Source organism: Rattus norvegicus, chromosome 15 (assembly GCF_021556685.1).
Source record: "Rattus norvegicus strain SHRSP/BbbUtx chromosome 15, alternate assembly SHRSP_T2T, whole genome shotgun sequence".
Lineage (NCBI taxonomy): Eukaryota > Metazoa > Chordata > Mammalia > Rodentia > Muridae > Rattus > Rattus norvegicus.
Genome location: NC_141548.1, coordinates 52,165,983 through 52,310,161, shown reverse-complemented (window position 1 = coordinate 52,310,161; position 144,179 = coordinate 52,165,983). Strand labels below are relative to the sequence as shown.

At 41.2% G+C, this 144,179-nt stretch overlaps 1 long non-coding RNA gene across 3 annotated transcripts; it reads right to left on the bottom strand.

Moving 5' to 3' along the window:
• Window positions 1-68,468: 68,468 nt before the first annotated feature.
• On the bottom strand, window positions 68,469-121,825 carry LOC148001033 (uncharacterized). 3 transcript variants are annotated; one of them, XR_015638345.1, is made up of 5 exons: window positions 121,742-121,825; window positions 96,738-96,875; window positions 77,920-78,636; window positions 70,166-70,323; window positions 68,469-70,076 (listed from the first exon to the last, which is right to left on the bottom strand). It is a non-coding gene; the product is annotated as an uncharacterized LOC148001033 (long non-coding RNA). The 3 variants fall into 3 exon arrangements; XR_015638344.1 differs by lacking the exon at window positions 121,742-121,825 and adding an exon at window positions 104,852-105,087; XR_015638343.1 differs by lacking the exon at window positions 121,742-121,825 and adding an exon at window positions 104,631-105,075.
• Between the last annotated feature and the right edge of the window lie 22,354 nt (window positions 121,826-144,179).

The window sequence follows — 144,179 nt, the reverse complement described above, 5'->3', positions numbered from 1 at the left end:
TCCTTCACAGGCAAACCCAGAGACCCATCTCTCAGGTCCTCTAACCAATGTCAAATTATAATCAGGATTCAATGAAAGTTGTACTCCAGATTGAAACCACAACAAGAAGTGATACAAACAAGCAGCATGGAATAAAACATGGATAGTTAACTATGGCAATACTTCAAAGCATATAAGAGAAAAAAGCTAATATAGAGCTCAATACTATATGCATTTTCAGACTACCACTGGGTATATAGATAAGGGAGACGCTATATGTCTTCCGTTTTACTATAAGATTTTTATGTATGATAATTCCTGCCATTAGCAAGTGGCAGGAAGAACAATACAATGGCCACCATTCAAAACATACAAAAAAGGGGGTTCCTACATCCACACCCCATATACTTTCCTGCCCATGCATATAGTAATGGCTATGGTCCCAACCCATGAGTATTTGTCAAGGTGCTAGATTCATCTTCATATCCCTTTGGAAAGTAGATTTGTGTGAGAGCTGTAAAATAGGGATTAGTTCTCATCTTCTCAGGAAAAGGGCTTGGACTCATATAGAAATGAGGATAAGAATGAATTCCAGTTCCTCGACCCTTTCAGGGTATAGTTTCATAAGAACACAAAGCATTACTGGTCCCACTCAAAAGAGTGGAACAAAGGATTTGAGGACCTACATATACTAACTGATCCATTCTCAGCACTCTTTATGGCCTGCCCCAACTGTAGGTAAGACAGACCTTGTGCTTAAGAACCCTACGATGATCATCTGATACCACTGTTACTTTAAAACCTCTGAAGAACAGGTTATGTGGGCTAAGGTCTTAATATATAATCCAACGTAGTCTTGAAGTGGCAATTCCTTTGTCTCATCTCCCCTGAAAAAGTTTTAGGGGACTTGTAGATTAGGTACCTTACAGAGATGGAGCCAAGATTTTACAAAGAAATTATCATTTCGGGAGAATCTTACAAGATTCTCTAGATGCCAAAAGGTAGAGGTAAAGAAGTACATTCCAGAAAGAGAAAGTAGACCCAGGCAGCATTTTCCACAAAATGGAATCCACACATTGGTTTTGCTCAGTTTTTCTGACAGCATTTGTTCTAGGCATGGCCCAGCAGAAGTTGCCCTTAATTGAGACAGACTTAGGGGCCTTTGTTTTCCTTCTGCATTTATTTCCCACCCTCCTTTCTTACTTGCCCCTGTTCAATTTCTCCTCCTTCTTCTCCCTCTCCAATTCCTGACTTGCTTCCTCTCTTTCCTGATCTATCTCCCCTCTTTTTTTCCTCTCTTTGAGCCTTCTCCCTCTCTTATCTCCTACAATCTAGATGGTATTTCGTGACTGATATATTTTTTTATTAACTTGAGTATTTCTTATATACATTTTGAGTGTTATTCCCTTTCCCAGTTTCCGGGCAAACATCCCCCTAATCCCTCCCCCTCCCTTTCTTTATGGGTGTTCCCCTCCCCATCCTCCGTGACTGATATTTTTAATAAAAGAAGGAAATGAATAGGAGAGGAAAGTGGTTCTCTAAGTAGATCTATCACTATTGAAATGCACATAAACTGAAAATCTCTCTCAGCAGGAAAATTTACCCCAGCAACGAGCACCTTGCCTTGACCCCCAAAGCAATGAGGAGAAAGGCAAAGGAATATATATGTGTGTGTGTGTGTGTGTGTGTGTGTGTGTGTGTGTGTGTGTGTGTGTGTGTGTATTATTGCATCAAAACTTTATGACTATCCTTATTTGCTATAAAACAGCACTGTACATGGTGAAAGAAACATTGAAAGCCATATTAGAAAGGATAGAAATCTCACTCATAATCTCACCCGTGACCTGCGTATTCTCTTGTCAATCTAAGGAAACTGTTACTGATATTTGGATTCCCTCTCGATCTTTACTTGCATCCCGACTGTGTGGAATTATAATCACTGGTAAATTTTATGAGTAGTATCTATCCCTCCAAGCAACATAGCATTAGGTGAAATTTCCTTGGTGACACCAATACTAAGGTTGTTCTTTGAAACCATAAGGCAGAAAAAGCAGCACCTTGCACTTGGACCCATGCCACTTGCACAGAACCTTTGGTGGCTTATTATTTAGGATAGAAAAACACAGACTGGGTTTCGTGGCTGTATGTGGAATAGAACCCCAAAAGAGGCAGTCTCTGGATGGCCTGATGACTAAGGATATTGAACACTTCTTTAGGCGCTTCTCAGCCATTTGATATTCCTCAGTTCAGAATTCTTTATTTAGCTCTGTAGCCCATTTTTTTTTCTTTTTTCCGGAGCTGGGGACCGAACCCAGGGCCTTGTGCTTGCTAGGCAAGTGCTCTACCGCTGAGCTAAATCCCCAACCCCTGTAGCCCATTTTTAATAGATTTTAATTTAGATTCTCTATAATCTAACTTCTTGAGTTCTTTGTATATTTTGGATATTAGCCCTCTATCGATTGGTAAAGGTCTTTTCCCAATCTGTTGGTTGCTGTTTTGTCCTATTGACAATGTCAATAGCTTGCAGTAGCTTTGCAATTTTATGAGATCGCATTTGTCAATTCTTGACCTTAGAGCATAAGCATTCTATTCAGGAAATTCTCCTCTGTGCCCATGTATTCAAAGCTCTTCCCCACTTTCTCTTCTATTTATTTCTGTGTATCTGGAAGATCTTGATTCACTTGGACATGAGCTTTGTACAAAATGATAAGAATGGATCAATTTGGGGTTGGGGATTTAGCTCAGTGGTAGAGAGCTTGCCTAGCAAGCGTAAGGCCCTGGGTTCGGTCCCCAGCTCCGAAAAAAAAAAGGAAAAAAAAAAGAATAAAGAATGGATCAATTTGCATTCTTCTACATGCTGACTGCCAGATGAACCAGTGCCATTTGTTGAAAATGCTATCCTTTTTCCACTGGATGGTTTTAGCTCCTTTGTGACCATAGGTGTGTAGGTTCATTTCTGGGTCTTCAATTCTACTCCATTGATCTACTTGACTGTCTCTGTACCAATGCCATACAATTTTTATCATGATTGCTCTGTAATACTGCTTGAGGTCAGGGATGGTGATTTTCCAGAAGTTCTTTTATTGTTGAGAATAATTTTCACTGTCCTGGGTTTTTTGTTATTCCAAATGAATTTGCAAATTGCTCTTTCTAACTCTATGAAAAACTGAGTTTGAATTTTAATGGTGATTGCATTGAATCTGTAGATTGCTTTTGGCAAGATGGCCATTTTTACTATATTAATCCTGCCAATCCATGAGCATGGGATATCATTCCATCTTCTGAGATCTTCTTTGATTTCTTTCTTCAGATCCAGACACTGTTGCAGATGCCAAGAATTGCATGCTGACAGGAGCCTGATATAGCTGGAACTGGAGTGGCTCTGCTAGAGCCTGACAGATAGAGAGGTGGATACTCACAGCCAGCCTTTAGACTGAGAATGGGGTCCCCAATGGAGGAGTTATAAAAAGGATTGAGGGAGCCGAAGGAGTTTGCAACCCTATAGGAAGAACAACAATATCAACCAACCAGACATCCCAGAGCTCCCAGGGACTAAACCACCAACAAAAGAGTACGCATGGGCTGACCCGTGGCTCCATCTGCATACGTAGCAGAGGATGGCCTTGTCAGGCATCGATGGGAGGAGAGGCCCTTGGTCCTGTGAAGGTTCAATGCCCCAGTGTAAGGGAATGCCAGAGCAGGAAGGAGGGAGGGAGTGGGACCTTCATAGAAGCAGGGGAGAGGGGGATGGGATAGGGAGTTCCCGGAGGGGAAACCAGGAAAGGGGATAACTTTTGAAATGTAAATAAAAAATATCCAGTAAAAGAAAAAAAAGAAAAACACTGACTTTGGGAAATGTGCCTTGAATTAACTCATTTTCTGTTGCTATAAAATAAGCAAACTGAGCAGCTTTAAATAAGAGTTTTGCTTCCTGCGCTCTCCTCTAATTTTTGTACACCAAGTGACCAAGATCAGGCCCCATTGTTTCATCTCTGACTGCATGAAAGCCTGACAGTAAGCATCCCGACAGGAGCCTATGTGAGCATCATAGCAGGAGCCTGTGTGAACATCAAGGCAAGAATCTGTGGGAGCACCATAGCAGGAGCCTGTGCGAGCATCAGGGCAGGAGTCTGTGTGAGCATCAGGGCAGGAGCCTGTGTGAGCATCAGGGCAGGAGTCTGTGTGAGCATCAAGGCAGGAACCTATGTGAGCATCAGGGAAGGAGTCTGTGTGAATATTAAAGCAGGAGCCTCTGTGAGAAATCCTGGCAGGAGCCAGTTTGAGCATCATGGCAGGAGCCAGTGTGAATATTAGGTTAGGAGCCTCTGTGAGATTAGGCCAGGAACTTGTGTGAGCATCATAGCAGGAGTCTGTGTGAACAACATGGCAGGAGCCTCTGTGAGCATCATAGCAGGAGTCTGTGTGAACAACATGGCAGGAGCCTTTGTGAGCATCATGGCAGGAGCCTCTATGAGCATCAGGGCAGGAGCCAGGGTGAGCATCAGGGCAGGAGCCTGTGTAACCATAAAGAGAGCTCACGAGAGGACATAGGAACTTAAAGAGGGCTGCATTCCTTTTTTTAAAACGTAATTCATCTGTATAAGAAGTCACTTAAGGAGACAAATATTCCTTGGGGAGTTGGGAATCCCAGTGGTCTAACTACCTTCCACTAGGCCCACATCTTTAATAGTTCCACCACCCATAACATTGTCACACTGGGGAGTGTGCCTGCAGCCCAAAACTCTTCGAGTGCATATTCAAGCCCCAATCAGATCTATGGTCATGCAAGCTGAATGACTTCATGACTGACAAAATTGGAGTTCAGAGCCTGTGGGTGGAAGTGGGCCTCTCATGGAAACAGAAAAATAAAAGTCAATCCCGAGGATGGCAAGGATTAAAGAGACAGACTCTGACAGCCTTTGAGAGAAGAATTCCCTCTTCTCTGTCTGCTGCTGGTGAAACTGGGCCAGTCTCAATACTGTGACAACTTCAAAACGCTGTTCCTGGACACAGAGATGTAGAAAGTGTCCCTGGTGAGGAGCCAGCTGGAGAGGTCCCCAGATGCCTCGGATCTGATGTCCCGGACCTGTGCTACAGTCATAAATTATTCCTCTTGTTTTTCTCTCTAGCACCCCCATCCCAACTTTCAGTATGGATGCTTAAAGGTTGTAGCCTGGACTTGCTTATATGAATTAATTTCCTCTAACTTCTGGAAGAAATGACCACAAACTTGGCTTAAAACAGTATGAACACATTCTCTTTGAGTGCTGGAGGCCAAAAGTTCATACTGTGAGAGAAATATTCTTCATGCAATGCTTAAATAATAGTTCTTCTCTTCGCACATACAAGCTTCCAATTTCTGGATGGTTCCGGGCACTTCTTGAAGAACAGCTGATTTGCCTCGTTTTGCAAGCCCTTTTCCTCTGATCCTGTGATTTTTCTCTTCAGCTCTTTGTAAGAATACTTTCACTGCCATTTAGGTTGATTGCATACCCAAATCTTTAACCAAATTGTTCTGCAAAGATTTGTTCACATTAAGATCACAAGAATTTTCTGAGGGGGACCATCAGACCTGCTAACTTTTTTGATTGGCATAGTTAAAGGTAGAAACTGTCCTATCATTAAGACTAAGTAAATAAACAAAGGGTGGTGTTTCCACTCCTGCAGCCAGAGAACAGTGACCCCAGCAGGGTAAAGCTGTCTACCTTGGGGGTCTCCAAGGGCACCAGGAATAACAGAGGCGTCATAAAGCCATGTCAAAGATGGAATCAGTCTCAGGATGGTTATGACCAGAAGTGGGGCAGCCATTAAGCACACCAAAAGCTCTGTTGTTGATTCTGATCCATTTCAAGTTGCTAAACTTGTAGGATTGCTATCCCTGCCCTAAGACTAACTCTGAGGGATGTGGTGTACCTAGCCTGACTGCCCCGCCCCTTTCTCACTGGCGCTGCCCCTTTACAGATCGTGCCAGTTGGGCTCCTACACGTGGGAGGACTGAGTCTCAGCAATGAAGTGAGGGTATTGCAGAGACCTTTCTGAGACCTTGAGGAAACAGGTGGCAGTAAGAGAAATGAGGAGAGCCCTTCTCCAGGCCTGCTTCTCTGCCTACACCCTCAGTGTGCTCTAAAAACAAAGGAAAAAAAGGAGAAAACCAATCACATAAAATTACTGCAAACATCTTTAAAAGTAAGTTCACAAAACATTCTCCTATAAGATTGGTTCGTGCAAATTGGAGTGAATACATTTTATTTCAAATTTACAGTAAATCCATCAAGATAATAAAGTCAGTCCAAGTGAAACTTTGAGAGGTGTACAGCCAATAGAATAATGATATCTGGAGTATGAGGGTTAAATCAGACTCAAAACTACCTGATTTAATTGGAGCTAAAAAAATAAACTGAAGCTATTCGAGACCACTCTCCAGTAAGCAGAAATTATACTTATTGATCGTGTGGGAGTTAAGTCATAAATTACATAACGTAAACAGTATGAGCCCTAATTAAATAAAAGTAATACATTAATGTTCCTTCTCCCAAAGTGTTAAGTCATCATTGAATGGAACCTGACAGTGCCCTGTTAGGACACAGAAAGAACTTGCATTTATCCTTTCTCAGAATTCCAGACTTTGTATATATTTCCTTAAGATAAATAGGGATGGCTTTAGTAGTTATAAACAGGAATAGATCATTACAAAATAAAAATATCAATTATTTGCTATAAAATAGATCAATGCTGCTAAATAAAAAAAAAGAATCATGTAACAGAAGGAATTGAGCTAAGAAAGCAATTTATGATTTGCAAAACCAGGTTGAAGTCTCTGGAAATACAAAGTAAAAACAATTTTTGTTGTTGTTGTTTTATTGTTGTTGTTGTTGTTGTTGTTGTTGTTGTTGTTGAGTTTTATTGTGTGATGAACACCAGGACTAAGACAACTCTTATAAAGGAAATTATTTAATTGGAGGCTTGCTTACAGTTTCAGAGACTTAATTCATTATCATCACAGTGGGGAGCATGGCAGCTTATAGACAGACATGGTGGAGGTCCAAGTAAGAATGCTTGAATCACACTTAGAAGGGGACAAAAAATATTCATAGGAGGCAGAGAGAGGGAGATTGAGGAAGGGAGCTGTGCAGCAAGAATGGAGGTGAGGGGATTCAGGAGGCAGGATGTGGCGCTAGGAGAGGGAGGAGAGTGGGGACACAGAACCTGAAGGAGCCACCTCCTATAGCCCCCTTTTCCTGTCTAAAAGAAGTGCAAGGATGGAGCAGAGATTAAGGGAGTGGCCAGCCAATAACCAGCCCAATTCAAAACCTAACCCAGGGGCAAGCACCAATCCCTGACATTATTAAAGATACTCTGTCACGCTTGCAGACAGGAGCCTATCATAACTGTCCTCTGAGAGGCTTTACACAACAGTGACCTGCAACGGATGTAGATACCCACAGCCAAACATTAGATGGAGGTCAGGGACTCTTATGGAAGAGTTGCGGAAAGGACTGAAGGCCCAGAAGTAGATGGGAACTCCTCAAGAGGACCAGTCAATAAACCTGGACCCCAGGGAGCTCTCAGAATCTGAGCCACCAACCAAACAGTGTACATAGACTGGAAAGAGGCCACCAGCATATATGTAGCAGAAAGGCAATTCAGTCTTTGTGGCTGCCCTATCTTGCCTCAGTAGGAGAGGATGTGCCTAAAAATAAAATTTAATAGTACATATTTTTTATAAATTAAGAGAAATGGAGAATAGAAGTTTATGTGCTGGAAAACAGTTTAAGAGAATTCTCCTTTAGGAAGAGTAAAACACATATAGAAAGGAATATTTCACATAAAAGTTTCTATACAATCTGAGCTTTTTGAACATTCACTGGTGGTCTTAGAACAAACCCCATGGAGAAGAGGATCTACTGTAGATAGACACATAAGAAGCAGAGAGAGAAAAGGCTGTATCATTCAAACAGCAGGCACTTGAATAATACAAGGTTTATAACAAGAAAATAAAAAGCACCAAATGCAAGAGACAAGAAAGTTATTGTTTTTACATTTTTCCATCTGTATTAAATTGGGCATTTCTTATTTACATTTCAAATGTTATTCCCTTTCCCGGTCAACATCCCCCTTACCCCTCCCCTTCCCCTTCAATGTGGGTGTTCCCCTCCCCATCCTCCCCCCATTACCGCCCTCCCTCCAAGAATCCTGTTCACTGGGGGTCCAGCCTTGGCAGGACCAAGGGCTTCCCCTTCCACTGGTGCCCCAACTAGGCTATTCATTGCTACCTATGCAGTTGGAGCCCAGGGTCAGTCCATGTATAGTCTTTGGGTAGTGGCTTAGTCCCTGGAAGCTTTGGTTGTTGGTTTTGGCATTGTTGTTCATATGGGGTCTCAAACCCCTTCAGTTCTTTCAGTCCTTTCTCTGATTCCTTCAATGGGGGTCCCGTTCTCAGTTCAGTGGTTTGCTGTTGACATTTGCCTATGTATTTGCCATATTCTGGCTGTGTCTCTCAGGAGAGATCTACATCCGGCTCCTGTCGGTCTGCACTTCTTTGCTTCATCCATCTTGTCTAATTGGGTGGCTGTATATGTATGGGCCACATGTGGGGCAGGCTCTGAATGGGTGTTCCTTCTGCCTCTGTTCTAAACTTTGCCTCCCTATCCCCTCCTAAGAGTATTCTTGTTCCCCTTTTAAAGAAGGAGTGAAGCATCCGCATTTTGGTCATCCTTCTTGAGTTTCATGTGTTCTGTGCATCTAGAGTAATTCGAGCATTTGGGCTAATATCCACTTATCAATGAGTGCATATTCTGGAAAAGAAGATAAGACATTTATATGCATCCAGTATCTCCTTTTCAAGTCTGAGTAGAACAATATCAAAGATACGCAAGGTTCCACAGTTCCGTAGAAAGGTTCATATCAAGTCCATGTGGAATGAAGTACTTGAAGAAAGAAAGATAATTCCACAACAAGATACAAAAGATGTGTGGAATAAAGTGATCAAAGTTTTCATGAATGAAAAAAACTGAGCAAATTAAATGTTATAGATAGGCACAATTATAGAAATTATTAAGCTAGCTTGGTGATCATTATTATACAAACATTAATAAATTGGGTATTTGAAATTTACCAGAATTCAAAATAAAATAATAATGAAAATCAGAGGTATAAAGAAAACATACTAGGTGATGTCTAGTCAAAAAAGATTTAGGTTAGAATAGAATATATGTTTATGGATGAAGAATGCCTCTTTAGACTGATAAAAGTTTCAATTAACCAAAACTGTTTAGTAAATTCTAAAACTACCAACCTAATCAAATAGTCTCAACATATTCAAAGGAAAATTATACACTTCACAAAAATGTAGGTTACCTAATGTAATAGGAGAGCAGTTCTCAACCCCTGGGTCACAACCCTTTTGGGAGTCTGATCAGATATCCTGCATGTTAGATATTTACATTATGATTCATAAAAGTAGCACAATTACAGTTACGAAATAGCAAAAAATAACATTATGTTTGGGAACATCACATGAAGAACCGTATTAAAGGGTCACAGTGTTAGACAAGTTGAGAACCACTGCAGTAGGAGATTCCAATACACTCCCCTTGTCCAAAAATATTGACAAGTAGAGAAAACTTCTAAAGGAATAGATTATATGAACAGCACAGTCAACTTGACTCAATAGAAGTCTACAGAACACCAATGGTTTATGCTCTAAGATCAAGAATTAATAAGTGGGACCTCATAAAATTGCAAAGCTTCTGTAAAGCAAAGGACACTATCAATAGGACAAAATGGCAACCAACAGATTGGGAGGGATCTTTACCAATCCTATCTGATATATGGCTAATATCCAATGTATACAAAGAACTCAAGAAGTTAGACTCCAAAGAATTTTTTAAAAAACTGGGTTACAGAGCTACACAAAGAATTCTGAACTGAGGAACATCAAATGGCTGAGAAGCACCTATAGAAATGTTCAGCATCCTTAGTCATCAGGGAAATGCAAATCAAAATGACCCTGAGATTTCACCTCACACCAGTCAGAATGGCTAAGATCAAAAACTCAGATGATAGCAGATGCTGGTGAGAATGTGGAAAAAGAGGAACACTCCTCCATTGTTAGTGGAATTGCAAGTTGGTACAACCACTGTGGAAATCAGTCTAGTAGTTACTCATAAAATTGGACATTGCACTACCTGAGGACCCAGCTATACCACTCCTGGGCATATACTCAAGTGATACTCCTACATATAACAAGGATGCATGCTCCACTATGTTCAGAGCAGCCTTATTTATAATAGCCAGAAGCTGGATAGAACTAAGATGTCCTTCAACAGAGGAATGGATACAGAAAATGTGGTACATGTACATAATGGAATACTATTCAACTATCAAAAACAATCACTTCATGAAATTCTTAGGCAAATGGATGGAACTTGAAAATATCATCCTGAGGGAGGTAACCCAATCACAAAATGGTATGCACCCACTGATAGGCAGTCATTAGCCCCAAAACTCAAAATACCCACTATACAATTCACAAACCACATGAAACTCAAGAAGAAGGAAGGGCAAAGTGTGCATGATTCAGACGTTCTTAGAATGAGGAATAAAAATACTCACAGGAGGAAATATGGAGACAAAGTGTAGAGCAGACCCTGAAAGGCCATCCAGAGACTGCCACACATGGGAATGCATCCCTTAAACAGCCACCAAACCCAGACAATATTAATATGCCATTAAGTGCACGCTGACAGGAACCTGATATAGCTGTGTACTGAGAGGCTGTGCCAGAGCCTTACAAATTCAGAGGTAGATGCTCACAGCTAACCATTGAACTGAGAACAGGGTCCCCAATGGAGGAGTTAGAGAAAGAACTGAAGAAGCTGAACAGGTTTGCAACCCCATAAGAACAACACGATATCAACCAACCAGATCCCGCAGAGCTCCCAGGGACAAAATCACCATTTCAAGCTAACAGAGGAATGGACCTATGGCTCCATCCACATATGTAGCAGAGGGATAGCCTTGTTGGACATCCATAGGAGGAGAGGTCCTTAGTCTTGTCAAGGCTCAATGTCCCAGTGTAGGGTAATGTCAGGGCAGGGAGGTGAGAGGGAGTGGGTGGGTGAGGGAGCACCCTCATTGAAGCGGGGAGGGGAGGATAACCTGTTTCTAGAGGGGAAAACAGGAAATGGGATAACATTTAAAATGTAAATTAAAATGCAATTAATAAAATGAAAATAAGAGAAAAAAGAGAAGGCTAATCATTGTGTAGTGTTTATGTTCAATGCTGGGTGAAATTATAGGCAAAGTTCCATCTTGGCCTAGATTATAATTCTGACATCAACCCATTTAAGTTGAATACTAACAGCACAGTTCCACAATTTCAAATCTTCAAAGTATGTGCTCAGTTTCCAGAGATCACCTCACATTGGGATCCATCTCATCTGCATACATCATTATCGCTGATGCCAAGATGAACTTACAGACAGGAACCTGATATGGCTGTCCTCTGAGAGATTCTGCCAGCACCTGACTAAGACAGATGCAGGTATTCACAGCCAAGCATTGGGCTGAGCTCAGGGACCCCAATGGAAGATTTAGGGGGAAGGGTTGAAGGGGCTGAAGGAGACTACAACATCAGTATCAACTAACCTGACACCTTCTTGCTCCCAAGGACTAAACCACCAACCAAAGAGTATACATGATTGGTTTCATGGCTCCTGATACGTATGTAGCAGAGGCCTGCCTTATCTAGCATCAACGGGAGGGGAGGTGCTTGGTTCCATGGAGGCTTGTTGCCCCAGCAAGGGGTGATGCTAGAGTGGTGAGGCGGGAGTGGATAGGTGGGTGAGCCCCTTCTTAGAGGCAAAGGGGAGGGAAGAGGGGGCAGGTGGTTTGTGGAGTGGATACTGGGAAAGAGACAACATTTGAAATGTAAATAAGATAATACAAATTACTCATAGTATTCTTTTTACTTATAAGACTCAAATTTTCTATTTTGAATTATGACTTAGAAAATTGTGTACATTTATGGAGTGGAGATTGATGTTTTGACTTATGCTTACCTTATGAAATAATTAAACTAAGCTCATTAACATACCCATCACCTGATGTCTATCGTGGCAATTTTGAAATGTTCATTGCACCATTAATTATGTTTAAATAGATATCAAAGTTCCACAAAGGAGACAGCAAATCCATTTGATCATAGACCCTTATTCCCATGCAACCTCTTGGTAATCAGGATTCTCCTCAGGACTCCTAACAGTTAGGTGGATTTATATTCCACATAGAAGTAAGAATATAAAGTAACTGACATTTTGTGTGTGACGTATTTCACTTACTGTAATTTTCCCACATTCCAACTATTTACTACAAATGATAAAGTTTTACTTTTTAAGAATAAATAGAATTCCATACATACATGGAGGAATTTTCCTTTTCCATTGTTCCTCATAAACATCTTGCTGATTTCATCATCTTCATTATTGAGAATAGTGAACAGATAAATAGACAGGTGTGATTATCTCTTTGAAGTGCTGATTTCAAATTTTCTGGGCACTCAGCCTTCACGTGTATGTGAATACACACACACATACACACACACATACACACAGAGACACAAATAAATTAATGTAATATGAAATTTCTAAGAACTAGTCATAGGCAGGAGGATGAAATTAGATCTTAATTCATACCATAAACTCTCCTGGGAAAACCCAAACTAGAACTGTTAGGAAATATAATTTCATTTTTAGCTTTCTGAGGAACTGTAATGCAGTTTTCCTATGTGGCTGTAACATTAATTCATATTGCCAAGGTCATAAAAGGTCACCCATGTTGTGACTTCTTTGTCACTAGTGGGAGGTCATGTTTGTTATAGTCTTAATACTTACTTAATTATTAGTGGTGTTGAGCTTTTGGTCATGTAGTTGTTGGTTGTTTCTTTATCTTCTTTTGACACATGTTGATTCAAAGCCCTTACTTAAGCAGATTGTTTTCTTTCTATAAAGTTGAATTCCTTACATATGCTAGATTTCAAAGCCTTACCATATGTGTATGTATAAACCTGGTCTGAAAACATAGGTCACAATTCACTGTTTCTTCATTTTACTGTTTCCTTTGTTGTATAGATGTACATTATTTTGAAAGAATCCCACTTGTCTATTCTTGTCTTTGTTACTAATAGAACTCTAGAAGTTAAATAAAATATTCCTTTTCTCTGTGTTTTCTTCTAGTGTTTTGTAGAGTGTTAGCTCTCATTCATTTTTTAAGTCTTTAGCATACTCTAAGTTGAGGCTTGAGAATTTTATTTCTCTGCCTAAGGTGAGATGTTTTTAAATTTTTTCTCAGTTCATACGTGTGTGTGTGTGTGTGTGTGTGTGTGTGTGTGGTGTGCATGTACACATATGTGTGCATACACATGTGGAGGTCAGAGGAGTCACCCAGTGAGAATTGATTTTCTCTTTCCACAATGTAGATCCTGGGAATAGAACTCAAGATGTCAGACTTAGTTTAGGTCATTTTTACTCTATGAGCCATCTCACCAGCCCCGGTCATAGAGTTTTAGACAGCACTATTTTTTGTTCTTTTCTTGTGTTTTCTCCACTAGTTTCTCACAATCTAATTCACTACACATGCATGAGCTCATTTCTGAACTCTATTCCACTGACCAGCAAGCCTATTTTTTTTTTGTTTTTTTTTTTTTGTTTTTTTTTTTTTTGTTTTTTTCCGGAGCTGGGGACTGAACCCAGGGTCTTAGTGTTTGCTAGGCAAGCACTCTACCACTGAGCTAAATCCCCAACCCAAGCCTATTTTTTATAGCTGTACTGTATTGTTTTAATTTTTAGTATAGCTTGAAATCAGATAGTAGAACACCTGCATCATCACTTTTTTTTTAGCTCATAATTACCTTAGCTAAACATGGTTGTGTTGTGGTTACACACAAACTTTGGAATTGTTGAAAATTATGAGAAATTGCACTGAAATTTTAATAAGAGTTTCACTGATTTTGTCAGTTGCTTTGTGTGTTGTGAATATTCAAATAAGATTCTTCTAGATTTTGTGCATGAGTATTTCCCATTTATATACCTTCTTAGAATTCTTCATTAACATATTATAGTTTTTAGTATATGGGTGTCTAATACGTTTTGTTTCATTTATTCCTAAGCACTTTGTATGGGCTTTCATGCCTGCTATAAATACTACTTTCAATTTCATTTTAGAATATTCATTGTTAGCATAGACCAGTGCTACCAAGCTTTATGAGCTCATTTTTATTCTGTTACTTCACTATATTTGCTTATTAGTTTGAATATAATGTAAGCTATGGACATTTTCATCTAAATGGACATAGAAATAAACTAAAATTAATAAATGAAAAGAAAAAGATGACAAAAATATTAGGGGAGCTCAACAAATAGCAAACAAAGGTATCACTGCAGTAAGTGATCAAAATCAGAAGATGACTTGTTCAAAATTATTTTTCTCACATAATATATCCTTATTATGTTTTTCCTCCTTTTATTCCTCCCAGTTCTTTCCAAACCTCCTTCCCATTCAAAGCCACACCCTGTCTTACTCTCATTCTCATTAGAAAACAAGCAGGCCTTTACTGGCTAATAATATAATATGATATAATAATACAAACACTAGCACATCAGAATTGGATAAATAAAAACAACCAGAAGTAAAAAGAGCCCAAAGGAGCCCAAACAAAGACCCATTGCTCTCATACACATGAATCATAAAATAAAACTAAACTAGAAACTTATGGAAGCCATAATGCATAGGCAAAGGATCTGTGGGATTAAAGAGAGAGAAGAAAAATAAAGTAAAAATAAAAATAATATGATAAGATCAAAATTAACCAAACACAACAATCAAAAAGGGTTGGCACAACATTGTAGGACAAAAATCCTTAAAAGCTGCCATTGGGTTTGTTTTCTATTGACCATCTGCTTCTGGGCATACAGCCTACCCACTGGTGGGATTATGAGCTGGTACAACCACTCTGGAAATCAGTCTGGCAGTTCCTCAGAAAATAGTTCTACCTGAGGATCCAGTTATACCACTCCTGGGCATATACCCAAAGTATTCTCCAACATATAACAAGGACACATATGTTCATAGCAGCCTTATTTATAAAGCCAGAAGCTGAAAAGATCCCAGATGTCCCTCAACAAAGAAATGAATACAGAATATGTGGTACATTTACACAATGGAGTACTACTCAGCTATTAAAAATAATGACTTCATGAAATTCTCAGGCAAATGGATGGAACTTGAAAATATCGTGAGTGAGGTAACCCAGTCTCACACACACACACACACACACACACACACACACAAAACCATAAATGGTATGTACTCCCTGATAAGTGGATATTAACCAAAAAGACCCTCGGAATACCCACGATACAACTCACAGACCATATGAAACCCAAGAAGAAAGAAGATCACAGCACAATGTGGATGCTACAGTCCTACTCAGAAGGATGAAGAAAATAATCTTTGGGAAGGAAAGAGAGAGAAGAATCTGGGAGGAGGGAAAGGGGTCTCAGTTCAGATAAGGAAGGAGATGGAGGAGAAGTACAGAGGGTCAGGAATTTTAAAGTAGGTGTATAGCAGAGGGGAGGAGGACTAGGTGCAGCCACTAGAAAGTCACAGATGCCAGGGACCCACGAGGTTCCCAGGACCCAACAGGGAGGACATTAGCCAAAATACCCAACAAAGGGGAAATATAACCTGTAGAGACCATATCCAGGGGATAGGCCAGTTGAGAGATGGGGGCACCCACCCATCTCAAAATATTAATCCTGAATTTCTCCTGTCAAAAGGAAATGCAGGGACAAAGAGTGGAGCAGAAACTGAAAGAAAGGCCATCCAGAGACTGCCCTACCTAGGGATCTATCCTATCTGCAGACACCAAACCCAGACTATTGCTGATGCCAAGAAGTGCTTACTGACGGGAGCTTAGTATAGCTGTCCCCTGAGAGACTCTGCCAGAGCAGGACCAAAACAGATGTGGATACACACAGTCAAACACAGGCTGAGTGTGGGGTCCACAATCGAGAAGTTATGGCAAGGAATGAAAGAGCTGAAGGCGTGTGCAACCCCAGAAGAAGAACAATCAACCAACTAGACACCCCAGAGCTCCAGGGACTAAACTACCAACCAAAGAGTACATGTAGGGGATGGGAAACCCCTGGTTCCAGCTGGATATGTAGCATAGGATTGCCTTGTCTGACATCACTGAGAAGGGATCCCCTTAGTCCTATGGAGGCTTGATGACTCAGGGTAGGGGAATGCTAGGGCACTGATGTGGGAGTGGGTGGACAGGTGGGGGAGCACGCTCATAGAGTCGGGAGTGTTGAGGGGATAGGGTGCTTGTGAAGGGGAAACTGGGAAGGGAGATAACATATGAAATGTAAATAAATAAAATAACCAACACAAAATTTAAAAAAAGAATAGTTTATTTTCCCAGTGAGAACTGTCAGAGGAAACCACATTTGCATTTGCAAGGTTTATCAACTGGAGATTGCTTCTGGGTTAGGGATGGCACATGTGTCCACTTCTTTCAGTTCTAGGGAATCTGCTGCAGACCTGTGCAAGGACTGAGCCTACTGCCCCAGCTTCTGTGTGCTCATTTGTGTAATGATGATTTAAAGAGCCTTGATTTCCTGATGTCCTTCATACACTATTATGTTCTTTCTGCCTCTTCTTTTGCAGGGTTCACTGAGCCCTGAAGAAAGGGATTTGATGGAGACATCTTGCTTAGAACTGAGTGTTCCAAAATCTATCACTCTCCGCGTAATGTCTGACTGTGGGTCTCTATTGATTCCCGTCTGCTTCATGGGGAAACTTCTCGGATGATAGTTGAGCATGGCAAACCCTGTGAGTATAGCAGAATGTAATTAGGAGTCATTTTACTGCTATTTTGTTTAAAAAACAGTAATATTTGGTTTTATCCTAGGTCCAGAGGCTCTTGACTTTCAGGTTCATAGTCACCCAAGCAGTGGCAGGCATGGGTTCCAACTTGTGGAGTGGGCCTTATGTCAAATTCGATGTTGGTTGGCTATTTCCACAAGCTTTCTGCCACCATTTCCCCAGAATACAATGCAGGAAACACACCATTGTGGATCACAGGGGTTGTGACTGGTTTGATATTTATGTTTCTCTTTTGAAAGCTTGGAGAATACTGTCCTATACCAGAGATGCTAGAATGTAGTGATAAAGGTTCTATGAAGGACCCTGCTGACTTCTCCATGTTCAAGGAGTTGCAGCAGAGTTGTCTTCAGCAGTGGGTCTTTTATGTCAGTTTGTGGAGAGCAACCCCTAATCTCGGCAACAGCCTGGGCTTTTTGGGAATTTCCATGGGACCATTTTGGCCAAGAACTCAATTAGATGCAACTCAATCCTGATACTAGAAGCTTCATTGGGTATTTGAGAAAATTCTGACCACTTAAAAGGAGAGAAGAAAGATACATGAAAAGATTTTTTTGAGTAAAAAGAAGGAAATCTACAGAAAGACTTCAGATACCAAAATCAAAGGATATACTCAACTTCTTAGCTATATGACTAATAGAAGTCGCAAAGCAATATGCCTTAGAAGAAAAAAATAATTGGATAAGGAGAGTATGATAGATACATCTAATAGAATAATGTTCAATGTGAAGAAAAAGAAAAAAGTCTGACATACATTACAACATGGATTTTTATGAGGGAATTTTTTTCAAAAGATGAACTAAGCTAACCACAAAGGAAAAAATACAATTACATTTATATGTGTGTTTAGAAGAGGTGGAGCCATAGGAACAGGACAGTGGTGGATGCTGATGGCTTAGAGAGGAGAGGATAGAATGTTACCATTAAATACATAATACACTTTAGTTTTAGAGAACTATAAAGAGTGGGAGGGGTTAAGAGAAAGTAAGATGGAGATGGTATATAGTTATGAATGCAACACATTGTCCACATGCATCGCCAAATTTTCAGAAGTGTATTTAATTTCAAATCATCACCTATTTTCAAATTTTCCTAGCTTTTCAATAATAGATTTTATCATTGTTACGCAGACACTTCCCAGAAATAGGAACAAAAAAGAAAATATTTCTCTGATTTTTCTCTAAGGCCAGAAGAGTTCTAACATTCAAACCACACGAAGATGTTCTGAGAGGAGACATTCAAGCCACTGTATTTTAAATACAACTACAAATACACAAATATTCTTTTAAATATTGATGCATATAACTATAAGAAACATATTTATAACCTAGTAACAGCCGTGGGAAAATGTCTTCATCCCAAGTTTGCAAAGATAATATTTTTAAAAATCAAGGCATATAAATCTCCAAATTAAGAAATTAACAGCAGAAATAATTTTTAAAAAATATAAGGGGAAATTTGATTAAATTCAACAACCCCCTCATTAATTCTCATTACATTAATAATAAGAAATAAGTTCTTAATTTCACGAAGGTTATCTATATATTCTAAAATCTCAGAAAATACTACCCTAAATAATGTTTCAATCATGGAAACTTTGCAATGAACACATATGTTACAAATTGCACTAAAAATCCTCACTAGTGAAGTAAAAGGAGTTCAGCTCATAAGGACTTATAAATGACAAGCCTATAAATAGGCAAGCCAGAAGAGGTGAGCAATAAACTTCATACAGAAAAGAAACTTAACAACATGGTGAGCCATGAGACCAATCTGCAATGTGCCTGGAAGCAACAGGATATAGCATCCTTTCCAAGAACTATCCACAAGACCACCAGTAAATGTCGGAGACTCAATTTCGTGAAAGATAATCAGGACCACAAAGACAGATACTTGACTAGGCAATTTTTAATAATTAAATATATGGATAATGATAGAGTATAATAAAAAATAAAATATTCTGACAAAGTGTTCTCCAACACATTCTCTGAAGAAACTAAAATATCAAAAGATAGATAGTGAGAGCAGATATTTATAAGGCTCGGAGAAGAACAACCACTATGTATAGAAAGTAAGAAACATTTAAATCAATAGGAAAGGCACAAACAACCCATTAGACAAATAGAAAAATGCACATATAGCTGTTTTACTGAATAAATATACAGACAAGAAACACAAGAAGATGTGTGTAATTATAGGAATGAAAATGAAACCTGAAGCGAGAAACCATTTCTATTAACTGAGTGGAAAACGTGTAAAAAGTTGACAAAATTGAGTATTGGAAATGACATAAATCTACCAAATCATGTTGCTGCCAGGACAGATGCAATAAATTAGTACAACTGCTCTGGAAAGTGCTTTAGTGACATTTCCTAAACTTAGCTATTCGTATATCTTACAACCCAGCAATCTTAGCCCTAATGATGTGCACAAAGAAAAAATGAGCATGTGCAACATGAAATACATAGAAAGACATTTATTCTATAGTATCACTGTTTATCATGACAAAAAATCAAGATGAGCTATTGTTTGTGGGTGGGAGAACAGAGGAAGGAAGCTTAGAATAGCCACATGACAGAATATTATAAGCAGATCAAGGAAACTGTTAATTTGTAGCAATGTGGACAGATTTTAGCAGTCCAATGTTAACTAAGAAACTGGGTCAGTCTGTTTTCCATCACTATCATAAAGCACCTGAGATAAACAACTGCAGGGAGGAAGGGTTCTTTTGGAGGACCACATAGAGTTGATTGGAAATAGTTCTCAAAAGAAAGCAAAACCATAGGAATTCATGATTCAGGATGAGGTTTGTCTCAGGCAGAGGAAGCCAGAAATGCAAGGGAATGGGTAAAGAATGGGGTTATATATCAGTAGTTCAACTTTTATTTGCATTACTAGGGTTTTTGAGTGCTCTTTATATTATTTATATTTTTAAAAACAGGATGAAAATGGGTGATGTACTGTTAGCTGGATAATCAAGTTCTGTGCACCTGAGGTTTGTAGAGAATTTAAAAACAGAGTGTGGTGGTTTGAATAAATTGTCTCCTATAAGCACATAGGGAATAGTACTATTAGGGCCAAAGGGATACAAATTGGAAAGGAAGAAGTCAATGTGTCTCTATTTGAAGATAATATGAGAGTATACAAAAGCAACCCCAAAAATTCTACTAGAGAACTCCTTCACCTGATATACAACTTCAGCAAAGTGATTGGATATAAAATTAATACAAAGAAATCTATAGCTTTCCCCTACGCAAAGGATAAATGGGCTGAGAAAAAATTAGGGAAATAACACCTCTCACAATAGTCACAAATAATATGAAATATCTTGGCATAACTCTAACCAAGCAAGTGAAAGATCTGTATAGCAAGAACTTCAAGTCTCTGAAAAAAGAAATCAAAGAAGATCGCAGAAGATGGATAGAACTCCCATACTCATGGATTGGCAGGATTAATATAGTAAAAATGGCCATCTTGCCGAAAGCAATCTACAGATCCAATGCAATTCCCATGAAAATTTCAACTCAATTCTTCACAGAGTTAGAAAGAGCAATTCTCAAATTCATTGGGAATAACAAAAAACACCAGGATAGCAAAAAATATTTTCAACAATAAAAGAAATTTTAGGGGAATCATCATCCCTGACTTCAAGCTGCACTACAGAGCAATAGTGATTAAAAAAAAAAAAAACTCATGGTGTTGGTACAGAGTCAGGCAGGTAGATCAATGAAATAGAATTGAAGACCAAGAAATAAATTTACACATCTATGATCACTTGACTTTGACAAAGAATCCAAGACCATACAGTATTTTAAAAAAGCAGCATTTTAAACAAATGACACTAGTCTTACTGTCAGTGTGCATGTAGAAGAATACAAATTGATCTATTTTCATCTCCTTGTACAAAGCTCAAGTCCAAATGAATCAAGGACCTCCACACAAAACCCGATATGCTGAATCAACAGAAGAGAAAGTGAGAAAGAGCCTTGAACACATTGGCACAGGAGAAAACTTCCAGAACAGAACACCAAATAACACAGGCTCTAAGATGAACAATTGACAGATGGGACCTAAGGAAATTGAAAAACTTCTGTAAGGCAAAGGACATTGTCAATTGGACAAAACAGCAGTCTACAGATTGGGAAAAGATTTTTACCAATACTACATTTAATAGAGGGCTAATATCCAAAATATACAAAGAATATAAGAAGTTAGACTCCAGAAAACCAAATGACCCTATTAAAAAATGATGTACAGAGCTAAACAGAGATTTCTCAACTGAGGAATCTCAAATGGCTGAGAAGAACCTAAAGAAATGTTCAACATCCTTAGTCACCAGGGAAATGCAAGTCAAAATGACACTGAGATTCCACCTCACACCAATCAGAATGGCTAAGACAAAAAACTCAGGGACCACAGATGCTGGTGAGGGTTTGGAGAAAGAGGAAAACTCCTCCATTGCTGGTAGGATTACAAGCAGATACCATTTTTAAAAATGATCTTGTGATTCATCAAAAAATTGGAAATAACTCTACCTGAAGATCCAGATATACCACTACTCCACTACTGGGCATATATACAAAAGATGCTCCAAGACATTACAAGGACACATGATCCACTATGTTCATAGCAGTCTTATTAATAGTAACCAGAAGCTAGAAGTCCCTCAACAGAAGAACAGATACCGAAAGTGTGGTATATTTACAAAAGGGAATACTATTAGGTTATTTTTTATTATTATTAACTTGAGTATTGCTTATATACATTTTGAGTGTTATTCCCTTTCCCGGTTTCCGGGCAAACATCCCTCTCCCCCCTCGCCTTCCTTATGGGTGTTCCCCTCCCAACCCTCCCCCCATTGCCGCCCTCCCCCCCACAGTCTAGTTCACTGGGGGTTCAGTCTTAGCAGGACCCAGGGCTTCCCCTTCCACTGGTGCTCTTACTAGGATATTCATTGCTACCTATGGGGTCAGAGTCCAGGGTCAGTCCATGTATAGTCTTTAGGTAGTGGCTTAGTCCCTGGAAGCTCTGGTTGCTTGGCATTGTTGTACATATGGGGTCTCGAGCCCCTTCAAGTTCTTCCAGTTCTTTCTCTGATTCCTTCAACGGGGGTCCTATTCTCAGTTCAGTGGTTTGCTGCTGGCATTCGCCTCTGTATTTGCTGTATTCTGGCTGTGTCTCTCAGGAGCGATCTACATCCGGCTCCTGTCGGTCTGCACTTCTTTGCTTGATCCATCTTGTCTAATTGGGTGGCTGTATATGTATGGGCCACATGTGGGGCAGGCTCTGAATGGGTGTTCCTTCAGTCTCTGTTTTAATCTTTGCCTCTCCCTTCCCTGCCAAGGGTATTCTTTTTCCTCATTTAAAGAAGGAGTGAAGCATTCACATTTTGATCATCCGTCTTGAGTTTCGTTTGTTCTAGGGATCTAGGGTAATTCAAGCATTTGGGCTAATAGCCACTTATCAATGAGTGCATACCATGTATGTCTTTCTGTGATTGGGTTAGCTCACTCAGGATGATATTTTCCAGTTCCAACCATTTGCCTACGAATTTCATAAACTCGTTGTTTTTGATAGCTGAGTAATATTCCATTGTGAAGATGTACCACATTTTCTGTATCCATTCCTCTGTTGAAGGGCATCTGGGTTCTTTCCAGTTTCTGGCTATTATAAATAAGGCTGCGATGAACATAGTGGAGCATGTGTCTCTTTTATATGTTGAGGCATCTTTTGGGTATATGCCCAAGAGAGGTATAGCTGGATCCTCAGGCAGTTCAATGTCCAATTTTCTGAGGAACCTCCAGACTGATTTCCAGAATGGTTTTACCAGTCTGCAATCCCACCAACAATGGAGGAGTGTTCCTCTTTCTCCACATCCTCGCCAGCATCTGCTGTCACCTGAGTTTTTGATCTTAGCCATTCTCACTGGTGTGAGGTGAAATCTCAGGGTTGTTTTGATTTGAATTTCCCTTATGACTAAAGATGTTGAACATTTCTTTAGGTGTTTCTCAGCCATTCGGCATTCCTCAGCTGTGAATTCTTTGTTTCGCTCTGAACCCCATTTTTAATAGGGTTATTAGTTTCCCTGCGGTCTAACTTCTTGAGTTCTTTGTATATTTTGGATATAAGGCCTCTATCTGTTGTAGGATTAGAAAAGATCTTTCCCCAATCTGTTGGTTGCCGTTTTGTCCTAACCACAGTGTCCTATGCCTTACAGAAGCTTTGCAGTTTTATGAGATCCCATTTGTCGATTCTTGATCTTAGAGCGTAAGCCATTGGTGTTTTGTTCAGGAAATTTATTCCAGTGCCCATGTGTTCCAGATGCTTCCCTAGTTTTTCTTCTATTAGTTTGAGTGTGTCTGGTTTGACGTGGAGGTCCTTGATCCACTTGGACTTAAGCTTTGTACAGGGTGATAAGCATGGATCGATCTGCATTCTTCTACATGTTGCCCTCCAGTTAAACCAGCACCATTTGCTGAAAATGCTATCTATTTTCCATTGGATGGTTTTGGCTCCTTTGTCAAAAATCAAGTGACCATAGGTGTGTGGGTTCATTTCTGGGTCTTCAGTTCTATTCCATTGGTCTATCTGTCTGTCTCTGTACCAATACCATGCAGTTTTTATCACTATTGCTCTGTAATACTGCTTGAGTTCAGGGATAGTGATTCCCCCTGAAGTCCTTTTATTGTTGAGGATAGCTTTAGCTATCCTGGGTTTTTTGTTATTCCAATGAATTTGCAAATTGTTCTGTCTAACTCTTTGAAGAATTGGATTGGTATTTTGATGGGGATTGCATTGAATCTGTAGATTGCTTTTGGTAAAATGGCCATTTTTACTATATTAATCCTGCCAATCCATGAGCATGGGAGATCTTTCCATCTTCTGAGGTCTTCTTCAATTTCTTTCCTCAGTGTCTTGAAGTTCTTATTGTACAGATCTTTTACTTGCTTGGTTAAAGTCACACCGAGGTACTTTATATTATTTGGGTCTATTATGAAGGGTGTCGTTTCCCTAATTTCTTTCTCGGCTTGTTTCTCTTTTGTATAGAGGAAGGCAACTGATTTATTTGAGTTAATTTTATACCCAGCCACTTTGCTGAAGTTGTTTATCAGCTTTAGTAGTTCTATGGTGGAACTTTTGGGATCACTTAAATATACTATCATATCATCTGCAAATAGTGATATTTTGACCTCTTCTTTTCCGATCTGTATCCCTTTGATCTCCTTTTGTTGTCTGATTGCTCTGGCTAGAACTTCAAGAAGTATATTGAATAAGTAGGGAGAGAGTGGGCAGCCTTGTCTTGTCCCTGATTTTAGTGGGATTGCTTCAAGTTTCTCTCCATTTAGTTTAATGTTAGTAACTGGTTTGCTGTATATGGCTTTTACTATGTTTAGGTATGGGCCTTGAATTCCTATTCTTTCCAGGACTTTTATCATGAAGGGGTGTTGAATTTTGTCAAATGCTTTCTCAGCATCTAATGAAATGATCATGTGGTTTTGTTCTTTCAGTTTGTTTATATAATGGATCACGTTGATGGTTTTCCGTATATTAAACCATCCCTGCATGCCTGGGATGAAGCCTACTTGATCATGGTGGATGATTGTTTTGATGTGCTCTTGAATTCGGTTTGCCAGAATTTTATTGAGTATTTTTGTGTCGATATTCATAAGGGAAATTGGTCTGAAGTTCTCTTTCTTTGTTGGGTCTTTGTGTGGTTTAGGTATAAGAGTAATTGTGGCTTCATAGAAGGAATTTGGTAGTGATCCATCTGTTTCAATTTTGTGCAATAGTTTGGATAATATTGGTATGAGGTCTTCTATGAAGGTCTGATAGAATTCTGCACTAAACCCGTCTGGACCTGGGCTCTTTTTGGTTGGGAGACCTTTAATGACTGCTTCTATTTCCTTAGGAGTTATGGGGTTGTTTAACTGGTTTATCTGTTCCTGATTTAACTTCGATACCTGGTATCTGTCTAGGAAATTGTCCATTTCCTGAAGATTTTCAAGTTTTGTTGAATATAGGTTTTTATAGTAAGATCTGATGATTTTTTGAATTTCCTCTGAATCTGTAGTTATGTCTCCCTTTTCATTTCTGATTTTGTTAATTTGGACACACTCTCTGTGTCCTCTCGTTAGTCTGGCTAAGGGTTTATCTATCTTGTTCATTTTCTCAAAGAACCAACTTTTGGTTCTGTTGATTCTTTCTATGGTCCTTTTTGTTTCTACTTGGTTGATTTCAGCTCTGAGTTTGATTATTTCCTGCCTTCTACTCCTCCTGGGTGTATTTGCTTCTTTTTGTTCTAGAGCTTTTAGGTGTGCTGTCAAGCTGCTGACATATGCTCTTTCCTGTTTCTTTCTGCAGGCACTCAGCGCTATGAGTTTTCCTCTTAGCACAGCTTTCATTGTGTCTCATAAGTTTGGGTATGTTGTACCTTCATTTTCATTAAATTCTAAAAAGTTTTTAATTTCTTTCTTTATTTCTTCCTTGACCAGGTTATCATTGAGTAGAGCATTGTTCAATTTCCACGTATATGTGGGCATTCTTCCCTTATTGTTATTGAAGACCAGTTTTAGGCCGTGGTGGTCCGATAGCACACATGGGATTATTTCTATCTTTCTGTACCTGTTGAGGCCCATTTTTTGACCAATTATATGGTCAATTTTGGAGAAAGTACCATGAGGAGCTGAGAAGAAGGTATATCCTTTTGCTTTAGGATAGAATGTTCTATAAATATCCGTTAAGTCCATTTGGCTCATGACTTCTCTTAGTCTGTCGACATCTCTGTTTAATTTCTGTTTCCATGATCTGTCCATTGATGAGAGTGGGGTGTTGAAATCTCCCACTATTATTGTGTGAGGTGCAATGTGTGTTTTGAGCTTTAGTAAGGTTTCTTTTACGTATGTAGGTGCCCTTGTATTTGGGGCATAGATATTTAGGATTGAGAGTTCATCTTGGTGGATTTTTCCTTTGATGAATATAAAGTGTCCTTCCTTATCTTTTTTGATGACTTTTAGTTGAAACTTGATTTGATTTGATATTAGAATGGCTACTCCAGCTTGCTTCTTCTGACCATTTGCTTGGAAAGTTGTTTTCCAGCCTTTCACTCTGAGGTAGTGTCTGTCTTTGTCTCTGAGGTGTGTTTCCTGTAGGCAGCAGAATGCAGGGTCCTCGTTGCATATCCAGTTTGTTAATCTATTTCTTTTTATTGGGGAGTTGAGGCCATTGATGTTGAGAGATATTAAGGAATAGTGATTATTGCTTCCCGTTATATTCATATTTGGATGTGAGGTTATGTTTGTGTGCTTTCACTCTCTTTGTTTTGTTGCCAAGATGATTAGTTTCTTGCTTCTTCTAGGGTATAGCTTGCCTCCTTATGTTGGGCTTTACCATTTATTATCCTTTGTAGTGCTGGATTTGTAGAAAGATATTGTGTAAATTTGGTTTTGTCATGGAATATCTTGGTTTCTCCATCTATGTTAATTGAGAGTTTTGCAGGATACAGTAACCTGGGCTGGCATTTGTGTTCTCTTAGGGTCTGTATGACATCAGTCCAGGATCTTCTGGCCTTCATAGTTTCTGGCGAGAAGTCTGGTGTGATTCTGATAGGTCTGCCTTTATATGTTACTTGACCTTTTTCCCTTACTGCTTTTAATATTCTTTCTTTATTTTGTGTGTTTGGTGTTTTGACTATTATGTGACGGGAGGTCTTTCTTTTCTGGTCCAATCTATTTGGAGTTCTGTAGGCTTCTTGTATGTCTATGGGTATCTCTTTTTTTAGGTTAGGGAAGTTTTCTTCTATGATTTTGTTGAAGATATTTACTGGTCCTTTGAGCTGGGAGTCTTCACTCTCTTCTATACCTATTATCCTTAGGTTTGATCTTCTCATTGAGTCCTGGATTTCCTGTAGGTTTTGGACCAGTAGCTTTTTCTGCTTTACATTATCTTTGACAGTTGAGTCAATGATTTCTATGGAATCTTCTGCTCCTGAGATTCTCTCTTCCATCTCTTGTATTCTGTTGGTGAAGCTTGTATCTACAGCTCCTTGTCTCTTCTTTTGGTTTTCTATATCCAGGGTTGTTTCCATGTGTTCTTTCTTGATTGCTTCTATTTCCATTTTTAATTCCTTCAACTGTTTGTGTTTTCCTGGAATTCTTTCAGGGATTTTTGCGATTCCTCTCTGTAGGCTTCTACTTGTTTATTAATGTTTTCCTGTGTTTCCCTAAGGGAGTTCTTCACGTCTTTCTTGAAGTCCTCCAGCATCATGATCAAATATGATTTTGAAACTAGATCTTGCTTTTCTGGTGTGTTTGGATATTCCAAGTTTGTTTTGGTGGGAGAATTGGGCTCCAATGATGCCATGTAGTCTTGGTTTCTGTTGCTTGGGTTCCTGCGCTTGCCTCTCGCCATCAGATTATCTCTAGTGTTACTTTGTTCTGCTATTTCTGACAGTGGCTATACTGTCCTATAAGCCTGTGTGTCAGGAGTGCTGTAGACCTGTTTTCCTCTCTTTCAGTCAGTTATGGGGACAGAGTGTTCTGCTTTCGGGCGTGTAGTTTTTCCTCTCTACAGGTCTTCAGCTGTTCCTGTGGGCCTGTGTCTTGAGTTCACCAGGCAGCTTCCTTGCAGCAGAAAAGTTGGTTTTACCTGTGGTCCCGAGGCTCAAGTTTGCTCGCGGGGTGCTGCCCACGGGCTCTTTGTGGCGGCAGCAACCAGGAAGACCCATAAGTAAGGGGAGGGGGGAGGGGGGAGGGGGATGTTTGCCGGGAAACCGTGAAAGGGAATAACACTCGAAATGTATATAAGAAATACTCAAGTTAATAAAAAAAAAAGAAAAGAAAAAAAATAAAGGAAATGCAGGAACAAAAATGGAGTAGAGGCCTAAGGAAAGGCAACCAGAGACCACCCCACTGTGAGATCCATTCTATCCACAGACACCAAATCCTGACACTACTGCTGAAGCCAAGATGTGCTTGTAGGCAGGGACCTGGTATGACTGTCCTCTGTGAGGCTCTGCTAGCATTTGGCTAAGATAGATGAAGATATTCACAGCCAACCATTGGACTGAGCTTGGGGATCCCAATGGAAGAGTTAGGAGAAGGGCTGAAAAAGCTGAACAAGTTTGCAATCCCATAGGAAGAATAATAATATCAGTTAACTGGACCCCTCATAGTTCCCAAGGACTAGACTACCAATCAGAGAGTATATATGAGTCACTCCATGGCTCCTGCTACATATGTAGCAGAAGACTGCTTTATCTGGCATGAGTGGGAGGGAAGGAGCTTGGTTGTGTGGAGGCTTGATGCCCCAGACAAAGAGGATGCGAAAGTGGTGAGGTAGGAGTGGGAGCACCCTTTAAGAGGCAAAGGAGAGGGAGATAGGAAGGGGATAACATTTGAAATGTAAACAAATACAATGCTTAATAAATTAAAAAGAGTAAGAGAAAAGTAGACACGAAAGAGTAAAATGAAAACATAAATATCAAAGAAATAAATAAGAGCTAAGAAGAAACTTTACCACCACCATTTGCTCACATGTACTGGATATCTGCACACAGTGCCACAATACCACAGATCCACAAAGCCTGTGATCCAACCCCATCATTCATGGTAGAGCTAAGCAGCAGGAGCATGCTCTGCTCTATGGTGAGAAGTTATTGTTATGTTGAATTCTGGGTCTAGGCAACTTCTACAAGGAAGCAATTGTTAAATGTGTCCAGAGGGAAGCAGCTGTGGGAAAACTATTAATTAGCCACAGTCATTATATGCAGAGTAATTGGTGAACTCAATGGAGAAAAAGAGGAGTTGAAGTTATGTTCTCTTGATTTGGTAAGAAAAGCATACAAGGATTTTATTGTTCCCTCTGGACCAGAAAGAAGATTTTAGTAAGCCAATTGGAGCTCCAACCAAAGAACTAAAATGGGACATTTATTGATTTAAGAAAGACCAACAAAACTGTCTTTGAAGGATGGGGCACCATCCACATCATATACTTGTAAAGGCTTTAGGTTCTTAATCTCACTAATATGAGCCCAGAAAATAGTAAAAAACGAACGACCAAAGTGAATTTGTTCTTATTGTAGTCATTAAAATTATTTAGAATAATTACAGAAAGAGTCAGATAGAAATCACATATGAAGGTATCACATACCATATCCTACAGAGAAGTACTTAACTGTCTCAAACTTTCTCTCAAGGAAACTAGGGGAAGTGATGTCAGCCAAGCTGTCCAGGAGTATAACAATGCCCATCAGCAAGTGTTCACTTGAAGATCAATTATTAAACAGTAATAATTCTTTAATATTTTTGCATTCTACTGTGTTTACATGCAGATTCATTTGAGTTATTTGATTGAAAAGTATTTTAAAAGACTCGGTTGAACAAAAGACATAGTTCTGTTACAGCACACATAGGGTCTTATTATCCCCAGCTAATTATTCGTGTTAGATTTGTTTATTTAAAATTGCTATACTTATTATATCTTGTTTAAAATTTTGTCTGAGCTTGATTTTTTGTTAAAAGTTATATAGTTTAGCCAGGTTTATGACAAAGGCTGAAAATACCAGTATTTAGGAGGATAAGACATGAAGGTTCAAATAAACCTATACTACATGAGCTGTACCATCCTTAAAGGTAAACTCAGAGAATTCTATGCCCTACTGTAGAGAACTGCTCATCCATATTAACTGATACTCTAATCACAATAGCCAAGAGTTGGAAAGAGCCTATATGTCCATCAATAGATGAGAAGTCAACAAACATGGTAGATATGTTTACACCATTGGGACCTTACTCAGCTCCAAAAGAAAGGAAGAAAATTGAAGGTCATTTGATACAGCTGGAAACAATTACTCTGAATAAGGTAACTCAGACACAGAATGACAACCATTGCATAGTTTTCTTTCACTTGTGGATGTTAGCTTTTAATCTTCAAATATATGTGTCCAATGTTAGAATATCTACAGAGGCCATGAAATTGCTAAGTGGTCATGGGGGGTTGGGAGGTCTTCCAAGGGGAGCAAGATAGAATATACTGGTATTAAGGGTTAAATGGTTAAGAAAACTTGAAGGGGTTAAATTGGGGAAGGATGGACATAGCACAGTAGGGGAAGGAATATAGAGAAGGGTAAATATCACTAAGGACCTTTAAATTTTTTATATACTGTAGAAAAATCTACTACTGTAAAGATTTATAAAAATAGCAAATGAAGTCTACTAAACACCAGAAACTAACTTAAAAATTTCCAGTGCTAGGAATGGGTTATTTCTTTTGCAGTTGTTGGCCATGGAAGCCTCATTGATCCCCAAACAATACAGACTATTATCAGTGTGTTTGGTCACTCTCCCAAGTTGAAGCAAGACCCTATTGCTGAAATATCACATACTTCATTCATAGAAAATTGAGAAGTTTTCTGGGTAGTTGTTATGTTACTAGGTGATATGTAGGCTGCTGGAAAAAATAATCATAAATCTTACCTCTCTGTGAGCTATAATAATGACTAGCCTGTCCAGCCATGTCCAACTGACAAGCCACACCCACAGTTGCAATAGTGGCATGAACATCATGAGAGTAACTAACCGCTTTCTGATTGAACTGAAGTATAACTCCACAAGATTAAAACTATACCTGGGACTATTATTGGGCCAAGAACCTATGGTTAGACAGGCATAACCCCTTGGGAAGATTCTGCCACCATCATGCTGCTCAATGAATAAAGTATTAAACTTACTCCTAATGGCTTATCATTATACTCATGGATTAATGCACCTCTCAATCCTCATCACAGACACCTCTGTTCTCAATAGATGAAAATTAATGTTCACAGAGGCCCACAACTGGCCTAGATAATGGGAGAATGCAGAGTGTTCATCTCTAAAGGAAATACAGCTACTGCTGCCTCCTGCTTCTGGACAGCCCCTACCCAAGGCTCAAGGACTCTCTAGAAGTAGAAGGCAGAAGGAGTGAAGAGCGAGCTGGTGGATAACTACAGGAAAATTAAAAGTTTTCTAGAACAACAGGGAGACTGCACATATGCTCTCCAAGTATGTATGATAGCACATGTAAGGCCTGAGCAAACCCAAGCCACATGAAATCCATGCATAAAGATAGAAGATGGGCATGAGACCCCCCATCTCCAACAATGTTAATTACTGAGAGAGGAAGAGTCACTTTTCTCTAAGAATGATGTCACTAGTAAGTCAATCACTCTCTAGTTGAAGATCACATATCCAAGAATATTTGGACAACACAGTGTCTTTACAGGATAAGACACAAAGTTGAGGGAAAGGGTGGATTTAAGAAGACTTGTAGGATGCACATGATCAAAATATATCTCACAAAATTTTCAAAGATCTAAGTTGTTATTTTGTTATCCAGTAGCAAACCTGGACTACCCTACATTAGCTGTATGTGATGGCACATACCCACACTAGCTGTATGTGATGGCAATGTTTGTAATTTTAGTCCTGGGGATATGTAGACAGAAGAATCCATGAGATACTCTGGGTAAGTCTATTCTATGTAGCAAGCTCCAGGAACCCTGTCTCACAAATAGTGTGTATGGCTTCTGAAGAAAGACATGGAGACAGGAACTGAAGGAAAAGCCATGAAGGGACTGGTTTGCTTAGCTGACTTTATTATCCAATTAACAACTAGCAACCCAAGTGGTACTACCTCAAGTGGGTCAGGCCTTCTCACATTAAGACTCAATCCAGAAAAAAATGTCTCACAGACATGTCCAAAGGCCAATCTGATGGACGCCATTCCTCAGTTGAGATTCCCTCTTTCCAGGTGAATGATCTGTGTCAGGCGACAGAAACTACCATATGTATGTGCATATGCACCCACCCACCCCCACATACCACATTCACATACATTCCTAGTAACATACATATACACACATTAAAAAAACGGTCAGATTACATTTCTTGAGCTTCTTCTGTGTTTAGACATGGTCACTGGGTGACGTAGAGCCAGAGGACTAGAAATGTGTGAAGAAATGACACCTTATCCAATCTGACAAACACAGTTTTAAAGACTTGGAGTGGTCCTTGTTCTCTTGTATCCCATTTACTATATGCTATCCCCCATTTACTATGTGCTATCCCCATTTACTATGTGCTTTCCCCCATACCTGGGGTCATAAGCCTGTATGAAGACTAAAAGATGCCAGTGGACCCATGTCTCTAAAAACTAGCTGGAAAACAACCCCTGATCCCATTCCCCAGGGTGCACTTTGTTTTCTGTAATATAAAGATAATTGTAGCCAGCTTTGGGGCTCATCTAGTACAGACTTAGTAGGTGCTAATAATCAGGGGGCTCTAAAACCATTACAAAGCATGATAGAGTGTGAAATAATGCATGTAAATTAATAAGTAGCACCAGAAGTGTAATAATTAGTACACCTCTGTCACTTTAAGGCCACAGGCACTACTCTGCCACCTTCTATCAGTCTAAGTCTTAAATTGCAGGGGGAAGTTAATCACAAATAACAAACTCATGGAATCAAGCTGTCACAAATTGGCTGCCACATCCTAGAGGCATTTGGTATTTGGTGTGTGTGTGTGTGTGTGTGTGTGTGTGTGTGTGTGTGTGTGTGTGTCTGTGTCTGTGTCTGTGTCTGTGTCTCTGTCTGTGTCTGTCTATCTGTCTGTTTGTCTATATGTGTGTACACATGTACAGTTAAGAAAAAAGCAAGAAAGAGAAAGAGGAAAGGAGGAGGATGTAATGGGGGCTGGAAGATATTGGTCAAACAAATTTTCTAAATCTGGTTTGGTTCCAAAGGAGCCAGACAAAGCAAAGGGGCTTTGGCCAGTTGGTAGACGAAGCACTTCACACTGGTATCTCCTTCTTCCCAAACCACCCTGAAGGTAGGTATCATTTTCTCTATTTACAGTCGAGAGTCAATGTTCTGAGAAGCAAGAGATCATAGCTCATAAGCAATGAAGTTAGGATTCTCACCTGAGTTGTTCTGGTTCTATTCTTATTATTTCTGATATAAGCATTTAAGGTGGGACTCTTTAGAATCTATGCTAAAGTCAGGCCTAAACCTCTGCTTGAGGGACAGTGTGCCTGTAACTAACTGGTCATTAGTGAAAGTGTTGCATACAACCAAACACTGAGGACATTTAAAATGACTCTTTGAAATGAAAGCTGGGCTCAATCACAGCCCACTTTCAAGGGGGCCTGGTTTAAATGGCCAAATGCTGCAGGAAAAGGCATTAAGGGAAGTTACCTTTCTGCTGGGCTTGCAAAACTTAGGTTCATGAATTCAAGAGAAGATTATGGAGGAGAAAAGAGTGTTAGAGACTGCAGCCTCAGGAGCTTCATGAATCTCAGAGGCCAGGAGGTTGGCTTTTCCATTGTGCAATTAAAGCATTCTATCCAGCCCCACTCCCAGTTCCTAATTAATCTGAAGGAATGAATCCAACTGCTCAAAAGCATTTGCTAATTGAGATGCCTGCTGTCGGCGCCAGCACCGACCTGGTACCGAGAATCGGACGAAAGCCTACGGGATGAAAGAAACACACATACACACACACAGGTTATCGTGTCAAGCCAGGAGAGGAAGAGAGGGAGAGAGAGAGAGAGAGAGAGAGAGAGAGAGAGAGAGAGAGAGAGAGAGGAAGAGCGGAAGGAAGAGTGAGAGGAATAGTGAGAGTCTCCTGTAGCTTTATTCACCACTTATATACCCAAGTCTCCAGGTAGAAAATAACTGGGAAGCACAGTGGGAAACCCTGGCTCATGACTACCTGGCTCGTGACTTCGGTAACAAAAGACCAACTAGGAGACCTGAATTAATTAGGGAGAAATCCCAGAAGACCAGCCTAAATCTCAAGGATAAAGGCTGAGGAAGTAAAAGGCAGAAGTAAATTGACCACCACCCAGGTGTGGTCAAGGTGTGTCAGTTCCACATGCATCAGCCGGGCTCAGCAGAGGTCATGCAGTGGAGATATCGGGTGTTTACTACTTGGTCTTTTCTTCCTGTGCCGTAAATACATGGGAGAGGCCTCTGTCCAACAATCCCATGACTTCTTAACTGTGGCCATGCAGTTACAAAGCAGCCAGGCCCAAATCCAATATGGCACTACATCTCCCCCGTTATTCTTTTATAAAAGACCATTAGGTGGAAGTAGTGGTCTGAGAGAGATCAGACATGCCTCACAGAGTGCCCAGCTCGGCCATGGTGAGCCACTCTTGCAGTTAGGACTGCACCCCAATGGCTAGGAATGAACTTATGCTGTAACACACCGTTCTGGGCTATACGTGTGTTTATTGGGGGAGAAACTGGGCAGAGGAGCATTTGACCGGCCCGTACGTTTAAACGGGGTGTAGCCACCTCTGTCTTAGGATCGACCTCTCAAACCCCAGCCTTATCTGTCATAGGATCACCTTGTCGCCCCCAAGGTTCCTGCCTTAGATTGGTCAAGGGTCAGAGGAAGTTGCCCGTCCCTGAGGATAGCTACATTGGATCATCTTGTCATTCCTCTTACTTGAGCCCAGGGGCGAAAGAGTAGGAGCCAGATGGCATTAATTTAAGAGATTGTGGAAGTTGAGCCTCTCCCGATAAGTAGTGGGCACCTCATCTGGTTCTCCTCAGCTGCTACCACCAAGGGCCGTAGTCAAGCCGCTCCTATAATAAAAATTTAGAATTCCCAATTGTTAGCAACTACTCCAGAAAGTTCACCCACTGTGCTTGCCTAACAATAGATTGGGGGAGGGTAACTCCAGACACTGCAGACACAATGGCTGCAGCAGTAATGGCTGCCACAATAGCAGCGAAAATGCCTAGGTCTTTCCCAGGACAGTTCGGGATTGGTCATTCTTCTCTGGACCAACCAGCAGGCAATGGAACCATGTCTGAGATCTGCAGAACCAGGGCAGAGTTCCCCAGTCCACAGCAGCTTCCAGCAAGCAGCAGTGCACAGAGGGTCGGAGGGCAGGCCTCGGTGGGACAGGACGCACTGACTGCAGCAACGCCAGAATTTCTGTGATGACAAAAGATGAGGGGGAATCCTCCGTCTTCCTCTAAGGGCACAGGAATGACTCCAGGAACCAGAACCACGAGAGCTGAATTGAATCTTCATGCTCCCAGGATCAGCATGGCTCAGACTCTCAGGCAGCTGGCACACTCCTGTAGCGTTCTGTAGAAAAAACACAAACATTCCCTCTTCCCCATATAAAATACCTGGACAGGATCATGCCAATATGTGGGTCTTTCTATTTCACCTAGGCAGAAGTATGCCTAGTTGTAGGGTGCCATAAACCTTGGCATCCAAATTTTAAAATTGAAATAAAAGGAGCATTATTAGCATTCAGGGATAGTTCCCCCTTTTATTTATTTAAATTGTTAAAATATTATTTATTAAGATAAGTCCTCGAGGATTAAATTGAGGACACTGAGCACTTGTATTTATAAATTGACTTGTATACCAAATTATTGTTTCCAGCATTATTGTTTTGATGATATAAAGAATGAGACTTTTTGACTAATTGTTTCTATGTAAGGCCTATAATCTGCCTGGTATTATTGTCCTCCCTTGCTAAGGGGTCCAGGCAATACAGTTTGAGTTTTTAAATGGCCTATAAAGGAACAGTACTTAGTGCTCTTAACCACTAAGCCATCTCTCCAGCCCCTCACCAGCTTTATTTACCTAAACATAAGCATTAATTAGAAATGTCAAATCCTGTAAACAAGGTCCAGATTTAGCCTTATTTAGAAATCCCTGAGTTGGCAGGGTGAGGCTGGGCGTTGAAAGTAAGCAAATGGAGTCTTCCTCTTTTCATGAGGGTGTGTTATCAACTCCATTACCATTTTCAAAGAGCTGGGTCTATGGTGTTGTTTAGTTCTCTGAGCCAGAGCACTGAAAGGACAGTGAGTTGTCAGACATTCACACTGAAATCACTCACTGATTTCAAGTAGAAAACCTGCCTCTAATAAAGCATTAAGTAATTGTAAAATTTGAGGGCTAGTAGTATCTAAAAAAAAAGGAAAACTTTTTAATCAATTGTAAAACCACAAGCCACACATTGGCTATCAGTATATGAATTGAAAGCTTGATTTTTAACATTTAAAAACAGTGGCTACAGCACGTAATTTAATAGTCTGTGTTGAAGCAGGGGAAACTCAAGAGAATAAACAAGTGATCCAATCATACATGTAGCCTTTTCATTAGATGAACCACCTATAAATACACTAAGCGCATTTTCTATGGGTTGCATGCACAAATTTACAGGAAATACAAAAGCATGTAAAGAGTAAAATTATCAATTTTGCCTGAAATTTGTATATGTAATAGGCCAAATATCAGTATTTTGTAATAACCAATTAAATTGCTGTTTGGACTAAGGTATGTTTCACCAGGTTTCTTTTTAAAATACTTCCATGACTCTAGCCTACAATTCTGTATTAACACAGCTGAAGTTTTATCTCCAATGTGCATAACAAAGACCTAAGTCCTCTGGTAAGGTGAGGTACTTAGCCAATTAACATATCCTTAGAAGCTTAAAATTAGCTTCAAATATTCTTTTCTGGAGTAGTGTAACAGCTACTCCCCAAATATTAAAGCTCATTTTGAGAGCAAAGGTTTGTAGTAAAAATTTCCATATACATTGAAAGATTTAAGTTCTAACTTCTTACAATGAAGAAGCAACAAAATTACATAATACAAGGCTGTTAGCAATCCTCTAAATCTATCTTGAATGGCGGTTGAAGTAAGCAAACAGGCTATAATGCTCTCACAAGTTCTAAAACCTCATCAATCCTTCGTAAATCTTGTAACAATCTCTACCTGTTTGATTTTTTTTCTCAATTATAAATAAGTTTGAGTTACTCAATGTAACACTGGCAATCCTTAATCACAATCCTTACGTTCTCCTTGTAACACCAGAGCACAACCACAAGGTCACCTGAGTTCTGAGTAGTGACTAGGCAGCTGTCCTTGGGGCAGTGGAATTAGCATTAAAATACAGATAACTTCAGGGCAAACCAGAACTATGGAAAGCAAAACTTAACCTCTAACAAACTAGTCTCCAAAATCCAGTCTCCAAAACACCGGAGTCTATCCTTCATGCTACTAAGTTTGACTGCCAATTCCTACATATGAACGCACAATGGTGCGGTCTCTAATACCTCAATAAAGAGACATTGCCCTAAAATCTTTTAGAAGCCTGATTTCTAGGATAAGAATTCCATAAAAATATTATCTCAATTTAGACCTGTTTCCCTAGGTTGGCTCATGCCACATGTTGTCTAGAATGACTTCATACAAATTACAGTTTTAAGCCAACTTTCTGTTACCAATATTATACTTTTTTAACCATATCCAATAACTTGAAAGCCAATAGTCCATAACCAAGGCATGTAGAGCATATTTATACATTTAAAACCTCAGAAACAAAATTGAAGTGGCTACACCTATCTTTAGACCAAGCACCGTTTTTACTTTTCTAGCTATGATTTTAAGAGAAGCACCTTGTCACCTGTTGAGTCAAATAATAAGTCAGGGATTTTTCTAAGAGAAACAGCCATCCGCTCCCTTAACATAGAAGCTGAGGAGCTGCTGGCTCCTTTAAGATTGGCTAGTGTAAACATTTAGCCAGCCCCCTGGGGAGCTTGCCCAGCAGATTTAGGCTTCTAGCTACAGATGTAGGCTCCAAAAGCCAATTGAAACTTTTTATTTATTTGTACCTTTTTTGAAAGGAGTTAAAACTACATCAGTGGGTGAATCAACCGGCATTTAAAATTTTAACCTTTTCTTTTAAACATGAAACACAAAACATTTAAACAACGAGAAACAAAAACCACAGACATAAACTGACAGACATGGACAGCTTGGTGCACCAAGGACAAACAATAGACATAAAGGGAAAAAACTAGATGGTGTCCCACTGAAGGGACCCACATATCCTACCTATGGAACCCAGAACCAGAAATAAGCATTTCTCCAATAGGAGCCAGCAGAGAGGCAGGACGTTCCTGCTTTCCCTCTGTTCCTAGGAGAGCTCTGAAAAGGTTTTTCTTTCTCCAAAGCAACCGCGGAGAGTCCGGGAGGACTGTTTTTCCCCAACCCGTTCTCTCTCATGTCTAGGGTGTAAACTATCTCTAGCCAGGGTCCAAAGACTAAAATATAACTCTAACAGAACGCATATGCAAAAACACTTTACCGTTACCTTGTCCCTTTTTTATGACAAGTTTTACTCAGGCTAGCCCAAATCATCCAGGCCTTTCCTGACCCATCTTACGTCCAATCCGTCCCTTCTCCTCCTATGCCGGCCGGGCTCCAGGGACGTCCCGTAGGTGGTACCCCCTTTCTTCTCCGATCTCGGTGGGACCTCCATTTGTCGGCGCCAGCACCGACCTGGTACCGAGAATCGGGCGAAAGCCTACGGGATGAAAGAAACACACATACACACACACAGGTTATCGTGTCAAGCCAGGAGAGGAAGAGAGGGAGAGAGAGAGAGAGAGAGAGAGAGAGGAAGAGCGGAAGGAAGAGTGAGAGGAATAGTGAGAGTCTCCTGTAGCTTTATTCACCACTTATATACCCAAGTCTCCAGGTAGAAAATAACTGGGAAGCACAGTGGGAAACCCTGGCTCATGACTACCTGGCTCGTGACTTCGGTAACAAAAGACCAACTAGGAGACCTGAATTAATTAGGGAGAAATCCCAGAAGACCAGCCTAAATCTCAAGGATAAAGGCTGAGGAAGTAAAAGGCAGAAGTAAATTGACCACCACCCAGGTGTGGTCAAGGTGTGTCAGTTCCACATGCATCAGCCGGGCTCAGCAGAGGTCATGCAGTGGAGATATCGGGTGTTTACTACTTGGTCTTTTCTTCCTGTGCCGTAAATACATGGGAGAGGCCTCTGTCCAACAATCCCATGACTTCTTAACTGTGGCCATGCAGTTACAAAGCAGCCAGGCCCAAATCCAATATGGCACTACAGCCTGCTGGCCAGGTCATCTCCCCCACCCCTTTCTGACACCAAGCTCCCTCCACTGTGCCAAGGCAAATGTTCTAGTTTGCTCTCTATTGCTGAGATAAACACTATGATCAAAAACAACTTGGGAAGAAAAGAGTTTATTTCATCTCGTACAGTGTAGTCTATCATTAAAGGTAGTCGGGACAGGAACTCAAGGCATGAACTGAAGCAGAGGCTATAGAGAAACGTTGCTTACTGGCTTGCTTTGCAAGTTCACGTTCAGCAACCTTTCTTATATCTCCCAGGACCAGTTGCTCAGGAGTGGCACGGCTCAGAGTAGGCTGGACCTTTCCATATCAATCATTAAATAAATGAAATACTTCCACAGATTTGCACACAAGCTAATCTGAGGGCATCTACTCACTTAAGGTTGCCTTTTCCCATATGATTCCAGCCTAAGTCACGTTGACAAAATTTAACCAATACAGTAGGAGAGTAGAGGCTCCTGACTCTTGCAGCCCTGCCTCTGTACAAGGGAAAATGCCCAGTATATACCAAAGGTAACCTGCTGGGACTTAATTCACCAGCAGAAATTACTACTCAGGTTTCACAATTAATCTAACTGAAAATTCTTGACTGGTCTCGGTTTTATTATTTTCGTGGCTGTTAGCAACTGTTACACAGCAGTAAAGGTGTTAAACTTGGGATCTCTGGATACAGAGCCCAGACTTTTGTTTATAAGTAAGTTGACTTTGGGAAGTTACTAACAACCCCTTCGGTTTGTTCATCTAGAAAAATCAAAGTAGTAGAATTTTTCCTGGAGTCATAGCAAAGAGAAAATAAATACAATAGAAATGCATCATTTAAAAAAAATAAAGATGTCATGGTCAGTCTGGATATCAGAGCACATCTTCCCAAGGTAACCCACAAATTTGCCAATGCTTGATTAAAAACACAGAGTCTATGAAACAAATGGAGGCTGAATGAGTCAGGAGGAAGAAACTTATAGACCAGAAATAAGATAGAAGTGAAGGGGTCAAAGAATACCTATGACTGGGAAGTAGAGATACTCATGAACAGAAATGAACAGACAAGTTTCCAGTGGTGATTTGAATAAGAATGTCCCCATGGGCTCACATATTTCAATATTGGAGTCCTAGTGGGTGGTGCTGTTTGGGAAGATGGGTGTGGTATTAATGGATGAAGTATATCTCTGAGGGTGGAGCTCTGAGAGTGTATAGTTTGCCCTACTTGAATTTTGTTCTTTATATTCTGTCCTTGTGGTTCAAGGGGTGAGCACTCAACTTCCTGCTTCTGCTGCCATGCCTATTGCCTCTGTTCTGCCATTATGGATTCTTACCCTTTGGAAGCATAAGCCAAAATGAATTCATCTAGAGGTTGCCTTGGCCATGATGTTTTATCGCTGCAACAGAAAAATAACTGATTAGTTACAGTTGCATTGCTGTGAAGAGATACCATGACCAAGGCAACTTTTATAAAAGACAACATTTAACTGGGGCTGGCTTACAGTTTCAGAGATTCTATCCATTGTTATCAAGGCAGGAAACAGGGCAGTATCCAGGCAGACATACTTCTAGAGAAGAAGCTGAGAGGTCTACATCTTGATAATAAGGCAGGCAGAAGACTGTCTTTCTAGGCAGCTAGAAGGCTCTTTTCCACACTGAGTGGAGCTTCAGCACTAGGAGACCTCAAAGCCCACCTTTGAAGTGACATGATTCATCCAACAAGGCCACACCTATTCCAACAAGGAATAACACACCTCCTAACAGAGCCACTTCCCACAGGCCAAACAAATTCAAACTACCACAGTAATTAATATAGTTCCACAAGAAGTCATATGGGAATGGGAAATGAAAAGGAATCAGAATCAGGAGGAAGACAGAAATGCCAGGACTCATTGTTCATCTGTCTCCAGTTTCTTAGACATCCACAAGTTAGAAAACACAACAACTATAGTTACTATATATCTAGTCAACTAGAGTCTCCAAAATTCATTATAGCACTAACATTATTTCCCTTTCTTCTTTCTTGAAAAAAAAAAGGCCACCCTTCTCCACCTTGGCCAATCTTTCTTTGACCCTAAAATTTCGGGGTTATGAAAATCAATACTTGGGGAAAGAAGTTGGTAGCATTCATCAAGTAGACAACTCAGGAGGCCAGTACTTCAGGGAACCTGCCTTATCATAGTATTGTACTCAAGGAGGAAAGTTGGAAAAGGAGACATGATGCTTTTCTGGAAAAATGAAGAGGATAGAACACAAAGGAGACAAAGGAATTGAATCACCAATCCAAAACCTTAGATTTCCCCAATGGCAGAGACCTGGGTCTCCAAAGGTAAAAGTATGATCATTTATTTTGATTTGAATTCTAAGCAGAATACTCCTCCACACTGGAATCCAGTTCAGGCCCTGGAAACCCCAGTGAAGGCTGAATGCCTAAGATTGCCAGTGGCTGAAGCAAGGGAAGTACACAGGGACAATAAAGGGACATGCTTTGCTGCCATTGTGACTGGACACACTGTGCCTAATACTGGAACTAGGACTATACCTAGTGACAGCACATCCTAGGGCTCTTCTCCTTCCTTCCAGAAGAGGATATGCCACATAAGCTACCTTTCTCAAGCCCACTGCCCTCTGTAGCTATCTAATGCAAGCCATGGGCTATCTGCATCTGCATTTACAGTGCTTGAAATGAATACTGAAGTCTTTAAAATCCATCTGCCCTAAGAGAGTTCAGATACTATAAAGCACAGTGGTAAGTAAGGATGGAGGTGTGGGAGGAATTTTGGCTCTCCTGGTGGCCTCAGGTCTCAAACCAACAGACAGTTATCAAAGAATAGTGGCTGTTGGCTCATTTATTTAATAAATATGTATTGAGTGCCCCCGATGTGACAATGTTTCTGTCATATTGCTGATATGAAAAGGAGGTAAATTCCCTTCTCTCTGAGACCTGGGAAGCAAATATTAAAGCAGGAATTGTAAAAGATTGTGAGTGACATGCTCAAGAGTATCAGTGAGGAGACATGAAGGCGTGTCACGCTAGGCAAAACAACAGAGTGATCCTAAAAATGCTTAATTCAAACTCACTTCACAAGTGAGGAAAATGAGTCCTAAAAAGGGGAATTTAATGAGTTTAACTGAAGGCTGTTGATGTGAGTGCTTGAAGATGTCTCCAGGAACAGGTGAGGTCTTTTACTAAAACATCTGGAATGGGGCCAAAAGTGATTCTGATTTTGGATTCTTCGAAATTTTGGAATATTTGCATACAGATAATGAGATATCTTGGGGATGAGGCTCAAGAATAAACTGAAGATTTGTCCGTGTTTCATATATTCCTTGTACATGTGGGCAGAATACAATTTTATGCAGTGTTTTCAGTGTGCTCACATTTTTTTCTGTGACCTGTTAGTTGATGTCAGGGATGGAATTTTCTACTCATAGCATTAAGTAAGGACTGAAAAATGTTAAGTTTTGGAGAACACAGCATTTACTTTTCAGGTTCAGTGCTCAATCCATGTTATGATCTGATTGCCAATCTCGGTCTTTGAAAACGAGAGAGTTTATTCAGAGTTTATATGTGAGGCCCATCTCCTCCAGAAAACCTCCACAGATGACCTCAACCTTAAGCAGCTTTGCCCCCATCCCCACACACACACACTTTATGAAGCTCTTGGTTGACTGGAATGCTCAGATCTAGTAGTAAGAGTATAGTCAGAGGAAGCTTCCACACAGGAGCTTGAGCTCTCTACACCACGGCAAAAACAAGCTAGAGCAACTCAAGTCACAGTTTCATTCCTCTACATAATATGGAGCTATTAGTATCCTCAGAGAAGTGAACTATGAGAGCTCACAAATATCAAGGGCTCAAGGCTAACATTGGAGTTAACCTTGCTCCTATGTAAACAATCTGCTTCTGTAAGATTGGGTCTAGTTTGGGTTCTCTATAGCCATCCATATACCTTGTTCCCCATTCCTTAAGACTTAGCTTTACTCCATTCCTTTACCCATACCCTCTCCTAGAACCAAGTGGATAGATATCCTTCCATTGAATTCTCATATCTTTACATGTGGCTATGTGTTGCCTCTTGCCTACCTATCCCAGAAATGACAATTGCCAACCCAGATAGTTCCACCTGAGTCATCTCTCTGAGTCTTGTTTAACGTGCCCCAACCTCAGTTTCTTCTTTCATTCTTGAAATAGCTGACTCATTGTTCTTTTCACTCATCAATCTATTGATTTCAGGTGCAAATTTTGACTGATTTTTCCTCTTTATTCATTTCCTCCAGTTACGATCTATCACAAACTTCAGCCCTTCTTCAAAATCCCATTTGTAGGTTTGTGTTGTCAGATAGCCATGGCTACTGCAAAACACCTGAGAGGAATAAGACAAATGGTATAAATCTTTCTCATGATTTCAGATGCTTCAGATTCAAATCAATTGGACAAGTGGTGAGGAAGAACGTCATAATGGCAAAAGCATATGATACAGGTAACTTTTTACATCATTGCAGCCAGAGAGCAGGGACAAAGGAAGCAACCAGGACCATGCAGAAGTTTCCAATGACCATTTTTCTCCCCACAATCTCCACACTCTAGTTTCTACCAGCTCCCAATATTGTGATAAATTATGAAGTCTTCAATGACCTTATTCCTTGATCAAACCTGAGCGCTCTTGATCCAATCCCTTCAAAGTGGAAAGACACAGAGGAAATATCACATCAAGGACCAACCCTTGAACATGTGACATCTTTAAGGGAACATGTCATGCACAGACCACAAGTTTCATAGCCACATGAACCTCTGAGGCAAGGCTTCTTTGCATTCTACCTGAGGATTCATATGTCATTGATTACCAGCAGGTCTTTGAATGACCCATAAGCACTGATATATGGGTGTAGTGACCTTATGTCCCAGACAAGGGCATCCTGAATGGCCTGGCCAGACCCAGCAACTATACAGGTCTGATCATCCCATTTTCTCTGCCAGTCCAGCCTGCTCCTCTCTTCTAATTTTAAAACAAAGCTGGAAGTTTCGGCCCCTACCTGTTCTCATCTCTGTTGCTTGGAAGTCACAGGGATGTAGTCAACACTCCAGGAAAATAAAAAATGAATAAATATCACTGCTCAGATTTAGCATTTTCCCCCAGGTCCCCACCATGTCCTGTAACCCTCTCCTGTTTGTCTTCTCATCTCCTCCCTCTTCCACCCACCTACCTACAAAGAAAAAAATAATAACAAATAGGAAGGCTAATTCTAAGTTAGTACAGTCCCAGCATGTATCTTGGCTGCCTCTAGTCCTGTTATTTTCTCCTGTGTCTGGCTTTGACAAGACTGATGACATTTACGTTTTCCAAAAGCTTCAATAAAAGGCACTTTAGCTGCAATCACCTCCATCTAATTTCCCCAGTCAATTTTTTTTTTGCTTAAATCACACAACAGAACTGAGGCCTGAGCTGTTCTGACAACTTGTCACCGAATGGGGATCAGCCCAAATGGGATGTCTTAAAAACCAAGGACAAAGCAGAGGAGGCAAACAGACTAAGTGGCCTGAAAATGAAGTGGGATGCTAGAAAAGGGGAGATTGCCAGGAGTCGGTGTATTAGAGCTCTAGAACAGGTGTCTGAGGAAGGTATGGAGCCAAACAAACAGAAATCATGTTTTCTCTCTCTAGAGAGAAAACTAAAGGATTCTGGGTTTGGAAGGGCCAATTACTCTATTGAGTCTTCCAAGAGAGAAGGTATCTAAAGCACAAGAACCAAGCTTAGAAGATGAAGCCCAAAAAAACAGGATGGGTGTCTTCCTTTTCTGACAAGGTAGCACTGTAGGGGAACCAAAGCCCAGATTTCCTGCTCATAAGTGCACAGTGGCTCAATGTCGAAGAAACATGCTAAATAAAAATTTCACCCATTTTGAAACAGATTTATTTGTTAGTGTTATACACCAAAAAGTAAATATAATAAGAGTCTCAATCATTTTTATCAGGTAAAGTAATTAACAAAATAATCACGTGGGTCAAGTAAAAGATGATGTTATGAAATCTTACACAAATACCTCATAACCACTGTTGGGAGTTCCATAATTGAGAGTATTAGGTCTATTTTAAAAACTGTGAGTTAGTTTTGCCCATTTTTGAAATTAGTGTCAGTGTGTGTGTGTGTGTGTGTGTGTGTGTGTGTGTGTGTGCCTAAGAGACAGAGACATAAACAGAGAGAGAACAAGTCATACTAAAGACATTCATTTCATTTCACAGTTACATAGCATTCATTCATTTTTATACCATAATTATTTATTCTTTATGAAATAAATAGATATTTGGATTTTCCAGTTTGAAGATCTTTTCTCCAGATGAGTGTTTCTCAATCCACTTGCTCTGGTTTGCTTCTCTGTGCAGTGATAAAGCACTAACAAAAAGCTACTTGTGAAAAAAAAAACAGACTTTTGTTGTTCCTGTTAGTTTTCAGGTTAGTCTATCACCAACAAAGTCAAGGCAAGAATCTGATGGCAGAAACTGAAGCAGAGATCATGGTAGAACAATGCTTACCAGACCACTTTTTTAATGACTTACTCAGCTATATTTCTTATATCCCAGGACCACCTGCCCAAGTGGCCTTGCCTAATGGGCTTGACCCACCATACCAACCATTCATCATGAAAATGACCAACAGACCAATCTGATGGAGGCAATTCCTCTATTGAGGGTCCTTCTTCCCTGGTGACTCTACCTTACGTAAAGTTGACAAAACAGACAAGCACACCTTGTGATCAAAACCAGGGCCTCATGTATGCTATGCAAGCCCTTAACCTCTGAATTACAACCCAGCTTCAACTTTGGAGTACATTCAAACAATACTTCCATAAAACATTCTTCTTATATTGATGAACATAGTTACATTTCCGTCCCAGGTCACATGCAGGAGTAAAATTGCTAATCCATAGTTGTGATTGGACAGCTGCATTTGGTATGTAATAGCTAGCTATTTGCTGAAGTGGTCTTCTTCACAACAGAGCAAGGGAGGTCGAGTTGTTGGACATTCTCAACTACAAATGATGCATGACTTCAGACTTTAATGACTGTACACAGTTTGAATTCCCATTTCTCTGATTACTAAAGGTTCGCACCCATTTTCATACACTATTCACCATGTGGGTATTCTGCTTATTTAGTTTTTCTATTGACTTGTAGGAATTCCTTATTTTTTCTGGAAGCAAGACCTTTGATGTTTACATCCAGACCAAAGGTAAATGTAGTAGCAAGAGAGCACCATACCACCAACCTGGACTCCTCAGTCCTTTTCTTTCCCTTCTTTCTTGCAACTGTATTTTAGCCCTAGTGTTTCTCAGCACTCACCATGATCAGCCCCAGCTTTCTTCCCCAGCCCTACACATTGCATACTCTACTTAGCTCCAAACAGCTTAGATGGCCAGAGCCTAATATGCAGAGGGATTGCAGCATCTGTGACAAGTAACTCTTCCAGGCCTTGTGCTCTGGTCCTCACCTCACTCAAATTCTAGTTCAGGGCTGAGGCTTACTCACATCTATGAGCTCACAAAGGAGTTGAAGCTGGATACAGAGCTGAACTCTTTGAATGGTGTCAGAAGACACTGGAATCTTATGAATAAGAACATTATGAGGGAACAGATGTACCAGTGGAAAACTTTCATAGATTCCACCTAGAAGACAGACTCAGGGCTGGAGAGATGGCACAGCGGTTAAGAGCACTGACTACTCTTCCAGAGGTCCTGAGTTCAATTACCAGCAACCACATGGTGGCTCACAACCATCTGTAATGAGATCTGATCCCCTGTTCTGGTGTGTCTGAAGACAGTGCATTTATATATAATAATAAATCTTTTTAAAAAAGAAGACAGATTCAGAAGAATATTTGTTTCTAAAAGGTAAGGCTATTGGTCAGGATAGGATTTGGGCTAGGGTCTCATCTCATTGCTGTGAATAATGACTAGCCATTTGAGTTGATCAAAGATTGTCCTTCTTTAAACTTTAAAGTTCTCCCTAAGAGGAAACTCTCAATACCAAGCAAAGTGTCCACCTTCCTGTTACCTCCTTAAGAGAAAAATGATTTTCTGACTATGGACTAAAAGCATTTTCTATGTTACTTGTCCCAACCGAGTTGTAAATGGGATACCAGGTTTATACTATTGCCTTCATATCTGAGTTTTTGGTTATGTGATTATCCTAGAATATTCTAGTAACTTATAATAAAGAAAAGCTGCCATTTCTGAAAGAGGTAGGGAGATAATCATTTATGTGTCAGTATTTTCAAGAGAGTATTGCCCACCAGGTACTGAGCATCAATGTGCATCAGGCTTCCACCAGGTGTTGTATGTTAACTACTCCTGCTAATCTTTGTCATTCCTTGTATAAGTACTAATACCACCACATCACCTGGGTGCAAGGAAACAGAGGCCCAGAGAGCTTGAGCACTTCATTCAATATAATTCACTCACTCAACAAGAGTGAACCTCCCCACCTCTGCCTATTACTAAAGGCCCTGGATGTAACAAGTAATCACATCTAATTAGTCTGTGCTATCATTCTTTGACAGGTAAATGATGCTCTCTCACCCACCCCTTTTATACCTGTCCCATGATACGATGTTTTCATATGTATCAGCTCACCAGAGAACTACCTGACAGGGTTGTCATGGAATCAATCAGAGCCTTCGTTTCTTATAAATTCTTCTAAACAAAGAGATTGCTATTAATAATGCCTAGTGAAAACCAGAGTTTATCTACAAGGATTGGACAAGTAGACTTTGGCAGATCTGAGCAAATATTTTCTCTGAAATGACTCTCCTAAGCTTGATCTTCCACATGACTAAAGATATCAGAATGTCAACTTATAGAAGGAAAAAAAATATGAGAATCAAAGGGAAAGCAAGAGGCCAGGTGTCCAATAGCTAAGCTCTAGGATTCTGTTTTCATAAGCATGAGAACTTACTGAAAATATAATGATTTGTACATTTAAACTGTGTTTACCAAGCCATTCTCATGCCTTCAGTGGTATGAATATTGAAGTGAGCCCTGTTTGGGTCTAGAGATTAGACTCTTCAGTGTTCTAAAGGCTAGGCAAATACTGCTATACCCAGCAAGATAAAAGATAACTGAAGCAACATAATCATGGGACTGGACAGACCCTGTGAAAAACCTTGCAGAAGAGATGAGAGATGTTCTTGGATGGGCCATGCCTGAACTGTGGAGCCTAGAGAGATATATAGATATCAAAGGGGATAGAAGAATGGTTTCTCCTAGACTTCTTCTTGATCACTTGGTAGACACTATAGACCTTTATCTAGCAATATGTCCAAATATATAATCACACCTAGATGATGCTGCCTCCAGCTTTAGGGACTTTTCAGACACAGAGCTCATCCCAGGACCACTAGCCATCAGACCCTCATTCTTTCCCCATCTGTATTAAATTGGGCATTTCTTATTTACATTTCAAATGTTATTCCCTTTCCCGGTTTCCAGGCCATCATCCCCCTAGCCCCTCCTCCTGCCCCTCCCCTTCAATGTGGGTGTTCCCTTCCCCATCCTCCCCCCATTACCACCCTCCCCCCCCAATAATCACGTTCACTGGGGGTCCAGCCTTGGCAGGACCAAGGGCTTCCCCTTCCACTGGTGCCCCTACTAGGCTATTCACTGCTACCTATGCAGTTGGAGCTCAGAGTCAGTCCATGTATAGTCTTTGGGTAGTGGCTTAGTCCCTGGAAGCTCTGGTTGGTTGGCATTGTTGTTCATATGGGGTCTCAAGCCCCTTCAGCTCTTTCAGTCCTTTCTCTGATTCCTTCAACGGGGGTCCCATTCTCAGTTCAGTGGTTTGCTGCTGGCATTCACCTATGTATTTGCCATATTCTGGTTGTGTCTCTCAGGAGAGATATACATCTGGTTCCTGTCAGCCTGCACTTCTTTGCTTCATCCATCTTATCTAGTTTGGTGGCTGTATATTATGATCCACATGTGAAGCAGGCTCTGAATGGGCGTTCCTTCAGCCTCTGTTCTAAACTTTGCCTCCCTATCCCCTCCTAAGAGTATTCTTGTTCCCCTTTTAAAGAAGGAGTGAAGCATCTGCATTTTCCTCATCCTTCTTGAGTTTCATGTGTTCTGTGCATCTTGGGTAATTCGAGCATTTGGACTAATGTCCACTTGTCAATGAGTGCATACCATGTGTTTTTTCTGTGGTTGGGTTACCTCACTCAGGATGATATTTTCCGGTTCCACCCATTTGCCTGAGAATTTCATAGTCATTGTTTTTGATAGCTGAGTAGTATTCCATTGTGTAGAGGTACCACATTTTCTGTATCCATTCCTCTGTTGAAGGGCATCTGGGTTCTTTCCAGCTTCTGGCTATTATATATAAGGCTGCTATGAACATAGTGGAGCATGTCAGACCCTCATTTTTTAAGAGAAAGAAAACAAAATGCACAAAAGTGTAAAGACTTTCCCAAATTTTGTAAGTCAGATCTATTCCTGTAGAAGACATTACACACTTCGAGGCTTAATCTGTGTTTCCTGTTCTCCTCTGGAATACCAAATGGCTGTCCACCACTAACTGTCTATGGATTAAACTACATAGGTGTCCCTGAAGTATCCACCACAAACATGAACTGGAGGTCTCTCTCTAAAGAAAATAGAAACTATCCAAACTTCTGTATGGAGACATAAGAGGTATGAGCAAATGGTCCAAATATTTTTGAAGAATCTAAGAATGGTATGAAACTGCCTACTTCAGCGAGATAAAGTATTTCATCACTCTCAGCAATTCCAAACAAGCAGTCTGTTAGAGAGGAAGACAGCTACTTTTTCTTTACCCAGAGGATACCCAAAAGCCTTTCTCTCCAGCTTCTTGAGGTCAAGGACAGTGTTGAAAATCTCTTTTGCAACTCTCAAGGGCAGATGTTGAAGAAATTCCAGATGGTTTTATCATGAGCCAAGTTCACAGGCTTGGCAAGACCCAGTGGGGCTGAATCCTAGAGGGAATTCTTCCGTCTTCATCTCCGTTCCTGACGTGGCAGGAGCTTTTAAAAGCCCTTCAACAGCTGGCTGAAGCCCAGAAGGTAATGAGCATGGATGGAGCCGAGTCTCGAGGTAACTGTTAATTTGATTAATACCAAGTATCTTTCATAATTATTGAAACATTTTGCTCTGCTTTCACCCATCTTTACCCCAACCAACTTGACTCTCTGGCCCCCTGGTTCCATCTGGTTCAATCCCCACCGCCTCTTTCTTTCTTCACAGGGCTGTTCAATTAATTTACTCCCAGCAAACAAAATCCACTATTGGGAGCTTTTGCTTTTGAAGTCTCAAGGCTGATTCCCTGCTGTCTTACAACCACTTCAACAGCCATGAGTCAAGAGAAAATCATTAGGTATCAGAGCGGCCCACTCCACTCCACCCCCAAGCCCCAAGTGTGCTTGCATGGCCACAGAGTAATTGTAGGCAAGTTAGGGCAGAAAATTTAGAGGTGGGGTTTGGGAGAGTTCTGTCCAGAGGAATAGTGAGCTTGGAAAGCAGAAGTTTCCTAAACTGTTTCCAGTCCAAAGCAAACAGTACAACACTCGGGAGCCCTCCATGCTCAAGTGCTCCCAAGTTTACCTCTAGTTAAAATAGATATTTGGCTGGCAGTTCAGTTTCTGAGAGCCCCAAGGGTCCAGGTCAGTTGACAGTGCTGGTCTTCGTATGGAGTTGCTATCCCCTTTGGGGATCTCAATCCTTCCCCAAAATAATGTGGGAGAGAGTGGCTGGGAGGGGTACAGTGATCAGGTCATAAAATGAATAGATAAAGATAAATTAATTAATTAATTAAAAATAGATACTAGGCTGGCCAACATGTTTTATGACAAGATTTACCTGTGAGCCTAAAAGGTCATAACAATACTGTCCATCTCTTGCCTCCATAGCTTTGGTATTTTCATGTCTCCTGCACAAAATTTGCTGCCAAAGAAACAAGTTCAAAGCTTAGAGTACCCACTGAAGCAAAGACTCAGTTGTATAGTTTATGGCTTCCCAGTTGCCCTTGTGGCAGTCACTTAGGGGCATCACATTGCCTCCATTGGTTCTGAAAGGCACATATTGCCTGGATCACTCTATCTAGAGGGATATATACTCTCCTATCTCAAGATGAGAGAGTCCTTGATCCTTTCTAATTATCCAGTGATCTGGAACCTGAACCCACAACTCAAGATACTCTTCATTCTCCCTCCCAGCCCATGTTCAGTAAATTAAGAGCAACCTTTCCAAATAGTAGTATCCAGACTTCGTAGTTTCCTCTCTGTTACCCTATCATGAATGGGAAGCCTTATGTGTTCCATTAAAATTATATTGTCTTTAACTTAACAAGCTTTTATATTAAACAGCTTTACACAAGTCAGTATCATCAGTGTTTTATAAATATAGATTCACTCTCATGCCAAGTTTCCTTTTACTGTGGCAAGGAACATTTATGTGACTTGCCTGTTATAACCCAACTGGTATGGCTGAGCTAGGATATAACCACTCTGTGTTCCACACATGATGGCACACAGCTGGAGTCCTGCTTGTCTGTCCTTGTCAGAGCCTAGGATTGTGTGTTTTCTCACTGGCCTCCCAGCCAGATGCACCCCTATTCACGCCATCTTTGCTGCAGGAACGTTCCTCTTCACTTGTCTCCTGAGAGATTCACCTAGGCTTTTTGTCTCCTGAAGGATTCGCCCAGGCTTTTTGTCTCCTGAAGGATTCGCCTAGGCTTTGGCTCTGAAATAAACAATGTAAAATAAACCATCAACTGTCATACTTCCCAGATCTATCGTGTCACAAGTGATGATAGTTCTGCACGGGTGTGTACAAGGGCAGAGATTATTGTACCTGAGGCAGTAACCAATGCCTAGGGTTAGTGGGCAAAGCTTCCTGAAGATCTCTCTTTCTGACCTCTGCCAGGAGATTCCATTCCTGCAAATCTGACCAACTCAACAGACATACACTAGTCTTGGATGCTTATAAAGTCCTACTGAAGCTCTCACTCAATTCTCCCACACCATCCCCATTCTGAGTGGATGGCAATATCCGGTCAGATTGCAGATCCTCTCCATATGCATTAGCCACATCCTGATGGCATCTGACTTGAAATAGTTGCATTCAGCACCTTCCCTTTGTCATACTCATTCAAGGATCAAGATCTTGAACAGAGTTTCAGCTTCCCTGCTGGTTGGGCTTCTACAAGTTCAACCTAATTAAAAACACCCCATTCTGTACTTCTGCTAGTAAGAGCTTCTGTTTTTCTTCTAAATCTGCATCTCATTTCTTACCAGTACATTCTCCCTTTGGGCCCCTTTCGTCTTCTAGAGACTATTAAAACAGCAGTGCCTGCCTTATTTACATGAAATGAGGGTACAATACATGCAATTCCCTTCCTCTCATGTCTTGAACAATTTACTCTCCCTCTTCCACATACTGTGTGCTTCTTGTCTCTCTCTCTATTGTTCTTTTCCCTCAGCTGGGATTTGAGTTTAAAATGTATACCGTCACCAGTCATCCTCTGTTACTCAGCTCTGGTGGGATTGGAGAAAAAATGAATTTCCTGTGTTTCTCACTTGGAGATTGGTCACATGACTGAGGGTGTATAGCCTTCCCTCCACACAGGAGAGGAAATTAATTCAAGCCAACAGTACCAGATTCCTAAAATAGAGATGAAAGTGGACAGCCTAGGTATGGCTTTAGCTACAGTGCACTAGCATTTACCCACACAGTGCCTATGTTAGACACTGACACCTCTGGATTAATAAGTATTATTAAATAAATGAGGGAAGGGAATGGAAGAAAAGGGGAGAGTGAATGACAGTTACTTTTACTGGCTGGTAAGAACTGGTTTCTAATACTTGCTTACTTGCCCAAGGCATCAGTCAAGAAAACTCCAGCCTGACTTAGAAAAGGATTTTTGCCTCCAGGTTATAAATCTTAGCAACAATCTGTTCTAATCATTATCATCTGTAGACCTTTGGTCTATTAGCCCTCCTTATTAGAACTCCCTAACCTGACCCTCAGCAGAATATATGGCCACACAGAATTTTAATTTAGCATTCATTACCCCACTTATACACCCCAATATTGGGTCTTTCAACCTCAGAGAAGTCATGCTCAGAACCACAGTGCAGTACAATACTACACTTTGCCCTTACCTAAGCAGCATCATCTTGGGAGCAAGAAAGAGCACCCATGGACCTGGTTTCTCCAACTTTCTGGGCAATGCTTAAAGTGTCTTTAACACTGAAGGCCTTCTGATCCAGTTCAGACCTCAGGGCCAAAGGGCAAGCTTCCTAACATGTAAAAGATGCTACATCAGCATCATGCTATGTGACAAACTTGAGCCTATATTCTTTCTGGATCCCTGATAAGAAAACCCATGGAGAGGAACTAATACATAGTTAGTAACAGACAATGTTAGGCTCTGAGGCCAGATGTTGTGGGCGCCAATACTTAATTTTGTTATTACAGAATGGATGAACTTGTGCTCAGGACAAAAGAGAAGTTGAGGAAATCTCTTTGGACAAACAATAGCAAGGACATATCTACTCATCTCAAGGACTTAAGAAATCTTATTGGCTAATTAATTTGGAATAACACAACGCTGGAAGACTCAGGGAAACCATGTTCTTTTCCTCTAGCACCAGGAACCTGGCTGCTTTGAAAGGGCACCTCTGCTTTTATAGGTCCTACTGGGCATATTCTACCGGAGCTGACATGCTGGCTCCCTCAAAGATGCACTTTCTGGGATTTCCATGGGCATAAGATACCTTCCTGGGGATGACTACCCACACACAGGAATTTTTAGTTCTTATCAGGTGGCTTCATAACCAGCACCTTGTCATCTTTACCCATTAACTCCCAGTCAAAGTCCCATGTGGGCATATTAACATGAAGTCCTGGTGTGAGGGGGGCATTGAGTAGGAGAGGGAAGACCTCACAGTCATAAGGGGAAGGAGGCCACAGGGAATGATGAAGGATCAGGACACTGACTGGGAATACTGCTTGGAGAGCTAACTGCCTCCCACTATCCAGTATCCTCTGACTCTTTTCTCCTTCAAGCTCACATTCTCAGCCCTCCTAGGTACCCAAGCTTGTTTATAGATAACTGATTTACAAGCTCCCAGGCACACAATGAGATGCAGCCTTTGAAATTTGTATACCTCCAAGGAACAGCACTACACTGTGGCCCTCAATAAAAGTACAGTCCCTAGGATCCCTGCTTCCTGTTGGGAGAGATGTGGAACTTGCAGTCTCCAGGGAACCAGTATGGAGTGTCCACACTGGGAGGTGAGGTGTGGATAAATTTAGACAGAACATACACTGTCATGCTTCCAGCTCAAACAGAAGTGGGAAAGATCTGGCCTCTCCAGAGCTTGGTGCACCAAGCAGAAGCATTGACCCCCAAGTAAGGGCTCGGCCCCATTTTGAGGACAAAGTACACTTAATAGCTTTGGAAATGCGCAGCTGGAATAAAAATTGTTACCAAAGTGGGTTCTTCAAATTTTAGATAAAAGCAATTGCTGTGAAAGCTTCAGTCAATTGAGTCGTACCAAATGCAGCCAGATGACTTAATGCAGCTATGATAGAGTCAGGCACTGATTCTGGGAAAGGTCAAGGGGACAGTGGGTGTCTGGAAGACAACAGCACCCTCTGTGTTTGCAGTCAGAAGAGGAGGGCAGGAGTGGGCAGAGAGAAGAGCTCCTCTCTTACATGGAGAGTGAGACATATGCTGCAAAAGGGGTTGGCTAGAAGTCCAACAGAGAGGCTACTTGCTCATTCCCCAGGAGCCATGCTGGCCTGCTCTGGGTGGGCTGTGTCCTTTTGTACCTGCTTGAGCCCTGACACCATACCCTTGTCACACTAACTTTTACTAAGGAATGACCAGAGTAAGACACTATTTTGCCTCAAGAAGCAGACAGGAAAGTCACTTCAACACAAGCTGGAAAGTGTTATTATAAAGACCCACTCCTGGTATGAGAGGAGTCTAGAGAGGCCAAATCTCATCAGGCAGGTTGATGACTGAGTAAGAGAGTGGTGTGCATTGCAGGAAGAGAGGGCAATACAAGCAAAGGAGCATGTTGCAGTAAAAATTAAAAAAGCTGCAGAACAGGTTCCCACGAGTCCCTGGAAGCCTTATTCTCTCAATAGTTCTGGCTCCTGCAGATCATTAGAACTAGCGCTAATGTATCTCAGTAGCTCCACGGATGGATGTGTACAGGATTTTGTGTTTCTAGATGGGCAAATCATATCTTATCAATTGGATCAGAGGATATTGTGTGATGTATTCTTTCTTGTGGCGACTTAATTGAGTTCAAGAAAGGGTATGGTGGCCCCATGTACCTGGTCACCATGGAATTGGGATGTGTATGCCTGGCGTGGTGGAAACCAGCCAAGAGAACTATGAGTGAGGGCAGGGCGGCAATGGCCTGGTAGGTATGCACAGGAACCGGTTCCGCTGCTTTTTTATTTTTCACCACAACAGGAGGGAGCCTCTAAAACATTCCAGACTTGTGCATGAATCTCCTTTAGTGGAATGAAGGATGTCAGCCATGTTGAAGAGGGTGAAGGGGTCTTCTTGATGGGAAGAGCATTTCTGGGTTGTTGTGAGTGACTGTCCAGAATGGGAGTGTCGTCAAGTTCCCATAGCCGCATGACTCAGCAACTACTCTGTCCTGACCCTTGACCTGGAATAAATTTTGATAGGCCAGTTTGTCTATTAGACTATGAGAGTCTTAATGATCTCCCCCTCACACAATGCTGAACCAGTTGTCAGGAGTCAGGAGTCAGATGAATAAAAGGGAGGGAAAGACTAATTAATAAAGGAAAAAAATCAATGGGGTCAGTGTTCCAAGAGGTGAGAGAACAGCCAATCACCACAGCAGTACAAAATGTAAACTTCACCAAAAACGGCATCAGCTAAATCATGATGTGTTTGCTAACAAAGGTTTAAAAGTATTTCCTTACACAATGTACCACAAGAGACCAGCAAATAGAGAGGCCTCATGACAGTGTTTCTTAATCTTTCTAATGCTATGACCCTTTAACATACTTCCTCATGTTGTAGGGAGCCCCAACCATGAAATTATTTTTGTTGTTAATTCATAACTGTAATTCTACTACTGTTATAAGTTGTAATGCAAATATCTATGTTTTCTGATGGGCTTAGGCAACCAGTGTGAGAGGGTTGTTTGACCCCCAAAGGGTTATGACCCACAAGTTGAGAACCACTGCTTCATGGGAAAGAACCCTGTAAATGATACAGTGTGAAGAAGAGGACTCTTGTGTGTGATATATCCCTGGGGTGTATAGACATTGACGTAACTAGTGAGTTGTTCTTTTATGTCAGGGATAAAGGGGAAGATTTTATGTGCAGAGGGACTCCTGTCTTTGGTATGCTTTTTTGCCTTATTGCATATGAGGAAACCGAGACAAGGTAGAAAAATAAACTAAACAAAGAAACACATGTCAGAAAGAGTTGAGCTATTGACGTAGTTGTCAGATTCTGGAGCCTGCAATTCTAGCCACCTAACTCTGCTGCTAAGGCAGGGGAATGTATATACACATTCAAAGAAACAGTGTGACCTAGCTCTTTCCAAGACAGTGAATCTAGTGGGCACAGAGATGAAGCAGAGGCATAGTACAGTCAGGTGCTCTCTTCCACTTGGGGAATATGTCCCAAGACCCTCAGCAGGTCTCTAAAAGCAGTACTTTTAAACCCCTACATCTATATCTACTATATTTCCCTTGCACATATATGCCTATGATTAAGTGCAATTTATAAATTAAGCACAGCGAGAGATTATTATCAACAACTCATAATGAAATAGGACGATGATAAAAATGCTCTGTAATAAAATTGTGCTTGTGGTTTAGAACCATTCTTTGTGTTCCTGAGTTAGGGAAGATGTGTACATGTGTGAGCAATTATGCAGACGCTAGGCTCAAGCTTAGTTGTCCTTCCTCTACCTAACATTTTTCTATTTGGTGTTTTTGATATTTTAAATATTTTCAGATCTCAGATAACTGTAAGAAACTAAAACCACAGGAAAAGACAGAGGGAGTAAGGGGAAGTGCTGCAGAGCTACTTGGGGACAAAATGGACATTTGGGTGGATCTTATGAAGGCAGGTGTCAGCATCCCAACACCAGAACCATCAATTGAGTTCCATCAAGGTCAATCTTCAGTATGAGTTCATGGGGTCAGCTTATATGCTAAGCCAAGCTCAGTAGACTTCTAATTGTGCAATGACTTCCAGTACCTAGACCACAAAATGAGCTGCTCCAGAAGCAACCCACATCTCTTGCTTCTGTAGTTTGAAGCTATAGGAAGAGTAAGCCCTCCCGCAAAAGCGGTGAGATCCAAGAGAATCTGCCTGCTGGCAGAATTTGCTCCACAGGCCTTAGGCAGCGCATAAGTTACCAGGGCCTCCACTTGGGGCCAGTCCATGTAACGTTGTGCTTAGCATCCTCACCAGAAGATCAGAGACAGACTCCATCCCATCAGCCTCCGCTGGAATCCCCACTTCCCACATCTACTCCTCACACAGCTTTTAGGAAGTAACTTCACTATGCTGAGAGATTATACAATCCAGGAATGTGGGTCATTCTGTCTACCCATCTCCCCATATCCTGATTCTGGCCATCTGCAGGTTAAGTGGATATTACGTATGACACTGTCCAAATGCACCGTGTGGCTCATTTCCAATGCCATCACACAAGCTAAGGCTCATATCACCACCTTTGTGTCTCCAAAACCAGTCAGCAGGTCACTTTAGAATTCAAGGTACTTTGTAGGATGCAGAGGAATACTGTGCTGCAGACAGGGTAGGGTAATGCCACACTCCTATGGGGCAGGCTGAGTTTTCTCTTCAGTCTGTACCTCACTCATTCTTCCTCTCCTCCCTCCCCTCTTCCCTCTCCGTTCTTGCTCTCTTTCATCCTTTCTTTCTGCTATATAAAAATTCATGTGATTAATGTATACAATTTGATGATTTTGGAAAGGAGTTCACATGCATGCTGCTATCATCAGTCTATGCCATGAATGTATTTCAAGTACAAAACTTTCTTCCCAGAGCCTTTGTTCATAATTAGCTTGTGTATGTTAAGAACACATGACAGAAATCTACTATTTTAGCATTGTTAAGTATATAGTGTAGTACTGTTAACTATAGACATTATGTTTTATGGGCCTCTAAAACTTCTGTAAATAAGATTTTCACCCTCTGACTAATATGTTTTCTCATCCCTTAAAAACCAGCATTTCACTCTATGCACCTGCGACTTTGTCTAGTTTAGCCATGTCTGGATTATAACAGTATCCCCTGAGTATAACAGCATCCCCTGGCTTCATCCTCATTATCAAAGTGCAGGATCTTTTTTAAAAACTTAGCATTACTTTAATATATGTATGTATATACCACATGTTCTTTATGAATCCATCTAGGTACACATCAAGGTTGTTTCTATGTCTGGCCAATTGTAAGTGTTAGTACAACACACATGATAGAGCAAACAGTTAACAGAGTTAATTTCATTTTGTTTCCTTCATGAAGTCCCAAGATCCACATCTCCTCCCAAGATCTCTGGGCCCTGCCAGTACAACTGGCTTGGTGATGTTCAGAACTGGTGGGGTCTGAAGTCCCTCTGGGGCATCAGAAATCACTGTGTGTAAGGCCAGGAGGGGTGAACTGGAATCTAGGACAAATGCTGTGGTTACGGATTTCCCCTTTCTTCTTCTCAGGCTTTTCCCCTTTCTTCTTCTCAGGGTTTTCAGATATGGTTGCACACCAGGCTAGAAGGACGAAGCAGAGTCCTGAGAATGAAGTGGGGGGGGGGGTGCGTACTTCTCTGAGGATCTTAGTAGTAAAGCTCTTTTAAAAGAAGGTCTTCTCCAGCAATCTTTTAAACCAGCCTTCTGAGATGATCTTAGCTTATGGTCTATTTCTTTATTGGGATGGATTTGAATACATATGCTTTTAGGTGGTGGACCAAAAGTCATATTGTTTTGGCAAAGGGGTTAGAAATATCCGGGTGGGAAAAAGTCATTGGCTGAAGGCTTATGGCATTAATGATGCTCTACTTGCATGGGGAATAATTCCAGATGCTATGCTCCCTGATTGTCTACCTGTGACCATCTGGTGGGAATCTCCAGTTTACATGCTCCAAGGAGGCACCAAAACAAGGAGGCAGTTAGTTATATTTCTGCTGGTCTCAAGTTTTGAGATTTACAAGATTTGAACACTGCTCTGCTTGCCAGGTCCACACCAGGTCCTTTCTTGGCTCTACGTGCCCCACAGATGTGCGGTACAGTTTCCAGTTACATGGTAATTCTATGTTTAATATTTAAAGGGATTTCTCTGTTTTTCAAAATGGCTCTAGCCACTTATCCTTCTTCCAACTTGCTATTTATAATGACTTTCTTTTATTTTTAATTATATTCTATTTATATGTGTAAGGGTCTGTGCCCAGGAGCACAGTGCCTACAGAGGCCAGAAAAGTGCATAGGGTTGCCTTCTGATCTCCTGACATAAGAGCTGGAAATTAAACTCTAGTCCTCTTCAAAATCAGCAAATGCCCTTGATAACAGCCATTTCTCCAACCTCAGGACATTCTCTATAAAATGGAATCTTTCCAGATGTTTCTAACAAGATGAAAATTTACCATGGAAAAAATATGTGTTCCCTTTAACCCTTTTTACCACTCAGAGATGATAGTATGCCCAAAATCCACACTGAGCCACCTGAGATTATATGAGCTGCCAGGGTGCTGATGTTCTGAGATAGCAGGTAGATATTAACGATATGCTACTTAAGAGGCTGAGGGATAGACCAGTCAGTAGGCAGCACTGACTGGTCATTGAGTAAGCATAAGGATCTGAGTTTAAAACCCCAGGACCCATGTATTAGATATGGCTGTGCCTTACTGTAAAACGCAGTATTTTCTGAGAGACAGAAACAAGATGATGTCTGGGCCTTTCTGGCTTCCAGCCAACCTCTAAGTTTAGTTAAAGACTCTGTCTCAAGGGAATAAGAGGGAAAATGATAGAGCAGAACACTCAACATCCTCCTCTGGCCTTGTATGCATGAATAGGGATACACTCACACACAAACACACACACACACAAACACAAACACACGCACATGTGCATAGACAACACATACACACAGTACACTGAACACAAATAGGGTCTTACCAGCTAAACTTCAAGAAAAATCTTTATACATTTGTCAGACAAGATTAAAATAATTAATAACATAACTTAGATCAAGCATATATGAATATATATGCATAAATATCTTTGTCAATAAAGTTAAAAAGTTAGGTATACTCTACTTAGAAATAGATCTGTGGATTGATTTGCCACAAACAGACATGCTAAGACTGAAGAAATATCATGAAGGATATTCAATTATTTATATTTTGATACATTAATAAAGAATGTTAAGCACTATTTCATCTTTAAATTAATATTGCTTATTTCTCTCATATACATTTTGTATCATTAACATATATAATATGTTATTACAAATCATATGCTAACATTTGTAAAGGAAACCCAACATAACAGTCTAAAGATGAAATACTTCCTAAAATATATGATCATACATGAAAAATGAGATGACACATGACATAAATAATCTGACAAATAAGAAAATATAGACTTATAGTAGCTACTTTTCTGGTTGCTGTGACAAAATGCATGCTCAAAAGCAGTTTAAGTGAAGATTGGTTCATGGTTTGTGCTACACTCCATCATGGTATAGAAGGCATGATGACAGGACAGTGATGTGACTGGTCACACCGTGTTACAGTCAGGAAAGACAGTGGGAAATGGTGGTATTCTACTCTCCTATTTTATGCAGCCCAGGAATACCAGTCCATGGGATGGTGGCACCGACATTCAGAATGGGTCTTCTCTCTTCAGTTAAATCTCTCTGAAAATGCCCTCACAGACCTATCCAGGGGTGTATTTCCCAGGGGACCCAAAACCATTTCAAGATGACAGTCAAGATTAACTATCACAATATTATATACAATATATACTGATTGTTGTATATAACATTATATATGCTGATTGTTCTTAAGACAATGATCCATATGTCATGTCATGTCCTCACTCATTTCCTGTGGCTCCTTCCTCTAAGATCCTTCAAGATCAGCACACAACAATCTTCTTTCACCCAAGAGGATCCAAAAGTCATTTTTGAGAACAGTGGAGTGATTTAAAGAAAGAGAGGAACAAAGTGGTAGCCACCAGGAAAACAAAGTCAACCCTTCTATTTCATCACTAAACGACTACAGTAGTAACCTGTCAGGTTCAGATGTAGGCCACACTAGAACCCTGGGCCATGAGCCCCAGGGATCCAATCAGTAAACGTAAGTAACGCTTCAAGTTCTCAGCTAGAGGACGTGGAAGATCGGAGAAGATGATCTTGTAGCCTTCAAGATTGTTGCTTAAAAATCTGTCAGGTAGATGCACCTACAACATCTCCAGAGATAAAGAGCTTGAAGACAGTGGATTCGTGAGATTATAGAGGAGAATAAAAGGATAGGGAAAGCCTGACTAGAAATGCCAACTTTCCCCTGGGTCTTATATGTCATCCTGGAGTTATAGTAAGAAAGAAGTCTCCATGGCTGTGAGGAGTTGACTGTATTTCCAAGCATGGGGCTGTCGGGGAAATCTGCTTATAGAAGCAGGTAATGGTTGATACTGCTGCTATGAAGTACACTTATACTCATTCAGGTTCTAAATACAGCTATGTGGCAAGATATCTTTGCAGTATGTCAAATATCCCCTGGAGTGCTTGGAAGGAGATATAGATGTACCAAATGGCAATACTCCATAAAACTAACTACCTGGGAAATTATGTAGGAAAAATACATGTGATACCAGTGTTCTATGTGGTGAATAAGTTAGGATAAGCTGTAAATGAAAATATTGAATAGGCAGTGTCTATTAGCCTTTTGGTCCACAATTGAAATCACTGGTTAAATGCATCCTCAGTGCCTCAGTGCCACCAGCCATGGTGATTATGCCATGCCACCAGTCCCATTCTGTTCCATCCCAAGCCAGCAGTGAGAATTTAGGTTTGAGCTATATGACCCCCTTCCCCTAAGTATTTTATCTGGTCACCACCTCAGAATCTGAGACTCTCAGAGTCTGATGACTCTCAGACAAAGTTCCAAAGTCTCTGCTCCCACAAGCGGATCTCTAGAGTGGATCTCTAGTGACAAGTCTGGGTTTTTTTTCTCCTTCCACAAAGATAACAGTGTGCAATCAATAAAAGAGTTGGGAAGTCATTACACTAAACAAAAAGGGATGAGCCATATGTTAAGAAATACAAACATACATTAAAGTAAGTCTTCACATCCTCCTCTACATAGGACTCTTAGCTACTTATCACCTATGCCTATCTCGATGATGTCACTGAGGAAGAAGGACAACGGGAAACCCCAGCTCTACCATGATGCACACAGATAACTACTGTCATGCAATCTCTTTATTGCCTTTCTTATCATCGTCCTTAGTTTATCTGTGTTCCACACTCTACCTATAGATGGAATTCTTCTCACCCATGCCTATAATTGCCATAAAGTTTCTCTCAACTATTTTATAGGTTTACTCTCTACTGACTTCTTTCCTATTTTGGGAGGAGGGAAAAAGAAAGAGGGAGGAAGGGAGGGAGGGAGGGAGACAGACACAGACAGAGACAAGAATAAGGCAGGAACGGAGGGAAAGAGAGAAAGACAGTATATGTGTGTGCCCACACAAGCATGTGTGCTGTGCTATATCATATATATATACATATATATATATATATATGTATATGATACAACCTACAGTAATCCCAATGAGTCATCTTGTTTTATTCAAGCCAAATCTACCTATGTCATGATTCAATGACAAAGGTGATAGCATCCAAATTCCTGGACTGAATTATGCCAGATGATTAACCTCAAAACCCAGACTCTGGAATGCTTCAAACCATGCTTGCAATTCTTTTGAGGCTAACATGACACAATAATGAAAAAATCTACACCTGAACTCAAATAGTGAATTACATCTAAAATGAAGGCATATTAAACCATTGTATCAAATTATTTCCAGACTGTGTATATGAAGCATATATGAAACATACATGAACTTCTAATTTTATTTAATAAGGAATTAAGAACTTCATATGTTCAAAAGTAAGTTCAGATTTCTGTACTTCTGTGTCCTTCTCAAATTCAACATGACCAAACTAAAGCTTCAAATTCTTGCCCATCAAGACTACTGTCTCTCCTTCATTTCTGTCAGTGACAACCCTCCCCTTTTATTACTCTATCCCAAAGCATTAGAGTCAGTCTTATGTTATTCTTCATTCACGCACTATATCCAGTCTGTCAGACCCTTCTCCTGCCTCCAAAATATACCCAAAATCTAACTATTTTGCACAGTCTCCACTGATAACCTCTCTGTCCAAGTCAACAAAATGTCCTTTACATACTGCAATCGTCTCCTGACTGGTGTCTTGGCTCCTCTACTTCCCAGTTCACATCTTCTTAGCACAGCAAACAGACTGAACTGTCTATGAATACGACGTCATCCAGACCTAACTCCTCCAGTAGTGACTCACCATGCCCCATGTAAGTTTGGGGTCCTTGCAGGATCTGTTCTAGGCTAAGCTCAGACACACGTGGACTTCTATCACTTTCTCTTCCCATTTGATTCTGTGGTACCTTGGAATTGTTGATATTTTAGAGCATATCAGACATATTTTGTCTTAGGGCATGAGCTCAGTCTATTGTTGCCTATCTCTTTGATTTCTTTCTTATGATTATACAATGATGTCCTCCTTCAAGGCACAATGTGATTCCAATCTCACCTGCTTTTCAGTTAACCCTACAACAGATAACTTGCAGCACCCCCCAACACTCTTGCTGGTCTTCCTCTTGCTTTTCTCCTTTGGATTCATTACTATTTAATATATTACATGTAGTTGGCCCTCCACACCCTTGGGTTCAATGCCTATGGATTCATCCAATAACACATCAAAAGCATTTGGTAAAAGGACTGGAGAAATGGCCCATTGGTAACAGTACTTGAACAAACAAGAAGATGTGAGTTTGAATTCTAGTACTACCATTAAAAATAGATGAATATGGCCACACATACACTTAAACTTTAGCATCATGGCAGATGGCGACAGGATCTCTATGACTTGTTGGCTGCCAGCCTGGCTTTAGGTTCCTTGAGATATCCTGTGATAAATGAATAACATAGAAGGTATCAGACACATGACAATCTGCTTGGCCTCCCATGTACATAGGTACAAGCACTACACACACACACACACACACACACACACACACACACACCTCAAAAGAAATAAGAAAAGTATATGGTAAATAATGTACTAAACATGAACAGACATTCTTTTCATTATTGTCATTATTTCAAAAACAATGAAATCTAAAAATTCTGCACACAACATTTGCAATGTATTATGGACACTCTTAGTCTAAGGGGACACTTAAAGAATATGCAAGCTTTATGTAGGTTAGATGCAAACACCACACCATCGAATATAAGGGTTGGACACATATGAGTTTCAGCATCTCTAGGAATTCTTAGAACTCTAATACTAAGGAATGCCTGTATGTTATCTGTTTGCTTTCTTTTGGTGTCAATTTATGTTACTAGAATATAAACTCAGGGAAAGCACAGAGTTTTGCTCTTTTTTTTGAGGTTTGCTTTTATTAATTGATTTACCCATAATGCCTACAACCTATGGTCAGGAGTGCCAGGAGTACCTGTGGTCAAATATACTTATTAAGCGAATCACTGTGTGAGCATGTAGTCTTCAAACATAGCCTGCAGTGTGAAACAGCAAAGTAATTATGTCTCAAACAGAAATGCACCTTCTAAAGAAGTCCCAGTGTAGGGAACAGAAGAAAATAAGAAAATATGTCTCATATACAACAAAAACAAGAGAGGACTTTGGCAGTTTGGGATAGCAGAAGTAGAAACTGCAGGAAAACCCACAGCAGCCAAGTTACATGCCACATTTGATTGAGTACTGTAGAAACTCAAATAAGCTAGATAGCAATCTTCTAACAGAAAGGGGGAAATACAGGTATTAGGGATGGATGTGACCCGATTCTTTTATGCATAAAAGCAACATAAAATCATATTTTACATATGCTTTGTTTATGAAATATATTTGCATTCTCTTCCTGAAATAAAAAGTACTTAAAACATTCTCCAGGCCACTGGATTCAATAATAGAAAAATGCTGAGGAGATGGGGAACTCTGAAGCCCTATGATAAGCATTAAAACCAAATAGAAATCTAAATAATTTTGTGTGAAGAGTGGTTGTAAAATTGATGAACAAGACAAACAGAATAAAGAAATAGGAAGCAGAATTACGCAAGCTGTAAGAAACACTGGTCAAGAAGTCAAAAGCTTTACAATGCCTTAGCTCTTAAATAGTAAGAAATATAAAAATGTCTCCTAAAGCTTAAAGATATCTAATACTCTTAATTAAAAACAGGATATTAACTCTAAAATGGGAGATTTTCAAATTTTTAAGGTATAGATGATAAAAGTAAACTATGAAATGTGTTTCACAAAAGTGTGATTAAAACGGCTGTGAGGCACAACATTTAATAACATCTAATAAAGTCAAAAGATTTATATTCCATTCAAATCTCTAGTGTTCTTATTTGTATTTAATTTATTTGATCAAAGACTACAAATATTTATTGAAAAATATCCCATCATGTTTGTGACCTTGTGACACAGATAATTTCTGCATTTTTGATGTGTATTTCAGATCATCTTTATGAAGTAGTTTTTGTTGAATAAAGAGAGTATTTGACTCAACTCTCACTTCTCAAAAAAGGTGACCAGGGATGAAGGTAAAGGATGGAGCTTCAATAGAAAGGCTTCATCTGAGATGAGATATTAGAGATCAAGGAGAAAAGATTGAGAAAGTACAGATAACCAAGGCCAGGGGTGTGGAACGTATAGGAGAAAGATCAGTCTTGTTGGGTGGTGTGGGAAAGGTTACTTCAGGATGCTCAAAGGCTTACAGCAAGAGCTGAGGACAAGTAATGAATGCCAACCTGTTTGGGGTAAGCAGAATACCCTGCCCAGTGGCAAGCCTGAAGATAATGACAGTGATGACAGCCACAGCCAAGTCTCTCCAAACAAGAGGGAAATCAACAGCTTCCTCCTGGGTCTCAATCAGAAATATGTTGCTCTTGCACAACAAATGCTCATCAGCCTCAACAGTTCTTTGTCTGTTCTTTGTATTAACATATACATATTAATATACATATATAACATATATTATGTATCTTAAGTTTATATTGCTAGAGAAAGCTCGATGACCAAAGGAGTATTTATTCCCAAATAATCCTACCTCATGTTGAGTTGACATAAAAATTAGCCATCAGTGTGTGTGTGTGTGTGTGTGTGTGTGTGTGTGTGTGTGTGTGTGTGTGTATGTTGTCCAGTATATATTGCAGGCAAGCCTCAGTTGTAGGTTTCTGAATTCGTACTTGGGTGATACTGTTGCTTTCTTTCCTCCTCCATTGGCTTCTAAAGTTCCTTCAGCATCATAAATGCTACTCAATAGAAGTAAACTGTCTAGTTGGTACTAATTTCTCCATGTTCATTATGAACCCCAGATATCAGCTATAAAACTACAAGCTATTATGTTTTCTGTGGTGAATTTTTTTTATCTTTATTAACTTGAGTATTTCTTATTTACATTTCGATTGTTATTCCCTTTCCCAGTTTCCAGGCCAACATCCCCCTAACCCCTCCCCCTCTCCTTCTATATTGGTGTTCCCATTCCCATCCTCCCCCCATTACCACCCTCCCCCCAACAATCACATTCACTGGGGGTTCAGTCTTGGCAGGAACAAAGGCTTCCCCTTCCACTGGTGCTCTTACTAGACTATTCATTGCTATGAGGTCAGAGTCCAGGGTCAGTCCATGTATAGTCTAGGTATTGGCTTAGTCCCTGGAAGCTCTGGTTGGTTGGCATTGTTGTTCATATGGGGTCTCGAGCCCCTTCAAACTCTTTCAGTTCTTTCTCTTATTCCTTCAATGGGGGTCCTGTTCTCAGTCCAGTGGTTTAATGATGGCATTTGCCTCTGTATTTGCTGAATTCTGGCTGTGTCTCTCAGGAGAGATCTACATCCGGTTCCTGTTGGCCTGCACTTCTTTGCTTCATCCATCTTATCTAATTGGGTGGCTGTATAAGTATGGGCCACATGTGGGGCAGGCTCTGAATGGGTGTTCCTTCTGCCTCTGTTCTAAACTTTGACTCCCTATTCCCTGCCAAGGGTATTCATGTTCCCCTTTTAAAGAAGGAGTGAAGCATTCACATTTTGGTCATCCCTTTTGAGTTTCATGTGTTCTGTGCATCTAGGGTAATTCAAGAATTTGGGCTAATAGCCACTTATCAATGAGTGCATACCATGTGTGTTTTTCTGTGATTGGGTTACCTCACTCAGGATATTTTCCAGTTCCATCCATTTGCCTATGAATTTCATAGTCATTGTTTTTGATAGCTGAGTAATATTCCATTGTATAGATGTACCACATTTTCTGTATTCATTCCTCTGTTGAAGGGCATTTGGGTTCTTTCCAGCTTCTGGCTATTATAAATAAGGCTGCTATGAACATAGTGGAGCATGTGTCTTTGTTATATGTTGGGGCATCTTTTGGGTATTTGCCCAAGGTAGTTCACTGTCCAATTTTCTGAGGAATCCCCAGACTGATTTCCAGAATGGTTGTACCAGTCTGCAATCCCACCAACAATGGAGGAGTGTTCCTCTTTCTTCTGTGGTGAATTTTTATCTTGCTTTGGTCCACTCATTTATTATTGTGCTCTTTCCTCCTTATTGAAATAGGAGTACTTATTGTGTGCCACTGTATACTAGAACTATGTGGTTTCTTTTATGATGTCATAAGGACTTACAGCTAAGAAATAGCCTTGACTCTCAGAAGAGGCTTGGCCTATGGCATTTTAAACAACGTTGAAACTGTTGAAGACTACAGGAACTTTTTTACATGGTTTGAATGGATTTGGCACTGAAACCATCATGGGCTTAAGAGATAAGAGGGGAAATGATATGTTGACACATCAGGTTGACAAGGAGTAAGCTTGTTGACAATTTATATCAATTATCAACCTAATAGAACCTGGAATCACCTTTAAGACAAATCTCTAAGCATATATGTGAGGAATTTTCTATATTGGGTTAACTGAGGAGGTTATGTGTATAACACCATTTTATGGACTAGCTGAACAAAAGCATTCATCTCTCTCTCTCTCTCTCTCTCTCTCTCTCTCTCTCTCTCTCTCTCCTAGCTGTGGATATAATTTTTGTTGTAAAAATATATAATTAAAATGTATAGTTGTCTTTTTCCCCGCTAGGTCCAGCACCTCAGTGCCCCAAGATATCTGCTAGATATCTTGGCAGAAACACATCCCAACTCCACAGTGGCCCAGTCTCTCTTGCCACCACACACTTCCCTTCACTCAAACCGTCACATAAAAGAACACACAACACAATAACCTTTGACCCAAATGGTAAGATATAATTGCCCACTTAAACATACAAAGCCTGGTACCATCCATCCTTTAGGAACATTAATAACAACCTGTAAATACACAGAGTAGAATCTTAACATCGCCTGCCATGGCTTCTTACCATCTCCTCTCTCCTTTCTCTTCTAGTTTCCTCCTCTTCCTTCAAACTTCTCTCCCACCCTTCCTTCCTTCTCCTCCAATGACAGGCCTCCTTCTATCCTGTACCTGCCCCTCACCTGTACTTTACAAATTCAGTGGGGAGGTTCTGGTGAACTCACCTGAGTGTGACTAGGCAGCTGTCCTTGGAGCAGTGGAATTAGCATCAAAATACAGATAACTTCAGGGCAAACCACAACATATAATGTGACATCCAGCCCCAAACTCCACCTGCCATAACTTTCCTACCATAATGAACTGTACCCTGGAACTTTGAGCCAAAAGAAACCCTCTTTAGTTGCTTTTTTTTTTTACCAAATTGAAAGAAATAACTAATATATGGGGGAGATGGAACTAATCAATTAAAAAACATAGTCATGAATCACTCCAGATTGAAGGAACCTAGAAAGCCAAGAGAGGTATGTACACCTTGAGTTCCCTGGCAAGCTCCTCTTGTCATAAAGGACATGATTGGGACTATTAACAAAGCTTCAGATGACTTTCTGAGTAAAAACTGATGAAGGTTGTTAGTGCTGGATGGTAATATGTTCCCATGTGTTAAAAAAGATTTCAAAATGAAAAATTTACAAAACCATACATCAGTGACTTATCAATCCACATTTAGAATAGCAATAAACATTTTTTTCACAATGAGTCAAGTTTTACATACATATTTGATATTGCAGATATGGAGCTGGCAGGTACCACAAAGACAAACATGAAATACTTCAACCCACTTTCAACCTGATCTGGGCTTGTCACACTTATCCCACACAGTGAGTGCTGCTAGTCCAAGCTCCAGCTGGCCTTCAGGGTGGAGGAGGTACTAAAAGCAGTCACTAACAGCCAGCATTCAACTCTTCTGTTTTTGGTGCAGAAAGCAACCACAGAAAATGCTTAAACAAACAAGAGTGGCCGCACTTGTGAACACAGCCTATACTTTGCATACTTCGAGTAAGGGCTATGAGTGAGTTACTTTTCCAACACTATGGGGGAATGTCCAACAGTCCCGATAAGAGGGAGCAAAGACAGTTCAGATCATAACTTCAGCGGTTTCCAATCCATCATGGAAGACCTGAAAGAGTGGCTCAATTCATGGCAGCAGAATGTAGGAGACTGTTCCGATTACAATGGCAGACCAGGAGACTGAGAGAATGGCTGGAGGCTTTAAAGTCTCACCTCATAATGACCCACCTCAGCCCCATCTTCTAAAGCCCCAGCCTTCCAAAATGGCACTACCATCTGGGAATAAGAATTCAAAGAACATATCTATGGGGCACACTTCAGGTTTAAACTGTAAGAGGGTGTTTTTTATCACCCAATTAGTGTGTCTACAAACCTTCAAAGATCCAGGCTGCTTACGTTTCTTCTCAGGTCCAGAAATCTCTCCTCATGTTTTGATCATCAAACATGCTGTTCCTGGCTAATTTTATATCTCCCACCTGAAGAAAAACAGGGATCAGTATAATTATTTATTTGCACTGCTATTTCTTTGGACTGTATGTGCATTAAACAGTGGAGGACTTCTTACCTCCACAGTTCCCTAGGATATACTGCTGTATTTAATGCTGTTGACATCATTCCATAGGATGCTGCATTGTTTACGTGCTGCCCTGAACACCCGCTTCCAATAACTCTCGGAGCTGTTACAAGTGCCTCGCTGAGGATGATCATAAATGCAAATCTTCCCTGAGTATACAGGAAAATGTAAATGTTAACTCATTTTCTGGCTGTCTTAGATTTACAATTGGAATTTTGTAACATAAGTGGAGACGTGCATCTTCAAACTATATCTCCCCTTGAACTTTGGAGTCATAATTACCGAGTTCCTGGTACGCAATCTGCTCTTTTGGAGTGTTTCCTGTATGCCCACATTCCTATGCTGCTATCAGGGTGGAAGGCAGGCAAGGGGGCCATGGTCAGGGTAAGAGAAGCATTTTTCTTCACAGCTGGAATGCCTACCTCTCATTAGACCAGCTTTAAAACCAAACGACAGAGCCCAGTGTAAGCACATAACACAGAGCAAGAAAGCATCACCAAGGAGACTACGAGAGGAAAGAAGTATAGTTCCTATTAGCTGCCCACCCTTTGGCCTTCCAGACAGATGGATCAGAGAGGGATAGCAATGTGGCCTGGGTACCAACATAAGTGCAAAAGATGCCTGCCATACGCCTGTTGTCTAAATACACTATGGAATGGAAGCAGTACCACAGGCAGAAAATATTTGGACTAGAGTTTCCATGAGGCTTGACCCCAAGACCTGGAAATGAACCACAGGTAAATTGGAACCCTATACTCTTTGACATGCATAGAAGACTCTATAGAACATATGACAGTATTGTAGTTCCTGTGGCTCAATCTTAATCCTAGGAATGCCGTGCTAGGCAGCAGAAGAAAGGCATCTACTAGAATCGTCTCTCTGGTATAAGAAACCATGTCAGAGTGAGAGTCCTATGTCTATTCGTGCTATCACTTCAACCTTATACATGAGAAAAATGGTCAGATCACCTCAAAGAGGACATAAAATTCTTGGGTCTACTTGGTCCCTGACCCAGGCTTGCAGCAGACTGTGTTGCCAGCCCCAACAGAGATGAAGGGTCAGTTTTCCAAGCCTACATATCAGTCTTTGCCACATCCCAAGGAAATTATCACAAAATATAAGACAAATTGAATTAGAACAGACAGACCAGCACTATGGGGCGCAGGGGGGTGAAGTTATTAATTCCTGCCTAGAAAGAAATGAGATTAGCTGAGTGAATTTAAGCAGAGCCTTTAAGCAGAGATGACCTGTGAACATTTGGGTATAGTAAGCAGAGGACCTGCATGCTGGAGGGACTGGCAGTGACCTCCCCTTGAGGAAAGGAAGGGTGAATAGTGAACCTACATGGCCATTTGGGGGTCAGAAGTACATCATCCTATGAATACTAGAAAATTCTGGGAAGGACTAAACATTGCATTAAGAAGGTGGCTGAGAAACACTGAAGGGAGAAAATAATTTGAGGGCAAAGAGTTCATCATAGAATGGCAGAGGCAAAGTGAGTTGTCAGTTATGTGTCATGAAGAAAACATTCTGAGAAATGCATCATTGGGTGACTTTGTCATTGTGCAAACACCATAGACAGTACTTATATTACATAGCCAACTACACACATAGCACCTTGCCTAGCTGTGTGTTCGCATAAATATAATAATATTTATATTTAATATTATATTTATATTTAATAATATTATATTTAATATTAATAAATATTAATTTAATATATTTATATTTAATATTATATTTATATTTAATAATATAATAATAAACATATAAATAAATATGTTTATGAACATCTATTATTTTCTTTTTTTTGTTTTTGGTTATCGTGTCTTTTTTTTTTTATTAACTTGAGTATTTCTTATATACATTTCGAGTGTTATTCCCTTTCCCGGTTTCCAGGCAAATATCCCCCTCCCCCCTCCCCTTCTTTATGGGCGTTCCCCTCCCCATCCTCCCCCCTTGCCGCCCTCCCCCCAACAATCTAGTTCACTGGAGGTTCACTCTTAGCAGGACCTAGGGCTTCCCATTCCACTGGTGCTCTTACTAGGATATTTATTTCTACCTATGAGGTCAGAGTCCAGGGTCAGTCCATGTTTAGTCTTTAGGTAGTGGCTTAGTCCCTGGAAGATCTGGTTGGTTGGCATTGTTGTACCTATGGGGTCTCGAGCCTCTTCAAGCTCTGCCAGTTCTTTCTCTGATTCCTTCAACGGGGGTCCTATTCTCAACTCAGTGGTTTGCTGCTGGCATATGCCTCTGTGTTTGCTGTATTCTGGCTGTGTCTCTCGGGAGAGATCTACATCCGGCTCCTGTCGGCCTGCACTTCTTTGCTTCATCCATCTTGTCTAATTGGATGACTGTATATGCATGGGCCACATGTGGGGCAGGCTCTGAATGGGTGTTCCTTCTGTGTCTGTTTTAATCTTTGTCTCTCTATTCCCTGCCAAGGGTATTCTTGTTCCCCTTTTGAAGAAGGAGTGAAGCATTCACATTTTGATCATCCATCTTGAGTTTCATTTGTTCTAGGCATCTAGGGTAATTCAAGCATTTGGGCTAATAGCCACTTATCAATGAGTGCATACCATGTGTGTTTTACTGTGATTGGGTTACCTCACTCAGGATAATATTTTCCAGTTCCAACCATTTGCCTACGAATTTCATAAAGTCATTGTTTTTGATAGCTGAGTAATATTCCATTGTGTCGATGTACGAAATTTTCTGTATCCATTCCTCTGTTGAAGGGCATCTGGGTTCTTTCCAGGTTCTGGCTATTATAAATAAGGCTGCAATGAACATAGTGGAGCATGTGTCTTTCTTATATGTTGGGGAATCTTTTGGATATATGCCCAAGAGAGGTATAGCTGGATCCTCAGGTAGTTCAATGTCCAATTTTCTGAGGAACCTCCAGATTGATTTCCAGAATGGTTGTACCAGTCTGCAATCCCACCAACAATGGAGGAGTGTTCCTCTTTCTCCACATCCTCGCCAGCATCTGCTGTCACCTGAGTTTTTGATCTTAGCCATTCTCACTGGTGTGAGGTGAAATCTCAGGGTTGTTTTGATTTGCATTTCCCTTATGACTAAAGATGTTGAACATTTCTTTAGGTGTTTCTCAGCCATTCGGCATTCCTCAGCTGTGAATTCTTTGTTTAGCTCTGAACCCCATTTTTAATAGGGTTATTTGTTTCCCTGCAGTCTAACTTCTTTAGTTCTTTGTATATTTTGGATATAAGGCCTCTATCTGTTGTAGGATTGGTAAGGATCTTTTCCCAATCTGTTGGTTGCCGTTTTGTCCTAACCACAGTGTCCTTTGCCTTACAGAAGCTTTACAGTTTTATGAGATCCCATTTGTCGACTCTTGATCTTAGAGCATAAGCCATTGGTGTTTTGTTCAGGAAATTTATTCCAGTGCCCATGTGTTCCAGATGCTTCCCTAGTTTTTCTTCTATTAGTTTGAGTGTATCTGGTTTGATGTGGAGGTCCTTGATCCACTTGGACTTAAGCATTATACAGGGTGATAAGCATGGATCGATCTGCATTCTTCTACATGTTGACCTCCAGTTGAATCAGCACCATTTGCTGAAAATGTTATCTTTTTTCCATTTGGTGGTTTTGGCTACTTTGTCAAAACTCAGGCGCCCATAGGTGTGTGGGTTCATTTCTGGGTCTTCAATTCTCTTCCATTGGTCTATCTGTCTGTCTCTGTACCAATACCATGCAGTTTTTATCACTATTGCTCTGTAATACTGCTTGAGTTCAGGGATAGTGATTCCCCCTGAAGTCCTTTTATTGTTGAGGATAGTTTTAGCTATCCTGGGTTTTTGTTATTCCAGATGAATTTGCAAATTGTTCTGTCTAACTCTTTGAAGAATTGGATTGGTATTTTGATGGGGATTGCATTGAATCTGTAGATCGCTTTTGGTAAAATGGCCATTTTTACTATATTAATCCTGCCAATCCATGAGCATGGGAGATCTTTCCATCTTCTCAGGACTTCTTCAATTTCTTTCTTCAGAGTCTTGAAGTTCTTATTGTACAAATATTTTACTTGCTTGGTTAAAGTCACACCGAGGTACTTTATATTATTTGGGTCTATTATGAAGGGTGTCGTTTCCCTACTTTCTTTCTCGGCTTGTTTCTCTTTTGTGTAGAGGAAGGCTACTGATTTATTTGAGTTAATTTTATACCCAGCCACTTTGCTGAAGTTGTTTATCAGCTTTAGTAGTTCTCTGGTGGAACTTTTGGGATCACTTAAATATACTATCATAGTATCTGCAAATAGTGATATTTTGACTTCTTCTTTTCCGATCTGTATCCCCTTGACCTCCTTTTGTTGTCTGATTGCTCTGGCTAGAACTTCAAGAACTATATTGAATGAGTAGGGAGAGAGTGGGCAGCATTGTTTAGTCCCTGATTTTAGTGGGATTGTTTCAAGTTTCTCTCCATTTAGTTTAATGTTAGCAACTGGTTTGCTGTATATGGCTTTTACTATGTTTAGGTATGGGCCTTGAATTCCTATTCTTTCCAGGACTTTTATCATGAAGGGGTGTTGAATTTTGTCAAATGCTTTCTCAGCATCTAATGAAATGATTATGTGGTTTTGTTCTTTCAGTTTGTTTATATAATGGATCATGTTGGCGGTTTTCCGTATATTAAACCATCCCTGCATGCCTGGGATGAAGCCTACTTGATCATGGTGGATGATTGTTTTGGTGTGTTCTTGGATTCGGTTTCCCAGAATTTTATTGAGTATTTTTGTGTCGATATTCATAAGGGAAATTGGTCTGAAGTTCTCTTTCTTTGTTGGGTCTTTGTGTGGTTTAGGTATAAGAGTAATTGTGACTTCATAGAAGGAATTCGGTAGTGCTCCATCTGTTTCAATTTTGTGGAATAGTTTGGATAATATTGGTATGAGGTCTTCTATGAAGGTTTGATAGAATTCTGCACTGAACCCGTCTGGACCTGGGCTCTTTTTGGTTGGGAGACCTTTAATGACTGCTTCTATTTCCTTAGGAGTTATGGGATTGTTTAAATGGTTTATCTGTTCCTGGTTTAACTTCGGTACCTGGTATCTGTCTAGGAAATTGTCCATTTCCTGCAGATTTTCAAGTTTTGTTGAATATAGGCTTTTGTAGTAAGATCTGATGATTTTTTGAATTTCCTCTGAATCCGTAGTTATGTCTCCCTTTTCTGATTTTGTTAATTTGGATACACTCTCTGTGTCCTCTCGTTAGTCTGGCTAAGGGTTTATCTATCTTGTTCATTTTCTCAAAGAACCAACTTTTGGTTCTGTTGATTCTTTCTATGGTCCTTTTTGTTTCTACTTGGTTGATTGCAGCTCTGAGTTTGATTATTTCCTGCCTTCTACTCCTCCTGGGTGTGTTTGCTTCTTTTTGTTCTAGAGATTTTAGGTGTGCTGTGAAGCTGCTGACATATGCTCTTTCCTGTTTCTTTCTGCAGGAACTCAGCGCTATGAGTTTTCCTCTTAGCACAGCTTTCATTGTGTCCCATAAGTTTAGGTATGTTGTACCTTCATTTTCATTAAATTTTAAAAAGTCTTTAACTTCTTTCTTCATTTCTTCCTTGACCATGTTATCATTGAGTAGAATATTGTTCAATTTCCACGTATATGTGGGCATTCTTCCCTTATTGTTATTGAAGACCAGTTTTAGGCCGTGGTGGTCCGATAGCACGCATGGGATTATTTCTATCTTTCTATACCTGTTGAGGCCCGTTTTTTGACCAATTATATGGTCAATTTTGGAGAAAGTACCATGAGGAGCTGAGAAGAAGGTATATCCTTTTGCTTTAGGGTAGAATGTTCTATAAATATCTGTTAAGTCCATTTGGCTCATGACTTCTCTTAGTCTGTCTACGTCTCTGATTAATTTCAGTTTCCATGATCTGTCCATTGATGAGAGTGGGGTGTTGAAGTCTCCTACTATTATTGTGTGAGGTGTAATGTGTGTTTTGAGCTTTAGTAAGGTTTCTTTTACATATGTAGGTGCCCTTGTATTTGGGCCATAGATATTTAGGATTGAGAGTTCATCTTGGTGGATTTTTCCTTTGATGAATATGAAGTGCCCTTCCTTATCTTTTTTGATGAATTTTAGTTGAAAATTGATTTTATTTGATATTAGAATGGCTACTCCAGCTTGCTTCTTCTGACCATTTGCTTGGAAAGTTGTTTTCCAGCCTTTCACTCTGAGGTAGTGTCTGTCTTTCTCTGAGGTGTGTTTCCTGTAGGCAGCAGAATGCAGGGTCCTCATTGCATAACCAGTTTGTTAATCTATGTCTTTTTATTGGGGAGTTGAGGCCATTGATGTTGAGATATATTAAAAAATAGTGATTATTGCTTCCTGTTATATTCAAATTTGGATGTGCGGTTATGTTAAGTTGTGTGCTTTTCTTCTCTTTGTTTTGTTGCCAAGACGATTAGTTTCTTGCTTCTTCTAGGGTATAGCTTGCCTCCTTATGTTGGGCTTTACCATTTATTATCCTTTGTAGTGCTGGATTTGTAGAAAGATATTGTGTAAATTTGGTTTTGTCATGGAATATCTTCGTTTCTCCATCTATGTTAATTGAGAGTTTTGCAGGATACAGTAACCTGGGTTGGCATTTATGTTCTCTTAGGGTCTGTGTGACATCTGTCCAGGATCTTCTGGCTTTCATAGTTTCTGGCGAAAAGTCTGGTGTAATTCTGATAGGTCTGCCTTTATATGTTACTTGACCTTTTTCCCTTACTGCTTTTAATATTCTTTCTTTATTTTGTGCGTTTGGTGTTTTGACTATTATGTGACAGGAGGTGTTTCTTTTCTGGTCCAATCTATTTGGAGTTTGTAGGCTTCTTGTATGCCTATAGGTATCTCTTTCTTTAGGTTAGGGAAGTTTTCTTCTATGATTCTGTTGAAGATATTTATTGGTCCTTTGAGCTGGGAGTCTTCACTCTCTTCTATACCTATTATCCTTAGGTTTGATCTTCTCATTGAGTCCTGGATTTCCTGTATGTTTTGGACCAGTAGCTTTTTCCACTTTACATTATCTTTGACAGTTGAGTCAATGATTTCTATGGAATCTTCTGTTCCTGAGATTCTCTCTTCCATCTCTTGTATTCTGTTGGTGAAGCTCGTATCTACAGCTCCTTGTCTCTTCTTTTGGTTTTCTATATCCAGGGTTGTTTCCATGTGTTCTTTCTTGATTGCTTCTATTTCCATTTTTAATTCCTTCAACTGTTTGATTGTGTTTTCCTGGAATTCTTTCAGGGATTTTTGCGATTCCTCTCTGTAGGCTTCTACTTGTTTATTAATGTTTTTCTGTGTTTCCCTAAGTGTGTTCATGTCTTTCTTGAAGTCCTCCAGCATCATGATCAAATATGATTTTGAAACTAGATCTTGCTTTTCTGGTGTGTTTGGATATTCCGTGTTTGCTTTGGTGGGAGAATTGGGCTCCGATGATGCCATGTAGTCTTGGTTTCTGTTGCTTGGGTTCCTGTGCTTGCCTCTCGCCATCAGATTATCTCTAGTGTTACTTTGTTCTGCTATTTCTGACAGTGGCTAGACTGTCCTATAAGCCTGTGTGTCAGGAGTGTTGTAGACCTGTTTTCCTGTTTTCTTTCAGCCAGTTATGGGGACAGAGTGTTCTGCTTTTGGGCGTGTAATTTTTCCTATCTACAGGCCTTCAGCTGTTCCTATGGGCCTGTGTCTGGTGTTCACCAGGCAGGTCACTTGCAGCAGAAAAGTTGGTCTTACCTGTGGTCCCGAGGCTGAAGTTTGCTCGTGGGGTGCTGCCTCCGAGCTCCGTGCAGTGGCAGCAATCAGGAAGATCTGCGCCATCGTTTCCGGGAGCTTCAGTGCACCAGGGTTCCAGATGGCGTTTGGTGTTTTCCTCTGGCGTCAGAGATGTGTGCAGAGTGCTGTCTCTTCTGGTTTCCCAGGCGCGTCTGCCTCTCTGTAGGTTTAGCTCTCCCTCCCACGGGATTTGGGTGCAGAGAATTGTTTATCCGGTCTGTCCCTTCAGGTTCCGCTAGTGTCTCAGGTGCAGGGGTCCTGCCGCTCCTGGGCCCTCCCCCACGGGAACCCAGAGGCCTTATACAGTTTCCTCTTGGGCCAGGGATGTGGGCAGGGGTGGGCAGTGTTGGTGGTCTCTTCTGCTCTGCAGCCTCAGGAGTGCCCACCTGACCAGGCGGTGAGGTCTCTCTCCCACGGGGTTTGGGAGCAGAGAGCTGCTGCGGGCCGGGATCTGCAGGTTTGTGACTCCCGGTAAACACAGGAAGTGCCCGGTCCTAGAGGAATTTTGCTTCTGTGTGTCCTGAGTTCACCAGGCAGGTCTCTTGCAGCAGAAAATTTGGTCTTACTTGTGGTCCCGAGGCTCAAGTTTGCTCGTGGGGTGCTGCCTACGAGCTCTGCATGGCAGCAGCAACCAGGAAGATCTGCGCCGCCCCATCTATTATTTTCTTAATCATGGCCCTATGTATAATAAAATAAAGACATGATGTGTAAAATGAGATTAAGTAAAGGATAAGAGAAAATGATACGATCAATAAATGTAATGAAAGACTGAAAGGATGGCTCTGTGGATAAAGGGGCTTGCTGCTAAGACTCATGACCTAAATTCCATCCCCAGGACCTCCATAGTGGAATGAGAAAACCAGTTCCCATAAGTTATCCTCTGGCTTTCACATATGTTCTGTGGCATGCAGACATGATAAATGAATAAAATGTAATAAAATATTGTTGAAGATACCAAGTCAACCTGTAATACTGAAGGCTATTGCAGAACTAGCATGACATACTGTTTTATACTAAAACGTTCTTCTAAAAGTAGGCACACACTTTAATACTTAAAAAGTATACTATAGCAATCACTTTAATGCTAAAAGATGTGTACAGTAACCCCATAGACAGGAACACAATCATCATATCTATAGTATGCACTGTACACAGTTATATGTGCTACGCTTATGCACAACTATCAGTGAATGGGTTTGTGACACCACTGTTACCGTGATACACATGAGTGGTGTTTTTCTGGATGGTGGTGTTATGAAGACTGATGTCATAAGATTACATTGCAATTCAATGAGGCTGCTGCTCTATACCATTGCGGGACACACTGTGATGGTTTGAAGTGCCATTTTAGAAAAATAATGCAACTCCATCCTTTACTACCCTCACAGGTGGGGCAGAGAGTCCTTGAAAGTACTAAATGGGTCAAAGAACAGAATGGGTCTTCACTGAGCACACAGGGATTCGGCGTAAGCAGAAAGCCTTGCATGCATGGATCTTTCTTTATTCCATGCCACGATATTTGCCATCTTAAAAAGTAGGCATTCAAAACAAACAAAAACAAAAATAAAGGGAGAGAAGGAGGGAGGAAAGGAAGAGAGAAGAGAAAGAAAAAAGAAAGGAAGGAAAAAGAGGGAAAGACAGAAGGATGGAGGGAGAAAGAAGGAAGGAGGGAGGAGGCGAAGGAAGGCAGGCAGGAAGGAAAGAGAGTGGGATTTTTCTGGTTTCTTTGGAAAGTCATTTTTGTCATGTGATGTTTTCCTGGAAGTCATCTTATGAGAGGTCACATGATGTTTTTAAGGAAGCTGCTTGTGAGAAGACAGGTTTCTAAAGCAGATGCTTGACCGGGCACGTGGTATTTAGAAAGAGTAGAATCACAGACAGTGAAAGGACACGCATGCATTGCTATGCCCTGCAGCACTTTGCTGATCTCAGGTCTTCACTGGTTGTCACTTCGTAGAGAGAAGTGCACCAAAGAATTTCTTATGGTGTCCCTGCTGATTTTCACTACCTCTGCTGACTTGTGACCATTCAACAGAACATGTTTTTTTCTGGATCAAGCCACTGCTACTGATGTATGTTTAGTGTTTGCTGTAGGACCAGAGTGCTGCTATCATGATAACAAAGAGTGGGACTATCCCAAAGAACTACTACTAAACAGATCCACAACTCCCTTTTCCTATAACCTTTTCTCCCACCTCTGGTCAGTGGGCTAGAAGAGAGGGTGAAGTGTTCTAGAAACCTAAATAAAGTAGGTTTAGAAAAATCCAAGCCTTCAAGAAAGAAAAAAGGGGAAGAGGTGGCTCACACCTTTTATTCCAATGCTCAGGAGGCAGAGGCAGGTGGGTCTCTTTAAGCCGAGCCTGGTTTACAGAGGAGTTCCATCTTGAGAAACAACAAAACAAAACAAAACAAAACAAAACAAAACAAAACAAAACAAAACAAAACAAAAAGTGGGCATTTGAGGAGCAACCAGGTCTTAGAGAGAGCCAGGGTCTTAATCTCTACCAAGGGGTTGTCAGCCTGCACCTAGGGTGTATCATGTACACTCAGCATGCCACTCACACGCCTCCTTATGTAACTTTAACTATACCAGTTACTTTCAATGTAATTGAGGCAATACGCCTGACAGAAGCAGTTTAGAGGGAGGATCTATTTCGACTGACAGTTTTAGGAATTTCATACCATGGAACCAGGGAAGCCATGGTAGAATGGCTTAGTCCAAGACAGTGGTCCACATCATGTCTGTGTTTGCAGTGAAACTAGTATGAAAGGAATGTATCCACTGTCAGCTATATAAGAGAATGGCATGTGGGATATAAGCATGTGGGAATGCCTCTGTCCATAAGACACAAGACAGCTTACATTGTAGCTCCTAGGAAGTACAGAGCACCAACAAAAACCAGGGACTGATAAAGCTTTCGAAGGGCCACATGACCTATTTGACTTGCTAGACCACACTCTACCCCTAACCTCAATGTTCTACTTGGTTCCCGCAGCTTTCCTCAGCAGCATGATCCTGACGTCTCCAGCTCTCGGAATCTGTGTAGACTTCACCTCCACAGATGCACGTGTAGTCCTCAGATCCCGACAGTGAAGCTGACCCTAGTAAACATTACCTGTCCTCATAGACTTTCGGTGGTGTCTTGGTATAGCCTTTGCTTTTTTTGTCGCTTAAGCCCAGGAATACACTCTACCAGGAGACTCTCCCAGGGGACACCACCACTACCTCCTGCAGCAGCAGCATCTTTTTAAAGCACATACCTTTCAAAGGAAAGTGGGATGGGTTTGCATTCTTGTACCTTGCAGCTTCCAATGAGAAGGGCCTTTCCCCGCAGCACATCCCTCCTGTTCTGGAGCATTCTTGAACGATTACAGCTGATCAATCTACACTTATGTGCTCAACTTCTTCAAACACACTCCTGTTCCCCAAACTTACCATTTTTCAACTCCGCGGTTTGCTCCTGATTTTCGGAATAAACCTAGGTTAAAGCAGCAAGCAGACTGCAATCTGAAGGCTTTGCTGTCTTGAAAGGTCATCTCCCCAACAAGCTCCCCGCCACTTCTGGATTTGCCCTCATTCAAATACTAGAACATGAGCAGATTCTCAGGCAGAATGAGGCATGAACAGCCTCCAGTCCAGTAGGCAGGGGTGCACTACTTCACTCACATCAGAGACCTCATGAAGTCAGTCTGTACTATCTTCAGATCTAATGGTATTCTGAGCTTCCACAGTTCCAATAAAATCAAGTTAAGAGACCCTTAGCATTCTAGGGCTCCTAAATTCACACCTACAAATTTTTTCACGTTTTTCCAACACACTAATTTCAATTTTTTTATTAGTCACTTTTCTCATTGCTGTAATGTGTACCTGACAGAAAACTTAAGGGAAGAAGGATTTATTTTTGACTCATGGGCTCAGAAAGTTCTATTCAGCACAGCAGGCACATCAGCGGGCCTCAGTCGGTGGCAGTGGCAATTTGTAGAAGATAGTTCCTATGGGCAGCAGCCCAGGAATCTGAGAGTGTCAGGCAGAACTAGATGGACAAAACCTTTAAAGAATGACTCTAAGTGATCTATTTTCTACAGCAAGGTCCTACCTCCTAGGTCTCAAGATCTTCAAAATAGCACCACAACTGGGAGATCACATATTCAAACCACAAACCTGTAAGAAACCTCTCAGATTCACACCAAGCCAGCATTCCTCCTTGTCCTGCTTTTCCTGTGGAAATCACAGACACAGCTAGTCTACACTTTCTTCTGAGCCTTCTTGGGTCACCTTGCCAGCAGCTGATAACAGCCTCTGTGGCCTTGCAAGGCATGTAGTGACTCCTCTCTAGGACCTAGGAGTATAATAAACTTATTTCTCCTAAGGCTATTTCTCCTTCCTTCCTTCCTGTGGCCACATCCTTTACCAGATCTAACATATAAATTCCCAGAGCAACAACTATTCTAATTCATTACTAAATAAGCACCTGCTCCCATGCTTAATGAGCCATTCCTTGCAGTGTTTAGAGGGGTTCGGTGGAATTATGGAGTATCCTATCATTAAATGAGGAAATTAGCAAGAAGAATGAGGTTGAAGGTCGAGGCAGTATGGCTGGTGGGTGTGGAATTGGGTCTGGGGGCTGCTGGTTAGTGAAAAATCTCTTTTTAAAAAGGAGACGGGGTGGTGGTCTGTGGTGAGTCTGGACATAGGTTGTCTGAATGTGAGACCCTGCTCTCCCCTTCAAGCTGTTTCTCTCAAAGCAGAAGAAACTGGTTTGAGGATCCCATCTAAGTACTAATAAAAAGCAAGAGCATAGGCATTAAGTATAATACCCTGCAGAGTGTTCAGTGTAACAACTTGTAAGCAGCCACTCTCCTACTCCTTACAGATGAAAATTAGCTAAGGGTAGCCCCTACACTAGAGGGAGCATAAACAGTAATTGTAGCAGTCTGGAAAATGCTCAGCCTTGTACCTTTGTGATCACATGATGTGATCTCTGCATTGGTGATGACAAAAGCCAACATTTCTCCGCACAGCACACAGCTCTGTGTGTGGATCTCAGCCAGCAATATCCAGGAGTAAGAGTGACCAAGGGAGTGCAAAGACTCTCTGTCCAGGGCCCTGACATAACCTTAGATCCAGGAATTCCCATTTAAGGTCTAGAAGCACTGAGTGCTTCTGGTCCATCCTAGACTCTATGGAAAGTTGCCCTTCCTAGTCAAACTGCTATAGCTGAACCACCATTCTGCACCCTCCACATTGGATTTGATTCCATAGATTGCTTGCCCTAAAAGGTTGAAATTACAGTGTTCATATTGCGATAAAAGTCCTTGCCTTAGCACTCCTGTTATTTGTTAAAATGCGTAATAGCCGTCTCTAAGAACCTGGCATTAGAGATGGAGGGGGCGCACTGGGCCCTGTGCCAGCAGTAATTGATGCATCTCTGAGTTAGCAGAGGCAGCTGTGTGTCTTGAGTATAGGGTCCTAGAAATGGGGCTGGATGGAAGGGTCATGAATTTGCATATTGTGGTAAATCACCTATCCAAAGAATACAAAGAGGACCCTGTCAGACCTCAGTATCAGTGGGACATCACACAGGAAGCCCATTTGCAGGTATTTGACCAGAATCAGGAAAGTTTTTCACAAGAGTGGCCTATCTCTTGTCTCCCTCAGCATGGGTCTACCTGGTTTTCTGTGTTCATGTCGCAATATGAACACTCTTTGGAAAGTAAGCTGATAAAATAAACCCCCCATCAAAGTGTTTAATTCAGTCATGTCTCACTAAAAGGTGTAGCTACTACTAATCAAATTTCAGCCTAGAAGTTCAAGAGCTCAGATTTTGTCCTTACCAGGGAGGAGGCCTCTGAGAGGTTATCCAACTCCGTGTGATCAGCCCTAAATGGAGCAACACTTAATTGACTTAGCAGGAGATGTGTATTCATGCAGGCCTGTGTATGCCCCCACCGTGTGTGTGTGTGTGTGTGTGTGTGTGTGTGTGTGTGTGTGTGTGTGTGTGTGTGTGTGCATGATGCTGGAGGAGCTTCAGAAGGGAGAATATGGATGGGAATGATGTAAACACAGGGTTTGTGTATGAAATTATCACAAAAATAACTAAGTAAATGTAAAAGGGGGGTTAGGAGAGATTTTGGAGCAGACTAGTTATCTAAGACAAGTTAGACCTCACTGGCTGAGAGTGTTCAATACCCCACCCCTTCATCCAGCTTTGCTCCCCACAAGGCCTGTGCAGAAGGATGTATCAAATCTGCTTGGAAGGAGGAAGGGTGGCTCTATTTTTAGAGTTCATTGCAAGATTCCCCTTCACCCTCAACCAACAGAACTACTGAAGTGTCAATGGTCTGAAGGGCACCTTTTCAGATGAAGGATCCCAAGCAAGCTCACCACTCATCTGAGATCAAGCTGTGCATGGATTGATCTCCAGAACCATGAGTATGCCTTCCTCCGAAGTGTGGAAGAGTCAGAAGCTCTCATCTCCCTCCAACATAGGACTCTAAGTGGTGTGAATACACCCAGCAATGCTTTGCTTGCCCCACGTTCTCCTTGAGACTCATTTAGTACAAAAACTAACAGTCAATATTTCCGTCACCCCACTTTTCCTGCTAACTGTCATGACTTAAGTACTAAGGGCAAGTCAGGGGTGCTCAAAAGGAAACAAAAAAGAATTCCAAAAGAGCTCTGGGCACAAAAACAGCTTTAAAAGATGGGCATTCATGGCTCATCTTTTTTAGTAACTGGGTGACTCACCCTAGTCCACATAAAGCAAAGAACCTTAATGTTACAGCCTGCTTTGAAGAAGAGCTGCCTCCGTTGAGTTCAAAGAGAATAAAAAAGTAGGTCAGTTGCCCAGGGTTTTTAAAGAAGAAAAAGGAAACACACACACACACACACACACACACACACACACACACACACACACACATTTCCAGTGAAGCCACCATTGTCTTGGTTCCTAACCAAATAAAATAAATAAACTAGTAGGTTTTGAATTTATATCAAAGTAGCAACACGAATGCCAAAGAAACACAAGTTATTTAAGCTGCTTGTGCAGTAACTCCCTCCATGTCTCCCTCTGGCTTAGTGTGTGGGAACATTCTGAGCCTAAGGAACAGGGAGAGGGTGGATCATTTCCTGGTATGCTGGTGTCAGCCTTGATCATCCCTCAGGGCCAGTCCTGGGACATGGTTACTCACAGAAACCACAATCTCTTCTCATCCCTTATCCACCCATTTATGTGTCAAATGCTCATATTCCAACTTATGAGGCATTCTTTTATTTCAACCACCCAGGACTCAGAGGAAGCACACCCTTGTCGATGGTGACCATGTTCTCATGAAAAGCCCCTGGCCAGGCACTGGCCTCAGAATGTCTCACTTTGGTCCATTTGATAATTAGGTTGAAAGCAAGATATTTTTCCTACATTGACCAAGTATTGTTCTTAAATACAGAACCTGGGGTCTAAGTTTATCTTCTTCCTGCTCAGATTCTTTCTGTCTGACTCTAGGTCCATTCCTGGAGTCACCTAGCTGGTGGTTTCCATATCAAGCTACATGTATCAAACCTCTGGTATATTTTTTCTCATTACTTATCTCCAGTAGAATTTCCCCATGGGTCACCTCTCACTAGTCTGTGAGTTTCTTGAATGGAAGTGGTAACATATTATTGTTTTAAATGAAACTGTCTTGCTTAAGCTAGAGGCCAAAAGATTAAATGCAGGGGATCCCTACAGGGTCATCTAAAAAGAGGAGAGAGGAAAGTGCTCATACATCCCTAAGTTCTCCCACATCCACCAGAGAGCAAGTTCATTGAGTCTGTGAATGCATAGCTTAGCCATTCCTCCATATTTTTCAACAATGCCAAAACTACTTGGTCATGGAAAATCTTCAGCCTCGCTGACATGTTTCTGTGACTCCCTGAGCTCTTGCAATCAAACCAGGTTCCATCAGAGACCAGCATGTTCCAGGAAGAAGTCAATAAAGGATTTACAAAGGGACAATCAACCTGGAATAGAAAGCATTGGAAACTAGTATTGACCGGAAGTCAGAATTCCCATGGGGCATGAGAAAGTTTAGGGGAAAGACAAGTGTCATCTGAACCAGGAAGGTTCATGGAAAAGTAGCTCCTCACAGGAACCATGTGTAGAGAAAGGTAGACTGGACTTAGCTCCATTCCCACAGAATGCAGTCAAACAGGTAACTCTACCCAGGAGAAGTCATCCTCTAGGACAGAGACACAGAGCAAGTATGGCAGGACTGTCCTCCTTCTAAGATCTAGAGATGATGACGTGCCACATTAGCCTTCTAGAGAAGCATGCTCCCTTCTACAATAAACCCCTGTCTGTGCTACCACTTGGAGCTTCCAAACTCAATTATTTTGTCCTTATATCACCATTGCTATGATGGATGGAACTGAGACTTATAGATAACAATGGCAGTTCTCATGGAAAATGACTTAAATCAATGCTATTTTATTGAATAACTACTATGTGACATAGATTTACATGTAGACAAATGAAATATTTTGTGGTCCAAGATTTCCAGGCTCATGATTTTGTTGCCTGTGTTGAGAAGACAAATAATAGTGCAAGTCTTGTGTCTGGGGCCAAATCAAGTCATTACATGTAATAGAAAAAGCAGTGGACTTGAGGCAAGCCATCTGCTATGGTTTTAATAAGTTTTTCCCAAGACCCAAGTATCAAAGCTTGGTCACAGTTTAGTTAAATTGCAAGGAAAAAGAAAATGCTAAATGGTGAGACATGCTGGGAGATTTTGTATCATTGTTCTCCAAGGAGATTATGTGATTCTATCTCTTCTTGCTTGCTTCCTGACCACCAACAGGTGAGCAGCTTTCTCTGCTGTACATTCTTACTGTGATGTGATCCTTCATCACAGGCACAAAAGCTACAAGGTCAAATGACAATGGAAAGGAACCTCCAGATCTGTGAACCAAAATAAACTTATTATTTTCTTAAGTTGATTCTCTTAAGCATGATGTTATAGTAACAGAGAGCTGACTAGTGCAACACTGGGAATCTCTTCCTGGCTTTGTTGTTCCCATGATGCATAACCTGACAGTGCATTTCTCCTCAGGACTCCATCTCCTTTAGGAGAGGAGGTATAGACCCAAGTGACCTCTAGAACTGGGCCCTCTGCTTCTGTGAGCCCTCAATGGCAAAAAATCTGAGTGGTTCTGAGGTGCATGGAGCAATATAGTCTGTTGTGGTCAGAGAGGCCACAGTGAGGGAATGTGTGTTGATCTGAGCCCAGAAGAAGTGTATATGGTGAATGTTGCAGCCAAATGGGGTGGTACCTGCCAAGTTGCAAGGGCCAAATGGATCTGGTCCAAGTGAAGAGGCAGCAGCCCACATCTCCAAGAGAGGAATAAAACTAGACCACAGGTAACAGGAGCATCTGTGGGGGCTGGCAGGAAGGAGGTAGTTGTCACAAGCAGATGCTGTGTACAACTGAAACCCAAAATGTGTTTTCCCTCGCTTAGCTAAGCTGAAAAAGTGAGATCCTCAGAAATCAGATAAGAGCCAATTCCAGGTAGTTAACTCAGAAATCAAGTGCCCTCTAGCTGTGTTTCTAAAACACTTAACAGTTTAAGTTACTCTCTTGTTTATAAGACTTCCAAGAGTCCCTCTGCCTGTGGGAACAAGTCTAAACCCCTTAGTGTCACACAATCCCATCCAATCTCTCACAGTAAGGCTGGTCAGTGCTGCACTGGGCAAGCTACTGGCTAGCTATACTCACTGTTGTCCAGATGAGCCTCTGTCTATGCCATGGATGATCATTCACCCACAAACTTAGACAGTACTTATTGAGCACTAACTATATGTTATTTCTTGTGTCCCAGTTTGAATATGAAATGTCCCTCACAGTCTTATATGTTAATGACTGCATCTCCAGCTGGTGATGCTATTTTGGGAGGTGGGGTTGATTTCTCAAGTCTCACTTTTTCCAGTTTAGCTGACTGGGCGAAAACAAGTTTGAGGCTTCAGTGATAGGCAGGTTCTTAATTTGACAGGAACACACTGGTGCTTGTGACTTCCAGCCTCACTGTGTCCAGCTCCTCTACTTAAACAAAGTAGATCCCAAAGTAACAAGCCTTTGAAAGTAATGATTCATCCCCAGTCCCCTCCATTCCCTCTGCTTCCTGATTGCCATGAACTGAAGAATCTCTCAGCTGTGTACTTCTACCACCACAGTGTTCTGTCCAAGTGAATGAGGCCAAGCAACCTGGAACTGACTGAGCCCTATGAGTCATAAGCCAAGTAAGTAATATCTCCTTTAAAAAGAAAGAAGAGAGATGGTGAGATGATTCAGTCAGTAAAGCCCTTGATGTGCAAACAAGGAGAACTTGAGTGTGGATCCCCAGTACACACACAAACAACCAGACATTTTGTGGGCATCCATAATCCTCTCTCTGGGAAGGTAGAAGCAAGAAGATTCCTGCAGCTTGCAAACCAGCTAGTCTTGTCCAGTCCGTAAATCCAGATTTAATGAGACACTTTGTCTCCAAAAAATAATGTAGACTAAGCCAATGAGTACAGGCACTTATAGCCAAGCCTGAGTATGATCCTGATATCCACTGATATCCACATGGTAGAAGAATAGACTCCCATAGGTTGTCCTTTGACATCCACATGAGTAGTGTGCCACATGCACTTGCACATAAATCAGCAATCATGAATGAATGAATAGATAGATAGATGGGTAGATAGATAGATAATGAATAATAAATGTAAAAATATTAAATAAGAGAAGTAGAGGGAGATAGCTGGCATTAACCTCTGGCCATTATACACATGCTTATACATGCACTTACACTCATGTATGCATGTTGCGTGTGTGCATACATACATACACACACATGTATGTGCACACACTCAGGAATACATACGCATGCATACAAAAGGTGAGGAAGAACAACTAACAGTTGTGTTCTTTTTCAGATGTCTTGGTCACAGCTTCAGAAAAGTAACCCATGTGGCCCAACTCCTCTGGTGATCAGAGAAGTTACTAGCCCTGCATTCCAGCCTGGAGAAATAATCTAAGTCTGCCTTTGTTGGTATGTGGAACGGCTTTCGCCTCCAGCGGTGATGTCGCTGGGTCACCTGCAGGCTACAGGGACCTGCACATCTGTTGCCTTGGCAACGGTCATATATTCCCAGCATACATTTGGTTCAGCCCCACCTTTACCTGGGAGCAGTTACATCACAGTTTAAATAAAAGGTAGACCTTTTCTGCCCCCTTCCTCTTTTTAATCTCTTCCTTTTTGATCTCCCCCAAACTTGTCTCAGTCATCCCCAATACATCTCTTTCATGTGGGACCATTAGAGCCCTCGTGTGGTCTGTCCAAATGCAAGTCTATCACAACAGTTTTGTGTTGTTGCAACAGAATGTCAGAAACTAGGCAATTTTAAAAGGCAGGGAAGTTCATGAGCATGGATCCAGCACCTGGCAAAGACCATGCTGCTATATCACAGCATGACAGAGGTCATCCCAAGAAAAGAGAACTAATGTGGCAGCGTTAATCCATCCTCTAAAGCCACTAATGCCACCACAGGAACCCCATTCCCATGACTCCACTTGTGCCATATTATCTCTCAAAACTCCACCTCCATAAACCACTAACAAATCAAGTTAAGGATTGTGTGTTCAACCTATGGACCTTTGGAAGACCCAGAATCCAGGGCTGAAGAACCTGAGAGTTAAATAATAATTTCAGCTCTGTTCATTGCTAGTAGAAAAAAGTACAGGCTACTATGTAGAGAGGGGATGGAGGGCTTAGCCCAATATGGCAGGCTAGGAATGCTGTGTAAAATGTCATGCAATGGCACAGGGAGCTGTGTAAGTAAAGAGAGCTTCCTAGTCAGAACAGCAGATGGGGTGTCTCTTTGAAGCTGAATCTGGCCAGGTGTAGACACCAGCCTCTTAGGTCAACCATCACAGAAGATGCAGGAGTCTTCTTGGTAAGGAACATATTTGTTATTCTGAGGGCAACAAGGCACCATTGGGGTTGTAAATGTGAAATAGCATGACTGTATTTCTCCTCTGACCACCCCATAGACAGTAAGCTTCTACTTTAACAGATGCTAATGGGGTGTTATGAGTTTCTGCTCTTGCTTCCCCCAGGTCATGACAACTTCCTTCAGGCAGTCACAGCACTAAATGTGTGTGTGTGTGTCTGTGTGTGTGTGTCTGTGTGTGTGTGTGTGTGTGTGTGTGTGTGTGTGTGTGTGTGTGTACGCATTTGCTTGGTTTGGTTAGGTTTATTCTGTCCTTGTGCCCTTGAGACAAATCAAAGACCTGGAACCCCACAGATGGTCAATGATGGCTTATTAGCAACCAAATAAATGAGTGAAATACTAAAGCTGCAGAACTCATCTCCAGCTGGCCTCTACTTTCTCTTGTTGGTAGCTCTTCACAATAAATATAGAATGCTCGGGGACCCAAGAACCTGAGATGAGGAGAGACTGGACAAAACAGCCCAGGTTCTATTCAGGTCTTTAAATACACATACTCAGATATTATTTGCTTTTGCCTTTGAACTATGCAAGTCCTGTTTTTATAGCCCATAATAAACCCAAAGGTCTGCTAATCTGTGGCGTCCATCAACTGTGATGCAAATGGATCACACAGATGAAAGTTCAACTCCTTAGAAAGCGTCCCTGGGCTGGAGAGCTGCCCATCTATGACTAACAACTTGCCTTTTGTAATTCATATACCTTGTAAGCAAGGTTATTCTGTCTCTTTGGGCTCAGAGAAGCTTATAACCAGTCCACGGTGGCTTTGTTTCACACAAAATTCTAAGGGCCCCTCCCCCTCTGGTGGGTGGCCTGTCTTTGGAACTATTTCTCACACAAAAAGAATGTCTGTGAAATAAGCCAAGCACAAACATTTGAACACTTCCCTATAGCACTTATGCACAAAATCTTAAAGAGTCAACCTTAGAAGCAGAGAGTAGGATGTGGCCATGGGTCTGGTCGTCTAGAAAGCACAGGAGCTGTGAGTCAAAGGTCACAAAATTTCATTTAAACAGGGAAAATGAATTTCAAAAAATCCATTATACAATGTTATAGTTAATAATGATGACCTATTCTTGGGAAATTACTAATAAAGATGTTATGCTCCCATCACAGGAAAACAGTTAAGTTCCACAGCATTCCACAATGTATTCACAGTGCAGAGCTTTATGGGACACACCACAAATCTGTGTGATTTTTATTTGTCAATTTGAAGAAAAGAAAAAAAATGTCATTTTTGTCTCAGACTGAGAGATATGTTTTCATCCTTGCATGAATCCCATGCAAGCAAGAGCCTGATGACCCAATAAAAATGCCTGGTTTGCAAAGCAATGGAGGGTCATGTAAGAGTAGACAGTGTTTAGCTTTTTTTTTCAACTCAAACACATAGAAAATAATTTACAGTATATCTCTTATTTGGTGGTGAATCCATTTAGGTTAAGAGGGAGGGTTAGGAGTGGGGCTCTTTCTAAGTACCTGTCACAAGAAAAACAAAACAAAAGATTACTTGAGTATTTCCCCTGGAGTTCAAGGCCAGCATCATTTGACATTGGGGTTCTTTAACTCCATGCACAGGACCAAAAAATACCCAATAGCATCAGTGTCACAGGTTTACCTACACAGGCCAGGAGGAAACGCCCACTGAATTTACATTGCTGGATGCTCACAGTGCTTTCCAGTCACGGGATGTGATGTTGATGAAAGACAGTTAATTCAATTTCTACGAAGAAATTGATTAATGGACTGGATTAAAAAGAAGTCCCTTGTGTCCGCAGCCTTTGCCAAGCATACCAATTCTGTGTGATCTGGCCTGGTTTATTCCTTCCTTTCTTAACTGACACTTTGACAATATATACTCAGGCACAGTGGGAAGAGGGAGGGAGGAGGGGAGAAAAGATGAGAAGCCAAAGATTAAGGATAGATGCCACCTCTATATTTAATTAGTTCTATTAATATTTTAAAAAATAATAAAAGGGTTCTTTATGGAGCATGCTTATCTTGGGATTGTTCTAGGAATTGACAGCTTTTCTGGCAGGATTCCACCAGAGGTCCCCAAGGACCCCATATTTCCTCCAGGGAGAAGAGGAATCCTTTTCTATGTGTAGAGTGAATGAATGAAGGGGTCACAGCTACCTTGAAATTCTACTTGTAAGGCCTAGGGTTGGCTTCTCTGTACTTGTCACACACAGAGCTCTTCCCCAAGAAATGCCTTTTATATTATTTATGTGAAGTTGGGAGGGGTGTTCATTTGTGTTTTGATGTGCAGAGGTACGTGTATATGTGTCTGGGGAGGCCAAATGAAACCCCAGGGGTAAACCTCAAGAAACGCACACCTTACTCTCTCATTTCGAACTGACTGTCCAGCAAGGCCAGGAGTCTACCTATCTCTGATGTCCCTGTAATGGCATTAGAAGCACAGTCCACTATGTCTGGCTTTTAATGTAGGTGCTGAGGTTGAACTCTGGTCTTCATGGTTGCATAATAAGCATTTACCAATCGAGCTATCTTCAGCCCCAACCCCAGTCTGCACTTGAGAGAAACCATGACTCCATCTCCAAATTCCAGCTAGCCCCACTTGATGAGTTTTTTATTTTTATTTATTTATTTATTTTTTGGTCTCATGTCACTTTCTCACCAACATGGCCATACAAAGTACCTGCTTTCCTCAATGTTAGAGGGCATTAATGACTCTAATGGCAGCCTCCATGCTTGGGTTAAGTTTTGTATGATCCCTACATTTTTCACATGCCTCAAACATCTGCAGCCAGTTTAAAAATTTATGTTCTGAACTGGGAGGAGAAGGGTCCAAAGAAATGACACTTCTGCCTAAGATCATTAGCTAACATATGGGCCCATGTGCATTCAATTATATAAGCCCAATTTCATAATCCTCCTGACAAACATGGAAGATTCTAGAAAATGGCATGCACACTACCAGGGCTGACTTCTGGCTCTACCCTTCCCACATTTTATCAATGATGATATCCATCAAGTATCCCTATTTTCAGCCTCGCCCTTCATGGCTTTAGTTAGGAGCAGCTTTCTCTTGGCTTCCCATCCTTTCTCCTTAGTGCTCGCCTCACCCTTTTATACTTGGCCAGTCAGAAGGAAGCTGATGGAACTCCAAGCAGGCCTGCATTGACTCTTCTCTAAAACCCAGGAAATCATGGTAAATAATTTATTCAAATGAGCCCGAGGATGTTGGGCAACATTTCATTATAAAATAAGTCAATTATGACTTTCTCAAAAGAGAAAGAAATCCCAGTTCATTGAAAAACATTGCAAACACAGACGGTTTTTCGTTTTGTTAGATTAAAAAGAGTGGGGAAAAAATGAGTGGAATCTCATTTAAATAAGAATAACTTACATTGACTAAGTCACTTTGGTGAGTACTTAAGAGAAAGCGCCTCCTAACCCAGCCACATCTGCCAGATGCCTAGGCTACTCTTTTTAATTAAAAGTCTGCTCTTGTTGGAAGGTTAACTTTGAACTCTTAAGGCTATATATAACACATTAGGACACAGGATCAGTTGCTTATAAATATGCATATATTCATATCATTTTCTCATGTGTGTTTTCTGGGGTGGATTTTGAGTGTCTCTGTGGGTACTGGAATAGGCTTCTTTCTTCCAGAACCAGTAACAAGGAACTGGATTTCAAGAACCTGTTTATAAACCAGACTGTAGCTCACTCCTGTAGTACCAACTGCTTGAGAAAGTGAGGCAGACAGGGTTTGAGACCGGCCTGAGCAACAGAGTAGTGAATATAGGAGAATCTCAGCAGGACACCATGACTTCGGCTCTGTAAACTTTGGTTAGAATATTCAGATTGCAAGTGAACAATCTTGACCAAAGAGAAGGGCGAGCAAGAGCCTGGGTTCCCAAGGTTTCAATCAAAGTTTGGGCTTCTCAAAAGCAAGAAACATTCCTATTAATTCCTCTTTGAATATCAGTACTACTGGTGACAAAGGAATGGTAATCAATAAGGATATGTAGCCTTGTAGCTCTCCTAGACTCCAAGTAGAGTGTAGCTGAATTATCCTGAGAACATTGGACTCAGAGTGCACTTTTGGGTGTTCTACTCCCAACCATCACCATGTCTGACAAACCCCAACATTTGTACTCACACTCACATGCACCTAGTCCCTTGATGGGTATGTGTGTGTGTGTGTGTGTGTGTGTGTGTGTGTGTGTGTGTGTGTGTGTGTGTGTGTTCTGATAAACCTATATGGCATTTGATTCTGCCAAAATATTTATCACCCAGCTAAAAAAGCCCAAAAACTCTTATGTATTTCCCTTTCCTACAGTAAATTGAGGTTTGGTGAACTGCAGCTGCAGCATTTATCTCTGAATAAGCACAAAGTGAGAGACGATAGGGTGGCAGGAAGGATGGAAGACGTGTACATGAGTGGGCGAGCAGGTGAGTGTGTAGCTGAGAGGATAGATGATTGATTAAGTGGATGAATAGATGGATGGATGGATGGATGGATGGATGGATGGATGGATGGATGGATGGGTGGATGGATAATACAAAGCACCAGTATAAATTGGCATGAATAGTCAAGGAGGTCTCACAGTCCCATGCCACTAAAAGAAGAAAAAAGACTGGTCATAAACAAAGTCTACATCTAAATACTTCTCTTTTCTCTAGCACCAGAATTTGGCTTTTCTCTGGAGCCCTTCCATCCTTGGACAGGAAATTCAAAGAATCATGGTCTGCCTTCTTAGCAGACTGCACCTGAAAGTACAGGCTCTTGCCCACTGCCTGAAAATATGTCTAAGTGCTCAGTCGTTTTCCAAGGACCTGGAAAGGACTTCACTGAGCCTCTATGCCTGGACCACCACAACTGTAAGTGTAGACTCCATTATGAAGAAGTAAGAAAAACATTTTCAGAATAAAGGAGATAAAGGGATGAATAAATTGTTCTGAGAGTCCACAGAGGGCAGGTTCCTTACATAATAGATCTCTGCTGTAGAGTTGAAAAAAAAGAGAAGAAACGTGTGTGATAAGTACAATACCATACACGTCAGCAAACACATCTCATTAGGTTGTTCCCACAACCCTTCTGTCAGGTAACTAAAATCTTGTGTCTCTCAGATACCCAGGCACACAGCCTTACAACGACAGCAAAACTCAAACCTAGGACCGACTCCAAAGTCTAAGGGAAATTGTGTTTGTTGTTGCCAAGAGCATGACTTTGCCAAGTGACAAGCTGTAAAGAGGCCCCCCTTATTAAGATAAAACAGTACCTCCCAAGGTTTAATCTCAGCTATCACTGCCTCTGGGTTGGAAAAGCAAGCAGAAATAAGAGGCTCTTGTGGCTTTCTTTAAAGTTCCACTTCCCCTCTGAGTTCTGGCATCTGCAGCCCAATGTGGCTGCCTCACTCGCCCCAAAGGACTCTTTCCCGATTTTAAAGCACTGTCCAACTATATATGCAAGTCCAGCTCATGGCTCCAATTAGAACAACTGAGGCAAATAGCCTATCAGAAAAAAAAATCTACCAAATAGTACAGAAGAGCAAAAACAGAGGAAGTACACAGAGATCAGCATCTAACACCCAGGCCCCTAACCCCAACCCCAACCCCAACCCTAACCCTAACCCTAACCCTAACCCTAACCCTAACCCTAACCCTAACCCTAACTTGCCAAAGGTGAATCCACTGCATGGCCTGTCAGTTCTAACCACAAAGGGGATCCTTAGTGTCCACCTGTAGCCAAAGTCAACAGGCAAAGTTGGGTTAGGTGAATCTAGAGAGAAAAGTCTGGGGTACCCCAGCCCATGGGTATAACATGAATACTCAGTCAGGTTCACCCATGAGACAGGCACAACACCATATTTACTGGCACAGGATAGCCAATCCTGGCAGACTAAACAAGTGGACTCTCTAGATCCAGTCCCATCACTCTTTACTTCTAGTCTTCAAAGGTGGCCCCCCTGTGCATTGGTCACTGCTTTTCCATCAGAGACAACAGAATGGGCGTATTCAGAGAGAAAAAAAAGATACACTATAATGAATTAGCTCAGGTGACTACAGAAGCTGCCAATTGCAATGTCTGCAGGCAACAAGATCTAGATTTCAGAAGACGCTGGTTTATTTGAACCATCAAACCATCCCCTGCAGGCTTATGCATTTGAACATCTCAGTTTCTATTTGTAGGTGGTGTTTTTGGAGGCAGCAGAGATTCTACAAAATAGAGATTTGCTAGAGGATCCGAGTCACTGAGGAAGGGCCTTGGTGTTAGACAGACCAGTCCTACTTCCTGCCTGCTCTCTGCTTCATAACTGCAAACACAATGTGAGTTGTCTCACATTCCTGTGTCTTCCTCATCATATGGATTTTATCATTGCAAGCTGTCCTTAATAATCTGATCTTTGTTAGGCATTCTCACAGCAATGAGAACACTAACTTATATAGCTCCAATCCCAGAGACAGCAGACTTCAGTTTCAGGAAGATGCCATAGAAGTTGCAGTTTAAATCTAAGGACAAGAAAAGACCCATGTCCAGTTTGGCAGTCAGGCAACAATGTCCTCTTGCTCAGCTGCATGCAAATTTGTATCTGCTTATTCCAGTCCACAGGGCAGATGGATCCCAGTCTCATTTAAATACAGAAATCTGCACAGACACACCTGAATAATGCTTGATAGCATTTCCAAGTTCATTCATAAAATTAACCATCCCACCCTTTGGCTGTACACCCACTCTTCTTCCAGCTTTCACCAAGTTACCCCTGGACAAGCCATACTCACCCTTTTTTTCTTCTCAAACTTTTTTCCAAACAAGACCCATGGTTTAGTTCATCCCAACAGGATCTCAGAAACATTAACTTCGCCATACACTGTTTACGGTGATATAAGCACAAGGTGAGGCCAGTGCTCCTTCTGTATCTATAGGAATGAAAGAATCATGCTAAAAGACAATTTCTGAATTAAATACAAGAAGTTCCTAGCTGGGGAGAGAAGATGACACAGTTCTTTCTAGAAGGTCAGGCTTCGGGTGTGAAGTTCGAAAGATGATGGCATCTTATTCCTGGAAAACGTGAACCCAGAAGCAATGACATCAGCTGCTTATCTGCAGAGAGGAACAGCAGTCAGTGTAACAGAAGGGCTTGAGGAAGATGCTCAGGCTGCATGCAGGACGTTCATGAGACATGCAAGGGAGGATGGCTTTTATCCCAGCACGGAAAAGATCAAGACATCACACATACTGCTGTTTTTACACATATCCCACAGAGCTCCAAGACCTGTCCATCAAAGAGGCTGCCTCATGCTAATCTAAAAGCAAGGAACTTGCTTTAGTCAACGAGCAGCTCCAACATCAACACAGTGCCCAGAACTAACGACTTTGTCAGCAGATGATTGCATTATAGATGGAAGAAAGGAGGAAAAAACTTGGAAGGAAAGAGAGACAGAGAAAAGGAATGGAGGAGGGAAGGAGAGAGGAGGACAGGGGAAGGAAAGAAGAAAGAAGTAACAAAGAAAAAGAAAAGAAAGAAGGGAAGGAGAAAGAAAGAAGAAAAGAAAGAAAGAAAGAAAGAAAGAAAGAAAGAAAGAGGAGGAGGAAGGAGGAGGAAGGAAGGAAGGAAGGAAGGAAGGAAGGGAAAAGAAAGCAGTGTAGGTGATAAAAGAGAAAGAGATGAAGGAACAGGGAAGGAGAGAGAAAAGGAGCAGGGAATTCAGGGAGAAGAAAGGAAAGAGAGACATGGAGAAAGAGCAGGAGAAAAGGGAAAGGGAGAAAGAGGGAGGTAGGAAAGGAATAATTGTCTGCTGAGCTCTTACAGAAACATAAAGAGGTAAAGCCAGAGGCGTTATAATTCCCACTACACAGTGGCGAAACTGAGGCACAGAGCATCCAATGCTAACTCAGGCTTCCTCTTTGCTTCTGTCCTTACCACCCAGGGTCCTATGTCTAAAGTTATGCCACTTTGCAGATGATTCAGAGGAGGCTTGCAGCTACCACAGTTCTCGCCAGCCCAGTATCTTGCCAGCTTAAGTCTGGTCCTAGCAACTGATTCTCATCTCAGAGGCTGCTGTGTCCACTGTGGCTAGGCTATTTTAGGATTTGGGCTCCCCAGCTCCCTCTTTGCTTCTGCAGTTACACAGCAGGACCAAGAATAGTCTTTTCAAAAACTGAGCACTTTTAAACCAATTTTCTCAGTCTCATACTTGGGTTCTCATCCCCAAACTTGGTTTGTGTCCTTTTACTCGGATTGCTTTCTCCTATGTTGGCTGCTTCCCCTCACTCTCCCTTAACATTTCAGCTTTTCACTCTATCCTTTCTGTAAGTCCATCCTCCTTTCCCTGATTTCCTCCAGTGCAGACCTAGCTTCTGAAGGCCATGCTTTAAGCTCACTGGTTCTGCTCTGATTTCACCTGACCCTTGGAGAGATGGTTGCTGTCAGCTTCTTCTTCCAACCCAGGTTGTGCCAAAGCACTGACCACATGGACCACTTCTGCTAGCCCACAGCTGAGCTGGGCCAGAACCAGGAGGGTACAGAGCCATCAGGGAGCAGCTTCAGGAGGAAGCAATTTATGTAGTGTGGCCTCTAGTCTCCTACTTGACAGGCTTTGCCATTAACTGGTCTGGGTAGAACCTGCTTATTTCCAAGTTCCCTTCATTTTCATGATTTTACACTTCAAAGCTGGTTCAGGACTCATGTCTGCTCCTGCAGGATGTTAAGGTGGGTGTGTTCCTGCTATCTCCCAGCAGAAGCAGGCACTGGTCATGGGACATACTTCTTTATAGCCAGAGGCTCCTGGTTCAGGGTCAAGCAGGGTGAGCAGAGCCACTCTTTCCATCCAGCATCTGCACTTTCTGTCCCATTCAAACTCTGAGTCAGAACTCAAAAGAAGCCACCACAGGCAGGTGGGCGGATGTCATATGTAGGAAAAACATTGGCTCACACTACCCTTCCCTTCCTCCTCCCAGAAAAACCACAGAAAAATGTTAGGTACTTTGGGGTCCTGTGTCTTCTCTCATGTGACACAAAAGAAACAAATCCTTCTAGTTCATGTGCTGTTTGTTTGTCTGTCTGTTTGTTTGTTTGTTAGTTTGTTGCTCCTGCTCAGTCCTGGGGACTCAATAAGGTCTTTCACTTTCCAATGAAGAGCAAATTCTTAAGCAAACACATCAAACAAAAAAGACAACACTCATGGTTTTATTCTGACTCCAGGTTAAAAGTCAGTAGTGTTGCTATGTGTACTTTTCCTGGGTTTTGTCTGGGCCTCATGTCCTTGGAAGGATAGACCACTCAGACACACATAGCGGATGCATAAGAGAAAGCATTTGAGAGTGGCACAATCAGCTCTTTGGAAGCAACTCCATAGGGCTGAGCATTGCGCTCTCCCCAGCTATCAGAGGGCATACTTTTGCCCACTCCCAATAATAGTAGAAGCTACATCATTTGTGACATCTGCTTGGGCTGCCAAGATGTTGTAGCTGGGTTACAGGCCACCTCCTGTCCAGGAAACAACTACCCATACCTTATACAGCTATTACTGCAGAAGAGCTGGAGGTATTCTGCTCAGGAGGTCACACAGGTGTCTAGAAGGGCCTCTTCTCCCCACTCTGCCATATCTCCAGACAATAGGAATGAGGTAATTGGTCATAGAAGCCCAGCCTACCCCCTTCTTGCTTCTTGGACTTTAGACACCCTCTAAAGACCTCCATGGCCATTTATTTTTCTCTTCTCTTATTCAAACCTTCACAACATAGTAAATATTTCTAAGGCTAGGCAGTGCCTAAAAGCACTCAAAGGGTGGAAACTGGCAAGGACCCCTAGGTCACCACATGCTACTTTTGACTGTCATCTGTCAAGCTTCTGAGCCCCAGGAAAATATCAGTAGCAGGGAGGTTTCCACAACAGACAGAGAAAACATTTCCCTATCACAGTATGACAACAGCAGCATCCATCACTCTGTCATCTTCAGTCCATCCATGGAAATGACTGGGACTAAGGCTTAGCAACCAAAGGGCTTTCAGCTCAGAGATGCAGCCTCAGTTACCCAGGGAAAAAAAGCACAAAAGAAAATGGTGAAGGACAAGGGACTTCCTCCCCATTCAGGATGGGAACAAGGGCAAGGATGGAGACAGTGGATAATTAATTTACAGGAAGCAGAAATCGAAGTAAAGATAATAGGGTGCAGAAGACGTAGCTCATTTGGTAGAGTGTTTGCCTAGCATGAACAAACCTCAGGTTCAATATTTGGCACCCTATAAACCAGGTGTAAAGGTGCGCAACTGACATCACTGAACTTAGGGATATAAGTTGGAGGATCAGAAGTTCAACTGGTAAGTTAACATAATGAGTTCAATGCTACTGTGGAATATGTGAGACCCTGTAGATAGATAGATAGATAGATAGATAGATAGATAGATAGATAGATAGATAGATAGATAGATAGAAGATACCCCTGTTCACTATAGTGACAAATTTACCTGGTTGCCAAACTAAACTACAACTCAGGTCCCTGCCTTCTAATTCAAATCCACACAGGCCAGCCTCACTGTCTCCTCTCCTGATGGTAGCAACACTTGCCCTCCCAGCCTGTAGATCTCTCTGAATGGTTTCTGAGTAGCAGGTAGAGAGTCTTTGACATGGTTTGAGAACAGTTAGAAAGCCCAAAGACCCAGGGGCAAGAAAACCAATCATTAAAATGCCAAAAAGAAATACAGAAAACACAAAAGGAGGCAAAGGTTGAAGACCACAGACAAATATCTACTAGGCTATAAATAATGAGTGCTGTGACCCCTCCCAGAGGCGCTGGCCTCAATCAGCCAGCAGAATTGGTAGGTCACTGTCATTGCATGCCTACAACATGTTGGGTAGAGAGGTGGTGATTTGTGGAGACAATATGTATACATGAGATATGTAAAATTACCTTGGGAGACCATTCGAATGAGAAAAGGATAGCAATTGCCCCCTATACAGTAACCACTCTACTCTCTTTGAAATATAGCTTTCAATTCTGGGTTCAAGGCTGTGTTTCTGAAAATCATCTAAAGCTCTGGTCAAGTGCAATTGACCTATTCTTAAGAAAGAGGTCTGCCTATGATGGTCTGCCTATGTTTTAGAGGCTGAACCTCTAAAACAACCTTATTCCTGAAGTTGCCTTCAGAGTAGAACTTACACATAAGGAAGCACAGAACAGAAACCACTGTGCCGCCCCAAACCCATAGCCTTAGGATGTATCAGGCAAGAAGAGGCCTACCTTGTGTATGATGCTCTGATTTAAAGCTTTCTGATGTGCTATATTGTGAATGCTCTCACTAGCAAAGTGTCCAATAGATGTCAGGCTGTAGTAAGAACTAGTGTTCTAGGGACAACAGCACTATCTAGACAGGCTTAAGAAGCCTCATGAGCTTTTCACATCTCAACTTCATTTGATATATCTAAAACACAACCCCATATCTAAGGCCCAGGAAACATCACAGAAGAGAGGGTAGAAAGAGTGTAAAAACCAGAGGACCAGGACATCTGCTGTGAGATACTGTCTTTAACAGAGCACGGTGGAATTGTATCCACAGGATCTTGGTGATACGGCTGCCTAATCAGGACCTAAGCAGTGACAATACCAGTTGGCATGCTTGCCAATGTGGATAAGGGAAATCTCACGAGTCCCCTATTCCTAGATGAAGAGCTACAGCTAATTAAAGGTGACTTAAAGAGGAAGGATCAGTTTTCCCAAGGAATGAGTACCTAAATATTTATCCAATACTATGTGGTCAATCTTGAAAATTCATCAGGTGGTATTTGTATATTTTCATATATATATATATATATATATATATATGTATGTATGTATGTATATGTATATATATATGTATATATATGCCAAATCAGCTGAAGAAAACTTAGGTATACATATATATTTTTTAATTAATACAAGCAATATTTCATCACTAAAACTTAAATAAATCCCGTTCACTGGGGATTCAGTCTTGGCAGGACCAAGGCCTCCCCTTTCACTGGTGCTCTTACTAGGCTATTGTCTCTGACTCCTTTGCCTGCTCTTGGGACCCTTTTCATCATACTGGCTGCCACATCCAGCCTGGATATGAGAGTTTGTGCCTAGTCTGACTGCATCTTGTCATGCTGTATCAAGCTGGGTCCAGTTGATATCCCTGGAAGGCCTTTTCTTTTCTGCAGGTCAATGGAGGAGCAGTAGATCTCTGGAAAGGGGAAGTGGGAGCAGAACTGGGAGGAGTGGAGGGAGGGAAAACTTCTGTCGGGATATATTGTTTGAGAGAAGAAAATGAAAAGAAATATCTTTAGCCAAAAAAAAAAAAAAACCTTAAATAAAAGCCATCGTAGCATTGTGTGAACAAGTTTGAAAACAAAGCAGTTTGGAGGCAGGGGTAGTCATGGGTCTGAGAAAACACATGGTTTATTCAAGGAAGAACACATATATACCATGCTACTGTAACAGCTAGATTTCTGAGCATTCCCTACAATGGGGCCTTCCCCGTGCTTATCTGGTCTCCCTGAGAGACACATGCCATGGATAGAGCTTGAGTGTCCAGCCAGCATCCTACCAATCTGTAAGCAATGATCCCCTCAGAGCCTTCCTGACTTGAAGGTGCTCCTACCAGCTCTTCTCCCACATCCTTTCTACCCCACATGGAATGGACTGCTGAGGAAACAGGGAATGAGACCTAGACTGGATCTGCTGGACTCCGACCAGGTAACTGGCTCTGCTCTCCCAGGCAACTCGGTGCCTGTGAAGGAAATTGGTGCCTTCCCAGGCTTCTGGGGTCTTGAGTAGCCTACCTGGAAAAGAGTAGACTTACTTTGCATCTGTTAGTTATCCATGCTCCCTAACTAACCCAGCACCTAACAGAATAAAACAGTGACATTATTTCTCATGATTTACATTCATTCTCTTCCAACCCCTTTGTTCAATTATATAGAAACATGGGAGCTATAAAATAAAATCAAAGAGGCTCAGAACAAGACAAAGAATGTTGAAGCATATGCCTTCCCAAGTTTCCATATAATTCCAGAAAAGGCAAAATGGCTAAACACTACAATTTTTTCAGATGAACATATGGATCAAGGATATGCTTTATGCAAAAGGGTCTTGAGGGTGCATATGGATGTCAAGTGGTAGGACCCAAGATTCCAAATTCCAATCTGGAGTTCAGTCTGGGTTTCACTCTGGTAACCCCCGGCTTCTTAACTAAGAAAGCCCAGTGGAAAAAGTAGGGGGCTGAAAACTCACATTTTTTCATGGAGTTTTAAAGAATATATTTGAGAGCAATCTAGAGCACAACCAGCAGTGGCTTCAAGAAGTCAGTTTGTTTTCTCTTATAAGAGTATGCCAGGGGCTGGGGATTTAGCTCAGTGGTAGAGCGCTTACCTAGGAAGCGCAAGGCCCTGGGTTCGGTCCCCAGCTCCGAAAAAAAGAACCAAAAAAAAAAAAGAGTATGCCAGAGTAGTGGGCTTGGGAACAGGCAGCTGCTCAAGGCTATTGTTAAGGATCCAAACTCCTTCTGCCTCTTGGCTCTGCCACCTTTAAACACAACGCATTTCCTTCTCAAGCCACATACTTATAAAGAGATGCTGTACCTTCAGACATCACTTCTATATCACAAACAGAAAGAAGGGAGATAGGTTAAGTGAATCAAACAGAATCCCTCTCCTACAAAGGCTTGTGGGCTTTGCTCAAGAATGGAAGCAGACCCTCCAGAATCCAACCAACAGCATCCAGTTATCCAGTATGATCTTACACGGGAACCAAGGTGACAAGCAAGATGAGAAGTGGAGGTAATTTTTGCTTCCTAGAGTCTCTAAGGCAGAATGACAAATAAGGAGGGAATGGGGTGGACCTCGAGTGACCCAACCAGTGCTGTCAGTCATGAATTTAGGAAATATAACATTCTTCTTTAGAGAGAAGAGCACCTTGTCAACCTGGACCTCTCCACCCTGTTTCTGACACTTGGTCCTTCTCTTGCGGCTGGTCAGAATATTTGGATGAATCACTTGGCTTGCCTCCCAAAAAGCTACCTATGTACCTATGTATATAAGGGTCAGAAATATCAGGGGCACAAATACGTGCTGAACAAGACCTCTGGGGTGTAAATACTAGCATCCTTGTGGACTTGTGGAAGCCTACATAATATATATATATATATATATATATATATATATATATATATACATATACCAGTGAATTGTCATAGAGTAAGAAAAGAGACTTAAATTTAGAATATTCTTCAAAATAACGAAAGTTATAAATGACTGTTGGGTTAACAAGTCCGTGAAGTAAGAGACAGCGTGTCTGGAATAATCGGCCCATGGGTGTCTTGGGGAGAATACAGTTTAAGAGTCAGGCTCAATTGCTGAAGCCTTGTTCCTCAGATCGTTCTGAACAAACCCTTTTCAATGTCCAATAGCTTTAACTGAATCCAATTCCTCCTCAGAACCACTTAGGAGAAGCTCAGAAACTTCTGTTCTTTGGCAGATGGCTAGCGTTTTGAATATAGAGATAAAGTGTTACCAGAGGGACAGATAGAAGCTCAAGAAAGATCTACTATAAAAACAAAAATGGAAGAAGACAGCAGATGAGGGAACCAGCAATCATCATTTTACAGTTAATGAAGCCAACAATGGACTCACACTCCCACTCTAGAAAATTAGTTACCTTCTGGTCCAGACAAGCAGAAACCCGAAGCCGGTGCTGGGCCAGTACTCCGAGACTACACAGGAAAGAACAAGTACCTCCTGATGGCTCCTTTTGGTCTCAGGAGATGACAAGTCTCAAGCACTCAGAAGCTGACTGTATAGATACTATAACCTCTAAGTTGCAAATGTGGGCAAATGATATGGTCAGTGTCCTGTCTCTGAAGTCCCCAAGGTACTCACTTCCCAGGAGCTGTCTGTCACAAACCAGGACTCGCTGAACAGCATGGCTTCCTCAAAGTGACCCAAGCAAGGGGCCAGTGGAGGTTCCAGAAGTTTATCAGGCCTTGTCTTCCTTTCCAGGAGCATGCTAAAGCAGAAGTCACAGGATATGTAGCTCACAAAGTTAATTAACAGTGAGCTGGTGAGAGATACTGCTCAGGTCAAGGATGTCCACTTCGGATCTCAGCTCTACAACTAATTGGCCATGTAACCCTGGAAGGGTCAGGCCCTCCTATTCCCTGAACCTCTGTTTCTTTTGTTTATAAAATGAGATTGCTAAGTTAGAACTGGAGATTTTGAAATCTTCCTTATGGGACCAGTTTTTTCCCAGAAGTATATTTCTAAGGAAGCCGGTATACAATGAAGGAAACAAAAACCCACTTGTCTGAAGCAGCAAAGGCAGCCTGAGCCTTGACAACATAGCCAGGCTCTGAATACCACTTAGAAAGTCCCAAAATTGGGCTTCTTTACGTTGAAAAACCACGTGAAGGCCCACCACCCTTGCACCAAAGCAAGTCTCATGTGCTGGGAATTCAGTGGTGAGAACAAAGTGATGCCAAAGACAGGCACCTGAGTAGAGCAGGTCAAGAGATTTAGAATGACACTAAGGGAGTCTGTGTGGACTGTTTATCACAAGTGCTCACCATAAGTGCACTGTGTAGCATCCTCAGATTAAGTGATGTATCAGTGAGTGACTGACTGTTCTAGAAGGCTCTCCAGCTCTCAGGTTCTAGTCTGCTGGGGGTCCAGTTCTCTCCCAGCAGGGCTGCACAATAGAGTTCTTCATGACCAGGAAAGTGTTCTGAGTCTATGGTGTTAACAATACAGCATTCAGGATTTGTTTTATCTAACCATTGTACACTGCAAATGTGACTATTTGGACTTAAAAACTGAGTTTGTCAATCTATCCTATTTCCATGTAAATAGCTATGTGAGGACGCTGGCTACCATGTTGGACATCCTATCCCTGATTTATCTCTATTCTTTTTCAGTCTTATCCACCATTAAACTGGATTCTCACTGAGAGGCAGATAAAATGCAACAGTGTCAACTCCTCATCCGTGATCCTCTCAGCACTGACCTGGAGTTCACAGAACAGTTACATTGTTCAGTTTGTTAGAAATATGGAATCCCAAGTCCCACCTCAACCCCAACTTTAACTACTTTATTTGTGTGAATTGCATGTTCACACATGTGCCATTTTGCATATGTCAGAAGAGAGAGGCCAATGGTAGGTGTTAGGTATTTTCCTTGATTGCTTCCCATCTTATAGTTTGAGATAGGGTCTCTCAGTGAATCCACAGTTCATCAACTTGAAGTTGGGCAGCCAATGAACCCCTGGGAACCTCCCACATCCACCTCAACTACTGTGAGATTATAGAAATACACAGGCAGCCACTGTGCAAGGCTTTTATATAGGTGCTGGGACTCCAAAATAAGAACCTTACGGTCATGAAGGAAGTGCTTCACCAACTGTCATTGGGATATTCCTTATGCCTATATTTTAGCAAGATCTTTAGGCAAAGCATTGTTGTAGTACAGTGGGTTGAGCAGAAACAAATGACTCACCATCTCACACAACCCAAACTGGTCTGTAAAAGTGATACTAAGCCCTAGTGTGGTTTGATCAGAGTTTCCAGCCTCTCTATACTTATTTCTCTGTCTCTGCTTCTGCACAGTAACATGTGTGTGTGTGTGTATGTGTGTGTGTGTGTGTGTGTGTGTGTGTGTGTGTGTGTGTGTGTGTGTGTGTATCAGGAGTCATTTAGTCTCCCAGATCACCAGCTAAAGTGTTAACACCTAAGGCCAGCTACTAACAAAGCACTTTAGCATAAACAAAAGGCAACATCCAGGCTTCCAACACAGAGTTAATATGACTAGACTGATGATTTTCAACCTGGGAGGTACTCCAGGGCTTTTGCAAACATTTGATTCTTATTAGAAACATATATTTATAGTTTGAAAGTGTAGTGCAAAATAGCACAAGCATGAAAATATACAACATCATTAACCTTAGCAAGTATATCCATGAAACCAAGTTTTAAAAGCAGCGTCACTTAGCTAAATTTGTACCACATGGGTCACCTGCTAGGATGTTGTCCTACAGTAAGGTATTTTGCTTGTCTTCTGTTTGGTTTATTAACATATCTCTATGTTTTTCCTTGTGCATAACTGTGTAAGCAGACATAGCCCTGCAATACAACAGACTACAACCTATACACAGTAGACAAAGCTCATAGTCCATGTGGGAAGCATTTCGATGCCATCATTGAAGAATAAGACATAATGACAAGGTAACATCAGATGGTGATAATGTAAATACTTATACAATAATTTGTTATTTTGCAACCATTTATGTTGGGGTAGAAATTTGCATACAATGATGTAAACCTACATGCCTGGGTAAACACCCAGGTCAAGTACACATTTCTGTCATTCCAGAAAGTACCCCGATGTCTTCTTCTAGTCAACTCCTCCAGTCACAGATAGAATGAAACTAGATTCATTGCCAGAATATTGCACAAGCTGACTCCAGCCCAGTTTCCAAGGTTTCCTGCTGAAACCTTTAGAGTCAGATTTCCACCATTGACTCTTAGCTCAGCATCCTGGTCTTCTGAGCTCCCAGGATTGGGATGAACCAGTGGTTTGTATCTATAGCATTCGAGCACTTTTATAGCTCAAAGTTCCAAGTTCTTCCTGCAACCCAGTTCCAAAGGCTACCCATGGTCAGATGATTAACAGCCAAAGATCTGGTTACCAGTCTTCTGAACTCATTGTCATTTTGGTGAACAAATCACTGGACAGCACCTTAATGAGGGAAGAGTTTCTTTTGACTTATATTGTGAGGATACAGTGAATTCACACTACTAGGAGCATGAGCCAGATGGTCACATTGCATATGCAGTCAGAGTGCAGAGTTGAATGTTAACGCTTAGCTCTCTTTCTCTCTTTAAATTAGACCGAGGTCCCAGCCCATGGAGTGAGCCCTCTCTTCTTGTCTGTATCTAGGTTTTCTCCACTGTCTTCTATCATCTGGAACGAACTGGTCAACTTCACAAAGCCCATGCAGAGCCAAAACGGTGAGTCACAGAAGCAGCATTCAGTATGATGTGGCCCACATGGAGCTCAAAACAACAAACCACAAGGACACAGGGCTTAGAGATACGGCAAGAGGTAGCAAATCAAGGAAAGAAAGCAAGATAATAATTTCAGAAATGCTAGGACAACTGTTCTTTGGAGGAAGCCGAAGGAAAGTAACCAGCAAAGAGAGCAAAGGAGCTTCTAAGGTCCAGATACTGATTTGCCTTTCTAATCTGAATAGGGGATCCCTGGTCAAGCTCCTCTTCCTTGTCCTTGTTATCTGTCATTGTTTTTAAATTGTGTATAATTGTGTGTTTTCTCTGTACACTTTGCCATTGTCTTACTATTATATTATTATTATATATTGACATTGATATATGTGTATGATGTGTAAACCTCCATACATAGTGAGCCAGCAGAGAGGAGACCTCAGCCTCTCCTGAGCGCAACTTCTGCCTCAGGCTTCTTGGAACATTCTCCTCCTAACCCTACCTTGTTTCTCCTCACAGATCTTTCTCCATTAGCCATTCCCCACATTTTACAGAGTTCCCAGGAACCTTCTTATCCTATTTGCTCCATGTACTTTTGTTTCCTTCTATTTATTAAATTTTTTCAGAGTCTAATTTCATGATCTTTCTCCCATCTCAAAAACATTATCAAAATAATATCATTAAGAAAAATACCAAATAAGTGAATGAATAAATAAAACAAAAAGCCTGCCAAAAAGAAATATGAAAGTAGCTCCCCATCTACAGCTGACATGGGGCCTATGCTGGAGTGTATGGTCGATACACTCATTGATATTTTCGCTTTCTCAGCAGGTATCATTTGCACCATGGCTTCCTAGTTAGGGATGGGATCCTGTGTCCACTTCTGCTCCCACTGCTGGGCCTCAGGACTTCTCTTGAATCCATAAGGCTGTGTTAATCCTGTATGAAATGTTTACCAAGCTGAAAATCAATTCCTTACCAGCATGTCTCAGGGTTCCTCTCTCTATCCACCTAGGAGGATGCTGGCATGCCAATGTGTTTTGTGACTTATTCTGGGCCACAGCTTGAAGTAAGCAGAAGGATTTGAACTCCAAAGTGGCTGACCCTAAAACTCATCCCACTATCTACCTTTCCTAAGTAACAGAAAAAGATCTACCCTGTCCCACATACTACGACCATTTGCCACCGCCTGACAAGCCTTCTCTCTCCATTGAGCCCCAACCAGAAAGGTGCTTCTAGCTTTCTTTGAGGAAGCACCAGGAGAGTCAATGGTGATCCCCAACATGGATACATCTCAGACTGACAATTGCCAGCCCTGGCATAAAGTGGTCTGCATTTTATCCCGACTTTGCCAAACATTGACAGTGTCATTCTAATGTAGACACAGTGTCTCTAGAAACCTGTGTTTCATTTCTTGAAAGAAAAAGTGCACAGCCTTTAGCCTTGTTCTGATCTATTCAATCACCTCAATTTCTCCCACAGCTCTGGTCCTTTTCCTCCTGATATAGTGTCCAAAATAAATCCAATTTCTCTGCTGATCTGAAGCTCATATCAAACTCCTTACTTCCAGGCATGTGAATTACCACAAATACATCCCTTGGGTCAGTCCCAGTTGAGCTACCTAACTCACAGAGCTAACAATTCCGCCTCTGAGAGAGAAAAGGATGTAAAAGCAGAACTGCTATCCCAGACTCCATTCTACCCAACAAGGAAGAACAAATTGATGAAGGAGCAGTGACGGGAACCTTGGGAGAAAGAAGCTGTGTCATGCTGGAGGTTGTTATGTGAATGAAAGAAACGTTGGCTCTGGTCAGACATGCCATTTTGAAAAGTAGGTATCAAGCATTCATGTCAGCTTGGTGCCAGGGAGACTCTAAATGAACAGTGGCTATGTCTCCAAACTGAAAGTTAGGACATTTTATAGGACAAGCACAGATTTTTATGCTGCAGCTGGTGCAAGGGGAACTCGGAAGCAAAGGCTAGATGACACAAGACTGCTTCTAGCACACATCTCAGCAAACTTTGGGAATAGCAGACTAAGGATATGGGTGTCTCAAATTTTATAACATTGGACTGTTAAGGGAGATGTTGAGAAGCCCCAAAATGAGAATTCTTCAGGATGCAATACGCTTGCTACCAATTAAAAATGGCATGGAAACATAAAACGAGACCAACATCTTTATTATTATTATTATTATTATTATTATTATTATTATTATTATTATTATTTGGGTGAACACTGGTTTTAGAAGAATGTGGAGAAGTAGAAGGAAGGGAACAAGAATACCCTTGGCAGGGAATAGGGAGGCAAAGTTTAGAACAGTGGCAGAAGGAACGCCCATTCAGAGCCTGCCCCACATGTGGCCCATACTTATACAGCCACCAAACTAGAGAAGATGGATGAAGCAAAGGAGTGCAGGCTGACAGGAACCAGATGTATATCTCTCCTGAGAGACACAGCCATAATATGGCAAACACATAGGCAAATGCCAGCAGCAAACCACTGAACTGAGAACGCAACCCCCCGTTGAAGGAATCAGAGAAAGGGCTGAAAGAGCTGAAGGGGCTTGAGATCCCATATGAACAACAATGCCAACCAATCAGAGCTTCCAGGGACTAACCCCCACTACCCAAAGACTATACATGGACTGACCTTGGACTCCAACTGCATAGGTAGCAATGAATATCCTAGTTGGGGCACCAGTGGAAGGGGAAGCCCTTGGTCCTGCCAAGGCTGGACCCCCAGTGAATGGAATTGTTGGGGAGAGGGCAGTAATGGGGGAGGATGGGAAGGGGAACACCCATATAGAAGGGGAGGGAGAGGGGCTTGGGGGATGTTGGCCTGGAGACCGGGAAATGGAATAACATTTGAAATGTAAATAAGGAATACCCAACTTAATAAAGATGGAAAAAAATAAAACCAATCTCATGTTAAAAAAAAAAAGAAGTAGAAGGAAGATGTAAAAAGAGGAGGGCTTAGGCTAGAAAACAGAAAACCATCTCAAACTGACTTAAAGCACATTATACCACAGACCTTCATTAGCAGTAGCAGGCTTAGGGAGAGTGCAACCCCTGCTTTTTCTGTATCACCTGTGATTCTACCACTCTCCCTCTCTCTTTTGGCTTCCCCCTTAGATTGAAAAACATGACAATGTAATATCAATCACAAGTTTCCACAACACATTACCACAGACTGTATTTTTTTTCAAAAGAAGCATTCATTTCTTATAGAACCTGGTATGTTGAAGAAGCAGGTACCAGGGCTGGAAAGGGCTTATCTGGATTTCAGATGATGCCATCTCACTGTGTCCTCACATGGAAATAGACAGCAGAGAGAGAAAAGGGGTCCTTCCGGTCTCCCTCTGTATGGATACCATTCCCACCAAAAAGGTACAACCCCCTGACTACAGCCTCCAAGTACAGTCCCACTGGGAGTGTGTGTTTCGACATACAAATTCACTCCACAGCATATAGTCAACCGCAAGCCAATCAGTGGCAAGAACTGCTTCATAAAACTTGAGGATAATAATCTTCATAGATAAGATGGACCTGGAGAAATATGTTAACGTGATCACTACAAATGAACACATCACCAGGGAGAAAAACCAGAGTGGGACATACCGAGAAGAGCTATCTCTGGAGGGCACAGCTAATGATGAACTAGGGAGGCCCTGAGGAGGACAACGCAAATCTTCTCTTACATGGAGTTGAAGCAACAGAGTGAAGATCACTGGAGGATTTTAGCAAACAGTGCAGTATCCACCAAATGTAGAAAGCAGTCATAGACACGTAGTCAATGGTCTATGTCAGGGTAGATACTGATCATATAGGCACAAGATAATTAATGGGCCTCAATACTCACTATATCACTCAATACTCAAAAGCTCTGGGCTTTGGACTCTCTTCAATCTTAGTTTAAGAGAGTTTGTTATTGGAAGGGAAGGGTAAGACTTCTAATTGTTTCTTTAAACGCTCAAAGACTAGAGAGAAAAAAATCCAGTTATTAAATCTTTATTTAGAGAAAGCTATGTTCTGGAAACACAGTAACATGGATCACCAACAAAAGTTATCTAGAATAGCATAGTCTTTGAAAAGCTTCATGAAGTCCCTCACCCCTGCCCAGTTATCACACTATTTCAAAGCTCATCCTTAGAGACAAACTTTTTACCAGAATTTTCTACAAATCTTGGAGACTCAGAAAAGAAGACCTCAACTTATCCCATGTTGGCAACTGACAAAATCACAGAAGCAAGACAACATTATGATCTCCTGCTTTTCACCCCAAAAGTGTGGTCAAGAAGAAGCTGTCTGACCCATCTTGTAGCAGGAGACATCTGCTTTCCTTTCAGAATGCAAGGTAAGCCAGAAAATCAGACCCTGACACATTCTTTCTAGTCTATTACCCTTTCCTCCTGCACTCCCAGTACACACACTTTTGTAAAACCTAGTCACATTTCTCCACAACTATCTACTTGCTTTGGCCAGACTTTGGCTCTGTGGGTAATCCTTTCCAAAGGCTTCTGTGTCATCTAAAACTGATGAAATAATCCTGTTACGTCTTTCCTTTCCTAACCTGTCTTTTGTTAAGAAAGTGCCAGCAGCGAGCCCATGATGAGCATGAACCAGTTTGCTCCCTGACAAGGGATGCCTTCCATTTTTCCTTAGTTAAATTTCTACTCTTCTATCCCAGGAAAACAAGTCCATCTAAAACCAAGCTCATATGAACTCACATAGACCCAAGTAGCAATCACAGGGCCTATGCAATCTACACCAGACCCTTCTGCATATACACTAAAGCTTCCGGTTTATTACTTTCATGGGACCCCTGATTATGTAAATGAGTGGGTCTCTGATTCTTGTACCTTCCTTCTCTTCGGGATCTTTTCTTTTTCTGTTGGCTTGCCCTTTCCAACTCCAATATGATGGTTTCTTGGTTTTCTTATATTTTGTTGGCATCCCTTAGAAGCCTGTGCTTTTCTAATGAGAGAGGGAAAGGCAGTGGATCCAGAGGAGAGGGGAGGAAGAACAGGAGGAAAAGGAGGGGAACCTGTGTTCAGATTGTCTTGTATGAGAAATGAATCTATACTTAATAAAGGAGGGAAAATTCCAAGCTTCTGCCTGGAGTGGGTCTGCATACCAGCACTGAAGCTGTCACTGTCAAGATCATCTGAGTTTACCAACTCTGTGGGCCACTTCTCTTTTAGCTTTATGTGTTTCACACATTGTTAGCAAGATTTCCTGCCTAAACCTTCTCTCCACTGATAGTCGTCAGTCCATTCTTTTCTCACGGAGTAGATCTCCATCTTGTGCCCTCAGCCTCTGTTTCCCCCTCCTCATCTTGGCTTTAGGGTTTTAAATACCATGAATTATGGTACCAAACAGTATTCCAGTAGTTTTAGCTCCAGCTCTCACCCTTCTTTGACCTTCCAGATATACACATCCGACAGCCTACTGAAGAATCTCCATTGGAACGTCTGACAGATCATTCAAACACCTCGCTTGAAGAGGATGACATTGGTTACTTTTCTGTTGTTGTGATAAAACACCATAACTAAAAGTAGAACTTTTAAAACTTAGAAAACCAAAAAAAATCATATTGAAGTTGGAAAGGACAAGAAAACAGAAAAATAAAAGATCCTCAAGAGAAGGCAAAAGAATCAGAGAAAGGGATTATTTTGACTGATAGTTGCCAAGACGTAACCCATAATGGTAGGAGAGATATGGCAGGAGCCAGCCAGCCCAGATAACTGAGGATCACCATCTCGAGCCACAGCCATGAAGCAGAGAGAGAAAAGTAGGAAATGAGGATAACCCTCAAAGCCTGCCCCTATGTCTTCTATCAAGGTTGTACCTCCGAAAGGTTCCACAACTTCTCCAAACAGTGCCGTCAACAAGGGGTCAAGTGTTCAGTTCTGTGAGATCATGGAAGACATTTTGCATCCAAACCACCAGAGGGACTTTCTTTTCTCCTGAAATTAATCCCCCCTTCTCCTTATACCTGTAGCTAGAATCCCCATATCTTCCCATAATACTCAGGTGATACCTGGAGCAGTAGCTCCATACAGATACCTGGGCTTCCAGAGGTCTCAGTGCTTCTTTTACATAATGGTCCAGTTGCAGTGTGCTGGTGACTCTTACTGTTCCTGCTTCCTAGCCCCATTACTTACTTCCTACTTACTTCTCTCCATCTTCATTCCCCGTGTGAACTCACTTGCTTGTTTATTTTAGTTCATCTTCACTAATTCAGTAGTAGCCTTCCAACTTGTCCCTTGCTTCAGCTTATGTCCGCATATAGTCTATTCCTATTCAGCCAGCAAAGTTAAGGCTTTAAATACCAGTCAGATTCTCTGTTCAACTACTTGCTCAAAGCTTTTTAATGAGCACCCTTTGCATCCTTAATGAAATCCAAGCACTTTATTGTGGCTGAGACAAACTCTGGCCACTTCCCTGACACAGACTATGGCTTCTGCAGCTGGGCCACCTGGCACTGTATCCTCTCAGCATCTTGGACTGTGCCCAGGAGATGGACACTATACCATGTTTCTCAGTTGCCACTGACTTTTGTAAAGACTGGTCCTGTGGGAGCTAGGATGCCAGGTGTTCAGGGGAGTCGCATACACCCGCTGGGAGACCCGCGGCCCAGTTCTGATTGCACCTGGAGTCCTGTAGAGAGCTGAGGTCAGGCATTACCTTCCCTCTGAGGGTAACAGGGACACTACAGATGTAGTTCCATCTAGAGTTGGCAGGCAACATTGGGAGAGGCCCTGCTTTTCATTCACAGTCAATGCCTCCAAGTATTGCTAGATTCCTTCAGATCTTCAAGCACAGAGACACCACCAACAACTGCACCATAGGAAGCTTTGCACATATAGTCTTTCTCCTTGAGTGGTCTCTGCAGGGATTTCTGCCTGTCTTCTTTGTATTCCTTCTTGTATAAGCTGAAATGCCATTTCACTGACAACCATCTCCCATCCTCCTCCCTCGTTCACTCCTCTTACACCAGATTGCTTCCTTCATTACAAATAGCACAACGTCCATTTTACATTCATCCCTTTGTGTCTGCTTAACAGCTCGCTCTCACAAGACAAGAAACTCTAGGAGGGCAGCTCACTGCTCCCAGACCCGGTGAGAGAGAGACCCAACCGCCTGGTCAGGTGGGCACTCCTGAGGCTGCAGAGCTGAAGAGACCACCAACACTGCTCACCCCTGCCCACATCCCTGGCCCAAGAGGAAACTGTATAAGGCCTCTGGGCTCCCGTGGGGGAGTGGCAGGACCCCTGCCAGAGACACCAACGGACCCTGAAGGAAACAGACCGGATAAACAGTTCTCTGCACCCAAATCCCGTGGGAGGGAGAGCTAAACCTTCAGAGAGGCAGACAAGCCTGGGAAACCAGAAGAGACTGCTCCCTGCACACACATCTCGGACGCCAGAGGAAAAAGCCAAAGACCATCTGGAACCCTGGTGCACTGAAGCTCCCGGAAGGGGCGGCACAGGTCTTCCTGGTTGCTGCCGCTGCAGAGAGCCCCTGGGCAGCACCCCACGAGCAAACCTGAGCCTCGGGACCACAGGTAAGACCAAATTTTCTGCTGCAAGAAAGCTGCCTGGTGAACTCAAGACACAGGCCCACAGGAACAGCTGAAGACCTGTAGAGAGGAAAAACTACACACCCGAAAGCAGAACACTCTGTCCCCATAACTGACTGAAAGAGAGGAAAACAGGTCTACAGCACTCCTGACACACAGGCTTATAGGACAGTCTAGCCACTGTCAGAAATAGCAGAACAAAGTAACACTAGAGATAATCTGATGGCGAGAGGCAAGCGCAGGAACCCAAGCAACAGAAACCAAGACTACATGCCATCATCGGAGCCCAATTCTCCCACCAAAACAAACATGGAATATCCAAACACACCAGAAAAGCAAGATCTAGTTTCAAAATCATATTTGATCATGATGCTGGAGGACTTCAAGAAAGACATGAACACACTTAGGGAAGCACAGGAAAACATTAATAAACAAGTAAAAGCCTACAGAGAGGAATCGCAAAAATCCCTGAAAGAATTCCAGGAAAACACAATCAAACAGTTGAAGGAATTAAAAATGGAAATAGAAGCAATCAAGAAAGAACACATGGAAACAACCCTGGATATAGAAAACCAAAAGAAGAGACAAGGAGCTGTAGATACAAGCTTCACCAACAGAATACAAGAGATGGAAGAGAGAATCTCAGGAGCAGAAGATTCCATAGAAATCATTGACTCAACTGTCAAAGATAATGTAAAGCGGAAAAAGCTACTGGTCCAAAACATACAGGAAATCCAGGACTCAATGAGAAGATCAAACCTAAGGATAATAGGTATAGAAGAGAGTGAAGACTCCCAGCTCAAAGGACCAGTAAATATCTTCAACAAAATCATAGAAGAAAACTTCCCTAACCTAAAAAAAGAGATACCCATAGACATACAAGAAGCCTACAGAACTCCAAATAGATTGGACCAGAAAAGAAACACCTCCCATCACATAATTGTCAAAACACCAAACGCACAAAATAAAGAAAGAATATTAAAAGCAGTAAGGGAAAAAGGTCAAGTAACATATAAAGGGAGACCTATCAAAATCACACCAGACTTCTCGCCAGAAACTATGAAGGCCAGAAGATCCTGGACTGATGTCATACAGACCCTAAGAGAACACAAATGCCAGCCCAGGTTACTGTATCCAGCAAAACTCTCAATTAACATTGATGGAGAAACCAAGATATTCCATGACAAAACCAAATTTACACAATATCTTTCTACAAATCCAGCACTACAAAGGATAATAAATGGTAAAGCCCAACATAAGGAGGCAAGCTATACCCTAGAAGAAGCAAGAAACTAATCGTCTTGGCAACAAAACAAAGAGAATGAAAGCACACAAACATAACCTCACATCCAAATATGAATATAACGGGAAGCAATAATCACTATTCCTTAATATCTCTCAATATCAATGGCCTCAACTCCCCAATAAAAAGACATAGATTAACAAACTGGATACGCAACGAGGACCCTGCATTCTGCTGCCTACAGGAAACACACCTCAGAGACAAAGACAGACACTACCTCAGAGTGAAAGGCTGGAAAACAACTTTCCAAGCAAATAGTCAGAAGAAGCAAGCTGGAGTAGCCATTCTAATATCAAATAAAATCAATTTCCAACTAAAAGTCATCAAAAAAGATAAGGAAGGACACTTCATATTCATCAAAGGAAAAATCAACCAAGATGAACTCTCAATCCTAAATATCTATGCCCCAAATACAAGGGCACCTACATACGTAAAAGAAACCTTACTAAACCTCAAAACACACATTGCACCTCACACAATAATAGTGGGAGATTTCAACACCCCACTCTCATCAATGGACAGATCATGGAAACAGAAATTAAACAGTGATGTAGACAGACTAAGAGAAGTCATGAGCCAAATGGACTTAACGGATATTTATAGAACATTCTATCCTAAAGAAAAAGGATATACCTTCTTCTCAGCTCCTCATGGTACTTTCTCCAAAATTGACCATATAATTGGTCAAAAAACGGGCCTCAACAGGTACAGAAAGATAGAAATAATCCCATGCGTGCTATCGGACCACCACGGCCTAAAACTGGTCTTCAATAACAATAAGGGAAGAATGCCCACATATACGTGGAAATTGAAGAATGCTCTACTCAATGATAACCTGGTCAAGGAAGAAATAAAGAAAGAAATTAAAAACTTTTTAGAATTTAATGAAAATGAAGATACAACATACTCAAACTTATGGGACACAATGAAAGCTGTGCTAAGAGGAAAACTCATAGCGCTGAGTGCCTGCAGAAAGAAACAGGAAAGAGCATATGTCAGCAGCTTGACAGCACACCTAAAAGCTCTAGAACAAAAAGAAGCAAATACACCCAGGAGGAGTAGAAGGCAGGAAATAATCAAACTCAGAGCTGAAATCAACCAAGTAGAAACAAAAAGGACCATAGAAAGAATCAACAGAACCAAAAGTTGGTTCTTTGAGAAAATCAACAAGATAGATAAACCCTTAGCCAGACTAACGAGAGGACACAGAGAGTGCGTCCAAATTAACAAAATCAGAAATGAAAAGGGAGACATAACTACAGATTCGGAGGAAATTCAAAAAATCATCAGATCTTACTATAAAAACCTATATTCAACAAAATTTGAAAATCTTCAGGAAATGGACAATTTCCTAGACAGATACCAGGTACTGAAGTTAAATCAGGAACAGATAAACCAGTTAAACAACCCCATCACTCCTAAAGAAATAGAAGCAGTCATCAAAGGTCTCCCAACCAAAAAGAGCCCAGGTCCAGATGGGTTCAGTGAAGAATTCTATCAGACCTTCATAGAAGACCTCATACCAATACTATCCAAACTATTCCACAAAACTGAAACAGATGAAACACTACCGAATTCCTTCTATGAGGCCCCAATTACTCTTATACCTAAACCACACAAAGACCCAACAAAGAAAGAGAACTTCAGACCAATTTCCCTTATGAATATCGACGCAAAAATACTCAATAAAATTCTGGCAAAATGAATCCAAGAGCACGTCAAAACAATCATCCACCATGATCAAGTAGGCTTCATCCCAGGCATGCAGGGATGGTTTAATATACGGAAAACCATCAACGTGATCCATTATATAAACAAACTGAAAGAACAGAACCACATGATCATTTCATTAGATGCTGAGAAAGCATTTGACAAAATTCAACACCCCTTCATGATAAAAGTCCTGGAAAGAATAGGAATTCAAGCCCATACCTAAACATAGTAAAAGCCATATACAGCAAACCAGTTGCTAACATTAAACTAAATGGAGAGAAACTTGAAGCAATCCCACTAAAATCAGGGACTAGACAAGGCTGCCCACTCTCTCCCTACTTATTCAATATAGTTCTTGAAGTTCTAGCCAGAGCAATCAGACAACAAAAGGAGATCAAAGGGATACAGATCGGAAAAGAAGAGGTCAAAATATCACTATTTGCAGATGACATGATAGTATATTTAAGTGATCCCAAAAGTTCCACCAGAGAACTACTAAAGCTGATAAACAACTTCAGCAAAGTGGCTGGGTATAAAATTAACTCAAATAAATCAGTTGCCTTCCTCTATACAAAAGAGAAACAAGCCGAGAAAGAAATTAGGGAAACGACACCCTTCATAATAGACCCAAATAATATAAAGTACCTCGGTGTGACTTTAACCACACAAGTAAAAGATCTGTACAATAAGAACTTCAAGACACTGAGGAAAGAAATTGAAGAAGACCTCAGAAGATGGAAAGATCTCCCATGCTCATGGATTGGCAGGATTAATATAGTAAAAATGGCCATTTTACCAAAAGCAATCTACAGATTCAATGCAATCCCCATCAAAATACCAATCCAATTCTTCAAAGAGTTAGACAGAACAATTTGCAAATTCATCTGGAATAACAAAAAACCCAGGATAGCTAAAGCTATCCTCAACAATAAAAGGACTTCAGGGGGAATCACTATCCCTGAACTCAAGCAGTATTACAGAGCAATAGTGATAAAAACTGCATGGTATTGGTACAGAGACAGACAGATAGACCAATGGAATAGAATTGAAGACCCAGAAATGAACCCACACACCTATGGTCACTTGATTTTTGACAAAGGAGCCAAAACCATCCAATGGAAAAAAGATAGCATTTTCAGCAAATGGTGCTGGTTCAACTGGAGGGCAACATGTAGAAGAATGCAGATCGATCCATGCTTATCACCCTGTACAAAGCTTAAGTCCAAGTGGATCAAGGACCTCCACATCAAACCAGACACACTCAAACTAATAGAAGAAAAACTAGGGAAGCATCTGGAACACATGGGCACTGGAAAAAATTTCCTGAACAAAACACCAATGGCTTATGCTCTAAGATCAAGAATCGACAAATGGGATCTCATAAAACTGCAAAGCTTCTGTAAGGCAAAGGACACTGTGGTTAGGACAAAACGGCAACCAACAGATTGGGAAAAGATCTTTACCAATCCTACAACAGATAGAGGCCTTATATCCAAAATATACAAAGAACTCAAGAAGTTAGACCGCAGGGAAACAAATAACCCTATTAAAAAATGGGGCTCAGAGCTAAACAAAGAATTCACAGCTGAGGAATGCCGAATGGCTGAGAAACACCTAAAGAAATGTTCAACATCTTTAGTCATAAGGGAAATGCAAATCAAAACAACCCTGAGATTTCACCTCACACCAGTGAGAATGGCTAAGATCAAAAACTCAGGTGACAGCAGATGCTGGCGAGGATGTGGAGAAAGAGGAACACTCCTCCATTGTTGGTGGGATTGCAGACTGGTAAAACCATTCTGGAAATCAGTCTGGAGGTTCCTCAGAAAATTGGACATTGAACTGCCTGAGGATCCAGCTATACCTCTCTTGGGCATATACCCAAAAGACGCCTCAACATATAAAAGAGACACGTGCTCCACTATGTTCATCGCAGCCTTATTTATAATAGCCAGAAAATCGAAAGAAGTCAGATGCCCTTCAACAGAGGAATGGATACAGAAAATGTGGTACATCTACACAATGGAATATTACTCAGCTATCAAAAACAACGAGTTTATGAAATTCGTAGGCAAATGGTTGGAACTGGAAAATATCATCCTGAGTGAGCTAACCCAATCATAGAAAGACATACATGGTATGCACTCATTGATAAGTGGCTATTAGCCCAAATGCTTGAATTACCCTAGATCCCTAGAACAAACGAAACTCAAGACGGATGATCAAAATGTGAATGCTTCACTCCTTCTTTAAATGAGGAAAAAGAATACCCTTGGCAGGGAAGGGAGAGGCAAAGATTAAAACAGAGACTGAAGGAACACCCATTCAGAGCCTGCCCCACATGTGGCCCATACATATACAGCCACCCAATTAGACAAGATGGATGAAGCAAAGAAGTGCAGACCGACAGGAGCCGGATGTAGATCGCTCCTGAGAGACACAGCCAGAATACAGCAAATACAGAGGCGAATGCCAGCAGCAAACCACTGAACTGAGAATAGGTCCCCTATTGAAGGAATCAGAGAAAGAACTGGAAGAGCTTGAAGGGGCTCGAGACCCCAAAAGTACAACAATGCCAAGCAACCAGAGCTTCCAGGGACTAAGCCACTACCTAAATACTATACATGGACTGACCCTGGACTCTGACCCCATAGGTAGCAATGAATATCCTAGTAAGAGCACCAGTGGAAGGGGAAGCCCTGGGTCCTGCTAAGACTGAACCCCCAGTGAACTAGTCTATGGGGGGAGGGCGGCAATGGGGGGAGGGTTGGGAGGGGAACACCCATAAGGAAGGGGAGGGGGGAGGGGGATGTTTGCCCGGAAACCGGGAAAGAGAATAATACTCGAAATGTATATAAGAAATACTCAAGTTAATAAAAAAAAAAGAAAAAAAAAGAAACTCTAGGAGGGCAGGAACTGTGTTTTTAAAATGATGATATCATTTTATATCACTTTATATCAGTTTAAATTAGTACCTTTGTATTACAAACTCACTAGTGTAAAAAAAACTATACCCATATTAGCACTTTCTTATTTATTAAGATTTTTAATGATCCATTAAATCAAAATCTCTGAGAATCACATGGCTAGAGAGAAGTACATTTCGAATATTCATAATCTAGTTGAAATACCAAGTACTGAAAGGGAAGACTGTGCACCATGACGGAGGTAGCCCTTACCCAACAGGAAACTCCTTAGATGGTGACCAGCACACAGGAAACTCCTTAGATGGTGACCAGCACACAGGAAACTCCTTAGATGGTGACCAGCACACAGGAAACTCCTTAGATGGTGACCAGCACACAGATATTCTGTACGGAGACAGAAAAAGTGCGCCCCTTCTCCTCCCCTAGCATAAAAAAGTAAGTTGATTGCCAAAATCCTTTACAAAGGGCATCAGCAGGTTATGATCATGAAAAATTGTATTTATTACTGTATACTCACTGGAACACCAGTTGCCCAGAAGATATCAGATAGTCAATAAATATTTGTTGAATCAGTGAAGGTAACGAGGCATGCATTTTATTGGCATGCCTTGAAAACCTGTTTCTTCCCTGCCCTCTGCAGCATCTCTGTCCAGTTAACCTAATCTTATTCAATAATTTCATCAATACATTGAATAAATACAAAGAAGATGTGCCCATCAAATACACAGGTAACACAAAACTAGGAGAATAACATAGTGAATGATAAACCAAGATTCATGACCCTTTGCAATTAGAATAATGTTTTAAAAAAATCAAAATGAAAGCATTGGCAGCCTTTCTATAGGCACAGAAGGGCCAATGCACACACAATTGTTTCCTGGAGCAGTTTGAAGAGTTATATGAGCAAGTGATTCTAGTGGAAGGAGCCTCAACTTTAAGAGACATGATGCGGCTGTAGGGACAATAGAATTTTGAGTAGCAGATATTGAAGTGTTCCATCAAGAGGTTCAATGCAAGAAAGCATGTGAAAGTCAGTGTGTCTCCATGGCAGCATTTAAAAGCCTCTAATTGCTGAGGATGCTGACCAGAAAGAGGAAAGAGTGATGGCAGTGGAAGCCACCCAGGCTGCCCCACCTTCCTGGTGCAGGTGGTGACACCACTATGATGAACAAATAAGAGATGATAAAAATAGATATGCAGAGCGTGTGTGTGCTGTGGAGAGAGCGGAAGTGAAGATCTGATGAGATGTGGTGGCAGTGAGGGCCAGGCTAATGCAAGTGGGTTTCGGTGCCACCTAAAGCCATGGTAGTGTCTGGGCCTGTGCTAACTCTGAGAGCCATGACAGAACCCACAGTCCTGATGAATTCGGGATCTCTGTTAGTGTCCATAGCCTGTATTAGCACCTTATGGTATGCAGATACCCTTGTTCTAGACTGTTGCCTGAAAACATGATGTCTGTGGACTGTACTGCTACCTGGCACCACACTGATGTGAATGGCCTGTGCTGCTACAAGAGGCAATGGTGACGTCTGGGTCCATGCTGCCACCAAGGGCCTTGGTCCATGGTTCTACTACGGTGAGGGGCTGTGTCACAGTCCTGTTGCCAGAAACCATGTGGAGGCCCTTGACCAAGGTAAATGTGAAGAGAAAGCAAGATACGTTTGCAGTATCTCTGATTGCATAAGTATAGTTGAGAAAGACAGAAGGTTTCTGTGACAACCACTGCCCCTACTCCAATCTGCATTCCTTCCAAGAAAGTAGCAGCCTAAACAGGAAACCATTGAAGAGAATGCTTTAAAAGTATATTAAGAATGATAATGTTAGCTCTCTACATTGATGAGTGTGGGAGGGGAACGACTCAGTTCTACTTAAGAGGCAGCCCACTGAGAATTTGACCATTCACCAATGAGTACATAAATGACTCAAATTAGAGTTTTGAGGAGGTGGATAGTAAGAGTGGGGATACACATGGAATGACTGGGAAATGAATGTGATCATGTGCATGATATGAAGTTCCCAAAGAATTAATAAAAGTATTAAAGAAGAAAGAGGAAAGAACATGCCCAGAGCAGATTGCTTAGAAATCCCTGCAAGTCTCTTAAATAATGATCAGAGGGCCCTTCTAGGAAATGATAGGGACCTAAAATTTGGGATAGAGGCATCTTGAACTTGGGATAGAAAGTCTTGAAATTCAGTTCCTCCACAGCCTAGCAGCTGTGCATAAATGTCCACTGTGTGAACAGGCTATCAATCTTCAATGCTTAAAATTCATGGAAGCACTTCAAATAAGAATGGTACCTTATAAGATAAAACATATTCTCTCAGAATCTTCTCCTATTTCTTCTTCTATCAACTGAGAAAAATAAAGTAAAATTAAAATAAAATAAAATAAAATAAAAGTGCAAGACTAACAAAACCCCAAAGAGCTCTATTCTACTTTTCTGTGATCCAGTGACCAAACATTAATGGAATTTCCAGGGACCTAAGATATGTGTAATATCCCACCCCAAAAAGTTAAGGGTAAATTATATATTATAGTGTCCCTGATATTTCTTCCCTGGAAGAGACATAAACAATGTCAACCCCCTCTTCTAAGGTCCAAAAGATAAACTAAAGTATGATTCCACCAAGGTTAACCATGGGAACCCAATGGGTTTATTAGGCTTACAGAGCAATGGTTAGGAGGGTATGGCAAGAACATAGGTGAACCTGGATTATATATAATGGAACATCTGTTCCTCCATGGGGATGATAGCTTCTACATGACTGCCAAATGGAACTCTTTGTCTTCATTTTGCCCACCTATATCCTCTATTCCCTACCTCAAGACCAAGGGCAGGGACAAATTGCCTACAACTGGTTGGGAGTGGTGGCTGGATATTCAGGTAAGAGTCATATGACACTCACTACCCCCTCCTTCGGTGGAGGAAAATAAATGGCTAGTCAAAAGACCCAGCTATGATTATCTGAGCAACCCCATTAGAACTCACAAGGTGGTGGCACTGTGTCTCAGAGGATAGTCCTGTGCAATAGACTGTCGTGAAGACAGACGCAGTATATTTCAATGGCTTTTTCCAGGTTAAGTAACTGCGTATTTGACCCATGTGTGACTCACACATAGAAGGTTGTTGGCTGAGTCATCCCCTGCACAGGAAAGACTCTGCAGCAGGTTATAAAACCAATGCCAATAGCTTTTTTGAAGCCATTGGATCCAAAAGAAACCAGAACTGTGGGACGAGCAGCATGGGAAAGCCTGAAAACTCATCTCTCAGATGGGATACACTGATTCCAGGAAGTATGGATGAGCTGTGTGCACCCCATCAGCTTCCCTCTTTCAGACCATGCTACCTGCCCCATAACTGCTGGAAATACCAGTCTCTGAGAGGCAAAGGCTGTAAACCCCGTGGGTCAGTGACCCACGACCCAGTGACTCATGACCTCATGGGACAGTTCCATGTGGAGCCTCTGATAACAGTTATAAGCACATCACAGATATACATTCTTTTGACACCTTTGAAACTTCCTTAGAGCTGTTGTCCTGAGTAGTCAAGAACTGCCTTCTGCCAGCCGCTGTTCACCTCAAACCCACCTACAGGTAGCTCGATTGATATAACACTGTAGGCTGCCTACTCTATAGTCATGATTGTATTATTGCTTTTCCATTTGTCTTGCATGATTTCCTCAAGGTGTCCCATTTTCAGTTATTTTTGTTCTATTTTATGGCCTTTTGTAACTTTTGTCTCTGTGATATTTTGTTTGCGCCTTTGCTTTCTTCAGGAGCTCCACTAACTTCTGTGACATTTCTTTCTGTCATTTTTCCCCTTTGAACCATCTATTTCCTCTTGAGCTCTTTCTAGAAAGATTACACTGTGTGTGATGTTATAAGAATTTAGAAAACAGGTTAGGCTACACCAACCAAGTACACCTCTATCTTTGTGATCAAGGATTGATGGTTCAATGTATCATTTTCCCTAAGTTGTTTTTATAGTTCATTGTTGTATGTGGTGTTCTTCTTTTTTACGCTCTTACTTTTTTTTCTATCCACAACCCCATTTAATCTATCATTCCTCTATCTGCAAAGATTGTGTACTTTTATAAAATGGCAAGTATTAACTTCTATGTGAATCAAGTTAATTATTTGCTAAGGAATATTAAGAAGTAGGGAAGTACTTGAAAGTCTCTCCATCCAACTTTGAGAACATTCTAGGGACAAATATAGAGGATTTGTGAGGACAAATCTAACATCCCTTCTTACCTAAAACCATGCTTCCCGTTCAGTGCTTAATCCATGCACGAAATCATACACAATATCTTCTCTAAAAGCAAAGTCTGGGAAAGGAATCCTTGGGTCAGGGACCTGCAATGAAATGAAAGAAGTCGGGTGGAACAGAAGGAGATGCCAAGTTCCTTTTTTATTTCTATTTTTATTTATTTTTTTGCTTTTATTGGTTCTTTGTGAATTTCACATCATCTCATTCATCTCTGCCAGTCATACCCAGCTTCCACCCTTGCAACCTCTCCCACAACAAAGGAGGGGATCTCATTGTGAAAACTGTAGTGCGTCACAGTGTGTACCACCGCATAACATTTGGTTCACTCTTCCCCACTTACAAATGTTCATTGCAATGACTCATTGGGCTGATTGGAGGTCTCTGGTATCTGCTACACTGTCACTACTGGAACCTCACTGGGACTCCTCTTAGAAATCCTGTTGTTTTTCTGTTCTTGAGATCTGTAAGACTGGTTCTTCCATGTACTCCAGCAGTTCATCAATGTGGTAGATGCTGGGGTGGGTCAACTCAAAGCCCTGCATCTGGCTCTGAAAGGTGTCTAAGCTGATCAGCCTGCTGACACTCCTGCACCCACAACTCAGCCGAGAGCTCTCCTGCCCTACTCCCACTGGTCCGGTCATTGGCACTACCAGCAAAGGGCAGAACTAAAGCCAAATTTCAATGTGGACCCCCAACCAATTCTTCAGAGGGCACTGAAATATAGATGATGTCACTAAACATACAGTGCCAGTAGCTGAGTTGGGCCCTCATTCACACCTAGGGTTGAATGTGACCTACCAGTTTTTCTTATACAAGGTGGTATCTTTCATGCTGGAGATGCTCTCTAAAAGAGGCAATTACAGAACTCAGCAGTCTCAATAGCTGAGGAGTTGATGCATTGGTCTGGTGACTGGAGCCTGAGCTTTCTATTGCCAGCCATCCCCCTTGCTGCCCTCAATCACTCCCTGGGACAGCCAGACAGTCACCAGTGGCTTGAGGAGAGGAATAACGTGCCTTCTTGTTTCTTCATCTATGCAAGGAAGAACTCCCCCATCCTTCTTAATACTAGGTCATACCATGGAAACACTTGTCTTGGAAAGTCTGTGTCCCAATCATAGCCAGAGGCTTGGAATGATCTCCATCTGCTTACTCCAGTATCTATCTTTGGGTGGGAATCTTCATATTTTGTGAGTAGAGATTTGGTGGTTTCCTTGCTTCTTTCAGTATGACCTGTGGGGTTTTCTTTTTCTGTTGTTTCAGACAGTATACTGTGTAGTTCAGGCTAGCATCAATTGAATGATGTAGCCCAGATTACCTTGAACTTCTACAGGCCTGAACCACCAGTTCTGAGCTTCTGAGCTTGGTGCAAGCTAGGCAGTCTACCAAGTGAGCTGAATTCCAACCGTGGTGTGATTTTTCTAGTCTCCTTTATGTGATGTTTTCAGAGACGCTTGGGAAAGGCCAAGGGCAACACTCACATTCTAAAATAGAAAACTCTCCCTCTACAGATTTTCTTCTTATCTTTGTACACTGAGAAATATACCACACACACAAAGTATTGCCCATAAAACATACATAAAAGAATAAAAAATCTGGCAAAACACTGTTTCATTTTTCCTGGCTTTCTATAGACAGAACTGTGTTCAATTTATTCTTCTGCCAACACTTCTTAGACTGAACAGCATTTGATACTGCTGATTCCTACATGTTCGGGCTCAGTTGCAATTCACACACAATCCCATCACTGTGCAGAATTCCTTCATACTACTGTAGCAATAATTGTGCTTCTCCATTTTGCTAAGTGTACGTTTGGGTCTTTTTATCTTTCTACTACTGAAATAGTGCTACCAATGATGTTTTTACTCATCCTCCTGGTGAACTTTGCAAGGGTTTCTGCAGGACATGCATATGAATAGAATTTCTGGATTTCTGGAATGTAGTGCATTTGTATTTTCAATCTTAGAAGGCATTTTACTCAGGGTTCTCTAGAGGGACAGAGCTAGTAGAATGTAATTATAATGGGATTTATTAGATTGGCTTATGTGATCAGAGGCTAGATAGTCCCACACATGACTGGTAATAAACCAGAGAGCCAAAAAAACTAATTTCTGCTTTTCTCAAGAATATGGAAACCTTCAAACAAGCGGAGGCGGGGGCTGGGGGGGTTGTCTAACTAGTGATGCAGCCCAAACTTATAACTGAAGACCCAGAATCTTCCTGTGGCATTGTTGGTGTGAATCATTGCTGCTCAAAAGTGGAAGAAGCTGGAATCTGATGTCTACAGGCATTCACAGACACAAAACTCACAAAGGCGCATGCTCAAGAAGGCACTTGCATGATGCCTGTAGGCTTCCTCTTTCTACTTTTAGTTCCATCCGAGCCCCTACCCTATTAGACAGCTCCACCTACATTCAAGATGAGACTCTCCCCACTTCCCCCATCATGGTTAACCAACCCACATGCCCATTGGAAACACCCTGAACATCTCCAAAACAGAGACTTTCTAATTTTCTCAATGTCTCTCTACCCAGTCAAGTTTGGAAACAAGATTAATGATCACACTGGCTAATGCCAAACCACTGCCCATGCAAGCTTTCCTCTGTTTAACACCCCGCCCTGATTAACTTGGTATTTTGAAACTCTTTAATTGCTGCTTATCTAAGACAGAAACAAATTATATCATGGTATGATTTTAATGCACACTCTATGATTACTAAAGGGGCTACTCATTTTTTATTTTTCCTTTTAAAGTATGTATTGGCTGCTCAAACTCTACTGTAAAATTTCAGGATTTTTTGGACTGTTACGTGTTTGCTGTTTATCGTAGGAGGTCTTTATGGTGTTGTGGACACTGAAGTGGTACCAGTTAAATGTGCTGCAAGTTTCAATTAGTGTCTTATCTTTTTATTCTCTGTGGTCTTCCCATAACTAGAAGTTATTAATTTTAATGTGCCCTGCTTTTACAATCTTTTTCTTTATCATTGGAGTTTTTCTGTGTTGTGTTTAAGAAATAACTATCCTAACAGTCATAAAGTGATCCACATTTCATAAACTTTTATCTTACACATTTAAAGACGTTAAACCATCTGGAATTAATTTTCGTATGTGGTGTGAAATAAGAATATATTTTTCAAATTTTTGCATTTAAAGGACTAGTTCCACATAGGGAAGACCTTAATTTTCCCCACGCATATACTCTGTGACTTCTCAGCTTCCACATGTGCACACAGAAGAGCACTTGCAAGCTCTTTGTTGGGCTCAGTGTGTTTGTCTATTCTGACACCAGAGCCACATTCTTTATTGTATGTTGTTATCTGATCAGACACATCCCCCTCACCTCCTTGCCCATACACTTCAGGAATGCATTGACTCTTCATGACCTTTTTATTATCAATATAAATTTTATGAAAAGTTGGTCAAGTTACATGAAGAACTTCTTTGAGCTTTGTATGGTATTACATTGAACATATCGATCAATTTGAGAGGGGCTGGTGTCTTTATGATATTAAGTCATATCCACAATTGCAGCTTAGCTCTCTGCTCTTCAATATCATTTTTGTACTTCAATAAAGCTTTGTATTTTTTCTCAAAAAATAAGAAATTATAGAATAGTAGTTAGGAGTCCATATTCTGAAAAACAGATGTTAGCTTTTAATTCCTGCTTAGCTATTTCTTTTCAATTCCTACTTATGCGTTCTGCTTATAATTGTTCTGTTTATGAACAATTTACATGAGCCTCAGCTTTTACCATTGCAAATACTATTAATTGTTGTACTTATCATATAAGGTGGATACAATAGGCATGCATACATAGATATACATATATAGAGATATAGATCGATCGATTGATAGATAGATAGGTAGATATGAAAGTTTTTAGAAGAGTGTCAAGCCCATGATAAATAAGCTTGCTTTTATTGTTCATAGATATATTTTTATCATAAGTATTATTACTAGTTGTACTGTACATTTAATATATTTTTATATTTTTATAAGTTTGCATAGATACATGGTCAAAATTTGTCATTCAAAACCTGAAATTTTATAAATTATTTTATTAATACTCATAATTTTAATGTTATTTTGACTTTATCATAGTCTCTGATAATACTGCACTTTTTTCCTTTCTAGATCTTCTATATTTGTTTTCTTTTCTTGTTTAACTGCTTTGTCTGAGTTTATTAATTAAAATTCATAACATTAAATATTCTTTTTCCTAACTACACAAAAGAAGATGTTTTATATTTTGATAGAGTAAAAAATTATTTAATGATTTCACATAGGCAAAGTGCATGAGACTAAAGAAATTGTCAAATATTTTGAGTTTGCCAAGAAATTTTATTACAAAAATGTTGCTGTTTGTTTTTTACATGTTTTATTTTTTCCCAGTGGTCAATTACATGTACAAGCTTCTAATTTGGAACTTGCCTAACATTTTTCTAAAATAATACAAACTTGGTTATCATGTATTACCTTTAGTTATATTCAATTGAATATTCTATTCAAGACTCTTCTATCAATTCTACTGTCAATTTACAGCATTCTTTCCCTAAACTGTCACCATCAGGCTTTCTTACTTAGGATAACCTAGACTTATTCACTCTGTAGAATACTTTAAGTCAAGAAAATATCTGTTCTGTGAAAATAGATCAATAAACACAGAGAGAGATAGAGAGAAAGACAGAGAGAGAGAGAAAGACAGAGAGACAGAGAGACAGAGAGAGAGAGAGACAGAGAGAGACAGAGAAACAGAGAGAGAAAGAGAGACAGAGAGAGGCAGAGAGAGAGAGAGGGAACTTTCTCCCAGTTTCTATTCTCAAACCTCTTACAAATCGTCCCACCAACTCATAGTTTGTAGAACTCTCTTGTGCCTGTTGTGAATCAGTGTGAGAACATCAGTGTTATAATAAATGCTTTTCTTGTGCCAGTTACAGATAATTTTGTTCTTCTAATAATTTACCATCTTCTATGCTTTTATTATTAGCCACATTTCATGATATCCCTACCACATTCGCATCTCTGCTGTACTGGAGCATTGTTAGACCTCCTTCATTCCTGATGTGTTTGTTCCTTTCTTCTTCCCTTTAATCTTTGGTCAACCTTGCAGAAGTCTGTCAATTTTATTAGAATTTTCAATAAAGTTCTATTTTCTAATAGTCTATGTGGTTGAACCCATTTTGCATTCTCTTAATTTTCCCCTTCTCTTTGTAATTTCCTTGAGGTTTTCTTTTTCACTCATTATTATAAACCTTTCAAAGTAGAGTACTTACTTGATTTCTTTTTAGAGTCTCTACTGTAAACTTTCAGGCTATAATTTTATTCATAAATATCAGTTCATCAGTTTAACTGTCTCACTCTCTCCATAAGGATTTATAGGCAGCTGATTGTTAATCGGAGAATGGACCAACAAGGTCCCACTTCTCTCTAAAGATCTGCAGGCAATTAATGGTTGCTGTGGGGGTGGGAGAGACATTTTCCACAGTAGTGTAGCCACTAGTAAGTTGTTCATATTCCTATAAATAATAACCACTCAGTCATGCTCTTGTAATTAGGCCTAAGTTCATTGATTCACCAAAGAAAGAGGAAGGGTGGCATGAAAATAGAAGGTAACAAATTGGGAGGAGGAATGCAATCAGCAGGAGTAGGAGGGCTTAAGAAAGCATGATGAAGGTAAATATGATCAAAGACATTATATAAATAAAATGTTATCATGAAACACCTTGTCTTTTGGTAATAAAAAAATAAAGTTTTATGTATATATATTTCCATTTAAAGCATATTATCAAAAGTTCTTTCATTTTTTATGTAGTTTATCCAATATTAATCTCATGCATGTAATTTCATTGTTTCTATTAATTAATTAATTAATTAACATCCCAAATGCTGACCCATGCCAGGTCCTCCCCTCACAGAGTCCTTCCCCCCAACCCCATCCCCTTCTCCTCTGAGAGGGTGGGGCCCCTTAGACATCTTCCCACCCTAGCCCATCAAGTCTCTGTATCCTCTTCCACTGAGGCCAGACTAGGCAGCTCTGTTAGGGAACAGATTCCACTGTCAGGCAACTACTTTAAAGACAGACCCTGCTCTACTTGTTGGCATTATTCCACTCTCCCATTAACAATCAGCTGCCTATAAATCCTTATGGAGAGAGTGAGACAGTTAAACTGATGAACTGATATTTATGAATAAAATTATAGCCTGAAAGTTTACAGCAGAGACTCTAAAAAGAAATCAAGTAAGTACTCTACTTTGAAAGGTTTATAATAATGAGTGGAAAAGAAAACCTCAAGGAAATTACAAAGACCACATGACGACTAAGCTGCATGTGTGCTACATAAGTGCCAGAGGCCTCAGTCTCTGAGAGATCCCAGGAGTCTAGGTTAGTTGAAAATGTTCATCTTCCCGTGGAGTTCCTATTGCATTCAAGACCTTCAATCCTTCCCCCTACCCTTTCTTAAAAGTCCATGACCTCCATCCAATGTTTAGCTGTGGGGCTTTGCATCTGTTTTAGTCAGCTGCTAGGTAGAGCTTCTTTTTTTTAAGTTTTATAAAGGACAAGATTTCATTGGGGCTGGCTTACGGGTTCAGAGCTCTCGTCAAGGTGAGAGCATGGCAGCTTCTCAACATCCAGACAGGTGTGGTGCAGGAGGAGCTGAGTTCTACATTTTCACCGAAGGAAGCCAGGAACAGACTGAGCATCTGCAGGCAGCAAGGAAGAAGGTCTCCAAGCCCACCCCTAGAGTAACACACTTCCTCCAACATGACCACATCTTCTAATAGTGCCACTCCCTGGGCCAAGCATATTCAAAATATCACATTAGGTAGAGCTTCTTAAAGGACAGTTATGCTAGGTTCCTGTCTGAAAGCATAAGAGTATCATTAATAGTGTCAGGAATTGATGTTTGCCCATGGGGATAGGTTTTAAGTTGAGTCCATTATTGATTGGCAATTCCTTCAGTTTTTGCTCCATCTTTGTCCCTGCATTTCTTTTAGACAGGACAAATATTGGGTTGAAAGTTTTGTGGGTAGAATGAAGCCACTCCTCCACTGGGGAGTCATGTCTGGCTACAGGAGATGGCCTTTTCAAGTTCCATGTCCCCACTGTCAGACAACTTAGCTAAGGTCACCTGCATTGACTCCTGGGAGCCTCCCCTATCCCAAGTCTCTGGGTCTTCCTAGAGGTTCCTCCCACCTCACCACCCCAGGCAGCTGCAGATTTCCATTCATTCTCCTGACCCTCTGGACCTCTTACTCCCACACCTGATCCTGCCCCTCACTCCTCTACCCCTCCCCTCTTTTACCCAGTTCCTTCCCTCCCTTTACTTCCTCTGACTATACCAATGCATTCAAGGCTACTTCATTCCTTTTCTTCTATTCAATTTAGTGTATCTGGTTTTATGTTGAGGTCTTTAATCCAATTGGACTTGAGTTTTGTGTAAGGTTATAAACCCTGATATATTTGCATGTTTCTACATACAAGTATACAGTTAGACCATTACCATCTGTTGAAGATGCATTCTATTTTCCATTATGGTTTTGACTTTTTTGTCAAAACTCAAGTGTCCATAGGTGTATGAGTTTATTTGTGGGCCTTCAATTCATAAACATGTCTGTTTCTGTACCAATAGCATGCAGTTTTTACCACTATTGCTCTGTAGTACAGTCTTTGATTCAGGACAGTGATTCCTCTAGAAGTTCTTCTATTGTTCAGGATTGTTTTGTCTATCCTGGGCTTCTGTTCTTCCATATGAAATTATGAATTGCTCTTTCAAGGTCTATAAAAATGTGTTGGAATTTTGATGGGAATTACATTGCATCTGCAGATTGCAGATGGCTATTTCACTATGTTAATTTTTGAACTTTGGAGATCTTTCCATCTTCTGATATCTTCTTCAATTTCTTTCTTTGAGGACTTGAAGCTCTTGTCATACCGATGTCTCACTTGCTTGGTTGAAGTTACACCAAGATATTTTATAATATGTGTGGCTATTGCAAAGGGTATTGTTTTCCTAATTTCTTTCTCGGCCAGTTTATCATTTGTATAATGTTAATTCCTGCTATTTTGATGTTTGTGATAGTACTGTGTGTGTGTGTGTGTGTGTGTGTGTGTGTGTGTGTGTGTGTGTGTGCGCGCGCGCGCGCGCATGCGTGCGTGCGTGCATGTGCTTCTTCTCCTTTGGTTTTGCTGTGAGTTGATTAATTTCTTGTGTTTTCTTGGCTGTAGCTACCCTGCTTGTGTTGGAGATTACATCTGTAAGGATGGATTAGTGGAGAGATAATCTTTAAATTTGTTTTATTCACAGAATGTCTTGGTTTCTCCATCTAGGTGATTGAGAGTTTTGCTGGGCTGGCTCTGTGGTAGATCTACAAGACATCTGCCCAGAATCTTGTGGCTTTTAGAGTCTCTGATGAGAAGTCTGGTGTAATTCTGATATGTCTGTTTTCACATGTTACATGGCCTTTTTCCCCTTGCAGCTTTTAATATTCTTTCTTTGTTCTGTACGTTTAGTGCTTTGATTATTATTTTATCTTCTAGTCCAAACTACTTGGTGTTCTGCAAGCTTCTTGTACATTTATAGTCATCTCCTTTTTTAGGTTGGTGAAGTTTTCTTCCATAATTTTGTTGAAGAGATTTTCTGGCCCTTTTAACTGGAAATCTTCACCCTCTTCTATTACTATTATTCTTAGTATTAGTCTTTTTGTAGTGTCCCAAATTTCCTGGATGTTCTGAGTTAGGAAATTTTCTTTGAACAATGTGTCAGTTTCTTCTATGGTATCATCTAAGCCTGAGATTCTTTATTCCAGCTCCTTTAGTCTGTCGCTTATATTTACATCTGTGGTTCCAGCTCTTTTTCCTGGATTCTCCATCTCCAGAGTTGCCTCCAATTGTGTTTTCTCTATCACTTTTATTTCTATCTTTAAGTTTTAAACTGTTTTATTCATTTCCTTCTCCTGTTTGAATGTATTTTACTATATTTCTTTAAGAGATTTATTTGATTCCTCATAAAGATGTCTGCCTGTTTGATTGTGTTATCCTGTATTTCTATACAGGGTTTATTTGTGTCTTGTTCATATGCTTCTGTCCCCTTCATGAGTTGAGATTTAAGGTTACAGTCTTGCTCTTCAGGTATGTTAGGATACCCAGAGCTTGTTGTAGTGGTAGAGCTGTGTTCTGGTGGTGTCATATTAACTGGCTTCTGTTCATTACATTCTTGTACTTGCCTTTTGCCATCTAGTTGTCTCTGGTGTTGGCTGGCTTGGTAGTCCCTGGGAGTAGCAAGCCTCTGGGACTGGTTGTTCTGGATAGCTGCAGGCCTCCCAAAAGACAGGCAGAGCTGTGAGCTTGGGTGTGGGATGCATATTCTGGGTTGCATGTAAAGGTATGGATGGACAGGAAGGAAGATGGAGCTCCAATAGGGTAGGGCAAAGCTTATGGCTGCTGGACTTGCTATTTGTGAGATATGAATTTACTGTAATGTGTAGACGCTAGTATGTGATCAGTTTTGTAAAAGCATTGCACATGCCTGAAGAGCATGTACATTCTCTAATTGCTGGGTGTGTTCTGCTCATGCTTTCTACACTGAACTGTGAAATGTGTTGCCAGGCCGTTCGCTACCACCACTCATCTTCATCTCCATGGCCCTTCAGTCACTGAGAGCAAGAAATTAAACGCTCCGATTTACAGGAATAATAAATCATTTTTATGTTTGGATCTATTTTTCCTCTCTATATTTTGAAGCTGGCTATAAGATGAATTCAGAGTTAGTCTTGTTAGTGATACAAACCTTTATTGGTAAGTAGTGAGCTTTTCTTCATCTCCAAATACATTTTATGCCTTAAAGGACATTCTATCTGAGATATAATTATGTTTCTAATTATATCCTGTATTGGGTTTTTTTTTAGTGTTTGCCTGCTTGTGGTGTTTTTCCTCTCCTTTTTATTTCAACCATTTTATATCCCTGCATTTTAATATATATCCTATAAATAGCACATGACAGATATTTGCATTGTTTTGATGTATGTTTCAAACCTATTTTGGCTTTCTTTATATTTTAATTGAAACATTTAGTCTTTATGCTTGCCTATGATTTCTCATACATTTTGGATAGTTTCTATCATTTGTTTAAATTGAGGAAAAAATGTCTTTTAAACTGAGTTATCCCTCTGTTTCATTTTTTATGCTAGATTTAGATACTATTCACTCCATATTTATAGTTATTAAATGTACTCAGTTAACACAGTAACACTCTTAGCATAAAGAGGAAAATTATTGAATATTGAGGTAGGATGCTGCTGGCACAAAAGTTTGAGACACCCCTCCCCCATAGCTACTACAGCAGGCATTAAGAAGGAAGAGCAGGCTACCTGTATTTCCTCTCAAACAGCAAGCATTCTGGTGTTACAAACCCTCCATTCACATCCTGATTTAGAAGAACCTGTGCTGATTTTTTTAAACTTCACAGATCAGGCATAATGAACATGGATTTTTACAGTCAATATTCATTTAGATTTGACCATTTATTGCACTTTTTGCTCTCTAACCTTCTAGTATGTTGGAACCTACTTTTAAAATCATTCTCTTTTCTAAATTATGAATCTCTGGGTGTTTCTTTAGTAGGGCGTTTGTCAATAAACATATGCTGGCTTGATTGTCTAGAAGGGGTTTATTTTGTTTTCTTTTTCTTTTTCTTTTTTTTTTGTGATCCACATTTTTTAAAGAAGTTTCATAGCATCATGTGTTGTCAATCATTCTCCAAGAGAAAAGTGTAAGGCTCATTCCCTGAGTTTCCAAAGCCTTTGAGAAACTGTCATCGGGCTATTTCCCATCAATCTGGGGTGATGCATCTTTTCTTCCTGAATGCTTTTGTTACTCCCTTGTCATTGGGGCTTGGTCTTTTCACTGGAGCAAAATTGGGCATGGGTTTAATGAAGTTGAACTTGTTGTATTCCATTAAATCTGAAAAACTCTCTGTACTTATAAAACCAAATGGCCTCTCCTCTTTTAGTTTATTTTGATATCTGTTTATGTTTCAAGTTCTCTCAACCTCTTTCATATCTGTCTTACAATTTATTTATCTTTAATTGCCCACTGAGTTATAACTTTACATAAAGACATGTTTCTTTTAGTTTCTAGAAGTTTATTTTGTTTCCTTCTCAAATTCCCTTCAATTACCATAATTTTGGAGGAGCGGCATTGACATACTTTTATTGCCTCTTTTACTCTATCAAGTGTATAAACATCTTTGCTTTGATTTCTCTATCTGCCCAGTCCAATATCCAAGGTTCTAGAACATCTGATTCTCTCATCATTGTTGTTAACGTTGGCTAACAGCAGTTGGTGTCCTCATGAGTTTATAGATTTCTCACTATGAACTCATGTTCCCAGGATTATGAACCACAGGTCATTCATATAGTCTGTGTAGAGCAGCAGGGGACACTGAAATGAATAAGGTCCTTGACCCCAAATGCTTATACTTCACTAAGAGTGTTCAGAGATGTGCATAAATAATTAAAATCCTAGGAAACACATGGTCAAGTGTCTTTTGAAGAGTATGAGAATGTTTTGAAAGTTAGAAATTTCATGACTCAACAGAATCTTCATGCCACACTTAGCAGATATCTCATGTTAATTTTTCCTGAACCTGCGAGGGTACAATGTTTCCAACCTATACAGATAGTCTCTTTCTGTTCACTTAGGCTAAAATCTATATAATTATCCCTGACTATTTTCTTATCCTTACTTCACAACTAATCTTGTAGGAAACTTGGTTGCTTTGACCCTTAGAATGCATCCAGAACAGAAATACTCTTCTGCTTTCGCTGCCACACAGGGATGAGTAACTCACTTCCCACCTCTACCCTTACATTACTATCATAGTGTCCTAACAAAAATCCTCCCCTCCACCATCAAACCCCTGAGGCTTTGTTGGACACTACAGGAGATGCGATTTCTTCATTCTTATATTTTGTTCAGTTCTTTTTCCCAGCATAGAAAGCAACTCCTAGCACTTAGCTTGATATCTATTTATGGAATAAAAACTGGACACTTCTGACGGACGGCACTGGGTGTGGCTGCATAAAGAAGGTAGCTTTGGGCAAGTGAATTCAAATAGAGCCTGCAGAATAGGCAGTCTACAAACCTGCAGCTCTGCAGTGCTTGGTGGCTAGCTGCACTCAAAGCTCAGTCTCCCTTCCTCAACTGGGCCTTAATTAGCCACACATTTCAGGTTGAAATTCACAAGAGGGTCTTCAAGGTCTGAAGACCAGAAAGGACCATGTAGCAGGCCTCTGGGTCTAGAAGAGTCACTTGTTGACATCCACCATAAGGTTTTACTCAAAAGTGTTGTATTGCTGACAATGAGAGGTTCTAATACAATTGTTCTGATTATGTTTGTTGATTATGGTGCTCATTATTCGGTGCTAGGCATTGTACCCAGGGCCTCTCAAATGCCATGAAAGTGCTCTGCCACTGAACCATAGCTCTGTCTCTCATTTTGGTGGTCCCTAAGGCACCTGCCCCTCATTGGGCATCAGAGAACCACAGGCACAAGTTGGCACAAGCTAAACAAGGAACATGAGGGCCCATGGGCCTTCCGGGTCTGTGAAAGCGCCTGTTTAGCTCAGTACAATCAGTAAAGTCTGGCTTCTACAACAAGAAACTGGTCTGGAATTTCAAATCTTGCTGCAGCCAATGGCTGTCCTTAGCAGGCAGGTGTAGAGAGAGCTGTGAAATCACCACACACCCTATAGTTTTAGTGGATACAGACTGAAGCCGACAGCCAGGCTCAGAAAATTCAGCAGGTGTCAAAATGCAGTTTGTTCAACTTCCCAGATAAATTAATAGTGGAGGATTCCAGCCTCACACTAATTAAATCATAAGAGAAAATGATAGAATAAAGAAAGGGGACACCGGAGTAGCTGAAAGCTGCCGAAAGTCTACGCTAATGATAGCTGATTTCACATTAGCATGAATGCCTTCGGTTACCCTCCAAAATGTGCTGAAGCAGGGGCTTTTGTCAGGCTTTTTGTCGCATCTGTGAAGAAACGAACAATATTCATGTCGAAGGAGTCAGCAATTTGTCACCAACTCGGCCTCTACTTTCAGAGAGCATGAATACCTTTTGGAGTGAGTAGATTAAAACCGTGTTCATACACATGCAACGTGTGTGACAGAAAAAAAGCTCAGAATCTGCAGATTCGTGTACATGACACTCTGATACCTGTGGAATTTAATGTATGCAGCATTCAGGATCAGTTGAACACTCTCCTCCTCCTGACTCACACCCCTGCAGACTTCCCTCCGCATCTCTAGGGTATCACACCATAGGTGCTGTGACACTGGCACTCATCTTGCCTTTCTTCTTTACCTCAGGCGATAATGGTCACTGGGTCACTGTTTAGATCCTGCAAGTTCTTCCTGAAGTGTGGCAGTGGAATCATGCTCCACCACACCCACAAATAGTGTGGTGGTTTGAATAGGTGTGGCCCCATAGACTCATGTGTTTGAATGCTTGGCCCATAAGAAGGGGCATTACTAGGGGATGTGGCCTTGAGTAGGTCTGGCCTTGCTGGAGGAAATGTATCACTGAGGAAACAGGCTTTGAGGTCTCATATGCTCAAACTCTGCCACATGTCATTCACAGTCTCCTGTGGCTGCCCGTGGACCAAGATGTAGAACTCTCAGCTCCTTCTTCAGTATCGTGTCTGTCTATATGCCACCTTACTTCTCACCATGACAATAATGGACTAAATCTTTGAACTGTAAGTCATTCTCAATTAAATGTCTTCCTTTATAATAATTGCCATGGCCATGGTGTCTCTTCATGGAAATAAAACCCTAACTAAGACAGATATCTTAGCTAGCACTGTGGTTCTTAACCTGTGGATGGTGACCTTTTGGGGGTCAAATGGCCCTTTCACAGGGGTGACCTATTTGATGCCCTGCATGTCAGATATTTACATTACAATCATAATAGAGGCAAAATTACAGTTATGAAGAAGAAATGCAAATAATTTTAGGGATGGGAGTCATCACATGAGGAACTAACTATATTAAAGAGTTCAGCATTAGGAAGGTTGACAACCACGGGGCTAGGAGAAGTGAGTGTCATTGTGAGTGTCAGTGTCACAATCTGGCATCCATCACTTTGCCTCCATGTCTAGCTTGCCCTGCCTCTTGACTTTTTGTCCCCTAATTACCAAAGAGACCTGGAAAATAAGATCTCTTCTTTCTCTAGAATGAGGAAAGTAGACTAGAACCCTTGAGGAAGAAAAGCAGCTGACAGTGAAAACGGCATCCTCAAGAACAAAAATGTCAAAACACACACACACACACACACACACACACACACACACACACACACAATCCATTCCAGGCCCAGATCCACCTATCACAAAAGCATCACCACTGTTTATCACCATTTGATAATTCTGATCAACTCGTGTCCTGGTCCATAGGAACAGGATGCTGAGAATGTCAGAGTATAGGGCTCACTGCCTGACTTCTTCCTTTTGTGTCCCTCTCAGGCTTCCTTCTTGCAACCAGAGATGACCACAGCAAGATTTTTCAAGGTCATTTTACTGCCACAGAATGAGTAAATTTGAACAAACTAAAATAAATAAATAAATACTCTATCCTGCAGCAGATATCGCCTCCCTCTTTGCCCAGGAATCTCAATTTGTTTTCCTGCCAAATATTGCAGTTTGTAAATAACAGAAAATAAATATATGTTGTTTTTTACACACAGTACCATGACAGCTGAAAGAAGCTTGGAATGGCAGTCTGCATTTGGCTGACAGCTTACATTTGGAAAGGCAAGGAAAAGGCAGAAAGTACACTCACCAAATTGATGGTGGGGCTAGAGAGAGGCCATTGTCAGCCGGCCTATCTACTCTGTTAGCCCACCCCCAGTCTACCCACTTTGGCTCTGCTCCCCGACATAAAAGCATAACACAGTCCTCCTGACAAAACACGGTGGAACATAGTCTCTCTGCAGGCAATCACATGTGCTCACATATTCATACCTGCACAAGCATTGATTCTATCACCTACCTTGTTTACTGTTGTGACAAAAGAGAAAGGGGGAAAAAAAGAAAAGAAAGAAACCTAATGGAAAAAAATTAAAGGGGGAGAAATTCATTTTGGCTTACAGTTTAGAAGGTTCAGCCCATCACACTGGGGAAGACTTAGACTCCCCTATCCATGGCAGCAGAAAGTTAAGGCACTGCTATCTCACATTTCAATGGATCAAGGAACACAATCAAGATGTAACTTTCAAGTCCCACTTCCACAACCCTATGTCTGCCAGACAAGTCCCATATTTAAAAGGTTTGCCAACACCCCCATCCCAGAACAGTGCTTCCAACAGGGAATCAAGTGTTCAAACTGTAACACTGTTTACAAGTACATATAGGCAAACACATGATCAAATCTGTACATGACATGGGCAAATATATGTACTCACAGATGCATACATACACGTGTTCGCTCTTACACACACTTCTTTCCCTGAAACTGTGTGTTATTATTATTCCTTGGCTGTGGTTTAAATGTAAAATGCCCCCCATGGAATCCTGTGTTTGAACAATTGGTTCATACCTGATAGAATTCTTTTGGAAGACTGTGGAGTCTTTCAAAGGTTGTAAAGGCTTCTCTCTGGAGGAAAAGCTTATGGGGGTAATGGCCTGGCTGTATTTCCTACCCATGTTCCATTTCCTGGATGCAGTCACAATATAACCAGTCATCTTAGACACTGTGATATGAATTATATGCTTTAACTAAGAGAAGAAGAAAACAAAACCACTTCATTCCCTAAGTTGCTTATGTCAATATTTTCTCAAGTGTTTTGTCACAGAAACAAGAAAAGTGACTGTCTCCATTAAGGTTTCTTCTGCTGGGATAAAACACCATGATCAAATGCAACTCGGGGGGAAATGGATTCATTTCAGCCTATACTTCTGCATCACCCACCATTGATACAAAGAAAAAAGAAAACATCAGGGCAGGAATTCAGGGCTGGAACATGGAGGCAGGAACTGAAACAGAGGCCACAAAGGAATGCTGCTTACTGTCTAGCTCCTCCTGGCTTGCTCAGCCTATTTTCTTACCATCCAACACCACCTCCCCAGGGGCGGCATCACCCCTGGTGAGCTGGGCCCACCCACAGTAATCATTAATCAAGATAGTGCACCACAAACTTGCCTGCAGGTGAATCTTATGACGTCATTTTCTCAGTTGAGGTCTCCTCTTTTCAAATGACTCTAGCTTGGGACAAGTATTGAAAAGTCTAGCCAGCTCAGTAGTTAAACTAGCAATCTTGCCAAGTTCCTAACCCTTTGCTATTTTGACTCCTGCTCCTCCATGAAGAAGCAAGAAGCAAGCTCCACTTTCTCCACGGAATTTTCCAGAGTAATATGCACCATCATGTCTGCCTCCTTCAGAACCACACAGTAGTTGATCAGAGGCCACTCTAGAGACATAGCTCTGCCACTTGATGGTTTTTCACCAAGTTCCTTTCTCTGCCAGAGTCTGCATCCCTTCCCTCATCTGCAAAGTGGGGAGGGTAACAAGGGCACTGTGTGCTCATGGGCTATGAGAAGGATTCTGCGAGGGACTGTCCCATCAAGCATCACGAAGAGCCTTGGGCAGATGAGATCTAGTTCCACATCCCCACCCAACTCTTCAGCTTCCTAAAGGCCAAGGTTTTCACCTCTGTGTGCTGTATAGAAGCTTGTAGGCAGCACATGCACAGTCATGATTACTGAATGAATTCTGCCATATAAGCAGAAATATGCTTTAGAAAAGACAGATGTGGAACTCGATAGGCATGGTCTCTTCTAGATCCAACCCTGGGTGGCTCCAATATTTGCCTTAATGCCTGGCTAGTCTTATCTTAGAGAACATGCCTGGTAGCTCCAGAACCTTTTGAAACCGAATGGGTCTTCATTATGTTTTACATTGGCTGGTTTCTAAATTTTAGTCATGCCTAAAAAATAACAAAGACATCTCTGACAATGAGTACGGATCAACAGACCCAGGACCTAGGGCAATCCAATGGGAAGGCGGTAGATAAATGGTGAGGCTAAGGGTCCTTGGGACTGAAGTCAGTGAGTAGAGGGAGTCAAGGAGCAGGGCTCTTGGGCTGAGCACTCACAGAGTCTGGTCCCCCAGACCTCTTAGCAAGGAGATGCTGTGAGTGGGTGAAGAGCTAAAGCAAGCCAGGAGTCCAGCTGGTACAGCTGAAAAGGTACAAAAAGCTAAGAGCAAGGGCAGAGTGAGGCAGAAAATGAAGAGAAAAATAAGCATCAATATCAGGGCAGAGAGAAGTGCATGGATGACTGATTCCTCACTTCCCCTGCAATTAGATCTTAGGGAAGTGGAGTGCAGATATGACAGGGATGTGGAAAGAGGACAGAAGGAAGACAAATGTGAAAGTAATAACCTAAAAGAGTCCACGAGATTCTTTAAATAAAAAAGGAGAAGACTCATCAGGATGTTTCAAATGCTCAGGACATATGATGTTATTTATTCATTTTTTTCTCATTGTTGACAAGCATGCTCGTTTTGGTCTACCATTTTGATATCCACACACTAGAGCTACAGCTTTCCTATGTTGTACGATGGACCATTATCCAGGTCATACAAATGAGACGAAGCCTGGAGATTGATGAGCGATAGGTGAAGGAGGAGGTATAGAGGGAGGAAACCCCAGTTGGCAGGTCAGGTTGCCGTTTCATCTGTGCAGACCAAGGCCCCACTAGTTGGTAAAGATACTAGGCTAACCTGGCCTAAAAACAGTGTACCACCGAGATCTGCAGACAGTAGGCAAGGACAACGTGCTCCAGGCACAAATGCTGCCTCTATCTGCTCAAAGCCAGCCTGGCTGCCACACTGGATGTGGCTTCCACTTACCGAGGTCGCTTTGGAAACTCTGCTTTCAAATTGTTTCCCTGGTTCAATCAACTTTCACATTCATAATACAACAGAGATCTGCAGGCCACCACGCTGAAAGCGTCTGTGGCTTTTCATTTCCTGGCATGATTAGGGGGATAATCACTGTGCTTGGAAAAATAATAAAGCCAGAGTCTGACGTGGGATCAAAGCTAAGAGTCCAGCCACACACAGGCCAGGAGTTGAGGTGCAATGACACAGGGGATTAAGCCTTCCCCGGAGCCAAGAGAGAAAGAAGAACAGTCCTGCAGTCTACAAATCAGACCTTGTGGGTTTAGAAAAAGAGGAGGAAGATGGGAGGAGTCAGCCATCATCTGCTCAGAGCTGTCCTCTGACATCTGAGGAGCTAAGGAGCCCAGAGACTGGACAATGGACAAAAGCCAGGATGTCTCTCAGTGTGGCCACACAGTAAGCTGCCTCCAAGAAGTCTGAGAGAGTCCTGGGCTAGAGCTGAAGGAAAGAGAGAATG